The following is a 141,636-nucleotide window of genomic DNA, read 5'->3' as shown; positions in this document are numbered from 1 at the left end:
TTCGCACGTATGGTTAGAAAACAAGAGAACTAGAGGAAGAAAAAAAATATTTAAAAAAGTCAGAAAATTATTATCCTAAAATGCACTGCTTGGTTGTTTTATTTTTTTTTTTTTTTTGTTTTCGACTTCTTTCTTTTATTCAATTTTTTTTCAACTTTATTCTCTTTCTTATTCATTTTTTCCGTGTGAAATGATGCTTTGCTTTATATGTATATATACGTATTTGTATATAATAATAAAATACATATATATATATGTATATAAGTATTCAGCTTAGAACGTTTATAACACAATTTGCGGTGTTATAAGCGTAAATCGATTAATTTAAATAAATACATCGAGACATGATCGTGACTAAACAGCAATATATATATTATATATATATAAATGTATATATGTATAATATACTATTATGATCTAAAAATTTTTTTCCTTCTTTTTCTTGTCTATAAATTGTAATTATCATTATTTCACTAATGTTTACCTAAATTACTATTACAATAATTACTTATCGTTTAATCCGATATTAGTTAACTATTATTATTATTGTGGTTGTCGTTCTTATCATTATTATCATTATTATCTGGCATTCAATTCGCATTCTTCTTTTTCATATCTCCTTATTATTTAATTAAACGTTTTTTTTTTTTTTTTTTTTTTTTTTTTTACTCCTCCATTTCATAATCTTTTTCAGGCTACGCTACGCAACGCGTCGTATACACATAATAGCAGCTTGACAACGCGTTTAATATTTATTCATTGTTATACGTGTACAAAGTATTTCAATTGCTACGCGTATTTTTAAGTAATTATTTTATACTTTACGTTAAGTAATACATGTATGTATATAGTATATACATACAGATAATCGTCAGCGTCATCATTATCAGTAGACACAGGGTGATTCAGAAATTTATTCGTCACGTTTGATCCATAGTCGAATCAAAAAATTGGATCGAATAGATTCCCCCCCCCCCTTTTTTTCTTCTTTTTTTGTCAAACTTGTTTTAAATAGTTTCGTTTTCAACTCATGTCCATTATCTTGCTAAATAAAAATTATTACAGCGACGGTGTGCGAAAAATTCGCTTGTTTTTTTTTTTGACTTTTTTTTTTATCGAGATTCGGAAGAGAAGAAATTGTCTTCTCTCGGCAGTTTTCACTTTGCGTTGTTGGGAAGATGAGAGGAACAAAGGAAAAAAAAAAAAAAAAAATTCAACATTTACGATCCTCGCAGCGTCGTTATTATTATATAAGTGTAAAATTTTATACATTATGCTTGACGAATAAACTGTGAAATACCCTGCGTTTAATTTGAATATATATGGTATATATCCATACTTTATATTATTACGAAATATATCATACAAACGTTTACTATACATATGCAATAATATTATACTAGAAATGTAATACAGTCTCACATCAGTTCAATTGTTTCTTGTATATTATATAATTATTTATATTATCAGTTGTTGTTATTCTTGTTGTTCTTGTTGCTGTTGTTGCTGTTATTAATGTTGACGTTACCTTTTTAGTGATTAATTTGTCTCGTATAATAGGTATATTAATATGTATGACAGGGTACATGTGTTGTGTTGCATAAGAAAATACGCCTGATTCCGATGATAAAATTAAAAAAATGTTACAGCATCGATTCGTTCCTTTCCTGTTGCGTGGTACTTTTCTCTCTTTTGTTTTTTATAAGTTTATGTTTTTCATATTCCTCGGTTACGGTATTCCATTTTTTTGTATTCGTACTATATGTATGTATATATATATATATATATATATATATATATATATATAATATATTCGTAATTCAACGGGTAGAAATGTATATAAAAAAGTTGCCGCGGAGAAATTTAATGACTATATTATGTACGTACGACATTTATATAATAATGTAGCATCGTTATTATTTTTGTTATTATTATTATCATCATTAAAATTTATACCCCGCAATTATCTCAAGTTGTTGCGCCAATATAATATTATCCGCATAGGTACGGCGGTATATTTATACAATATACATGTGTATATATATATGTATATTTATAACGCTTACTTAATGTTATAGGACCTATCAAATCTCTTTCGTAAGCATATGCATATGTCAATATGTGTAGGTAGTTGAACTGGTTTAAGAATTTATGCCGTTTCTGTTTCAATTTCCGATTTCATTTTGTTTCTTTTCTTCGTTTTTTTCACCACCCTTTCCCTTTTCCGCGATGATAAGAGAAAAGTAACATAAATAAATAATTACGAAAAATAAAAATTTCTTGCCACTGTAGCATTTAGGCGACATACCATATATACATATACAGAGTGAATTTCTAACTACCGCATGGTCCGTCGTCTGCTAAAATTTAATGCGCATCCGCTAAAATCCGAGGGCAAGTGTTTGTCAGTTCGACGAACTGTCTCGAAACTCAAAAATTTTTTACTGTCATGAATTCACTGCAACTGCCACTAACAACCATCAAATTATTTGAGGTTAGATACATAGCGGTGAAGTACCGCTTAGTTACAAATTTACGACGGTTTATCGCCCTGCCAAACAACTGCTCTCGAATTGTAGCGCGTGCGCATCGAAGCGTAGCAGACGACAGACCATGCGGTTATTAGGAATTCACTTTTAATTGGGAACTCTAGCACTCGGATACGCTATCTGGTGGCGATATTCAAATTATAAATTATATTCAAATAAATTTCTTGTAATGAAAGTTTCGTATTATATTTTAAAATTACAAAAACAAAATGTATTTTAACAAAAATACACTTGTCTGCATTTGTTTACGTACAGCGTGACCACTCACTCTAGTGCATATTTTCACCGCTAGGTGCAATTTCTTGAGCCAATCCTCTGCCAGAGATCCTAATATACGTACACAGTGAGTATCTAACGACCGAATGGTCCAACGCGCATGCCCTAAAATTCTACGGCAAAAGCAGTTCTCTTGTCAGGTTGACCAACCGTCGTAAGTTCAGGAGAAAAATCACCGCGATGTATCTAACCTGAAAGGTTTTGACAGATGGCGATGGCAGTTGTCAATGTTGTTCAATTACTGCAAAAATATAGCCGATATCTGTAATGGATAAAACATTTTGGCCGTCCCAACTGTTTTTGAAGATCGAATGGGCAGATTGCGAATGTTTTTATTCGTAAGAATTATTATTCGACGAGTGACCGAAGTGGAGCACAACCGCCACTGACAACTGTCAACATTTTTTAGGTTACATACATCTCAGCGATCTGTCATCTGAAATTGTGACGGTTGGTCAACCTGACAGAAGAACTGCTTTTGCTCTAGAATTTTAGCGCATGGGCTTCGGACGATTTGACTGTAAGCTACTCGTATATACATATATATGTAACACACAACACCGTATAATTAATTTAAACTGAAAGTTTTGCTTCACGAGTAATTCTTGCCTCTTTATTTTCCATTTTCGAACATTTTTTTCTTCTTTGTCACGTATATAATATATTATTTTATAAAAGTAAGGGTGTATAAATGTGTCCATGTTTGTATATCGTATATAATAATAATATTGAAAATGTGTTCAACTTTTCTGTTGAATACGAGGGTCGATATAACACTTATACTTATACATACAACCGGATTGGATTAAACATGCGTTACATAACATGATCCTCGAGTATCGATCTGCGGGGTGAGAGAAGAGTGAAATGGAGAGAAAAACGGGGAGAGAAGAAAGATAAAAAGAGAACAAATTTATGGTTACGAGTGTAATAAAAATTGAAATTTCTCTACCATCGTCTTTCAACCGTATTCACGTGTATACGTTATACCGTAAGAAAGCACGAGAGCATTAATTCCGTAATTTAGAATAAGTAAGAAAACACACGGAAACACAAGCACAACGAATTAATATGCATGTATTCATGAGACTAACGTTCCGCTTCCCGTTTGACTCGAATTTTTTTTTTTAAGATATTTTTTATTAGACAGAGAGATTAACTTCGATATACGATAGCGGTGGAGAAAAACATTTTCTACAAATTTTCGAATCGTTAACCATCGGCGAAAAACGTTCGATTGGTTTTACTTCGCCATTTTTAATCTGCCACTTTCAATTGTTTTTCTTTTTTCTTCCTGAAAGCAAGTCCGCAGTCGGACGTATCGCACCAAAGACTCTGAGGTTGGTTAGACTGCGTTCCAATTCTATGCTAAAATTTAGTTATGAACGCTATTTAAGACTTGTAGAAGAGGGGAAAAAAAAGAAAAATGTAAATAACCATGAATCACCGCTTAATTACTCGCTAGCGAAATAATGTCAGTGCCCGGAGTGACGCAATTATATTAAAAAATGATGTAAAAATCACGTGTACCATAACTTAAACTTTCAATTTCGAGATTTGACATATTTTGAAAACTTTAAGAAAAATATATATATATATATATATATGTTTCGAAATTCTTATTACTTTTATCACATTGAGTTAGATTTTTAATTTTTACTATACAAGAAAAGTATTGGTTTCGGTGGAAAATAATTTTTTCTAATTTCAACGAAGTTTTACGAACCTCTAGAACCCGAAAAACATGTTTTTAGAAAAATGTCGCCGCGGATGTCGGTATGTCCGAAAAACTCTTGGCGACGATCTAGGAAACGGAGCGATGAAAAAACTTGAAACTTACAGGATTTTACAACCAAATGGTGGGCGTGAAAAATTGCCATGTCCCGTTTAATTTGAACTTTCGGTTCTACCAGAAGTAAATCGATTTTCAATGTTTTACCGACAAATTTATACTTTTTTTCTCATTATTATTGTCTCTAAATTGTCATAAGAAATAAAAATAAGGCTTACGTTTAACCAATATCACAATATCATATGCGCACGAAAGATCTTTGTCAATTGATTGAACTTAATTCACGCAGCTGCTGGCCAATTTCAAAAAAATGCCAAGAGCTCATAAGGGAGCTGTCTCGAAACAAAGAGAGTGACAAATCAAAAACTAGCACCAAGCTACAGACTCAATACGGAGATGATGAATAAAAAAAGAATGTTTAAAAAACTCAACTTTCTACCATATACAAACAAAAGATGAAACTAAAAACTTGTCGACTATATATTTAGAATAAAAATTCATACTATATGTGTATATAGGTTATAACGTATGCATAAATAAAGTAAAAAAAGTAAACTATATTTCGTCCAATAGTTCACGTATAATTTGTATATAATACGATACGCGCGTGTGGGTGTGTGTGTGTAGATATTTCATGCTCAGAATTATCGTATTTTTTTTTTTCTATTTGTTTAAGGTCTGTAAAAACCTATATTTTTCTCTTTCTTTTTAATCGTTTAATTTTCCGCGACAAAAGTATTCGAACTGGAAAACACCCCGCCGTGTTGCGAATCTCTCGGTTCGTTATACGTGCTTATACGTACATTGTGTAATACAAAAGCGTAAAAACTCGACCGAATGCAAATATATCACGCAAATATTCTAGATATATCTATTACAATATAAATGCGTCTACAATTGCTAATCCTATTATATATCACTTATACGAAACGACACATACATACATACATATATATATATATATATGTATATACCGTGTCCATGAAGAAAGTGCGCACCTTATGCGCGTGCGTCAAGTCGTTCGAATTTTATTGGCTGACAGTTAGCGCCTGATTGCGAGTCAGCAGCCGACGCAATACCAATCGCGACAGTCAGAAAATGTCCCTAGGAGCCCACCGTTACCTGCGGGCAACTGCTGTCGGTGTTGAATTTTGGTTTCTTTCTTTCGTTTTATGTTTTTATTTTTCTCTTTTTCCTTCTTTCACTATAATTAAAATTAATACGCTACGACACTTCGAAAAGACATGAATTGAAAACTTGAAATTGCAAAGAATTTCAAAATCGTTTTGTTCGTTTCTCCTGTAGAGATGGGAGATAAAATAAATAAAAAAAAAAGAGAATCAGCCTCATTTACTAAACACTTCTTTCTCTCGTCGGTCTTTTTACTACCATTTTTACAGTACTTTCAAGACGCAACCGCTGCTAGTCAAACTCTTATTAAACAATTTCCATTCAACTCGTAGCGTATGTAGCCTACTATCGGATATAAACTATCCACGTAATATATAACAGGTGGGTATGCACCATGTGTGTATATACATATATGCCTGTGTGTGTCTTTAAGTTCCATATCACAAAACAATTACTCTGTTCCGTATATCACGGGGCTCAATTACTAAACATCCTCATCGTCTATACATATAGGTATGTAATAATGACTTCTTCAACTATCTGTGTCAATATATATATATCTATATAATTTTGTTTCATTTCCATTTCTTTCTTTTTTCTCTATTGTAGATTTCTGAACGGCTTTGCATCTCAAATATCGCTCACTTTTTTACCTCATACAATTTAACCGCAATCTCAGAATTGTTTTCGGTTCATTGTTTTTTGTTTTTTTTTGTCTATTTTTTTTTCTGTTTTCTTACCGGAAATTAATTTGAGTTTTCACTTCTGTATGAGAAGAAGTTATATCTTATTGCATGTAGTCTTGAGGTCAAGTAACCCAGCAACCTGTTTTCAATGGTTATTAACATGTTTCTTTTTCCCGCATCTTTTCTCATGCTACAAATCATTTCATGTTGATTACTTTTCCAGATTTCTTTTTTTTTACAGCGATTCCGATTGCAAAACGTAATAAAAGCAAGGACGATCGTGCAATTCGAAATTTAAAAATTACACGCACGTTAGAAATTATGTATATACTTATACATATGTAGCAGCCGTTGCGATATCTGATGAAGAATATAACGTTGGATGTGGATACCCAATTCGATAGATTGTCAACTATAGGAAATTAAAAATTTGACTAAAAGTTTCATCAGTTTAAGATGGTTCAAGTTTCAATACGTCGCTAAAGCGACTGTAACAACATCGAGATATTTTTCCCTCAATGTATTACACATTTAAAAATGAAACAATTACAAAGAAGAATAAAAAGTAGGTAAAAGCTTTTCTCGCAATATATCTATCTATCTATCTCTTTCTCTCTTTCTCTCTCTCCCTCTCAGATTTCTAAATTCGAACTGTCATGGCGGACTAACGAGCCGGCCCACATGTAACAGTTTATCTATTTGTTCCTCGGACGTCTTCCTAGAGACGTATGTATTGTATCGCGCGTGTGTGTATATACATATATATATATATATATATATATATGCACACGAATAGTTATGTAGGTCAGAAGCTATCAGACGGAACTAGCTCCTTCACCTGTGTCCAAACCATTCAATTATGCCGTTTAACAAAGGAAAGAATCATGCGTGATAAAAAATGTACGAGAAATGGGGATCGGTAACAGTGGAATAAGAATAAATGATTACAGAAACCTGTAAGTAGGTAGTACTTAAAAATCGCGAATTATTATCGTTACAGGTATAATAGTTTGAAAAGGACTAGACTAACTCAATTGCCTTGAAATATTAATCTTACTACCCGCAGCAGTTCATCCTTATTTCATATTCCTATAATTACCCTCCCCCCACCCCCCTCACTCTCTCTCTCTCTCTCTCTATTTCTCTTTCTCCCACCCTCCCTCCCTCTCTCTTTGTCTTCTTCTTTCATTGCATATAATGAAACTTAACGAGCGTCACCAGCATTCACGGTCTATTTTATTACACCACTTTATATTCGCACAGTCAACCAGCAACAAAGTTTACTGCACTGAATTTTACGATAAAATTTAGTTAAGACACATGAATTTGTAGCCTCGTCAACGCAGCAGCTAAAAGATATCAAGTATCAGGACAAGAAATATCTTTCGAACTTTTTCCACGTTCCATGGAATGAACAATCCTCCATCTCGTTTATCTATTGACAATTAAAATGACGTTAAACATTCAATTGTACGACATTTTTCTGTAATGTCAACGATATTGACAACCGTTGTCGTAGTAAGAAATATTTTTTCTCGGTTCAACGTTGAAGCTAATTTTCCGTTGCTGAGTATTTTACTTACAAAAATACTTTACCCCGGTCTGTATTGAAGGGCCGATTTAGGTCGAGAATAAACCGACCACTCGGTTCATATTAATTGCCATATAACTTAGGTGTTTACTGCACATGTGACGTGATGGAGAAACATGCATTACAAAAGTCTGGATATGATCCAAGATGGCTCAAAAGCTGCAGCAGGTCAGGGCATTGAGATTTTGAGTGGTCCGTTTGCAATGGTCGGGTTTTAAGAAAACTCTATACATAGATATATGAACGACACTGGTTTTATGTTCGAAAAAGAAAACTGACCCAAGTTGAAACTGCTGCCTTAGTCACGAAGCCTTCTGTACCTCTCTTGGCAATTTACAGACGGAAGAGAAACGCAGATGTGACGGCGAAGCGATCTCATCTCGTTCAATATTAAATTCACCTAACACAAGACATCTCGAGAGAGCGAAAGAGAGAGACATAAATAGATAGATACATATTTTATTTATGTCAATCGCAATATTAGACAATATGTATCAGACCCTGCACAATCACTGGGTATAACAAAAAAAGGGGTAGAGAGAGGGAGAGAGAGAGAGAGAGAGAGAGAGAAATAGAGGAAAAAAGGAAAACGATATCCAGCCGCTTGTTAATTGAGTTTGTAGTACCGCCAGCACGCTGGAGTTAGTCAAAACACTAAAACCCTTAATTTGGGTCGACTCTAAAATAAACGTCTTGTGTTTTTTTTTTTTTTTTTTAGAAAAACGCAGAGACAGTTAAAATTCGAATTTGTCATTCGCACGTAGCCGCCGTTCATCACTTAATCTATACTACTCGTCTGACGGACGCCGTCCAAACAATTGTCACATGTTAATGAGGGTGTAAAGAGTCCAGGGCTGTACCGTGCAGACGTACTCGTCAAGTTCCCGTAGTCTCCAAAACAAATCAAGAAAGAAAGAAAAACTAGTCCGCGGTATTTTTTTCTTTCAATTTTTGTTTTGGTCATCGCAGTACGACATTGTATAAGCAATGACCCGATAATGATGAACCGACGTCATATGCAGCAGGTATGCAACGACGATGATCAAACATATCGATGACATAATAATGACAATAGTAACAACCGCAACTATCCATAACTGGACTGGTAAATCTCGTACTATTTGTAATTCTTAAGCATAGATCGTAAATCCGCGTCCGTCCGCCAACTTAACGGCGGAATCGACGTTGTTTTGCTAGAGTTTCTACTTCCGGAAGCGGGTGTCCTCAGTCCGGAAGTTGGCGCTGTTACCGGCACAGCGTTTTGCTGCTGTTGCTGTTGCTGCTGCTGCTGCTGCTGTTGTTGTTGAGAGTCATTTTTTTCACCAGGTGGTTTGGGCAGCCTCCTCCTAAGCCAGTTGTGCTTTAACGCCTTATTCGGCGTCATCCGAAGCTCGGGATCCCACTCTAGGCACTTTCGTATGAAGTCGAGAAAGTAGGCGTCTTCGCATCCCTTCAGCGCCCTCTTCAGCTCCTTAGATCCTGGAGGACCCCTTCTTTTCCCCCGACGCGAGAGGCCGCCACTGAGCATTGTCGTCCCGTCGCTCATCGTAGTTGCCGTGCAGTACCTCGGGTACCCCTTCGAGCTTATGAAGTTCCGCGACCTCTTAGCACTGTCGAGCAACCTCTGAGGCGGCATGCCCAGCAGCTCTATTATGCAGGCCAGCTGATCGGCCTCGTCTTCGCCTGGTAGGAGGGGGAAACCGGTGAACATCTCCGCCAGTATACAACCCAGACTCCACATGTCAATCGGCATCCCGTATCTAGCTCCCAATATCACTTCGGGTGCTCGGTAAAATCTGCTCTGTATATACGTGTACACTCGTTGGTGTTCGTAACAGCTTGAGCCGAAATCAATCACCTGGGAACAGATTATACAAGGAGAGGTTAGATACATTCGGCATTTTTCATCGGCAACTTGGGCGGATAAACCAAAGATTTGGTTTGTTTTTACACCGAGAGCTGAAACAGTGAAACTCGGCATGACGAGCGAACGACTCCCGAACACAAAATAATCCAACTCTACTGGTGGGCGAGATTGGAACACGTCGCAGGGTTGCCAACTTGGATCGAAACGGGGTGTGAGATGTGAAACTCTTCCGCGTCAATTGGCGAATTGATGATGATAAGAGTTTTCCTAGCCTCCTTGAATCACTACGTCAACTATCCGAGATTCGGTTAACCTAAAAACATTCGCGTCACCGACATAACCTCAACGAGCTCCGTTTGACAGCTGAATTATTTTCAGTTGGCAAACCTGCGTTAAAAGACGATAAATCTCGCGCATGCGCAATGAGACGCTCGATCAGCCAAGTTTCACAGTTTCATCTCGACAGACCTAGAAACAGTAAATTCTTAGCCTTCGTATACCGGGCCGCGATTTCCCGTTTAACGAGATTATTATAACTACTCTGACGCTGGTTCCATTATTAAGGCATGTCTATCTATAGTCGAGAAGAAAACGACGACACTGTGCGTATGTCGCGAAACAAATTTTCCACTCGCCTAGCCTGCGTGCGCGACTCGGAGAGAAGAAAATCTGTACCAATTATAGCATTGAAAGCAACAAATCATTGCTGATGGTTTGCGCGTGGGTGTACATGAGATTACACGTTTTTCACCACGGAGTTATGTCACGACTGTGTTGTAACGTGTTTGAAGAAATCTAACGGATCTTTTGCAGATTAATAGGTCGTTAATTCCTCATGACAAGTTCGATTATTTTTACTCAACAACGAAGGTGGCTGATTTTGAACAACGGTAGAATTAAGTTTTACAATATTATACCTTTTTACCTATCGAATTAGTATTTAATTTGCAAATGAAAAACGATCGAGAACTATAGTCCGAAAGGCTGCGATCAATGATTCGAAAAAAGATCACAGCTCAAAATCGTATAAATCTTTTTTACATTTCCTCAGCTGGCTGTCCAACAAGTTTCTAGATGTCTGTTTTTAGTCCCTGAGATATTAGGTTGGTTAGAAAAAGTTTAGTACGAAAAAACATGTACAAATTAGTGCTATGAGACTAATCGATAGCTTCGATTAATCATTTTTTTCGATTAATCGATTAATCGAAGTTGCCTAGTAATAATTCTGCAGCTCAATCGGTACATGAATCGAAACCGTTGATTAATCGATTAATTAGAAAAACGACCAATCGAAGCTGCCGATTAATCGATCAATCGCACAGCAATACTACAAATTACTTGGGAGACAAAAAAAGAGTTTATCAAACATCGTATCAAACGGCAGGTCAACATCACCTTTGGATTTCATCGAATAGCGCCTCTATTGATCTGGTGAAATTTGGCTAGACTTCATCCACACGAAATAGATTCAGTAAACTGTACGAATCAATATATTTGAAGCTACCAGATGCCGCTCAATTATTTAGATAATATAATTAAACCACTATCTGCCTGTTATTTCTAAGCAAATTTAAGAAACCAACATCGATATTTCGTACATGCGTAAAGTATCTTTCGTTAGTATACATATATTTGGAATGAAGGATAGTGGCCTCCTTAAATACAAAACGTTCCTCTATTAAAGGGGTCTACAAATTGGTTCTGTTAAATAAAAAAAAAATAAGAAAAAAAAAAAAAGTTTTCACAGAGCGTCGTTGCACGTCTGCCAAGTTTTCACTCACTAGATGTAAGCAAAGGGGGGGAAGAAAAAAAAGCGTGCAGATATGTCTACGGGTCTATGATCCCGTCGTCGAGGTGGAGAAGTACACCACGTGCGAAAACTAGTCCAGACGCGATATGTATTATATATTTTCGCTAGTTGTTAAAATTCTTAGATGATGCCAGTGGTCGTCGTTCTCGTGTTTTATTATTAGGTATGTAGGTACAGTCTTACATTTTCTGATGCAGGAGATTCGCACGGTGGGATAAAACGTAACTATAATACTTCAAGTCAAAATAATCCCCGACATTTTTTTTTTTTCTTTTTTTCTTTTTTTTCCCACTATTACACGCCCGCAAAAGTTTGTATGCAAATTTTATTACACTCGGAAACCGTTATTCACTTTCACCAGAGCTTGCAAGCTCGAAGCATATACATATATGTATAATCGGATATTGGCGAAAGAAATGATAAGCCTGTGTAAGAAATATTAGAATGTTTCAAATTGGAGCAATATTTTTATTATCTTTTTGCCGAAACGAGGTCTGAACATTAGTCTTTACCACCTAGTATATGTGAAAAAAAAAAAATTGCACCTTATCTAAAACGAAGTCTAATATATATATAACATCAACACTATTATATTCATGTTACACTTTATGTCTATTAATAACCACAAGAGATTTCCGGTTCAGATGGAGAGGAGAAAAGAAATAATAAACGATTGAAATAGATCGGAGGTCTAACAATCAACTACGGAAGTTGAAATTCACATGTTGGTTTATCTTTGTGTACAAAGAACCAATTATGTCAACCGGAATAAATAAACCTGAGTATTACGTCAAGGACGTTGAGTGATTATTTTTTATTACTCTTTATTTTTCTCTTTTCCAGGCCCTAACTAAAATAGTTGATAATTCAAACTTGCCGAGTCACGGTATACACAACGTAAAGAAACCTTACTTCGCAAAGTCTAATCATTAAAATGGATCAATTAACATTTCTATTAAACTCTTTGGCTCTTGTATTCAAGTTTACATATATATTTCAATAATAATAATAACAATGACATTAATAATACAATCAATGAGCGATAAAGGGACGGGAGAAAATGATCGGATCATCACAGTGCCGGTTAATTACTGTTTCTTTGAATCCAATTAGCAAAGCCCCTCAATTTCCAAATTCTTCATTATAACAACAACACGAGTAAAACGAAACGTGGATTATATTTTAATTTTTGTTCCCATTTTTACCGTTCGATACTCATGTACGTATTACGATGCACGTTATTAATATATTATATATATGTATGCATTCAGCTCACAGAGCTTATTACTGAAAATAATTTACCTTTATACGTGGCAAACGGTATACGCAGGCATAAGTCCGAATGTATTATATATATATGTGTGTACAAATGTATATACATAAACGCACACACCGTTACCTTGTACCTTATGAATTTCAAGCACAGTTATTTTCGTGGTCCCACATTGATTTTATCGATTCGACTAAAATACGTATAAATGTGTCCCTTCTCAGTTGAAATATATCACAAGTATATAAGATACACTGTATTGAACATAGATATGAGTGTATACCTTATATAACTCTATGTATGTCTGTAAATTATTTTATTGTTTCAGATTAAAGAAATATTTTCGTCCCCCCCCCCCCCCCCCTTCATTTTTTTGCTCTTACAAGATCTGAACATTAGTTTTTTGACGAATTAGAAAATCACCGCGAATGCGAGGCATTTTATAAGACTGTGCGATGAAAATGATTGTTTTGCAAGATTTTACGACAAAAAAAAAAAACTGGAAGCTTGAATAAGTGTGGACGTTTCTTTTTATTTTTTAGAATATCAATTTTTCAACAACGTAACAATTAAAGTATACAAAATAAATCGAAGTGCCGGGGGAAAGTAGGCTGTCTGAGGATTGCAAACGCGGTATATATATATATAAATATATGGATCGGAATTGTAAGTATATGATATGTACACTTGGGGACAATGAATCTGAGACCGCTAATTCTTTACACTAGACAGTTATGTTGGCAACACAGGTAAACCTACAGCGCCACAGTCGGCCGAGCGCGAAACAAACTCAATCTCAATAAACGTAACGTAACCCATGACCGTCGAATCTAACCTTAGAATACGTGTCAATCTAACAAGTCGTTATCCCCGCGGTATTTTATCTTTGGTTGCGGAATTGATTCGAGAAATTGTGTGGAATCCTTTTCATCGTTCATCTAGCATATCCAGAGATTATAACGATCGTTCTACGATACGATGATAAATCCGTTATAGATCAACAATCATTTACCTTATATATGTTCCGGAATCTATATAATTCTATTGACATATCTATAGATAAGACACGGATACTTGTACATACATAGTAACCCAAGATAGTCAATATTCAGATACTTGAAATGTCCGTCTGCAGTAAATCTCTTGCTTTTGATAAGAATAAAAATATTAAGTTATAACGGGTACAAAATTTGTTTTCATTTAATAATCAGAACTGTATTCTGTGTATATATATATTTATATACACCGTTTTTTAAAACATATTTTCAATGTTTAGCATAGCCGAAAAATCTAAATATAAAATTTCGTGTGTATAATCACTGCTGACGGAGAGTAAAAATACTGGAGAAAGGTCGATGATTGGTTGCTATAAACGATTAGAAAACCGTTTAGATGTGCGAATTGAAGAGTTTTATTAAACGCGGTCCAACCGCTAATCTTTGTGATTCTTCTCGTCTTTTGTATTACTTCTTATCTGCGCTGCTCGATTGTCCGGCAATTAATTAAGAATTGTTCGATCAATCCTATGACGAATGAATCGAAAAGAAGAAAGATCGCGAATAATATATTGTGCACGCGGAAGAAGAAAACTTATTTAAATCCCAACGACGATGATAATGATAAACCAAAAAAAGAAAAAACAAACACACATGTTTTACAATAACACGGAGTACGTTATACTGCGTAGTGTTAATCAAACCTTGAGTGTTATTATACACTATACAGATTTATAAAGCAATGACTGTACAGTGTAAAGCGATGTAGTATCAAGGTCATCGGTCGCGTACTTACTTGCAAGAGTAGCAAATTAATAAAAAATTGAAAAAATAAATATATATTCGTACACAGGCTTATATCGTAGGGTATACGAACTCTTTGAATATGGTCTCATACGCAACATCATCGAGTTGAATGTGTCTCTTGTTTCACGTCGCTCATTGACGACCGATGGATTGAGTTATTAATTTAACTAGGTCAAAGACAATGCAGGGGAATTTAAGAAGTAATAAAATCCTCACGTGCATAATTATTATTAGTCCGGTATCGCGATCCAATCGTCAAGGTTAAGAAACCGGAAGAACGAGTAGAAGAGGTGCTGTAATGGTTCATTGTTATACTGTCCAAAACTAAAAATTATTCCAATTTTTCTGTTCAATTAGTTCATTTTCCTCAAGGAGAAAAAAAACACAATTGTATCGATTTTTTTGTTATTCTTACGTGTTACAGTTAACACGTTTCAAATGAAATTCAATTCTTAATGTTGTGAATTAGAAGAATTATTTACTATCAGTGCGCTATAACACAAAAACTTCGTGAGCTAACGGTAGAAATCATAACTGCATTAACGTAACTCAGTTTTGTTTGTATGTACAGCTGTCTTAGCTTAGCTTTCAATGACGCGCGATAATCGAAGGAGAGAATGTGGACTATAAAAAAAAAAGGGGGTGGAAAAAAGAATGAAAATATCTTTACGATCGGCAATTTGAACAACCTGAAAAACTGACCGGAAGAAGCGTCTGTAACAGACGATGTTGCCAGGCCAATAAAAGCAGAAGTTGACGGAAGAAGAAGCAAAAAATTAGCCTAACTCGAAACGGAAAGAAGAGAGTCTAAATCCGTCGCGCAGAGAGTTGAAACAAATTTTACGATAACCGCGGCATTAGGAACGAGTATTTTTACTCGTATACTCTTGAAATTTGTTTTATATACAAGAGAAGAACGAAAGAAAACACGAGGAATTAAACACATCGAATAATTGATTTGCACGAAGAGAAACGACAGTTAAAAAAGAAAAAATAACAATAATAATAATCATCTAAATTGAAAAAAAGCAAGATTGCAACCTGTTTTTAGTTGTGCGGCTGTGGTATTAAGAGGATGGTATAATCAATGTTTACCGACCGAGTATAACGTCAGTTATTTTGACTACTATCGGAACCTATGTAATTATACATCATGTAATGCTGGACAGAAGACTAAAATAATGCCATAAAATGTAGTCCTCTGATCGAATAACTGTTAATTGTAAGTAAAATATTTCCTGCCGTTATTCTCGCAACATAACAATTTGAGATTTATTCTCAGTCGTAATTTCGTGTCAGTGATGTTCAGGTTCTGATTATAGTAAAAATAATAGATATTCTACTCGACCGGCAAGGACTGACTATAGCCAAAATAAGGGACATTTTTCTCGGTCGGTAAGGACTGTCTACAACCAGAATAAGGGACATTTTACTCGGTCGATAAAGACTGACCGTAGCCAAAATAAGGGATGTCTTGCTCGGTCAGTAAGGATTGTCTAAAACCAAAATAAGGGACATTTTACTTGGTCGGTAACGAGTGCCTATGGCATCCTCTTAACGGAACACGTGAGCGCGGTACTGAAACACCCTGTAAAAAGATACGTGACATATTATATATGTATACGCCAGAGTATAATATACGTTATAATTTCTTAGCCTCGACACTATATCCCCGGCAGTGTTGTGAGGTCACAACAAAGTTGTCGGTTACCAAGAGGACTGGCAGAACCAGTTTGCGACAGTAATCTGGAATTGAATTTAGCAAAGAGTCATAAGGGCAGCTTTGCAGCAGGCAAGGCAAAAGATGTGTACAGCAAGCAGCAGCGACAAAACATCGCCGTCGAAGATTGACGACTACCGACCAAGCAATAAATAAACATGACAAAAAAAAAAATCATTATTTCAAACATAACACAACGGGACATGTACACGTGTCCATAAATAAATTGTGTAAATATGACGGTGAATATTAGCTTAAATGCGCGACGATAAATGTCAAAGGATAAAGAAAAATGCAAACTTATACATTAACTGCAAATATTTACTGCATCCCCAAATCATAGAAAATAAAATATAACGTCTTACAGATGTTAATGTGATATAATCAAAGTTACTTTGAAGTAACTTAGTTTCCAACGAGATATACGCGCGTCATAATAATCTGTACTACTGTACTATGGTTTACTAAAGTTTCAAACGATCTTTATAAATTTGAGAGATAAAAATATTTCTCAAAAATGCATCGCGACATTAAAGTCACAAAGGTCAACCTCGTCATTCTGTCGCTTCAAATTGATTCGATAAAATTGTATTTGACACTTCACGGACAAATCGGCCGTTTATTAAATTTTATTAGGATTGGGCAGCAGCAACAGCAAGCGTATTGGATTTAAAAGAAAAAGAAGTTTTCCGCGCTATAGGAATTGAAAGCCAGCGGACATGCAGAAGAGGAGTAATGTCCGAGTGCAATAAATAGAACTGTGGATATATTTTATCAAGCCGCTTTCTATTGCCAAGAAAAAATTTCGGGATTTTGAAATTGATAAATTGATGCAAAACTTAGCAGAAAATACTGTATAGAATAGAATTAACTTCGATAATGTAATAAATTTAAAATAGCAACGACAATATCGACGATAATAATAATAATAATAATAATAATAATAATAATAATAATAATAATAATAATAATAATAATAATAAAAACAACAACGACAACGACACAACGACAAAAATCTAATGACGAGGAAACAAAATTAGGATAGGCCAATTTATTCCCAGGAAGTCTTTCGTCCGAAGCTGCCTAAAAATATAACATGCATACATACATACAGCAGTTAAACAACTCGACCGTGAGTAAGTGTGTATGTATAGGTATATGTATAGTTAAACATAAAGGAGAAGAATAAAAGGAAAGGAAAGAAATGAGAAAGGAATATAAATAGATGGCTGTCAGAATTCAGTGTTTTTTCTTCAGTTACCGGAAAATCGTTTCTTTGTTCTTCGCTCGAATCTTTGCGCACAGGTTTTACTTGTGACTCCGTTGTCTTTTTCCGTAGAGATATTATAAAGTGTATGAGAAATCTTACGTTGAAAATGATAATCATACTTGTAAATTCGAACACCAGTAAGGACAAAGAAGAAAATCTAATAAGATAGAGGTGAAAACAAAAATGCTTCTTTTAACCCTCGAGTCACGCATTATTGTGCCGAGTCAACTTTTATAACAAGATGGTATTCTACGGTTTTCATGGTCGCTGATTGCGGATATGAAATCAGATTTCAAAATTTGAAGATGGCGGACAAAAATTTCAAATTTTATCAGATCCGGCCGAAAAACTTTAGGCAGTTTTCGGGGTCGCTGATTACAAATCTGAAATTAGATTCTGAAAATTCAAAATGGCGGATCCTATGTGGTGGACAAAAATTTGAAATTTGATCGAATACGGTCAACACACTCCATGTTTGGATTCGCCATACTGAATTTTCGATATCTGGTTTCAGACTCGTAATCGGCGAACCCAAAAACTCCTGGACGGAGTTTTTTCTCCGGATTCGATCAAATTTCAAATTTCTATCCACCATATTGCATCCGCCAATCTTGAATTTTCAAAATCCGAATTCAGATTCGTAATTAGAGGCCCCGAACACTAATACATATTTTCCAATCAATTTGTTTCTAACAATAATAAGTTACATTATATCGCAACAATCACTTTCGAGTATTGAAAACCTATTAGTATACTATCAGAAATAGAAGAAAACCGCAAAGAAATGTGTTGAAAAGTTCTTTAAATATACAAAAAATGGATATAAAATAGGTGGTAAGAATACTTACCACTATGACTCAAAGGGTAAAGGACATTCTCGAAAGATGAGGTAGAGATAACTTTTTTAAGTACGTATAGTAGATATATATATGCATATATGCATATATATATGCATATATATATATATATCTATGTATATTACTCGGGAAGCTTTAAGTACAGTATATTTATAGAAGTGGTACACATTTAGACGGAAAACCCGAGGAAGAAAAGAAAGGAACGAGAAGAGAGGGTGCCATAGGTTTTCCCCTAGCCTAGACCAAAGATTCACCCAGAGCACACTCTATCTATATTTTGAAAGGAGAAAATAATACTTTTACTCGGAGAGAGGAACTCGGGAGGGTTCATTTCTCAGCCAAAGACATTCGCGGTCTGTTCCTAAAACGGATTAACTTGAAGCTCTCCAAGAAGTCGAAAGAATCATGAAAATTGGGAGACAATCGAATCTCAAGTGTCGATAAAGTAGATATTCATTTTACCAGGATTCTTTTTTTTTTTTTTATCGTACACCTAACGAAGTTGACTGATCTTTCAAAGTACTGTGCATAATGCGCACTATTGAAAAGACTCTTTTACCAAACATGAATACCAAAGAATAGTCAAGTTTCATTGGTTTCATTGGTAAATCGGACCAATTTGTGCAAAGTATTTTTCAGATAAATACGAGTACAATTAACACAGCATGCAAAAATAATTGAAATTGTACTGTCAGTGTTAAATATTCACTAATTATTGAATAAAATATCACAGTACTTTTCACAGATCAGCACAGTGTGTCAAATCAATATGACGTCAGAGAACTTCTTACTAGAGACAAATTGCGTTATTTTTATTATTCTTTCTCGTTTATGGTCAAACTTGAGATGAGAAGAAATATTGTAATTATTGTACATAAGTAGATTTTATCTTGAATGAAAATTTTGAATCCGAAAGATGTAAAATCTTGAAATGACTAATTCATCGATGACAGCGTCGAGGCGTAAAGAGACATTATCCATAAATTCTGATGCTTGTGTGATGTCACTTTGAAAGACTAAGTAAGTAGTCTACTACCGTCTCACTGAAAGCGTCTTATTAGAAAATCTGCTTGAGTTGAGTTCTGCTCTTTAAAGATTCCCCCTTTAAGGTGTGCATGTTTCTATATATGCAACCACTCGCAGACAGCAGCCGTTCATTAAAGTCACCGTCGTACAACTGAAATCCAAGGTTTTATTTCTTCAATAGTATGAAGAGTTTATTTCCGGGAAGAATTTTCATTTCTTTACTCATTGGGATTTTTCAAAATATACTGCTGTTTCGAGTATAAAAATAAACCAGCAGCACTATTCGTGTCACACGCACGGTGGGTAGTTAAGTGTGCTTTTAACGAGTAGTTGAACAAGGAATCAAGTCAGTTTACACCCTCAACCCTTAATTTCAGAATCATCGTTTTGCAACGAAGTTTCCATTTTATCGCTTTGGTTGGATGTTTAATTCGTGATTTTGCAAAGCGTCTTCAACGTCAAGTATATCTCTCCACTTTCATGTGAAATATAATACAATTTAATACAAAGGGCTTGATTGAAGAACCGTAGACAAATTACACAAAATAACGACAGAGCGATGGATCGAATGTGAAACTACGACAATAGTCGGAGTTCGAACTTGACAGTGAGAGATACATCCGACACATTTGTACTTGAATACAATTGAGCCAATCAATAAAACAGTGAGTACTGTATAATATGAATATAAACTGACCTTGATACCGCTGCGTCCCTGTTGTTTGAGGAGGACGTTTTCAGGTTTCATGTCGCAGTGAATGATTTTGTTCTTATAGAGAGCGTCGAGGCACTGTAGCAGAGAATGTGAAAACTTTCTAACAAGAGCGAGGCTGAAGCCTTGAAACTTGTTCTTCTTAATGAGTTCATAGAGATTAATACTAAGCAGTTCGAAGGTGATGCACATATGATTTCTGAACGAAAACGAATCGTACATGTGTATAATGTTCATTGTATTGTCCTTATCCTGTTCCTTCAAATTCTTCAATATTCTAATCTCCTCCTGAGCCTGTCGATAGAATCTTTTCTCGTTCCTGACCATCTTAAGCGCGACGTGTTCCTGGGTCTTGTGATCATAGGCCTTGACGACCTGACCAAACGAACCCTTGCCGATTACCTTGAGTACCTCATATCTGTAGGCTACGTGATCGTGAGTGATGTGAATGTACGATCCCTGGTCGTTGTCGTACCCGTTGTTGTTAGCAGCGATCCCGATGATCCCCGGTCGCTTCTTAGCGTTAGCTCCGATGTAGTATATCTGCGGATAGTTGAATATCTCGTGATGTTCGTGCGGCGTAAGGTACTTCATGTAGAGTTTCATAACTGTGTCGGGAGTCGCGATTGTTGTCGCAGGCTTTCCGCCAACCGTAGAGTTTCCTTCCGTCCTGCCATTTTTCACCATAGGACTGCTCGACTGGCTGTTTGGTTGGGAATGGGAATTGTGGCAGCTAGAATTGTGGCTCGTATGGCTCGTGTGAGAACTCAGGCTGATGTTCAGGCTGTCCGAATTGCTAGGAAGGTTTTGCAGGCTGTTGTTAGCGCTCGAACCCAAACTTGGCAAGTGCGTACTTCCATGCGCCGAGTGACTCTGGGGCGATTCACCCTGTTTCAAGACTAGACTGCCCCCTTTTAACGGGGGCAAGTGGTTACTTTCGTTTGTCGAGATGTATGTCTGCGTCGATATCGCGTTCGATGGTACAAACGCGTTCGGTCTTGATAGCGGCATCTCGATAAAACTACTAACTAGTGCTAAGCTAGTCATTTGTGCCCATTTAGAATTGTAATTTTTTTATTGTAATATTTAATATTTATCGCGTTCTTCCCTTCGGTTAGTATTTATTCTATCCTGCTCATATTTATTACAATGATTTTTGTTTTTTTTTTCTGTTTAGAAAAATTATTATGTATTTATTTTATTTAATTATATCGTCGAAGGGAAAAACTTTTTACTTCGGCTTATTTAAAACGTGATAGAGAGATTTGTTGTTAAGTTTTCAGTCTCAATTTTACGGTAATATATTTGTTCGATTATTATACTGATAGGCGAGACGCGGATGTTCACTTTAAATGAGAAGAAAAAACAAAACAAAAAACCGAGAACAGAGCTTTTCTATTTTTCTTTTTCCTCTTGTTTCTACACCTGCTGTCTTGCGATATTTAAGTTGTGTGACTGTGGTTTATTGAGATCGTCGATTGCAGAGGCAGTAGCGTTGGTTTATATCACGATTTCAAAAGTGTTTCTTTCCCTCTTTGTTTTTTTTTTTTTTTTTGGAATTTTTTTGTTGTTTTCTTTTTACAACGAAAAAGAAAAATGAAGATGAAACGATTGGACAAGTACTTTCAATGAAATAATTTAAATAGAGAGAAATAAAACGAAACAAAAACAAGTAATGAAGTGTCAAACGAAAAATAAAACGATGCAAAAAATGTGGTAGACTAGACGAAGTTTGAATCTATTTTCTTCAAACAGAGATACTTGCGCGTTTTTATTATGAAAATCGTAACGTATAAAAAGATCACGGAAATCGGTTAGTGTTAGTCTCAATTTGAAATACAAAATATCTATTTCAAATTGCCCGCTTAAATGCAGTAAGGAACTATGGAAAACGAGTTTCTACACTCATATGAAACAACACTTTGAAATAGGATCGTCGATTGTTATTAAAATGTCACTTATGATTCACTTATTTATTTGTTCATTTATTTGAATTAATATTTCCCTTTATTTTCGTTAAACAACAATTAATAAACCGATTGTATTACCTATCTCTTTTGTTTTGTCCGTCGTATATTTTTGAGAAAAAATTTCAAACGTTGATTCGAACGTCTAATTTTATACTCTATGGTAAACGAGGAGGACAAACGCATTATGAGATGCACGCGTTTAGCCGAGAGGTTGTTGGCACGAGGCCGGCCGACCAAGTTTGATGACTTCGCTCCATTCAATTGTTTTTCATTGTTTTTCTCAGTCTCTCCCGCTTCGCGCTTTCTTTATTCTCCTACTATGGTGGTTAATATTATTATTTATTACTTTTATCACCGTCGGAGAACGAAAATAAATATTCGCTATTTAATCGTATCAAATCCGGCGCTCACTTGTTTCTCGGTTTACAGGTAAACAGCAAGAATGGTCACACTTCCACTTTACTTTTCAATCACGCACACCGTTGAGAACCTGTATCAATATCGATCATTTCTCTTCTCCGCACACAGAGTTACGCGTTAGCGTACGTATAATTTGAAGTGTCAATATGATCATATGTATTCACCTTAACCCTGGCAGTGCAATATATGTTTCAGTCACGAATTAGATATCCTCCAGTTTTCATTGGTTAAATCCGACAGATTGATTTCTCCGACTTCGTACATCCGAAATTATACGCACGCACACAGACACTCAGTCACTCACTCATTCACTCACACACACGCACGCAATATATCAAACAGCATATGTATATTTATGTATCACTGACGATTCAAGTTACGTGCGTCAAATCTGTTATCATTCGTTCACGTTTTACTTCAGCGTCTTATCTGAGATCGTCGTTCTTCTTTTCGAAAGTTTCGTACGTCGATTATGATTTTATTTATATCATATATTCTTCACAATAAAATTCCTTTGGGCAGTTTTATCACGACTTGAGGTTGAAAAACACCTATCACCATTACCGCGATGATTATCATCAACTGTCTTTGTCTCCGTGTTTCGTTGCGGTGCGATATTTCACTTTGCACAATTTTCTATTCGCATATATAATATTCGCCCTCAAACCGGCGTATTTATGCACATATGTATATATATATATATATTTACGTTAAAAATTTGCTGTATTAATTAATCACATAACGCACACAAAATCGCGTATCCATGCGCGTACTCGAAAAGTTGATAAAAAATTTGAACAATTCATTCGTAATAATTATGATAGATGGACGACTGAGGCCGATTCTTTTGTTTATTTATTATTCATCCCAGACGTCGAATTTCATTCACAGCCGCACACCACCACCACCACGCACTCTATCCGGTGTTAAAACGATGTTCGCGATCGGCATATCTGTGCAGGTAGCGGATAGACTTTTCATTTGTCGATTGATACGGATGAGACAAAGGCAACGTCAGTAGAATGAGCATGAACCAGCAGTAGAATGAGAAGGAGGCGGCTTCTTTCTTTTCCTTCTCTTTTTCGATTTCCACCTCGTCGTCGTCGTCGTCCTCGTCATACAACGCACCTCTACTATTATTCAGATGGTCGGGGTCGTTTCTAGCTTCCGACCAACGCCACACACAGTCACTGTCTGCCGTATGATTTCTTGGCCCCTCGTCGAACCCGCGCCAGTTCGCTAACCATCACGCACACCATCCACCATATTTATACTTTTTGTAGCCCCCGTAAGGTGTTGGGTAGACAGAGAGACGGGCGTACGAACAGGGTGTATTTAAGCCCGTTGCGAGAGCTTTCCACGTTGCACGAGAACATTCATTCGAAAATTCTCCTGTGTTTTCTGTTACTCGTTTATTTCAAACGCGAGACAATATGTCACCACTCTTCTGTTGTTTTTCCCTATTCAGTCCAGCTCTCTCTCTTTCTATACATCTATCTTGATCGAATTTCTTTGTTTATTCTATCGCTCGGTGTGTTATTGCGTGAAAAGATAATTAATTAACTATTTATTTGATCTTCTTTCTTTTTTTAATTTTATTCGAGTCACTCGAACAAAAGAGGGGAAAACAGACCGAACACGAGTGTAGTGGAGTATCTTTTTTTCTATTCGAAACGTCAAATAGATGTGTGCAGGTACGATATGCATGCATGTACGTATACGTATAACCCTAATTGGTCATTATTCTTATTTTGTTTTGTATACGACTCGCGTGTAACTGTACATCCGGCACAGGTGCACTATCTTTTGGTCGTTCTTTCACTAGTTTATTGTGGGGGTGCAAATCAGGGGTTTTCGCGTTCTAGTGTTCCTGTTTCGAGTCGGATATTTCAGAGGTGTACCCGTACTTTGTCGGGTACCGTTACGTGCGTCAATTTTTATACTGGGTATTGTCAGGTTACACAGTTTTTCATATATAAACAGGCGAAAATTTGTTAGAAATACTCGAGGCGTGCTCCTTCGGACCGTAGGAAAACGCCAGCTTAATACACCCACGCACACACGCACGCGATCACCGAACCCCGAGGAAGGCCAAAAACCTACTAATGCGATTGCAGAACGTCGCACGAACCCGCTATTCGGCCTCTTCTCCGCTCACGGCGCCATCTTGCCGCAAATGTTGTTAACTATACGCGCAGGTTAGCATCTACGTATACAGCGTAGCTGTACATTTTGATGGTTTCTCGTAATATATGTACAGTAAAATGCATAAATGCCTTACCTATACGGATAATTTGTTTTCGGTCTAAAACAAAATGCGAGTTCACTTTGTGTGACGATGCAAATAACGTAACATACAGATAACGTGAGATAATAAATCAAAGTAGGATTCTGTTTCGGACCGAAAGTAAGTCAGTCTGGAGGTTAGGGCATTCATGCAGTTTACTGAACAGTAATGTTCATTGATAGGTTTCCGCTGACTGACAATTTTTTTGTCATGAAAAGTGAAACGAGTGTTCTTTCCATAGGAATTGTACGTGGCTTAGTTCAACGCATCGTTTATTTCGAGTAGTTTGCTTCTTCTTTCTGTTACTTGCGTCGCTAGTCACTGGCATATGAAATTTGATTAGAAAGGAAACTCCTTACAGTTTTGATTCCAAAAAAATAGTAAGCCAGTGAGAATTTATTAATGAATATGACTAAACTAAGAAATGCTTTATGCTTTTGCACAAATTTTGCAACCATAGCAGTGGATTTAGAAGTAAGAGAGACGCGATGAACACGAAGCATGGTTGTAAATGCAGAAACCTTGTCCGTACAATTTTCGTACTAACGGCGTGCAACTGACGTCGGCGTCACAACGCTTAGGTATTCCAAATTGGTTCAAGCGTCAGTGCGACAAGAAGAGCAAACGTATTCTGTCTCCGTTTGTCGAATATCCGAGGCGAAACTTATAGCACGGTCTTTCGATCTTATCAATTTATTTACTTCGTGGCGTGTTGTTTGCTGCCCAGCAGCACGGGAGAGGAGACAAAAAAGTCCGTTAGGAAGCGAGGATTCAAGAAGAAGTACAGCAAAAAGACGCCAAGCAGCTAATCAAAACAAAAGAATAGTTGATGATCGCACACGATAGCGCAGATAATCGTTAGTTTGATATATCAACACTATTACAACGAGAGGAGCTGGAATCGTCGCAATAATCACAAAATAAATATTTACATACGTATGTATCATAACTCCGAGTGCATTGGTCAAAATTGATCGTGTTGACATTTCGATCAGCCTACCAATCATTCGCATTTTATTTTTCCCACGAGAATCGGTAACGTCGCATTGACAAGATACTTACTTTTGAGTAATACGCTAGTTAATGCGTGCAACTTGAACGCGCAAATTGTAGTTCGTACAGATATTTACGTCTACGCACGAGAAATACAAGGAATTGAGTCGCAGTTCCAGTACCCAATACCATAAAGCAAAGCTCAATAACCGTGAGAAAATGAAGTCCTCGTCAAAATCGTTTAAAGAAATGCGTCCGTTCGGTAAGTAAATAAATGAATAAATGATAACATCAAATTTAGGTTATTTAATCTACTGCTTAATGCGTATAAGGCTATTATTTTCGCTATTCTGCACGTATAATTATGGAAACAAACAAAAATAATAATAATAATGATAGCCGTAATCATAACAATGAAAATAATATGCAATAAGATGTTTCTTTTTAATCCTTGAGAGAACTAAAACCATTTTTATTATATAAATAAACAAATCGAAAACCACCTATAATACTTCTTTTTCACTATTTTCAACTTTACTTTAACTATTTACAGTGCAGCGTGTCGCTGAGGTTGAATTAATTAGGCAACAACATCCAAATAAGATTCCGATAATTGTCGAAAGATTCGCCGGAGAAAAACAATTGCCAATTATGGATAAAGTCAAATTTTTAGTACCTGATCACCTGACTGTAGCCGAGCTTATAAAAATTATTAGGTGAGTCGCAATTTCACAAAGGAATCATGTTTCATTTTTATTATTTTTTTTTTAGTGTTCTTACTAAATTATACCTCATGTAATTATTTCGAATTAATCCACTTCTTTATTATCTCTCTCTGAGATAGGTCGCCAGAAATTTTCTTTTATATCTACTTTGTGCGAAACAATTTTCTGAATATGTTGCAGTAGTTTATTAAATCAAATGACATAAAAACTCTGTTTCGTCATTCTTGGAAATAGGCGCAGACTACACCTTCATCCGACCCAAGCATTTTTTCTGTTAATTAATCAAAGAAGCATGGCTAGTGGAAGCTTGACAATGGCGCAGCTCTATCAGCACGAAAAAGACGCCGATGGTTTTCTTTACATTGTTTTCGCTAGCCAAGAAGTATTTGGTTGCTAAATTGCGACTGGTGTGATTCTAGGTGAGTCTTCGGTGATTATACACAAATTGTAAGAATTACCTATATAATATGAAATTAAAGAACTTGGCGTACTTATGCTCTGTGTGTTGCAAAGAATTCATAGCTAGTGCCAAAAACTGCTGCGTGAACATTAAAGATGACTAATATCCAAAAGGAGGATGAATTGTTACACATATCTTACTTTTACTTGTATTTACTGACTTTTAATGGTATCAAATACATGCAAACAGCGATGTAAATTGTATTCAAATAAATATGAGTAATTTTATCGAATTATAATACAGTGTATAGAAAGCTGGGTTTTCTATTTCAAATAACATTTTCTTGAAACATTATCCTATATCTGTTGTTAAAGTGATATAAAAATTAATAAAATCAATTCACTGCATTGTTGTTGTTGAGTAAATTTCAAGGACACTTTACCTGTAATATTTACTGTCGTTTTTTTATTGTATTTCATTTACATTAGGATACACGAATCAGAGGATGCCTCTGTCTTTTCTATACATGCATGCGTTACGAATGTCTAATACTGAAAACCGACTTATTGCTATTTCAGATTTAATTATTTTATACAAAAATATCGAACGACGGGTGATAAATACTGTTGAACTTATTGCAACTGTGATTAGGCTGCTGCGTGTTGTGTGAGAATAAGTTTGAGAATACATGAGGGACATGTTAAATGCAAACTGAATTAAAGAATAAAAAGGAAAGTAAACAAATTATATACCTCCAGTAAAAAGAGAGCTGATAATCCTAGTAGTTGATTATTCTTGACTTAATTATCGTTTTATTGTACCCATTTATTATACTGAAAGTTTAATTATCACGTCAATCACTATAATGTTATAACAAGTCGAACTACTAGTGTGAAACAGCTCAAATACTTCATGAAAAAATACTACGAAATATCATATTTTTATTTGAGCCTGAATGTTGACATTGAGATTTCTTTATTAACCGTTTTTGTTTAAGCGTCATATCCTATTGTTACTTATTAATTTGTATTAACTACACTCGCACATGTATAATTATATCATGATAGTTCCTCAAATTGCCTGCTGAAAAATAATTGTTTTGTAACAATCTTATCCTTATTCAAGAAATGTTACAGTAGAATCTAAACAAATAATCTTCTTTATGATAATATTGGAATATATTTACAGATAAAACGTATTAAGTAGCGGTAATAGTATTTTGTACGTTAGTAGTTAGTTGACGAAAATGGCAACAAATATTCTAAAGTTAACAGATTTTGCAATATGTTCGTACAAGTATTTTTTAGTAATTAGAATATTGTAAGTTTTTCTCACATTATAATTAATAATTTTTTTGAGGCTGATAGTTTTTCTTAGTAATATCAAAATTCATTTGTTCGTAAGATCTTTATAAACCAATCGAAACGAAGTGTTTCGTATTTGCTATTTTTGTTTATCTTAATCAATTGAATTTTCTTTGATGATAGTTTCATCTTTTCGGTAGTTCAAAGCATGGGTTAATAAAAAAAACTGTTAGTTATTTAAAATATCAAATAGCCTTCTTGAAAATAATATATTTTTTGCTTACTCTTTCCTTCAAACTAGATGCAATAAACTGTCATTAATAACGTGCATATAATATACTTATTCTATACAAAAAGATAAATTACAATTCGGAGGAAAAAATACTCATTGAATTCCTATGTCAGGCAACTACGAGTGTTTTTGAAACTATTCAGGTAGAATCAGCTGTGAATTATTGATTAATATAATTATCATGTAATATCTCCTTTGTTTAAATAAATATTATTACTTTATGATACTTGTGAATTATTTTCTTTTCTCATAATGACTGATGTTTTTCCACGGTATCCTGACTTCGATCAGATATCTTTACGTTAAGAATATTTGTTCACCGTGGAATTTTATTTTCTTTTAATGATTTTACTGATGTATTTGGAAAAATAACATTTGCAGTTTCGCGCACAGTATAGAGGTAAACATATAATTTGAAATAATAAAAATACACAACAGAATATCGATATTGTTGTCCTTTCTGCCTCAGATTCGTTTTCGAGTTTTAACAATGATTCCGTTACTGGTAGACCTATTCAAATTCCATCGTTGTTTACAATAATTTGTTCTTGTGACCAAAGATCTGTTGCTAAAATTGATGAAACTTCTGTTATACGTAATATTATCATTAATTGCACATTCATACAATTCACAATTAGTCTAATGGTTTTTACCTATGCCAAATTTAATCAGGGATGAGAATTTGAACAGCATTCATTTTCACAATCGCTGCAATCAACTGCTAATTATGAGGCTTTAACGCAGGTACAATTCAAACGGGCAAAACTCAATTCGTATACTGGGCTGGATCTACCAATGAGATTGGTATTGTCGAGTATAAGGACATGGTGTTTGTTTACTCTCAGTTCATCTGATGTTTACCTTCACAGAGGACACCTTGACTGGCTATACTAGCTGTGTTTGAGGGACGATATTTATTAAAAATGTAAAAGTTTTACTTGGTAAATGCGACGTTAGGGTTCGGAATTTTCATGGTAAATGAACTGATTTTTATTTGTGTTGATTATTTGATTATCTACCTTTCAAGATACTTAGTAGTTTTTCTTTTTTAATATATATCTATATTCATAACATTCAGTTCGTATTCTCTTCTCATGTTCTTTTTTTTCTCGTCTGTACCAATCTCACGGTTCAACCTTTACCGTCAGTAGTAACGAACATCCTACATTGACCGTAATTTTGAAATTAGCGCGGAACTGTAAACAGCATGTACGGAGTACCATGATTGGTCAACGATCTTAGAATAAGAAAAATAGCGTCAGATAAAACAGAGCGTCGTCCATGTTTGTATGTACGTGTTCAAATGTGCAAAGCAGAAAGAATATATTTGAAAATTTTACCCATCAATCGCATGACAATGTAAAATAATTTCAGTTCATCATCGTGGCTTTAGGCTATTACAGCATCCATGAAAAATATGACAATGAAGAAAACCTGAGTGGATAAGAAAATCCCGAGATTCAATCGATCATATGACGCCATCTTGAATTGACATGGGCAAAACATGGCGCCTGACCCCAAGTTCCGAACATCGGGTAAGTTATTTTCAACTTTGCATTGTGATTGGCTGTTTAAAAGCAGACATAAGTTAAGAGAAGAAGGGTGAAAGGTAGGGATAGGTTAGAGGTAAAGGGGGCAGAGCGGCGACAGGGGAAGCTGCGAGGGCAGGAGGGAGGGGAATGGAAAGGTAAAGTAAAGGTTAGAAGAGGTTATGAACTCTAACCCATGGATGGGTGGTGAAGTCTGGTAGCAGCTGTCAAATATTCAAATGTCGCGTAGTTAAATCATTTCTCTCTGTCGGCTTACAAAGGGTAAGTTTTACCACCGAAGTCTTAACAATTTATCTATTAAATAATTCACATCGGATTGCGTCCATTTAATCTCCCCACTCGATGAGAGTTACGATCTTTTGCCGCGAGTTCGTCGTGTTACGCGAGCTCAGGGCTAAAGTTCGCCCACATTTACCGTTTTACACGCATATAAACCCCTGTAATAACCGAAGAGATGCGTCATGCACACTCAAAATACATTTCTCCGCATACTTCGATACCAGTTGATCACACATTTGAAAACTATCACTGCGTGACCCTTTCGCTTTTATTCCGTGAAAAAACAATACTCACCTGTCGACATGAACATAACACATCCACGGACTTATCCGAGACAATCGGTCACGTGATAAAATCACGTATAAGTTCTTGAAAGTCCAAAATAATTCTCAAGCGTACACCTCGATCGTCGATTTTGCTTTTCCAACGAATTCATCACGACTAAATGGTAAGGTTTAGAAATTGTGGACAGATTATTTTCCGACCGACCGCAATGATTTGTTGATATATAAACAGTAAACGCGACACGCTAATTGGCTTGCGATCATGATAAATGAATATCACGTATATAAATTTGTCTCGATCGTTTAATTTTTTCTTTTTTATTTTTTTCTTCTCAGTTTAAAATATTTCGTTACATATATTCCTTTTTCTTTCTTCGTCAGCGAGTCATTAAATTTTATGACTCACTTTTCAGTCGAAATATCAACTCTACCTATGAGTAATCTGAAAGATAATATAAATACGAATATGCAATACCGCGTGCGCGGTATTACTATTGCACGGTGAACATAGTTGGAAGAGATTTCTTGTACAAGTTCGATTTTCTTAATTCGAATTTTTCGAACGTATCAGCAGAAAAAAAAAGAAAGAAGTTCGCTTGAAACGTTACTTGTTTTTAACGCGTTTGCGTACAGCTACAGAAGGCACGCGGCAGAGATAATATTATCATTTCTCTGTTGAACGTATGTACGTGTCAATTGCACCTGCGCTGCCGTTAACACCAGAGATATACGCCATGTCGGTCAAGTAACCTTCGGACCTGTGGCGACCTTTACCTGCTGCTGCATGCGACCGTCCGTTGAATGTATGCTATGCCTTTGTACGTATATGCTTACGAATAGGTATAATAGGTATACCGGTATACTTATACACCTGACATGGCTGGCGTCTACGCAAACGTAAAATCGCTTCTAAATGACTCGCCCCGTATGTTCTTTTCCATTCCGTTTTGCAACTTCGTCGTCTTGTTATACACATGCGAGCATCATTATTGGAAAAGAAAAAAAAAATAAATAAATAAAATACAAATAAAAGAACACGTAATTGTCCTCCATGTTACGTGGTGTACCGTCGAATCGAACAAACCTGTGCAAAGAAAGACAACAATCTTTTCAAGGCTACATAATATGCATAAGAGTGCGAGCGGTATCTCTGCAGGCGCAAAACACGAGAATTATAACGGACCTCTCACTTTAATTATATGCTTGTAGACATATTGTTTGCAAGAGTAAATCGTTCGGACCAATTTCGTGAGCATCGGTGTTCCGATGTCCGATTACGCGAATCTATTATCTATGGCACAGGCTCGGCAGATACATGCTTGCGGCATCGCAGGTGAGCTTAGAATGCACCTGGCTGCTGCTGTCGTTCGAAAATCGGAGTGTCGAAGTGACCCGCAACCTGCCAACCTGCCAGAGCAGAGAACGGCTCGTGAATGGTTGTGTACCTGTACAAGGTTGAGTTTGGGCAGTCAGTGGTAAATTTCACGTGGTACGTTTCGCTCTTATTGAGTAGTGGATTCGTGAACCTGGTGAATTCTCGCTTTATAATAGTGTTATTTTCGTGCGCGTTCGTCGCTGCCGGGTTTCGGATCGGTTCTCAAATCATGTGCCGATTAATGTCTAAGTAATAATAACCCTGTCACGAAATCGGATACCATATTCCTATGCGAATGGTACTTCCAAACCTTCGTCGACGTTCAACTCTGCGATTGCTCACCGTTTCTGCATAGATACCTATGTGTATAACACCTATATACGTATGCTTGACCTCATGATACGAATACCTGGTACAGTATAATATACCGCACGGTAGAGCGTGTAGACGTATTTTACAACGCATAAGACTTCTGTAATAGGTGGTGTCCGTTTGTCATTACTAAAATTATTCCAAGTCGTCGAACGGTCGAAGGAATTCTTTCTAACCTTTGTGACTGTGTACACATTCGATAGCCAGTTGTTTCCGTTGGAAATTCAACGTGTACGAGTATGAACGTGCCTCGTTGACTCCAATACACTTTCAACTCACTTTGACCTTTGGTGGCCATGTTGTATAGTCGTTGTCAAAAATCTTCGCAGTTGTATTTAGTTGAGGTATAGTAATACCGTCTGGAGGCCTTCTTCGATTTGTTCTTGGCGGGAAAGTAGTACGTGATTATCATTTTTATTTTCTTTAAATCGTTTTGTTTTTAAGGTTTAGGTTTTTTTTTTTTTAATGATTCATCACTTGAACCCACGAGTTCTTATATAAGCAATGTCAAGACGTGCTTAATTAAATAGCAACGATTGCCTCGGGGTTTGAAAAATAATTGCATCCGCGACGGGTAAATTGTGAGGTATATTATATTATGTTTCCGAGGTAAATTTCAGGTCGTTCACTGCAGTCATGCTGCAATTCATTCGAAATGTTCGTATGTCAGCATGTCAGCTTCGAAGACGTTACACATCGAAGGTTTCACGTCATCAGCGTATCGCGAAAGCTATAATATTTGTTGTATATAGCGTGCACCTTAATTCTATAGAAGAAGGAATAAAGCATACATAGGGATAAATATGTACACGGATAGAGATATAATGTAGGTTTATTCAACCGTCGATGTTTCTCGGAATATTTAAATAATCGGAGCCACTCATTTTCACGTTGTTTTGTTAATATGAACGAATCGTTCTTTCATTCGTGTTCAAATTTTAAAATTTCAATTTTCCGCAGTTTTCGTGGATCATTACAAGTTAGGTGTAAATACAATGTGGTCGGTAATATGAAGTACAAAATTAATGACGTAACACGGACGTATATCATGTGTACATTTAATCTTGGAAAATATAAATTTCAATGAATATATAATAAATTCTTGACGCTGTTCAATCAACCAGTTCGTGCCGTTCTATTTTATCCAATTTCGTATTTCGCCGTTTGAAATCAGAATTTGCTATACTAAACTGGGACGTCTGGATTTCGCAGTCTTCAAAATTTCTAAATCCACTTCTAATTGCCTCCGAAATCAGCGTGGCATGTAAAATAACGCGTCATCGGAGCTGGGAATATGATTTCTTAGTCCGTTCGAGGTTTCGATTTTTTCCATTATTTCAAAAACAGTCGAATACCAAGGAAAAAAAATAGAGTAATTTCAAATAAATTCCCGATCAGAATATATCAATTAACTAATGTATTTTGAGGAATCGATATAATGCACACGTAGTTGGCCCCGTCTACGCGTTACAAGTATAATGCATGAAATTTTTGTCAAACGGTATTCGCTTCTCTTTCTCGTTACCACAGTTCAAACGGAACAGTTTCGAACGTGAATTCCGTTGCGTCAGGTTCGTCTTCGATTTCGTCGGGGATATCAATGACGAATTATAGTGCATATGCTGTACATAATACATACGTAGATTGTATAATAAAATCAAACTTTTTATGACAGGCAGGTAGCTTAGGTCATGCACAACGGAAGGTGAGGAATTGTAGACTCTGTTGCGGAGATGAGGACCATCTTTCACTTCTTAAAATGGCGCCCGAAGAGGATAAGGTTAAAGGGGAGAGGGGGAGGGATAGGGAGAGGGGGGGGGGGGCAAGAAACGGAAGGGGTAGTGGAGGAAAGGAGGCAGACGTTCGAACCGAACGATCTAGTTTACATTCCTGTGCTTTGACCGTGCCGAACAGGACCTGGAATGTATTAAAAATAATGTCGAAAATTCGTACGCCGCAGCGAGCCCTTTATTATTACACACGGTTTTCGAAACAAACCGTAATACCTGGCTGTTCTATATGCAACAGTTTCTTTACTTGACATATATATACATATATATATATATATATATATATATATATATATATATATATATATGTGTATTTTTAAATTTATTTACACAACTCTTTTATTCTCGTTCTGTCTCATGTCGAGAATTAGTATTTACCTCAAGTGTATTTTCAAACGAATGGTACATACAATTAATGAATAAAAGATAATAAAAATTTCTTCCGTTTATTAATATTATTGTTATCACTATCAGTAAATATTATTATATTCGGAATATTTGCAAATTGATCGTAAAATTAAACCGTTATACGTATATGTACTTCAATTATTCATTCTTAGTATTTGAATAATTCTTGCTCACATCACAGGGGATTTTTACTTACTAGAATTTATAGTTACAATTGTTTAACAATGATAAATTGATTCGATCTTATTCTTGTGGCGATATCGCCATTTATGCTTGATCATTCGAGTAATTGGTTTCAGGGGAAAAATAAGACGCGATTAACTATATATTAATATAAACTACAATACTGATATTTGTTGTTATAAATAGGTAATTTTTCAAATAACAATAAATTTTTTCATAAATCATTTCAGAAAGACATGGACAGAAATCACGTTGAGCAGAGCGATCATGCAAACAATTTGAACAATAGTGAAGCAGATGTTAAATTGGAAAGAGATTTTTGCAGTCTGGTACAGCAGCCAGGCATGGATCATATCGGGGACATCGAAGTAGTGGTAAGAATCATATAATTCACTTACATACGTCAAAATGCATAGAAATTTTTTTTGTCAATTGTGAAATTACTTACGGACATTGTTCTGGTTTTTATGGCCTGACGACAGTCTTACTTTGACCAATTATTTATCATATTTTGTATCATTTCAGCTCCCATTTAACAGAGACGCTCGAGGCCCTCTTGGTTTGGGTTTATCGTTGGAGTTGTGCGTCGTTTGCGGAGATCGTGCAAGCGGACGGCACTATGGTGCGATAAGTTGCGAGGGATGTAAAGGCTTCTTCAAACGAAGCATTAGAAAGCAGCTCGGGTACCAGTGCAGGGGTAGTAAAACGTGCGAAGTAACGAAACATCACAGAAATCGTTGCCAATATTGCAGACTTCAGAAATGCTTGGCGATGGGAATGCGCAGTGACTGTAAGTCCCATTTCACTGGATGGAAGTAAATTACGACTGTTAAATTTCAAAATCAATCCTTTTAGAATCGAAATGACCTCGGACATTAGAACGAGCTTTAAATTTTTATCTGGTTCACTATCGAACGATGATTGTCAGTGAAAAACTTGATGGATGTAATAAACATAAGCAAGCTTGGGGTGTTGCAGCGGTACAGCACGAGAGGAAGCCTGTTTTGGGGGACTCGGGTAGCGGAAAAGTCGGGAATCGTAGTCCCAGGGTGAAGCCAGAACCACAACAATCGATCCCTGAGACACCGCTGACTTGGGAACAGCCAGAAAGTCCGAGTATGGAGGAACAGAGCAATGACAGCGATCTCAGCGACGTTTTGACCCTTGCCAGAGAGCGTTCTTTAATTTCTCACGCCCTGGACAGTATGGCCAGACTTATTGGGGAGGTAAGCGACACTTTTTAAGAAAAAAGTGGCGTTTCATTTGCTTTGTCTGTTTATTGATTTGGCGACCTGGAAATGAGTTACTTCTTGATATTAATTCTGTTGTTGATTCTAGAGCGTCAATGGCACTAATGAATCCGAGGAGGAATGGACAGGCCAATTATTGTACGAAAAACACACGCAGTTTGAGCTCAAAGCTCCTAGTCCAGCACCTGCTTATCTTTCGGTACATTACATATGTGAAAGTGCTGCTAGATTGTTATTTTTATCTGTACACTGGGCCAGAGGTATACCAGCATTTCAAGCATTACCGTAAGCTTTTCTTTTACACAAATTAGTCGAAGGGCTGGCAGCAAGTCACTTTTCTGATTTCTGATATTTTTATGTAATGAATTTTCTTTCACGTTCAGAGTTAAGCTCGCTGCTACCAACCCCGTTATTACGAATTAGGAGGTGGTCTAACTCAGATTTCGTTTATGCGATACAGACAGACTGCCTCTTTCGACTAATATACCTAATCTTCGCAGTTCAGTCCAATAAGATTGAAAACGTGTATTCTTTTTTTCACAGCTCCGAAGTGCAGACGACACTGGTGCGTAGTTCTTGGGGTCAACTTTTCACCCTAGGCTTAGCACAGTGTGCTCACACGTTGTCTCTTCCCAGTATTTTAACATCAATTGTTAATCATCTTCAAGCTAGTATAGCCCAGGAAAAAATAACAGCTAGCAAAGTTAAACTTGTTACCGAACACATATGCCGTCTTCAAGACTGCGTCAGTTCGCTTCACAAGCTCCAAGTTGACGCGACGGAATTCGCCTACTTGAAAGCTCTCACTCTGTTCAGCGCCGGTAAATAATAATGATGATAGCATTAACAACAACGGCAGTGGAAAACTTAGTAATGAGCAAATTGTCTAATCAATATTAGGATGAAGCTAAACCAAATTTATATTTTTCTTTTTTGTCAAGAGAAATTTTTCTGCCCCCTTCAGATAACGTGATGTCTGGCGTTTGGCGTAAGAAAGTTGAGGTCCTGCAAGAGGCTGCCTGGAACGAGCTGCAGCGGTGTGTCGGGGCTGAAAGATTACCTCGTCTCCTAATCAGGCTTCCGCCGTTGCGTTCCATCGACCCACGAGTACTCGAGGATCTTTTCTTTGCTGGTCTTATTGGCAGGGTAAGCGTTGCTAGCGTAGTGCCTTACATTCTCACCATGCCAGACTGTAAAACTGAGCCCGAGAACCACATGGGATGACCAAGTTTAATTTGCCTCTGTCGCAGTTGTTTAAGTATTTACGATGCTATAAGACCATGTGGTAAATAAACTCTGGCCAGATCAGGTGAAAGTGGTTCGCGACAATTTGAAAATGCAACGTACCACGAGAAATTTAATGAAAAAGGTTCACTGTATTGTCAATATTGTAGTAATATGGGCCTTGCTATAAAGTTGTAGTTATAAATAAGAAAGGATATAGGGAGAAATAAAAGTTTATTGGCCTGTAATTTCAACCAGTATACAGTAGACATATTCTAAACAAGGACATGAAAATGATTTCGTGGAACAGAATTTCTTATTAAAAAATACAGTATTTATTTTTCTAACAGTTGGAGTAAAGTTTCGTTTACGATCGATATGCTGAACTAGGATAAAAAAAATAAACATAGTAACTGTAGTACGTGATCAAGGATGAATCAAAATAAGAAAGCTCTAGCCAGAGATTGGAGAAAAATATATTCGTTCATGAGAACAAAACCGTTTGGATACAAAACAAATACAAATTTTGAATAGCATAAAAATAGTTGAAAAACGTTTTGCGTTTCCCGTATAGTATGTGAAACGAGCCAATAATGAATTTTTAAACATTGTACCGTAATAATAGGTATTCCTTTATTGCGATTTCACATGTATTATACATCCTTGACGTGTGAAAAAGGTATTAGAAAATTACAAGTATTTGAGACCAAGCATATTTGTATCGAATGAGAAATTTGTATTTTTTATCTGTTTCGCCCTCTTGCGAAAAACGTCAATATACTTAAATACTATTTTAAGAGTTTTCAAAGAGTTGTAATAAAAACGTCGACTCGACTAAATGTACATTATATTTAGGTTAATTGTTAATAAATAATAATCAACTAATAATATTGTATAATATCAGTTATATAAATGAACTCGTAAAATGAGAGTATTTTCACAAAAATTAGAAATGGATTACTTCACAATTTTGTTAAGCTGCAGTGAAACATCGAAAATAAATCACGCAATTGACGTTCCTCGTTTCGAGAAAAATTCATTGTACAAAAAAAAGTTATGCATATACGTATATATATGTATATGAACACATGTATAATGTAAATCATAAATGTTACGTCAACTTTGTCGGGTGATATAGGAACGACATGTTGTTCATAAAAAAAAAAAAAAAAAAAAAAAAAAATGATTCTATTCAGAATTGAAAAATCCTATAAATGTATGAAAAGCGCGCATTCATTTCGTTCAAAAATTATCTCACTGTAACCTGTATTAGTGTGATGTAAATCATAATGAACTGCATTATTTCGTGAAATTTAATTGGACTCGATTGGATATTCTCGGATACATGTATTCATTTTTAAACTCGATGATTAATTACGTTGCGTATCATTTAGACTGTGACGATAAAGCGTTACGTATATTCGTTATTAATTGGTGTGCGGGCTTTCTATTTAACAAAAAATATTTGCATTGTTAAGTATTGAAGAGAAGTTAGAAAACAATCAGTGAAAAAAAAATAAGGAGAAAAAACGAGCCATGGCTCAAGATTTTTTATAAAATTTACCACTTTATAGAGTACAATATACAATGCGGAAGAAGTATTGCGGTGGTTTACTTTACTCTACTTGTAAGACCAGGTTGAGTACTTGAATGTTTTTGGTCAAAAAGTAAACATACGTATAAATATTTAGAAATAGATAAAATATTAAAGGGAAAACTGCAATGTATATAACAAAAAATGTGCCTATATTAAACAAATATTTATATTGATAATAATTTTGTAATTAGCATATATGTATATGTATATATATACACATATCCATGTATGTACGTGCATGTACATACGTGTATATATATAGATGTATAAAATCTATATATACACACACTAAAAAGAGAAATAAATAAATGAAGTCTGAGTATGTGTATGAAACGTGATAGTTTATAATTTTCGTTTTTCCTTCCAAAATTTTCCGGCTTGGTGCATAAAGCTGAAGTAAAAGAAAATCCAACAAACGTACAACAACTTCCCAATCAAGGTTTCTACTCAATTGTATTGCAGATCGATCGCGTGGCAAAAGATTAGAACAAAGCAACAGACAAAAAGTGTTTTGCAACGGAAGGAAGATGGAAAAAAAATAATATAGGCTACAATGAAGGTGTGAGCTAACAGACAAAAGACAAATGAGTCACATTTATATCCGAATCCTACCTACGAAAGTCTCTGTTACTAAACGGCCTTCGATTTATTCACAGAACGGTTGAAAACCCTGAATTTAAGATTTTCATGAGATCTTTGTTATACTTGGCACGATTTTGGGCTGTGTTGCAATATCCGCAACGGTAATTAGTGGATAATTAGAGTGAGTGAAATTACAAATTTCCCGTTACCATTAGCAACGGAAAATTGCTTTACAGTTCAATAACGTTACCAAATTCTACTGAATAGCTTATTCTTAAAATACAGTTACGGTATAATTTTAAATTGCGAACCAATTAGTGAGCATATGAAATTAGTAATTAACGAACACGGTCCGTAGCGAAACTGAGACCGCAATAACTGATTATAGATCATCAATTACGTACTAAAATATCAAGGAAAAATAACACCGTTCTACTAAGCATCGGCATTTTTCCGTTAAATTCATAAGTTGCGGTGAAAAACATTAACTAGACGGTGCTGCCCTCTGTGTGGAAAGATCCTGATCCCGTGAACGAAACAGATAATTAGGCAGGGAGGAGGAATCGGAGAAATTCGGCGCCGGAGGGAGTGACGAACCTAAAGGATTTAACGGAGAAAACTATATCCGTAGCATAGATAGTAAGAGACAATAGCATCTAATCAGGTCTGTTTAACTAATAGCCCACCACCTTTCTTCATCCTTGTTTGATTTCGTCGCGTCGTTCCGTCCATTCGTTCATTGGTCGGTGAGGACTTTGGAATTTGGTAGGGCTAGTAAGGTGGGGGCGGAGAATCGTGGCGGGGAGGAGGAGGAGGGGAAAGAAAAATTTCCCAGCGAGACTGTAGCCTCACAGTCAGAGTCGGGAATTCGTCGAGATCTCTTGTCCGGCAGACGCTCTCTTTTTTCGTAGGTTAAGAGAGAAAGAGAGATGGCCACGGGAATACAATAAACGATATAGTATATTACCCATAGTGCATCGTCCAAACGAAAAAGTCTGTTGGGGAATTGAAATTTTTTTTTCTAAACGGAGTAAGGATTAAGGATCGATCATAACTGCGCGCGGTGAGGGAGAGTGATAGACACTGTAGAGTGAGTGATTTGCACGTTGTAAATTTGCCACACGGAGTGCGCGTGCATGTAGAGATCCAATTGTGAATAGCGCGATACGTGTGTTGGTACATACGTGCACACTTACACCCGTAGGTACATACCTACCTACAATACCAACATCGCATAGTACGTCCGAGGTGGAAATTGTCGGGGTTATAACAAAAGCTGTACGTTTCTGTGATGGAAGTAGGTTCTTTTGCTCGTCGGTAGGGGGGGGGGGGGGTTCAATGAAAAGGATTGAAAAAAAAAGTGGGCACGAGTGACGAATGACGACGCGTTGCCTTTTCTATTTGCCTATATCGCGAGACTGGATGTGTTTTATTTGACACATCTTGAAAACTAGAGAAATGAAAGACTGATCTGATTGGTTGGTATTAAAAAATCAGCCAATCTCCAGCTTTGTCGAAACTATTCCCTTCCGAAAGTTTGAAATTAAAACGCGTCGACTATTTACTTACGCTTACCGACCGACCGTCGAACTCAACCTCCATATGTACGAACCTTGGCGTGACACACCTTCCGCAATACGTAGTCTATGTATGTGTGTTCGCATAGGTAGATATGGTGCCCCTCTACGTCGAACCGCAAATCGTGGTTCCTTCTGATTTCTGTGATATACGGTTAGAAGCACGAGTTATACTTACGCGAACGTGTGCAATCATTGGTTTGTGAACAGAAAGAAAGCACACAACACGGCTGCGTGTCGCCTGACTGATAAAGTCTTCACCCGTCCAATCGTTTTAGAAAACAACCGAGACCGGTTTTATGAAACAAAAAAGCACAAGTCAAAACGGAGCTTAATACAACTTCACAACATCTATCACGCTTCACTTACCATGCGGAAGTAGGAGTAAACGTGTTTCATACCCGTCGATCAATCGAGTAGTTATGAAAAAAAAAGCTGTTTCGACTACCATTTCTTTGCATTTGTGCGTATTTTTTAATGTTTTTTTTTTTATTTGTATTCGGTAGACCGTAGATTGTCATACGTAATAACTGTTAAGTGTTGACGGAAAAGGAATATAAATATGACTTGTTAATATACGATGCGGTGTATTTGCAGAATAATTTTTCACCTAGCGCTAACTGCATACGCATACATTATAGATCATATATCCATACATCATATTATATTATGCATACGTTCGTAGCTGTATAACTTGTGATGCCGGAATCATGTATGTGAGGCCGTAAATTTCAAATACCTGAAGCTTAACAGTATCTTCCTGTGCAAATAGTTTTCCCGAAACTTTTTTCTCTCAACCACCGCTGTCACTACTTACTTTTATCGTGTGGTGTTCTGGTTCTAACCGATTTTCACCAGGATGCGATTCGCTTCGTCGTTTCGTTTTTCTACACTTATTGCATTAATGCTCTTTAACAATCTCAGACAGTAATATGTGTACGTTTTTACTGTTTTTTACATTTTATGACTATTTCGATTTTTCTCCCTCATCCGTACTTATTTTTTAACAACAACAAAATTACGCCTGTCTATACCAACCGTATTGTATAAATATTATAACATACGTGGTGTTCCACAGTTTTTCGGGAGAAACTTATCGAGAATTGAGCTGGGTCAGCAATGCCAAAATCGTCGTCTAATAAATGGAAGTTTTGGAGGTCTCGTGAAATTTTAATTTTTTTTCTCCCCATCTCCGTTTCACTTACAACATTATTAATAAATCGCCTCCCTTTTGTTCTTCAAAATATACTGCAATTATGTCTCACACACACACACGCACATGTTCGCACACACGCACCCCATGTATGCCCTTCTTTAGTTTTGGGTCATTCGATTATTTTTACTTTTAAATCTGCGACTGCAGTTGGGCACGCTTCTTGTTTATGCTGTTTATCGATCATATTGAACTTGGTAACGTTATCGTAACGATTCATGTTGAGAAAAAACCGTTATATCGCCATTTTCGAATTGTCTGAAATTCATAAATCCGTTATGAAACAAAACACACTCATATTTCGAAAGCTTAGTTCCTTAAAAGTCATTGTAAAACTATGAAAATAGTAAGTTTTTAACCAATGTTTCGTTACGATAACCTTGCCAACTTCAACCTCGTGTCTATTATCGATCGCCAGTGCTTCTTCATATACACTGATATTTATTCTCGCGAATTATTACGTATCGACTTTATACATAATACATGCATGCGTGGTGTAAAAAACAGTTTAACGAAGCCCGTCTAATAAATCACGCAATTCAAATTCAAATTCAAATTCGTCAGTTACATTACGGGATATCTCCTACTTATTTCTACTCTTTTCTCCTTATTTTCTTCCCCCAATAGAGAATTCGCATCTTACCGAAACGTCTGTTGTAACATTTGAAATTTCTCCTCAGACATGGCATTCCTATACCGCAACCGATTTATTCTAACTTCTCATACTACAGAGCTTTATCACTTCGACGTTATAATTAAAGTGATAATGATCGTAACTACTATCGTCCTCTAGTATCATAATTAAAAGTTATCAACGGCTATATTTGTACACATTTCAATTTGTACAAATATTCGTATTAAGTATATTATTATAATTAAATTAAATCAACACGTGGCGAAGGCATCCGTGATAGTCAAGAGCTGTGTTATTTTTAAATATCTCTCTCTCTCTCTTTCTCTACTCTCCTTTATGTATCTTATTCTTATTATACGCAAGGAACTTTGACAAGGAAAAAGTTTTCACCTCATTTTATACGTTACTTTACATAATAACACTTTATTTCTGCAGCAGTGTTTCCATTTTATAATGAAATTTTAACTATATTTATTTGTAACTGTATATTCTAATCTACGACTATCACGCTTGTAAATTGTTTTAGAAAACGCATAAGTATACATGGCAATAAACGATTAACCAATCCTTATAACTTCTGCTTTGTTGATATTTTTTTTTGGTTTTTCTTTTCATTTAGAATCTTTAATCATTCGTTACGTTGTCGATCTTTCCTCTTCTTTTTACGAAGCTTTTAACACATAATTGTAGTAATATTCTTACTGGTAATTCTAACAAAATTTTGTAAAACAATTATTATCAGCTATATACGCACAGTTTGACTACTTCCCGTCAGGTTGTTCTACAAGATTATCACTTAAGGTTTAACCGTTGTTTTTGCTTCAAATTGTTTCAAAGGACTTTCCGCCGAAGCTACGACGAATCTACGGACTTCTTATTTTTACATTCTTCAATTCTGCTCGTATTTTTCTAATTCGAAGAATATACACTGAAACGGTTTTTTAATTTATTCCTTTTCCATGTGATTTACGTTTTCAAATTATTCACCCAGCTGTAGGTGGAAAATCTTCGAATATAAATACCACGCGGAAACAACATAACGAATGATCAAGCAAGATTTCTGTTTGGGAAAAGGGTTTTGTGATTGACGCTTATAAAAACTATGTTTAGATGTAAATTGTAAGTTCGATGTATGCGTATATCATGGGGATCATATGAAATTGATTGGATGATCTAAAGAAAAAAAAAAAAACGTACACATCACATTTCTCACTTCTTTATACAATTGAGTAAATTCAGAATCCCCCCCAAATGTGATATAGCCTTTAAAACGGATTTGGTGTGAAAGTAGCGAGAATGATCTCACGGCTAATAATAAGTTGGTCGGCAATGATTGTTTCGTAGAAAAGCGGAAGGAGCTCGAGGAACCACCAAGAAGCAAAAGAAAATCGTCAAGTCGAGTCTGAGTGAAACTGAGGTCGACGTTCGGTCTGATAAAAAGAATAAGGAAAAGGAAAAAGTCGGTAAGGGAAATCCCTGCAGCAAAGCATCGAAGAGAAAGACAGTCATGGAGTGTCCTATCACTAGAGGGGAAACCCGTCTCCCAAAATTAACCCCCATCGTCGACGACTACGAGATAAGCAACCACGTTCTGGGACTTGGGATAAATGGAAAAGTCGTTCAATGTTACGACAAAAAGACTCGAGCTAAATACGCGCTCAAGGTGAGTGACCCTTTTCGAATAATCGGGTGAAAAATAGACGTGGAGAAACAAACAATCCGTGTTTAACACCACGTCTCAAGTTTATGGATAGTGCATACATGTACGTACATAGGTATGTGCCTACGTCATCTGCGAATGACTCATTCAAACTGGGGTCAGTCTCTTCCCGATTGCAATTAATGAATAATAAAGAGAAAGAAAAACATTCCTGCAATGTTTCCACAGATTTGAGGCGAAGTGTTATTACACAATATGTCTGAAACTCATTTTGAGAGAACCTTGAATATCTTTCCAAATGACAGACGACAGTATCCGAATCACGATCTAGATATCTGTAATTCATTATCAATCGAAATTGATGATATTATATAGAGTTGGATCAATCACGGCTGAATCACCTTGTGCGAGAAAGGCACCGCGCCATTCCAAATCCATACTTGCTGAAAGCAACATTCCGGTATTGCGTAAGCTGTATGATATTCCGAGTATTCCCTGATTCCTGCAATTTGAATAGTTATTTTGTGGCTTAGACTCTGACAGCCTTGAAGTAGCATTAATTTGGGAGCTGCGGTCGCTGGGCCGATCGAAAGAACTGCGCACGCGTTGCTAAAATAGCGTGAAATACGACGACGAGTATGATAGTTAAGAAAATCCCCGCCCGGCTCCCACTTCGCGTTTTTTAAGGCCCGTTACGGTCGTTTTTCGTCACATATCACCGATTTTGTGATCGGAGAACCAGCCCACTAACTGATGGAGAGATTCACTGCCTCTGGTTGTTGCGAAGATGCAATATTTTAAGATCGAGACGCGGATTCTTCGGTTTCAAACAAACATGGCGGTCCTAAAATCAATGATTTCCTTTTTTCCGCCGCAAGGGCGATATTTTATTGACAGTAATTACTCTCCAATTCGTTGCAAATAGTGAGAAATACCTCATTATAGTGACGGTGTTCGGTTCTGAAAAGTCCGAAGAAGAAAAAAAAAAAAAAAACAGTACGACGATTCAAAAGATTGCGGAACAGCATTTCGCGGCAAAGCAATAAATATAAAGGTGAACGGGACCAAACTACAGCGAATCTGATCCGCTGTCAGCAATAATTATATTTTGTCGTGGTCTCGTTGAGAATGTGCTTGAATTACAAATTAGGATGGTTTGAAGCGTGTGTACGTATGTACTAAGCAAACAGTTTCACGTAGGAATGCAACCTTCGTATCTCATACCAACTTATAGTACATTATATGCGTGTATTATAACGCAGCGTATATCAGTTGTCACAGACAACTCATAATGCCCACTAGTAATCGTCATGAATCGTTTACATGCTGCTACGGACGGATAAACAAAAGGATATGCCGAATGTATCGACTGCCATTTTATTGTTTCTGCACCAGTTACTTGCTTATGTGTAGGTCACGTGAAAACGGTTGACGTCATCAGAATAGTTGGAGGGATGATACACAAACTTTTTCCGCGCACCGTAAATATTAATTGAATGATTGTTGTTTGGACAGAAGATATATTTGTGTGCTTATATAAATATTGTAGATTCGTGGAATTAACTTGACCTTTCACTGCAACGGAAAGAATTATAAGAACTATCTTGATATCTTTCCGTTCACATTGTTTTTCTGTTCTTCGATTCGCCTGTATAAACATTACGAGTCATTGTATTTTTCTACGTTTTTCTTCTATTTCTATAATTGTCTTTCTTATCTGCGGTACGTACGTACAATATTTTTTTCGTCCGTTTTATCAATCGCCTATTTTGAGGAGAAACAATTATGTCCGGAAGTATCGACTTACAAGTCCATCAAGTCACGGTTAATTTCTAGTTTTAAAATAAAGTTCACGGTCAATATCGAGAAGGAAAAAACTGTCCACGTTTTTCTACGGACTTCACGGGAACTTCCAAAGTAGTTGCATGATCGTCTTCCGCTCGAGTCAATATCTTGTATGCGGAACTTCCTTGTACCATAATGATACAGGAAAAAAAAATTGTCATAGATTGAAATGATTTCAATTGGGTAAGAAATTAGTGAGAATTATTTATTATTCGCCACACGTGGCAGGATCGTTTATGAATGATTATAGAAATGAAGTGTTGCAGGAACCGTCTGTTAATGCGATTTCGCAATATATGCGTTACTAGCAAAAAGTAATGCGAATGCCCGAAGCTCCACGTGTTATAGGTATAATCATTGCGAAATCGTTGAATCGATGTTGTACAAAAACATGAACGACAAAAATCAGATTTCTCTATTCTTTTCTTTCCCACTGAACTCTTGCTGCCGCATGTAGTCATTCTCTCTCTATTCCTCGGTGGAAATAACCGTGTGAGAATCCATTATGCAAATTGTATTTACTTTTACAAGCCTATTAAAGAGTATTATTATAAAAATCTTCGAGTTGAATATAGAATACGAGAAGCAGATAAAGAAACAGGAAAAGAAAACATTCAATCGGATACAATCATTGTTGCAAAATTTTTTTATAATCAGATGGGAATACAGCAAAAGGTAGAGAGTAACATGAATGCTGAAAATTTAACTGAAAATAAGTCAAGACGCAATCTTTTTGATATTCATTGCGTATAATTTGGCTATTATGGAAAAATTACTGTCAACTCTCCTTGTTACGTAACATATATCGGCATGTGTACAAGTTTACATTTATACATGCATATCCGTACATATTATACATACGAATATCTATGTCGAAGAGTTTGAGAACATTATCGCTGTATCCTCTAGACGTAAAACCGTAAAGTCGTAAATGGTATGTGGTATGTGGTTATAGACATTTGCGTTGACGTCGGAAAAAAAATCGCCCATGACTGCAGAACGTTTAATACTTTTCAAACACGTCCAATCCATCTATGTATGTATAAATAAAACACAGTCTTCTGATTTACCGTCACTTGAGTCACGTCTGTATAGGTATAAAGTACACAATGTACTCACGAAAGGCGTACGATCATTTCGCGAAAATACGGTATTGGAGAATGACGTTTTCGCAGTCGCCTTGAAATTTCAAGAAAGAAAATACAGCATGCCAAGATATTACCACAATGCAGGCCATGACGTGTATTATCGATAAAATTCGAGTGAATTTGTAGAAAACAGTCGTCTGCGTAAAATGAATTATCGTTAGTTGGAATCGATCGGAATTACTATAGATTTTTAACAATTTTAAAACGAAACCTTAAACGAAGCTTCGATATCTAAGCTTTTGTTTACAATAACAGTATTTTCTATTTTTGTATTTTAAATAGATCTGCCCTGCTTACGAATACAATATATTTTATAAATACTCAATGTACGACTATATCTCGTATTGAAATCAGTAAAAAGAGATCGATTTTTGGCCAACCAAAACCTTTTTAAAAACGTGCCCATTATCGTGTAATCAACACTACTTGTACTCGTACGTCATTTCTTTTATATGTCTATTCGCGAAATTGCACTCCACGGAGATAGTGTTATCGTGACGACAGAGGAACCAACATGAAGAAAAAAAAAAAAAAAAACTAAATAAGCGGAAACCACCGCGATTTCGCACGAGCGAACGTGATATCATCATGTGATTCCCAATAACTTCGTTTTTACCCTCGATTGATTCATCATTATGGACAGATAAAGATCGATTATTTATAATATGAAAGAGATACATGCGTGTGTAGGTATAATGTATAAAAAAGAAATTCACTCTAACACGTAAACTGGCTGTGAAATTTTAATTGAAAAGTAAACTTGCTTGCAAGGTGATGATTTAGGTATAAACCGCATGGGCTGAGGAATGCTCGGAACGTGGTCCAACTTTTTTTAAACCAAGCACAAGTCCGATGCATATCGACCAAGTCTGCGGTCGTTGCTTTCGTCCGAGTTCATTCAACGCCCAGATTTTGTACCCGGATCTCGAGAACTGGACATTTCTGTCCCGTTTCCCGGAAAGATCGTATGGTTAAAGTAACTTTGACCTAATAAACGTTAAAAAAAAAAAAAAAAACAGTATTGTGCAACTTCAGAATAACCGAAGGAATTGAAATTGCAAAGTATGATGAATTTGTTAATGCTATACTGAGCTTTACTGGATTTAAAAGAATGCTGAAATCTGTAAACAATATGAATTTTCGTGAAAATGCTTGTTAAAATAACGTACTTGCGAACTTCAATCTCGTAAAAATTATTTCTCCGGTTCTCTATTGTCGGTGTCATGGATACATAACTAGTTTAAATTTTCACCCGATTCTCATTCTTAATTTATACTCTGGTCGTAAAGCAAGGAAAACAGTGTCATCATTTATACGTGTGAATTGCAGGTATTGCACGACTGTACGAAAGCTAGGAGAGAAGTGGAATTGCACTGGAGGGCCTCCCACTGTCGTCATATAGTACAAGTGAAGGATGTGTACGAGAATACGTACAGCGGTAACAAGTGTTTACTCGTCGTGATGGAATGGTGAGAAAAATATTACAGATCTTGTTAGCGTTCTGCCGGCGTTATACGGTACACAAACATGGCCGATGTCCCATCAAGATCGAGGACAGAATTTGTTACGCAATTTCCGCTCCCCTTAATGTTTCGACGTCCATAATACCGACGTTTTTCGGTCGTGCAGACCTTGGATAAACCTACGTAATAAATTTTTTCAATGACTTCTGAGCTCGCTAAGAAAACGCTGCACCTGAAGTTACGAGGTGGACGTTCTCGTGTCGCCATTTTGTCCGCTCCTTGCATTTCTCATAATGTAAGATATTTCGCTTGCCGTTGAAAATTGTTCATATTTCATTTAATGACTTTTTTTTTTCTTTTCAGCATGGAAGGAGGCGAGTTGTTTCAGAGGATACAGGACCGACAGGACGGAGCTTTTACGGAAAGAGGTAATTGTCAAAGTTTTGATGATCTTTGATGTTTTTTGCTGCGTCGTAATATTGACAAGGAAAAAAATAGTCGCGCCCAACTTGTACGGGTTTAAAACACGATTTAAAAGGCTTGCAAGCGTCGTATAATAGTGAGAGAATTTATGTGTTTCTATAATGTGCACGATTTGAATACTCAGCTTGTCACGCTCAGAAATAAATACGTTGGGATGTCGAGTTGCCAACCTTATTAGAGTGATTGATTAATTATAATATGTTTCAGAGGCGGCACAAATAATGTACGAGATATGCATAGCTGTGAAACATCTGCACGACATGAACATCGCTCATAGAGACCTAAAGCCGGAAAATCTACTTTACTCGAAGCCTGGTAATATTATAATCGTATTAATACGTAAATATTATAGGTATAGAGTAGAAATTTCCACACATTTTTTGTGTTTCCTCATAAAAATATTATATAAACCACTCTTCTTCCTGCCTTCTTCTTCATTTATAACACAATTACGCACTACTCAATGCATCATTACTCTTTCATTTACCTTTTGATAATATTTTCAGACATCACAGGAATTCTCAAGCTCACAGACTTTGGTTTTGCAAAGGAGACACATTTGAAAGACACTCTGCAAACTCCGTGTTACACTCCTTACTACGTCGGTAAGTCTCAAAGAACATGACTTGGATACATGATATAATAAGAAATCAAGTAGCTTATGAAAAGTAAATGTTTCATTGTCAAATTTGTTTTTCTTGCAGCTCCAGAAGTTTTGGGACCTGACAAGTACGACAAGAGCTGCGATATTTGGTCACTCGGTGTGATCATGTACATACTGTAAGTAAGAATTACAATAATTCGATTTATCATATTACTCCTATCTTTGAATCGTTATAAATTAACACAGTATAACTACTATACTATGCTATTGCTTTGTACAAGGCAGGCAATCAACCTCCCTATCGCTATATTATCTAATCAGAATGCTTATGATTTCAAAGTGACAACACAGATGTCTGTGTTGATCTTGATATATGTATCCATACATTTTTTCCCTTAATTCATTACATTTTCAGGCGAAATATTCTATCACATCGACATTTAAAACCATCTTTAGTATTACTTAAAGTCTAGGAGAAGTTTGACCACGTTGCTTTCTCTTTTCAGGCTCTGTGGTTTTCCGCCTTTTTACAGTAATCACGGCTTGGCTATTTCCCCTGGAATGAAGAGAAGGATCAGGCTTGGTCAGTACGATTTCCCGGCACCAGAGTGGTCGAACGTTAGTCAGGATGCGCGTGATCTGATCAAGGAAATGCTGTGTACAGATCCTGCTCAAAGGCTACACATCGATCAAGTTATGCGGAACAAGTGGATTTCGGTAAGAGTGACGAAACAATCTAAAAAAACACGGTTGAAAGGCTATGATGATCTTGCTTTTCATATCTCATTAATCTCTGTTTATTTTCTTCTTCTTGGCGATGTACAACAGAAGCACACGGAAGTGCCAGCCACTCCGCTTCACACTGGGCGAGTGCTTCGCGAAGGAGAGGAACTCTGGCCTGAAGTGCAAGAGGAAATGACCAGATCCCTTGCTACGATGCGAGTCGACTACGACACCGCAGGGTTGAAGCAATTGGACAACACGAATAATGCTTTGCTGGACAAACGCAGGCGTGCCCGGCAGGCTAACACCGTAACGCCACCGTCGAACCCGACGCCAGCTTCCTAGAACAACGCCTTAATTCGCGCCGGGATAAGAGACGACAGTAATCGCAAACGTATTATTACGTTTCTTCCTAGGTTCGTTGGTTACAGTCTTTTAACGGTTAGGATTATGTTTTAACAATTTCATACTTTAGTATAGAAAAGAAAGCAAAACAACTGAGGAAAGGAAGATAATAATTATTATAATATTATAATACGAAGCTATATTACAACAAGAGCCGACGAACAAATTATTATTTCAAACTTATAACGGCGTGCTCTTCAATTAGTTGTGCACACTGTGGATAAAAGAGACTAAGTGAGAGTTAATACACAATCGAATTTGAGAACGAAATTTTTATACATGCATATACATATTTTTACATATTTAACTGCGTGTTTACGTCTATTGAGACGATAACGAGATACGGGCTAACCATGGGCGAAGGCTAAATATTTCCTTCCACTCTCTTTGATCGTGACTGGAAGATGGAAGAGACGTATCGATTTCTGCGTTTTGACTGGTCGCGAGGGATATCCTTGAGGAATTATATTGTAAGCAAAATTTCCAACATTCTAAGACTAGTCCAGACCTCGAAATCTACTTTTTTCCGCTGTCCGATAGTCGAGAGAACATTATCGGGTAATTGGAACGGGAAACTGGAAGTCACATGACGTGGAATCTGGTGTAAAGCAATTTTTATTAAACTTAAGAAAAATCTCTGATATCATTTCAAATAACTCTCTAGAAGATTCGAAAATCCCGTCCCGTAGATTCAGAGTTTTTTGGAAAGTTTTGATAAGCTAGAAAAAAGGAATTGTCATGAGAATTTAGAACTTTGATATACGTGCAACCGAAAGAGAACTTCCGTTTTGAAGTCTTGATCGTAGGAATTATTTTCTAGGTGTTAGTAATTGTTAGAGTAACAGATGAATGAAAATATATTAGTCAAACCGAACATTAAGGTGTTTCCGACATTCTTCTGTCTTTGACAGAGCGAGTAGTGTTCGGAATTTTGACGCATCAGGCTAACTATAAACGAAACTAATCATTGATTTTGTGTAAATGATCGCATTGTTTTCACGTATTCTAACTTTCTTTTTTGAGAAATGTACAACTTTTGGGGTTTTCCCTCAATTACATACATTTCCATCTTGTTCAACGTTTAAGATAAAATAAAACTGACGGATTTCAAGAGCTCCGTGGTTTTTACATCACTAGTGAATTCGAGGCTCTTCTTAAAAGAAGGGAAATATCTTTGAGGTACCGAAATTTCTCAAGAAAATTTTTAAGAGGCCACTGATATTCCCTATAAGTAAGAAATGTCGAGTCGAACGTATAACAATTAGCATAATGTACTACTTTAGTATTAATTCAGAACGTCAATGAGAACAACCATTTGCAGTAGAAAACCGCTTTACACTTGAATATTATATTTTACGTATTCATTCATACATTGAAGATTCTTATCCCACAGAATAGGGAATCAGACAGATATAAACATACACGTATATACTGAGAGATAGTTTTTCTGTAATAACAAATAACGAGAGCCTAATAGGTGATATTTTCAATTGAAAAGTACTGTAAAGCGAGGAATATATCATTCGGTACAAACTTTTGCTAATGATGGAGGTAGAGATAAGGATAAGCAAAGAACAAACTAAAGGAAGCAAAGAAAAACGGTGCTGATATTAAAAAAATAAATTATACTTGAAGATACATTGTGAAATCGTTACGAATGCGAGTTACAGAAGTGCCTAAACTGAATTTTTTCAGTCTGAGAGTGCAAGGTACAAAGGAAAAAACAAAAAAATTGGAACTGCTTTTCAATGCTTATAAATAACGGTGACAGTTTCATTTCAATTTCATAAAGTAAAATCGTGTTCATTAATAAAAAAATAAAAACCTTGCGAGAAAAAAATCCGGAAGACGATTCTGTAGGATACCTCAACCTATATATCTATCTAAAAAGCCTACGCTGTGCTGAGTGAATCCGTTTAGAAGTTAAAGAGCTACCGATCAATCGAATCGCATAAAGGCAGTGGTTAGAATATACTATCTAGGTATATTATATGTATATTTTTTAACCGTTCTTATGACTGAGGCTAACTACGACTAAGCTGTCTAGCGCATTTAATTATATACATACATTATTATAGTCGGATATGCTCACACGTCAATTTAGGTAATAATCGTAATGATAATGATTATAAATTGTTTGTTGAAAATATAGGCATATATCTCTATTTGTCGTCAAATACGATCGTTCATATATAATATTATATCCTGTTACTGGTTGCGTGGTTGAAAATAGAACAGTAGTATAAAATCTATATAAGGAAATAGGATAAGTGATAAAGAAATTAATAATAACAATAGTACACAATGATTAATATTTTGCTGAAGTTACAATATCGATAGTATGCTAGACTATTGTTTTTTTATTTCTCTCGATAATCCAATTCACCAAACAATAATATTTTTAGACTTGCGTGCATGAAATACATGAAGTTTTCATAAACTGAAAATAACGGGTCACAAATTGAAGATTTTTTATTTTTTCGTTGTAGTTTGCCGTTTTTTACGGCCTCGCGTTCCTACACGGCATTCCGCTTGTTGCATTTGGTAGAACGAAGAAAAAATCCAGAAACTCATAGCCAAATACATGGCTTTCCATCTCTATTTCAACTTTGGCCAAACTACTTAATTTAATAACTTAGGTGACTATATTATTCTATTTTAAGTTGTTAAGAATATAAATAAATACTAGTAGAATTTAACATCATCCCTTTGAATAATATTATTTTTATTTTATTATTCCTCATTTCTCCTTTGCTTCATTCTCTTTTTCTGCTTGACCTCGTTTATTATTATTTTTATCAATGCGAACTTTGAAGAATACGCTGCATGGCGGAAGTTTTGAATAATACTTTGCGAACACTTAATACTTTTACATCGACCTACTTGTACCCCTCGAAATGAAACTCGTACGGACTAATTGTAATGATTTGTCGTACTCTGTGCGAGTGTTATTTTTTGGGGATCTAGACTTGGGTTAGAGTATGAGAAAGAGCTATACCTCGAATCTGTAATTAATATATATCTGCAAATATTTTAAAACAACTTCGAGATACACATAATAATATGATTAGTAAGAATTTGATATGAATAATAGTCTGATGTAAACTTACTTGTTATCGATTACTATAATAATGTATTAACCTTTGTGATCATCACTTGTCTAATATTATAGAAATATATAGGTATATATTAATCATTACGTATCATTATGTAGAATGGAAAGATATCACGACAGACGACGTAATCAATGTCATTGCAAACAATTAATTTTCATGCAACTGAGTTCTGAATACAACACAAAAATTTTTCCTCGCATTATTAATCGCGCCAAAATGTTGACACTTAAAAAAAGGTACACAATCTTACGTCTGTAGTAACCTTATCCGTCGTCATAGCTAGGCTGTTGGATTATTATTTATACAAATTACAATATTATACTTATACTTTAATCAAGAATAATAAAAATGCATTTAGTATGTGATATTTATTTTTGATTCTTTTTGTCTCGATCTACCATGACCTCAGACTGTAATATTGTACCTAAAAACTAGTTTTTGAAACGCCAGTGGCTAGGCAACAAAACCGGCCTAGCCGTAATTTATTTCTTGATTGCCGGTCCACGGGCGCATACCTAATTTGTTAAAAATTTATTCTCTGTATAAACATTTTAAAAAAATTTCTGCTGTTACTCTAAACGTATCCAGAAATTATTTCGATAATAACATCATACGCTTGACTGTAATTATTGGCATATTGATTTGATCAGGCATATTTATTTAGCCGAGTTGAGGTAAAACGCCTGTGATGCTGCAAGCGAAGATACCGGAAAGCGGACGAGCGTGAAGCCGCATATCCGACTTCTGCGCAGGCGCCGACTCGTTCCATTGATGTGCAGGGATTCATTCATCGTCGAGCTTACGGGCCTCTGCTGCCGCCGCGCGCCGCCAGACGAAGAGAAGTTGACCTGGCACCCCATGACCCGATCGCTGACCCCCCGCGACGAGGCTTGGCTACGGTACTTACCGCATGTATCCACGGTATAGAACCCTATTCGGTCAGTCGGAAGCGTTCGCTTTCGTTGCGATTGATTTATAACGGAACCTGTGTGTACACGTGCACGTATTTTCACCGTCCACGCTACATAGCTTATTATATATCTAATTAACAAACGGTTTATCTTCAGACAATCGTTTTACCTGTAATTGGAATTTTTTTTAAACAATAAATTAAAAAAAAAAACCATACGAAAATAAATATCGAGATATAACTATACGAACTTATAATATTTGTATGAGAAGTAACATCAAAGAACCTATTATAGAATCTTGGTGATCGGTCAATTAAGTAAACGTATTTTTAGTTAACGTTTCGACCCGGATATGGGCCCTCCTCAGAACGATTTATTTATTTAACTGTCAAGAACAACAAAAATTTTTTTTTATAAATAATAATACTAGAAGTAATGAGACATTAAATATTGTAGATGTAATACTCTTAGGGCTATTATATATTATTGGTTAGTAAGAACATTTTGATTAATTGAAAAAAGAATGGCTTTAAGTGTTATTTACCTTTTTTTGTAAGTAAGTGGACTAAGATGTAGTCGAATTCACAATTTACAATTAGTGGAGACAATGTTCTTTGAGTGACGGTAGTCAATGTCAATCTTCTAGTTATTTTACATGTAGGAGTTAATAGTTGGAAGTCATTAATTAAAAAGATTAAAGAACTATGTTTCTTCACAGTCAGTATGTCATTGTGTTAAAAGGTTTTTAAAGAAGGTCTTTTTAGCAGTAAAATTAATTTGCAAGTGTCCAAGAAGTGGAGGTAGGCTCTTTATGACTATGTTCCACATGTCTAACCAAAAATTATTGTTGGTTGAACCGATTGGGTCAACAGGTGAATAACGACTGATGGGAGAAACAAATATGATCCAGAGTGAAGGTCACACCAATTCCGTTAATCTTAGACAAGATGTTGAACATTTAAGTAATATTTACAAACCTCTAATCTCCGCCCACACAACAAATATTGTTTAACCTTAACTAGATACAAAAAAATTTTTTGTCCCCATAACACAGTTCTTTCTACATAATTTTTTTCACAAAATATTTATTGTTTTTCTGTATAATTGTTTATATTAGGTTCACCTTCACTCTGGATCATATTTGTTTCTCCCATCAGTCGTTATTCACCTGTTGACCCAATCGGTTCAACCAACAATAATTTTTGGTTAGACATGTGGAACATAGTCATAAAGAGCCTACCTCCACTTCTTGGACACTTGCAAATTAATTTTACTGCTAAAAAGACCTTCTTTAAAAACCTTTTAACACAATGACATACTGACTGTGAAGAAACATAGTTCTTTAATCTTTTTAATTAATGACTTCCAACTATTAACTCCTACATGTAAAATAACTAGAAGATTGACATTGACTACCGTCACTCAAAGAACATTGTCTCCACTAATTGTATATTGTGAATTCGACTACATTTTAGTCCACTTACTTACAAAAAAAGGTAAATAACACTCAAAGCCATTCTTTTTTCAATTAATCAAAATGTTCTTACTAACCAATAATATATAATAGCCCTAAGAGTATTACATCTACAATATTTAATGTCTGATTACTTCTAGTATTATTATTTATAAAAAAAATTTTTTGTTGTTCTTGACAGTTAAATAAATAAATCGTTCTGAGGAGGGCCCATATCCGGGTCGAAACGTTAACTAAAAATACTTTTAATTAATTGACCGATCACCAAGATTCTATAATAGATTATATACGAGGTCGAGAATTCTTATTCATCAGTATAACATCAAAGAACATAACAATCCTTCTGAAATTTCAATATCCCGTATTCGTAAAACAGTATATATTGTATAACAAGGAGGCAAACTTTGTCTGTTCGGTCCGAGCCTATGCTTGACGAGCCGAAGACGAATATTGCAAATAGGCGAGACGAAAAGACCGTTGTCACCTTGGTGCACGCGATTTTGTATACAACGAGAGTATATTTCGCGTTTTTTCACGAAGCAGGAATTGCGGTTAGGGTCGCGTAATGTAAGATTTGTTCGCGACAGCGCGTACGCGCTGTACAGAAAAGACCACTTTTAACTCCTAGGACTTGGAAGTAGTCTTTTCTATACTCCGCGCACGCGCATTCGCAAACTCACTTGACCGTCACAGAAACGGGTATACCTTGTATACGGAGAACACGCATGGAAAAACGCGTAAAACATGCTCTGGTCATATACATGATATTATATAACTCAAGCATGTTTTGTACAAGTTTAAAATCTCACTCGCCTTTGACCCGTACGCGTGTTCACCTACGACTAATATTGCAAACTTACGCTCAGCCCGAAACACCGATTTTGCCTCCTCGTTAAACAACATACTATTCTTCCCCTTGAATATCAGAGGTTCCGCAAACTTCGCTGCGTGTATACGGTGAATCAGACTTTCGGTGATTCGATCAAGCTGCGGGGAAGTCACAGTTAGATGAAAACTGATAGCGAGAAAAATGAGGATAGAAGAAACAATGGCATTTATTTTCGCGCGCATCATTATCGACGGAGGTGCGGGGAGGAGTGACACAACCAATGATCTAGCAGTCGGTCGAGGGGGAAGATCGTTTCGCGAGGCATCGCGGAAGGTGCGCAAAAGGGCCACGGGCGCGCTGGGGGGGGGGGGGGAGAGACACGGGTCCACCAGACGCATCGGTGCTTGAGCCGTGAGCAGCGTGGCATGCCGGCAGCAGGCAAACAGCGTCGTGCGTCGCTTCGCGCCGGGGAGAGCGTGACGAGGAGCCGAGCGAAGCGGCAGAGAAGCATCAGGCGATAGGTATTTCGTATTCGGTCTCCGGCTGTTGCAGCGAACGGACGTGTGTTGATCGCGCGACGGGCATCACGGCGTTCGATAATTTTTTTTTTTTATTATCACTTCCTTATCCTAAATACTTACTTGCACAAAATTTTCAAACAGCCTCTAGTTGGATCTCATCGCTGTCGACGGTTGATTCTGATCAAAATTATTTTGTCGACAGTCACACGTGTGTGCGCTGTGTGTTTTTTTTTAAAGAAGGATCAGTTTTTTTTAACTCGCAGTAATCGAATCGTACTTTTATTTTACTTACCTTCAACGTTATTCCAAATTGGATTCCCTTTTTGCCAATCATTTTATTTTCTTAAAATTTTGTTTTACCCTTGCTTCTGACGTACATTTGTGAAATACGTATAAGTTGAATAATTTTTTGTGGTTAATCGGTCATTCGCACATTGTGTCCATATCGATGAATTATTGTTACATACTTAAAATATATTTGTTAAACTTTTGTGTGTATAATTCATAAATCTGCAAGAAATTGAGAGGCACGTTACAATAGACATGCGCACGTGGTGAATATTATTATTAACATCAACTGTATTCGCGTTCTACTATTCTTTTATACGATGGTTATTATTATATTTTGTTTACTCAAATCGACGATACGATTATTACTCGCCTAAGGGAGGCTGCGTTATTTGGAAAATATCTGTCTTGTTGTTTATTGCAAATATACTCGGCTACTCGAATACTTTTTGACTTTTGCTATATACCATTTATATACACGCGATTTCAAGAAGAAACAAAACTAAGATGTTTGCGCCTCGCGGCCGAGCGTTTGTTTACGCTCTTCTTCCATTCAGACCGATCTTTTAATACTTCCTGTTACTTCTTTTTTGTTCCCTTCTTTTTCTGGTTCACAGTACGGTACGGATTATTCTCCATCCAATTTTTTTTTCGTTTTCTTTATTTAAAAAAAAAAAATTCTCCCCCGAACCTCGAAACGATTTGGAGTTTATAGATTCGCCGACAGTTTTTCCGTTGCTTGAAAATGAGACGAAAATAAGAAAACTTCTTGTTCTGTCGCAAGTTCAAGTCCTGATAATCAAATACTTTGTCCTTTCTTCTCTCCTCTCCTCGCTCAACTAACACGTCTAATCAACTCCATAATTACAGATCGATTCGTTATACGGGATTGCAGCAACGATCCGTTGATGATAACAACGATATAAACGAGACACTTGCGGTGCAGAAAACTAAGAATAAAACAAAAAAAAAAACACCATAAATAACGATAAACAAATAAATAAATAAAAATTAATTAACGGCGTGAGCGCTCGTCGGTTCGTTCATTCTTATTTTGTTGTTCTTCAATTTCTCCCTGGAAGAAAAGTGTCAACGCACCGCGTTCGTTGGTCACCGCAAGAGACAATTGAGTGAATATTTCGTGCTTCGAAGAAGAGTGAAGAAAATTTACTCTCGTCATCATGGGGACCAGAACTTTGCTCATTGTGTATTTTCTCCACGCCGTCGCAGCGTGCGGTCAATGTGAGTATGAAGACGTTACACACATCTTACCTCTGATATAGGTACAATACTATAATCCATCTATCAATGTCTAGTTCTCACCCTATACGTCCGTCGCATAAAACCATTACTCAGGATTTTTATGCATGACAAATTGTTCGGTTTTGAGACGTTACATATCGCGATGATACAGTGCGAGGTGATTGAATGCAACATGTGCAGAAATTCATTTCACGTGAAATCAAGAAGCTCCAAAAAAAAAAAACAATGAAAACGAAATCTCAGCAACGTGCGGTTGAAAAAATAAGTAATCCCCGTTTCAAAGATTCAAAGATATTTGTGTGGTACGGTATTTAGCGATGTGAAAAGACTTGATTCGAAATTCTGATTTTTGTACACGTGTGTCGTTTATTGCGAAAGATTGACGTCATTATTTACACCGATGACGTCACGTTGCGTCATTTTTCTTTCACTTATATTTTCAAATTCGCAAAAATACCGTAAGCTATGCGTATATGCGACTGCATACGTACGATCTTGTGTAGCAAATATTGAACACATCGTATATACAGGAAATGCAGATTCTTGAGAAAAATTTCATGCCTATTATTACTAGGAAATTGTAGCGAAACGGGTTATCGTTACTATGACGGTTAAAATGTTTTTGGAATTGCAGGAAAATGTGGTAAGAGTAACTATTTAGTATGATTGTCGTAGTCGTTGATACCATATTTATTTGTAGTTATTGCAACATTGAATCCATTGGTTTTTTGTTAGTGATTAAATTCGTTTAGTTAAATAACGTTCATACAAAAATATGATTCAAAAATATATGTATATATATGCGTTTATAATGTCGTTTGTAGAATTACGATAGATTACGATTATTATTATTCACGTTCAAAATTCGAGTCACCTGTGCACGTTTATTCGGAATCCGTCCCTCAATATATATACGCGTAAACTACCGCGACTGAACTTCCATTTCCGAAAGTCGTTAAGTTCAGAAGTATTTTCGGAAACGTTGGGAACCCAGAGGCAGCGCATTTGGGGGCTCGTCGATTAAGAAACATCCCTCCCTCTGTTTCCCCGCGGCATTGATCAAACATATTTTTACATAAGCATATAATATAGCACAAGGTATAAAATCGTGAATCCGTGAAGTAATTCCTATCCTCTTATCGGTTCTCTTATTTCCCCGAACTGCACTTGGATAATATAGATCATATTGAAGTTAGTAACGTTATCGTAACGATTCGCCATTTTGGAATTGTCTGAAATTCAGTAAAACGTTGTAAAACAAAACACACTCGTATTTCGAAATCTTAGTTTCTTAAAAATCATTGTAAGATTAAGAAAAACCAGTTTTTTTTTCCTCAATGTTTCTTCACTCGTTTCGTTACGATAACGCTATATTAACTTTAACCTTCACTAACGCTGCAACTTCACAATGATTTCGAAGTTGACTTTCAGTTTCATGTTTATTTTATTTTTTTTCTCATCTCGGATACGGTTTACATTATTTATACGGTCCACTGGATTTCAGACCATCCAAAACCTGCGGAATAACGACTTTTAACGTTACAAACTTCAACTATGCAGAGATACGAATTGAATGAACTAAAGAACCAGTATATATACATATATGTATAGGTTAGGACGTGTATACGTTGAAGGGAAAGGGAATGACAGAAAAGTGAACGGAAGTGGGGCAAGAAAGATTTGAAAATCTGAATGGAATTCCGAAAATCTTTGTCCTCTTATTATACCTATTCGTAAAAACGTTTATAGAGGCGGGCGGTAGAAGCGTTCACTTCAGAGTATAACAAGTATGTATAACACAGCGGCATGTACATACCTATTACAGGTGGATTATGGGTATATGCGAGTTTGAATGTACGTATACATAGAGAGTGAGAGAGTGAGAGAGATAAAAGTAAAGGCAAGGGAAAATACTACTTGATCTTTCTAAACCGCTTCAATGGCATGTCTGTGTGTACGCCCCTGTCGGTTTGTGTCGGTTGAAGGGACACAGGAAGTTTGTCCCTTGAGGGCTGAGGACGAAAGGACGAAAGGATCGTAGGACAGGTCTCACTTTGTCCTCTCTCTCTCTCTCTCTCTTTGGATAACTAAAATTAGACGCTCGTAGAAAAAGGAATTATAAGGAGAGGAGAGGAAAAACGTCGTTAGGGCCGTGTTAGAGATTTCGGTTTTTTTCTTCACCACTCCTGCGGCGAAAGGAGAAGCCCAGGATGAGGGGGAAATGGGAGGAGGCGAATTCGTCCTTCTCCCAGCCGGAATATCTCAGGTGTATTTTCTACCTGACCCACACAAATCAATGTCCGCGTGAAGGGAAGCGTCGTTTCTCTTTTCGAAAAATTCACTCTCTTTCCAACGTTCTATACAGGCGAAGCACGCCGTGCAACGACCATTAACCCGCATTAGTCCGGTTTACCTACTCCATTATATCTATCACGCACTTGTTGGGAAAATATGTATATTTTCTTTTTATCCTACACTGCATTCTGCACCTGACCTTCGGGAATTTACCGCTCTTGTGTATAATATCGTACTTTATGTACGTAACGTATGCTTTGCTGAATGGAACGAAACTCCGGTACCTGAAATTCAGACCTTTGCAGGTCTATACACGGAATATTTTACGCAAGGTGTAAGAACGGCGCATCGTTGTTGAGAAAATTTCTTACATTCCAGAAGCTGTCCACGAAGATCTCGTTTAAAATATTGGAATTGTAAAGAAAGGCTCGTACGTCGATGATTCGTTTGAAAAATCTTTTCGAAATATCGTGAAAATCTACGGTAGGTTTGTTCAAATTCACTTTACAACGGTTAATTTTATTAAAAAGATCATTTTCCGCAAATACACTAACGACGAAACACTTCCATTTTTTTTTTCCTTGTATCAAATTGGCACCGTTGAATACTTTATTTCACAACAATGTACCGATATTCATTATCGTTTAAGCTAATGCAGGCAACGTTGAATTGACTACTGAATAAAACAATTAAAATAAAATTTGTTTTGTCAGTGACTTTGTAGAAAACAATCTTTGCAGCATACGAATATTACGGTTCGACAAATATTCTCAATGCGATTACCCGCTAATAAGATTAATAAGAGATACGGTTCGTAACAAAGCAACCTGCTCAATGAATGTGAATATTTAAAGAAATGGGATCGGAACGGGGAAATTATACACGTGCCGTATGATGACTGTAAACTTGTTTTTTGAGTCATAATAATATCGACTACTGCGAATGACTCACTGTATAGTAATCCCCGGGTTTATTATACATGTATATGCATATACGTACACACATGTGAAAGATACCTGCAGATTGAAGAAATGATAATTCGCGGTATTTAATTACGACCTTGACCTCGTCATAGAACCTGTTAATTGAAAAGTTGGTATTTACAGGTGTATTACTCACCATTGATTCTTCTTTATACGATATCGGGTTATACCTGAGTAACGATATGTTACAGTTGGAAGAAAAAAGAGAATAGAAAAAGAAAAAAAAAAAAAATTGTAGAGATCGTTTTATTTCGACTACAAAAGAAGAAGAAGAAGAAGGAAAAAAAAAGTTAACCATACTTTGCGGAAACGAAAAAGTAGACGACATCTCTCGCGCCGCGCAGTTCTGAGTCATTGTCGCGTGAATTTTTGGCAGAGAGATGTTTTTTTTTTTTTTACTCTCGCCGACGACCACCGAGATTGCAATTTAACCTAATTTTCGCGCTCCTCGACTATTGTTTCAATGTGCCTGATGAAGGTGGGAGACATCCTATGTGTATTTTAAACTTTCGAGATATGTGCTTGAGTCTCGCGGTGCTTTTGAGTCGCTCAAATATCAGTCCTATGCCTGCCCAACCGCACCGAAATAAATCTCCTAAGTCGCCACCGAGACGCTATTTATATACACACATGTAAGGTATGTCGGCGTATATATATATATAAAAATTGTAGGCTATTGTAGGAGGAGAAGATAAACGGGGTGACGCGATTTAATTAATCTAATTCATTACCGCAATTACAGTCATATCGCGAATAGAACACCTCTCGTAAAAATGTGTTGTACGAAATTATTATTATTATTGTTGTTATTGTTATTTTATTCGAAATTTTTAAACCTCGAAAATATACCGGTAGAAATTTTTATAATTACGCCGTTGTTGTTTCTACATGTATAATACGATACAGTTCTTAACTCTTTTGAGTCACACATTATTTTGCTGGGTCAACTTTTATATCAAGATGTTATTGTATGGTTTTTCGGATCGCTGTTTACGAATCTGAAATTACATTTCTAAAATTGAAGATGGCGGATCCAATATGGCGGATAAAGATTTCAAATCTTATCACGTCCGGTCGAAAAAGTTTATGCAGTGGTTTTTGAGGTCGCTGATAAAAAATCTGAAATCAAATTTCTAAAATTGAAGATAGCGGATCCAATATGGCGGATCTAATATGGCGGATCTAATATGGCGGATGAAAATTTCAAACCTGATCGAATCTGGTCAAAAAACTCTATGTAGGCGTTTCGGGGTCGCTGATTGGATTCGCTGTACCGGATTTTCAAAATATGATTTCAGATTCGTAATCATCGACCCCAAAAACTTATACTTTATGTAAGACGTGTATATTCGTAGAGAGGTAACTTTCTCGGAAATGAATTATTCCTTCAATTTTCACTTTTTTTTTTCAATCAAGTTGTTTCTAACAATAACAATTTACGTTACATTGCAATAATTACTCTTCAGTATTGAAAATCTATCGGTATACTATCAGAAATAGCAAAAAACCGCAAAGAAATATGTTGAAAAGTTCTCTGGATATGCAAAAAATTGTGTAGAAAACAAGTCAAGTTGTATTATCATTCTTTATAACCATATATTGGGTACAGAAAATGAAAATTAGTTTCGTGGCTGTACAACGAAAAAATATAGTACATCAGTAAAATTTGACTCGGTATACATTATAATTCAAATTGAAAATTTTTTTTTTTTATGTTTCCGTGGAAAAAGCGACACAGTGAATGAATGTTTACGTGTTGAAAAAATTGTCCACTCATTTGCATTCAGTGTACGTATACATGTGATATACAGACGCTTATCGTGACAACGTAATCTCCGAAACGCTGCAGGAGTCCTTTCGTTGCTCCGTGGAATATGGCGAACGGATGCTGGAGTAATTCGAGGATCGGGATGATTCATATCTCTCCATTCTATGCACGTCTTGGGCGTGTATAGGTTTAGGTAGAGGTGGGCATACGTACAGCAGACCGGAAGGACAGATGTGCCACGGTTTAAAACGCTTCTCCTTTTCTCCTTTTTTCAATTTTTTTTTTTCTCCCCTCCGCGCACGTAAAAATTCGGGTCATTCAATCGATGAAGATCTCGATTATGGTATACTGCATATTGGACAAAAACGTATTATGTGTTATACTATAAAAACTTAATCAGGCCTAAGTTTGTAGCGTTATTGTAACGATGCGTGTCTAGAAAAGCACGTTATTTTGCAACTTAAGAATTACCTGAAATTTAGTTAACCGTTAATAAAGCATCGACAAACAATTCAAATTTTGTAAATTCAATTTCTTCGGTTATTATAATGGTACGAAATAGTAATTTTTGTTTTCTTACCAACTTCAGCCTCGTAAAACTTTTTGGAGATTGATGAGTGAGATTGACAATAAAAGAAATTCCTTCGTTTTCCTTGTGTCTAAATTTGTATAAGTATTGTTAACGCTTGAACAACATTACATGTATTATATATGGATTTGAAACAAAAACTTGAAGTGTAAATTATATGTCAAGTGGGCAAAAGGTGTTTTCAATTTAAACGTCGATCCAATTGTTTATGAAATTGTGCTTTGAAATTAAACTTTAATAAAATCGAAATATGCACGCTTTGCATGATATTAAATTGATATTGGTTAATAACATCATATAGCTAATATAAAATTACCAATAACGATACAAAAACGCCGTATAAACACCGTGTATAAATAATCTATTATACTGTGAAATGATCGAAAGATTATCGGTGAGAGATTTTTCGTTCGGACGATCAAAAGAAGGATCGAGGAGGAGGGGCTTTTAATCCCGTCGGGTCTCCAGATCCGTAGCGTGTGGTCTGATGGGTGTCTGATTACAGGAAGTACTTTTCCTTCTATTCTATACCTACCTACCTTAGATACTTGCATACATATATATATATACACATATACTTTACATCGTGTCTGAACATATTCTTCTACACATGGCCGAAGATACTCCGAGCCTTGAGTCGCGTTAAAAAAATCTCTTTATCGAGGATCGGATCGATGTATACTTTTTATTTCTTTCCTTCATTTTTCTACAGCTTAGAATCGATTTTGACACGAAAAATAACCGATTGTAATTACATAATAATAATAATAATAATAATAATAATAATAATAATAATAACAACAACAATAGAAGTAAATATATAATTGATGTAATGCAATTATATGTACAGGTAGATATATATATATATACATATCGTTTGTTTCGGGTCTGCAGATCGACGCCATTATACTGTTTTAGCAGTGGTAATAACTCGAGAGTTAACAGACTGTTAAGAGCAGGTATATACATAAGGAAGTCTAGCGCATTGTTCTTTAGCTTCGCCTGCAGGCGTGTATATAAGCGGTAAAAGTAGACCAATAATATTTCTTCCTTTATTATCCGCGGATGATCTTGATCGTTGGGAAAAATTAGAACCCGCAAAGCAGTACACACAGCTTTCAACTTGTATTCTAACATCCGCGATTTCGATCTTCGTTTCCTTGTAATATCATGTTTTTTTTTTTTTTTTTTACGGATATTTGTACGGAAAGAATATACAAAAAAAAAAATTTGCCGAGCGGAGATGAAATATTACAGTAATTGAAGGAATTCATTGATCAATAAATGTAGAATAACGCCCGCGAAACGTTGTAAAATAGAATAAAAGTATTTGAACCACCCATGCGAGAGATTTTCTGTTAGGATGTGAATCCTCGTTAAATTCTATGCTCAAGGGGATGTACATTCGAGGGTTTATTTTACATCCGTGGGGACGCAGAGACGCGACGACCCTCAACAAAGAGGGGATATTTTCTGCAGAGGACGCACAATAAAGGCAGCTATAATATATCGCACTTGGATCAAGATGCTTACCAAGTATCATGTATAAATTACGAATTGATCCTCGAGGTTGAAGAGACCCATGCTTATTGGGGGGTCTTTTGCTGAGCACGGTGTGGTCCTCCTCCGACAATTTAATTTAAGAGAAAACGTGAGATTTTCATTTTTTTTAAATAAGGTTGAGAATGGTGAAGATATTTTTTCGGTGCTTCCTTTTTCACGCAACTTCGAGATTGACATGTAATACTCAAATTGTACCTTATACGCGACTTGCCGATGAAACGGCATAATAAGCAATTTAGCAATTTAGTTTTTCAGCTATTTAGCCGAGGCATGCACAAGCGATAATTTATCATCAGTCAACGATACGTCATTGTTGTGTGGGCTGTGGTCTGTTATTGATATGCTAATGTCCTCGGCATATTACGGTCCGTATGTATTTAGTAAATCTACGCATAAGAAATTATCGCTGCAGCAGTAACACTTGCCGATTTTATTTATAGCAATAAACGCGATAAAAGGTATAAAATGAAAAACAGAAATATTGATATAATATCATTTGATTTACAGGTGGTGATAATATCGTAATCGGTTGAATTTAGTTATAAAACTAAAGATGGTACTAAAAAAAGAATGACAAAACATTATCTACTTGATTACGTATTCGCATTTCGTATAATATCTTTATCTCGATCTTTATCCAGCAGGTCAAAAATGAGGGTTTTTTTATTAAAAATTCCCAGCACTCTGTTAAAGCTGACGTAATAAATTCGTTTAAAACGAGTACAGAATTTTTGTGAGTACAAAGACGTATAATGTATAACGTAATTTTTATGTGTGACACGGTGTATGTATACCTATGACACACGTGCTCACATAAGTGAAATAAAAGACAATTTCTTTGCCCGAGCTTGCCAACTCCTTAGTATATAGGTATAACGTACTCCACAATACATGGTTGTTTGTTATTGAACACACAACGTCGATTCGAACTGGGACTGCGGGGAAAATATCATATTCGAAAAAAAGACGTTGATGCCGGTGTTCGAAACATTTGAATTTAACGTTATCCACAAAATTGTATACACTTATCGTTGCAGGTCCCTTCTTCAAATTCCAGACGACAGATGTTTCATTGTCGGTCGAATAACTTTACCGCGAAGATATGTTATAAAAGTAGGTATTAATGGACGATATGTATGTTAGGTTAGGTTATGCTAGAATTATTTGCGCACCTGGGAGGAATAAATATTAAGTATACATCATTTCGCACTTATTGTCGAGTCCCGGGGATTCGAGCCGGGATTTCTTCCAAGAATTTCGATAAAACTACCGAAACAAATCTTAGATGTAAAAAAAAAGAAACAAAACAAATCAGAAGGAAAAATGACGGTTAAATATGTACTGTGTAGCATTAGTTTTGGATTTTGAAGTAGTATGAATTAGGAATATGTGTGCGTAACCATTGTGTTTTATAGTTCGTTTAGTCTGCCAATTCCTGAAAAATTTTCCTACGGATACTGTAAGCACGAAGTAATTTTAAAAAATTCCAACGATGCACAGAATGACTCGAACTTGTCGAGTCAAACCCAACCCAACCTAACCTGTGTGCCGCATAAAGTAATTCCCTGGAATGTGATTGAATAATTTAACGGAGCGAATAGGGCGGTGAAATAAGGGGCGAAGGGTCCTAGGAAATGATCCGAGGATCAGAGCGCGGATAACAGCGCCATTCATCTTTCCGAGTAAACCAGACTGCCGCTGCTGCTGCGGACCAAATGCACGAGTTGTTTGGGGTGGCGAACGAGGCGAGACGAGGGCTCATCCCCTGAAAATCGTCGAGCCTTTTACATTCGGGTCGCAGTTTTGTCGCGCCTGCAGGATTCTTTACCCGCATTTCTGCGGACAGATCTATTCAATGCCCGGTCACCTACAAAGCCACTTACAATTATTCCAATCGGAATGTATTGTACACTTGGGGACAATGAATCTGAGACGGCTAATTTTTTACACTAGACAGTTATGTTGGCAACACGGAGAAACCTGCAGCGCCATAGTCGCCCGACGGCGAAACAAACTCAATCTCAATAAATGTAACATAACCCATGACCGTCGAATCTTACCTTAGTAGAATTGACGTGTCGATCCGACAAGTCATTATCCCCGCGGTTATTCTAAGGTTAGATTCGACGGTCATGGGTCATGTTATGTTTATTGAGATTGAGTTTGGTACGCGGTCGGCCACCTATGGCGCTGTAGGTTTCTCTGTGTTGCCAACATAACTGTCTAGTGTAAAAAATTATCCGTCTCAGATTCATTGTGCCCAAGTGTACATACATATGTCTGAATCCATAATCTCTACCAGATTCTGCAGTAGTTTCGGCCGCCATATTGAATTCAAGGGGTAATTTGTTATTGTCAAATGTCCCGCCCATTTTCAAATTTTCGCTGTAAGTGGTCATGACTAAACTTGATTGCAACAATTTTTTGTCTACGAGCGGTATTTTTCCACTTAAACTATGAAATCAAGATAGCGACCGAAGCTACTGCAGAATATGGTCGAAATTCTGGATTCAGACTATGAATAACCCTCGCCAACTATTAGATAAACAAAATAGTTGTATCGTAAAGTTATATATAGCGAATCGGCTAATTGCGTAGTCTATGGTTGTGGATGTGCAGGCTAACCAATTATTGCGATGGGTTAGGTTAGGCATGAGTCGGTGCAGCATCAAACTTTGACGCTCATGCGCTGCCGCTGAACTCACATCGGGTGCCGACCCCCCGGGACTCGATAAATCGCCTCCCCCCAGAAACTCCATGAGTTGAGCCTGCATTCGCCCCTGAGTGCAGGCGTAATCGATAGGAAGTTGGCCTCGCATCATCGCCTTTACCCCGGGTTTTCACAGACCTGCTGCGTCTGCTACCGTGCGGCAAAGTCAGGTGACTCTGATTGAAAAGTCTGCCTATTTTCAAATCGTTCGACAATCAATTCCGAAAACCAAATCATGACACTTATAAGTTTCTAAAAATAACCATTCAAGCTTTGATACGATCATTATTGGCCATATATATTGACGCTTACATCTGATGCGAGTTTGTTGTTTCTAACGTGATCGATGATCTGCACGATGTTTTATCGGTCGCGTAATTATAACCTGGGGTCATTTTTTTTTATCATGAGAGGAAAACGTGTTGGAATTTTTCTGTCACAGTTCAGATGGCGTGCCAATTTAACACGTGTGTATCCGATTTCTTCTTATCAACGCGAGCTGTAACAATAAGATGATATTATAATATGCGCGTACAATGTAATGCACGAGATCCCGATAACGAATCGCGTATTGACTTCACTCCGCAAGTATATCGTACAGTGTCGTATTTTTCTAACGGTACGAGATTAAATGCGAGAAAACAGAAACTGTATTTTGCGCTCATTGTCGGCGTACTGTCAGCGTACATTATTTTATCATTTATTAATTCGGTAAGAAATAGAAACATGGAGGTGTAGATTCTGTGTCTTTGTTTCTTGAGTTTGTTCATTTTAACGCAACTTTATGTAAGCAAAAATTATAAAATTTTCGAAACAATAGCGCGTGTAGTTCGGATCCGGATAAACTCGACGTATTTTCAATTGTTTCGACCAATTATCGCAATCGTTATTGTAAAATTTCAACAACCCGAACTATATTATTTAATCTCTTGCACCGCGTATGAAATAACATATACACAGATGTACGAATGTTTTCATTTGCTAATCATTCGCTTTGGCAAGTTTCATTTTTCGCCGATATCTATAGACGATCATACAATACGGTATAATTATAATGTGTATATTTACATTACACCGATGATAAATATCGGCATGGGAATATAATGACAATAATAACGATATAAAGAGTAATGGCAAGGGGTTTATCTTTGTTTTCTATATCGAACACACAGCTGTTCTACTTCGAATCTGACAATGGATTGACGAATGGATATCCTTATAATATGCTCCGTGACGTGTAAAAGGAAAAGAAGTTGAAAAAACACGCGTGCGGCGCGGCGGGTCGAGGGACCAGGTGGTGGGTCTTTTACGAAATTCACGCGTGGTTTTCTCTCTGGGTCCTCTTACGCACACATTCGATACACACACCCCAGCGGTATTCTTTCCGAGCTGAAATATGTGTATTCGTATCGGAAGTTGTAGTTTTTGCTGCAGCCCAACAGCGAAACAGATGGCTCTCGCAGGCATGTTCAATATTATTTTACAAAAAGACCTATAATATTGTTGAATCAATCATACCACGAGCATACAGGTACATACATTGATAACTGTATAAATTTCGTATATACCCAGGCACGTTAAACACGTCATGCGTGTTGGTCGTACGAGCATAAGTAAAAATGTCCAACCATAAGTTTGTTATAAGCTGCTTGGGGTGATGTGATCACATCTACGAAAAATCTCCTCATTTATATTCACCTTAGCTCGCCGACTGTAATATAAATTCACCTGAAACGTGAAGAGAACAGAGATTCGGCGTCGCAATCATAACCTCGTAACAATTCTATTATTATTATTATTATCATAATATCGTCGTATTCAAAAAAGAAAAAAAAAAAAGAAAGAAAAAACCAAGAGATCTTTCTTAATTCTCTTCTTATTTGTATGCACACAAGTTTGGAATCAAAAAGTTCTGCCGTCATGTAAAATGAAGCGATTTTTTTCTCTCTTTCACAACCTTCGTTAAATCGATTGTTTGGAACTTAATTGGGCGGCGTTTGCCGATTTGAATTAGAGACGGTAATTTTCAGCGAGATAGACTATCTTTGGGGGGGAATATAAACATGGATGGTTACCGTGAATGAAAGACGAGCGCATAAATAGTCGGTACCTTATAACCTCCGCCAATAACCAGGGCTCTTGAATGGTTGTTGGTCTTGGCTGCTGCGGAGCTTATAGAAACAAAAGTGTGCGTGAACGGCCGAAATGCCCGGGGGGGGGGCCGAACGGACGAAAATCTTGGCCACCAGATGCATTCTTGAGCGATTTAAACGGCCAGACGCCGGCTTATTCTGCCTTCGGTTGATTAACTTCTTTAGAAATAAAGAGGAGTAAATAACCGCCGAGTGGGGCAAAAGGAAAACGAAAATGGGATGAAAATAAATAATAAAAATTAACGGGGCTCGGATATTGCGCATCGTTACAAGCGATATACATATATATATTATAGTTTTTGCAACGTTATTTTCTCGTGTTATAACTGCATAATGCTTCCTTCAATTGTACTTTATATACACTATTCATTCGAAATTATGCATGTACTTTTATATAATAATGGTAGGAGTAGTCGTTTGAGAGGATGTTATAGTCAGTCTTTACCGACCGAGTAAAACGCCCATTTATTTTTATTATTATTAAAACCTATGCATAAGTTACAAAAACTATGAAAAAACCTTTTTGCATGTTTCATGAGAAAATAAATCCAGAAAACATAAATCCTGCAATAAATGTTAATTCAATTTTTGGGGACAGATTTCATGGCACTATTGTTGTGTGAAAAAAAACTTTTTTTTCGGATATTTGTATTCGATATTGCAGCATGTAGAATTCTGCTGTCTGCCGTATTTTCGATGATAATAAAAAAAAAGGCGTGAAATTTAACACTAGAACTATCAAACCAGTAAAAATGACTGGTTTAACAATTTCATTTTGAAATCCCGTTTCAAGTTAAAAGCACATGGCACCAGATGTAGAAAAAGTTTGAACACCCTGTAGATTGAGTTGCAGCTCCGTGATGCTGCTCATTGACTGTAAAACCTAAAACCCCAGGAAACAAGATATTCGTTATAAGCATGAGGCAGGTAGAATGTACATCATATGCGGTGCATGAAAAGAAATTGAAGACAGCATACGGCACACGCTCTCTGTGCAATTTATACTCGCTCCTACCGCGGACCGCATGCGTAACGTGCGTTACCATTTTCTAGGAGAAGTCTGACAACCCAGTTTATGCAGGGTGGATTATTAACGACCGAATGGCTCGTCCTATGCTATAATTTAATGCGCATGCGCTACAATCCGAGAGCGGCTGTTTGCCAGGGCTACCAACCGTCATAAATTTAACCTAAAGTTTGCCGCGATGTATGTAACCTCGAAAATTTTGACAGAAATCAGTGTTGAACACAACTGCCAGCGACAACTATTGAAATTTTCGAGGTTGCGTTCACGACGGTTGGTCGACCTGGCAAACAACTACTCTCGGATTGTAGCTCATGCGCATTAAATTATAGCAGAGAACGGACCATTCGGTCGTTGGCAATTCACTCTGTATATTACATTTATACCTATATCCATAATTGCAACATTCTAGTTTCGTTGGAAAAACAGAGAAGAAAATGAAAAAAATTAATATATTAATAATTTTATACAAACTTTCACTGCACACCTTCGAGTTACATATTATATGCACTCGCATGATAATTATAATCATATTACATTAATTTATGTGCATATTATATTTTATAGTTCGTAAATTCTTTACAACACGGTGTCGTTACTACACATTATGTTCAATTTCCATTACTTTCGTCAGGATATAATTATTGTGTACATACATTTACTGTGAATTAATTCCTTTGTTTCGTATTTTTTCTCCACTTCCTATTAGTCATCGTTTTTCTATGATTTTTTTTTCTTTTTTTTTTTCTTTCTTTTCTTGTCGAGGTGCTTACTGTGACGTATAACGGAAACAATGCAAGATTGCATCGTAAGATGTTGATCTAGGGAAAATGTGAAGAAGAGTGCAGTAAAAACAAAGAGAGACCGGAGGATAAAAATGGAAGTGAACCAAGGAACGACCTCCGCAAAGTTGTTTGATTTTCCCGACGAGATAAGCTAGATATGTATGCACGAATATATATATATATACACATAGGTATATGTGTACAGTATATACCATTATTGCGACAGACTTGGCATACATATCGCGAGTTTATCTCGTTCGGGATTTTGGCGGGAAGATCTTTGAAGAGAGTTTCGTTATGTTTTTTTTTTTTTTTTGTTGTTTTCAATTCTCCTTTCGTAAATCGTTTTTCGTACGTTTTATCTTTTAAGTTATTACGACGTAAAGAAATTAAAATAAATAACAGAAGAACACGTAGCCCCTTTTTGTCTCGTGGATTTTAGAAAAATTGAGCGAAACATTGAAACTTGGCAAATGATCGAAACGGTAACGGTATAATAATCGCCGGTATACCAGCATAAGATACCATAATACCTGGTATCTATGCGAGCAGTGATGTTACGGTACGTAGTTCCAGTGCTTGCTTCTCACTTATTCGACTCAGTGTTCCAAGTTTGTGAACAAGAAACAACAGTGCGAACCAACCGGTCGTTATACCTATACCGAGAGTCAGTAAACTCTCTGGATAACTTATAACCATAGCCTCTCGTCTGCGAGAGTATGAAAACAACAAATAAATAAATAAATAAATAGAAGCAAATGAAACATGAAAGTGTCGAGATTTTTATCCTACCCGCATATTTTCAAGTCAATTTATACGAAGAAGATGAAATAAAAAAAATATATATACATTGGAAGATTCAAGTAATTTAATAAAATATTTCAGCTCGAGCTTTAGCCGAAATTTTTATTTTTTTTTCCTTCTCTTTTCACGTCTCAACAGCTGCTCGGATATGTTTTTCTTTTTTACAACCTGTTTACCGTTTATCGCAGTACACATATACATAATGCGTAAAATGTACGGCATAAAGGTGTTATTTCAGTTTGATATCAACAAGCTGCTGCATGTTGCTGATGAAAAGACATCGACGTATGCAGGTGTAAGAAGAGCGAAACTGACGACATGCCGAGGGACCGAAACCTTTCGGAGCTTACGGTGTCAAATTTAAAGTCAGAGTGTAACAGTTGATATCCGTACACAGTCTTCTGTATACACCTGTATATATCTATGAATTAGGTATACATGACAAATTTTTAGTCATGTACTTACCTGTAAGAAGCAAGATCTAATGTCTCCAACTTTTAATCGATGATCCGATTTATGTTATGAGAAAAAAGCATCCTCAAATTCGGGGTGTGAAAAAAAGAGTAAAATTTGAATTTACATACTGTTACCATTTTTGTTATTTATCAAATACAACTGCAGCAAATAGAGTATTTTTTAAAATTACTTTTCGTCTGGCATGCGATAAATGCGTATTCGGTATGCGAAGGCTGAAGGCTGCAAATAAAGAAAAAGACAAATGCAAAAGAAAAGAATCCTACTAATCGTCGCGAGCCAAGATTTCGGTAATCTTGAGAAAATTTTTCTAAAGTTGTTATGCACGATGTAGATGTGTGCATATATATATATATTATACGCGTTCAAGTTTGACGATGGCAACTGTATGGTTTATATTTAGAAATTTTTTTTTTTTCGAACTTAAGATCTAGGCTACTATACTGTCCCTGCACGGCTTGTCTTCCAACCCTCTTGTATATCATTTACAAGAAAAATTCTATTCCCGTCTCGTTACCGCGCGGGATGAACAACCTCTAAGTGCTAAAGGTTTCGAGGCTGCGGAATCGGATACTGGAAATCGATGTGTCGAGGTTCGATTTTATGGCTGCGACACCGCCGGCTTCATTTGAATTTTGTAACCCGAGCGTCTTGGGAGCGTGCAGGAATCGCCGGAAACGTGGATGAAAAAATCAAAGTCTATAATGTAATTCGAATTCTTTTGCGTTCTCTCTCGATTTATCCTGGCAACTTGACCAGGTATAAAACCATCCGTACACCTTGGAAAAATTATATCGTCTGTGTTTTTAAGTCGAATTAAATACAAGTATAAAATGAAATACGAAAACGACAGAAAAAAAAAGAAAGATAAACAAAAAAAGAAAACACTACTCGAGTCGAAACGCTCTCGCTAGGACAGTCTTACCGATGAGAAACTGATGTTCCGCATACTAATTTTCGTCTCGTGCTTTTTGAAACGCTAAAGAATTCACAGGCCGCATGCTAGCTGATTTACTTAAAATGTTGATAATGATGAGAACAACAACAACAACAACAACAACAACAACAACAACAACAACAATAATAATAATAATAAAAAGGAAGATTTCACGGTATCATTGCTTATTTATGTTTTGTTTTATTAACATTACGTGTAATGTTTTTAATTTTGTGATTTCGAAAATCTGGTGAACTGATTTTGGTCTTATTTGTAATAATAATAACAATAATAATAATAATAATCACTCCCATTTAGGGGGTTGATTTCTTTATTTAACTATTTTCAAGGAAGCAGTAAATCTACCAAACGGATTTCGATGAAATTGGATGTCGAGAGGGTTTCTTGGATCGCTGATTACGAATCTGAACTCGAAATTGCGAAATTCAAAATGGCAGATTCAATATGGCGGGCAACCATTCTAAAAGTCACTTAGTGTTGCTTGATATTGGATCCGCTATTTTGAATTTCAAAATTTCGAGTCCAGATTCGTAATCAGCGATCCAAGAAACCCGTCGATATCAAATTTCATCGAGAACCGTTAGGTAGATTAATTACTGTTCCCTTGAAACTAATTAAATATGGGAAAATCAAGCCTCTGGCGGCACGGACTAGAGTTGAGATAAAAATTTGAAAAAATTGGGGTATTATTTTTGAATTATTTGGAACCGATTTGCGGACTGAGACAGTCGAAATTCAAAAATAACCTGCTTAAGGACGACCCTAACGTGCAAAGTAATTGGCGATTTGTAAAAAAATTTGTCGACGGCAACATGTATATATGTGAATTCTTTTGAGAAGACCTCCACCTTCTCGGAAAACCCTGTATTATACCTATAATGTGCTCGAGAGTACGAGTCGAGAGGGCTTCCAGTCGATTTGTTTTTTTGATCGTGGGCCTAATTCTGTGGCGATGGTGATGGTGGGTGCATTCTGGATGAGGAGGATGAAGAGGCTGGTATAAAAAAATTTCTTCTTTTTTCACGAGCACCGGATATGGGGCGATTATATTTAGAAAAAGGCACCGCACTTATGTGTGTACATCTTATACACTGCCACGAGGAAACATAAATTGAAAAGAGGATAAATAAAACGAAAGAATAACGTTGAATTTTATCCTCGTTTATCGACGTTACGCGTGGTTGGTTATGATAAGTGATAATTAATTATTTTCTCATAATCCAATTATAATTTCCGGGAATTTCGAATATATAGCCCTTGCGGCTGTTACCGATCTATCTTTTTTATACGAGTTCTGCAGATCGTGCAGAGTTTACGAATAATCGACCTTATGATTGGAACACCTTAACCTTTCTCTGTCTTCTTCTATTTTTCACTTAATTTTATTCTCCCTTTCATTCTCATCCGCACCGTTTTATGATACTATTATTGGTATGCAGCGGCTCTTCTTCGATGTTTCGCAGACATTTTCGTAAGAAAATGCAGATAACATTTCATTTTTCTTCTTCTTCTTTCTGTACGATACATCGACTTAGGAGAAACGAAAAATAAATAAATTAGATAAAAGTGATGTTCGTTTCATCTGGTTGTTGCTCAGAATTCAACGATACATTTATTACTTACGAACTCTGAGCAGCGGAACTCTGTTGACTTCTTTTTCTCACATTGCGGCGAGATGGTTAACGTTTTTTTTTTTTTTTTGAATGCAAAAAGATAGCAAACTAATTATCACTCCCAATTACACGGGGCAAACTTCCTGCGACGTCTACTTAACGATATTCTAAATCCTGTCTCTTATCTCCAGACGGTTTCCGGCTTTGAGTTATTTTCGCAAACGATCACGCTGATCGTCCTTGTGGACTAAATCCTTTTTCTATTCCCACGTGAACATAGCATTTTAAGATAACCCCAACATTAATATTTTGTTAATATTTTTCTCCTAAAACCGTATATAATTAAATAATCGTACGTTATGGAAATATTTAAACCACCCTGTGCAGATCCGTGAGTACGGATGTATGTAGGGTAAACATAGAGTGCAGCTACGGTGTCGTGAGAAACAAGAAGATAAAGCGGTGGGTAGAACCGAGATGAAAAGAAAATATGAAAAGTGACAAATTTTGTCTACTATTCGTCTCTTCCGGTTATAACTTTGAACAATTTTTTTTTCCCCTTGTCGTCGCGGCTAAATAGGTTTGTTTTAACTCTTGTATTTCGGTTTCCATGCACCGACTCTTCGAGTGTAATTATACAACGATATGCCGCATGCTATATGCTTCCGTTGTAAAAATAATCCTATTTTAGGTGTTTGAACGAACTGCTTGAGGTTATTGTTGTACGAAACGTATACACAGAGCCGGTAGAGATACGATAATCTTATCTCAACTTAAAACATGCATTTCCGTTCGTCGCTGTATGTTTTTCACTCGCTTAAATCGTTTCACATACCTATATCTATGCAACCCAACGTACAGGTGGGTATATTAACAAATAAGAATCGCGCGAGGCGCCGACTCGACTTTCGGTCGTAACAAGAGTAAATTACTGCGCACGCGCCAAATAATCGAACACTATTGGTCCGCGAGATGCAAAGCAGGGGTGCCAACTTGACTCGAAATGGAGAATGAGATGTCAAACTCTTCTGGATCAAATGGTGAATTGAAATTACTTTGTTATGATGACCCGTAGCAGTTATCAATAAATTAACAACAAAACCCTGCTTCGCTGTTCCGAATAATTATAGTTATAGCAACTATCCGAGATATGCTGGAACCAGATAAATTTTCGTCGCGTACGTAACCATAACCTCTGTAAGCCGTGTTTGAGAGCCGAAGATTCAGGTGGTAAACCTGTATAAGAATTCGAGAACTCAATCTGTCAAGTTTCACCGTTCACTCGTGAGTATTGAAAGCATAAATACGTGTCTTGTTTTCTCAAATATTCGAATCGGTTATCCGAATTCGCAAATTACAAAATGAAAAATTACAGACTCCGATCGCGTGAGAATAAATGTCAGCATTCACGCACTCGGAGAATGCGTGACGAAGTGGTGAAAACGCAAAAAAAAAAAATAATACAAAGTCAGATAAAAAATAAAAAGAATTGGCAAATCACTCTCAGGCATTCCATTCGTGATGTAATCGAAGAGAATTCTGGCGAGTCTGTGCCTGCATGGGTCTCTAAGGACAAAAAGACGCGTGCACGACGCTCGTTCGTCGTATATATATATATATATATATACATATATATATATATATATATACATATATATATATATATACATATATATATATATATATATATATATATATATATATATATATATATATATACATATATATATATATACATATACATATATATATATATGTGTCGGTACATACACGCTGGGCATGATGATTCATGAATAAAAGATTACAAACTGTGAATAACACGATGTCGAACTCTTTGTTTTGCGATTTGACTACCTAACGGCCGTTCTTTTACCTCCCCCCCCCCACCCTCCCTGCCCTTTTTCTCTTCTTCATTACCATTCTTCATCCTCTTTACATCTCTCGTTCAATGTTTTGTCCCAAGGCGACGATAGAATCCGGCCGGCGTTATTTAAACGACAGGAAGTGATTAGGCACAATTTGCTTAATGATTGATTCCCGCGACCACATCGTCATAACTTGCGGCGTGGCACCACCTTGGCCTCTTCTTTTTATCGGTGGTCGTGGTCTCGGCGGGAGTCAGGTTCGCAAAGAACACCGTCGTCCCTCTATTCGCCCCCTGCAATTGAATTCAGAATGCTGTATTATATACCCACGTCCTGGTCACCGACGTCATCGTTAGTGCGGTAATTTAACATCTTTCACTAATTAGTCCAATAAGATTGGTCTCGCTAACCAAAGGAACATCCAGAACCAGTGCTGTGCGATTAATCGATTAATCATTTTTACCGTCAATCGATTAATCGTATTTTCGATAAATCGACGGTTTCGATTCATGTACCGTTCGACCGGCAGAATTGTTACTAGGCAACTTCGATTAATCGAAAAACTCGATTAGTCGATTAATCGCGAGCACGATATTTTTCGGTTATGGTGTAGAATGAGAACAGTCGAGGACCGTCGTACGGTAACCACAAGTTGAAACTCTTCTCGTTGTCAGTGCAGCTTTGATAATTGGCGATGACTTTTGCAGACTTTATAAATAGACAATTATTACGACTACCCGATCAGATCGTTGAAAATGATCTTTTACCCTTTGAATCAAAGAGAGTCGGGAGCTTGTACCGGTGCAGCTGCACTATCGGTGCAACCGTTCTCGACGCTCCTCGTAGTCGACGGAAATCTCATTGCTCACTTCTACGTAAGGTGTGTTTGTACGTGGTTACGTGTGTTACGGATGTATGGCATGCACAACTAGGGGTCTCAGGTTCCTGAGAACTAAACTCTGGATCTTGCTTTACTGAATCCCAGCTATGTCATGCCACACCTTTCACATAGTTAGGTATACGCGATGCCTGTAGCTCCGTTACATATACAGAGAGCTTGTCTCACTCTCACAGACGAATCGCTTTACGCGCATACAGCATGCAGGGAACATCTTTTACGGCATGAGAATACGTTCGCTGTACAGATAGTCTCTTTCTACCGCGACTTTTACCGCATAAACTACGACCCGTTGTTACATCCGTATGTCCGCCCGGCGGAAATGGGCCCCCTAATTGGGTCCTATCACTTTATCGATTTTCGTAGATCTCACCGCATCGGACCCATACAATTTATTATACAACTGTATCGTTTTTTGATCGTCAGGCGCACACGCAGCCACCGCCAAAGAAGTGCTCCAGAGTTTCGAGGATCCCGAACACGCGGTACAGGAAGGATGTTACTTCTCCGCCGAGTATCAGGGCGAGTTTATCATGCAGGTTGGCGGGGCTGGTTCCAAAGGTTCAGGGAGCATCGGTGATCCGGTGCCATACTCCACGGTCCGCATAACCTTCAATTCGATACCAGTGTGGGGATATTGTCGGCGACGAGTTGGCCAGAACGTGCTTTTGGTCAATAGGTTGGTATAAGTTCGTTTACATAAAACGTTCGATTTTAAGCCTTTAATTAGACGCTGTTTCGGAGGCAGTTCAAGACCATGGATTTGACCAACTGTTGAAACGCCAACTGTTCTTTCTTTGGTATTAGAATTCACGTTTTGATTATCGTTTCCTGCATTAATACCTTATATTCCCGGTGGGAAACCCGAAACTACGATGACTCTGTGAAAATTATTCGTTATAATTGGTTCGCTGAACGAAAAAACCGGTAACATACGGAGAGAGCTCGCACCGTCCTGTTGATTCGACAGTTTGAACCTGAACCTTTTGCCATATGTTCGTCATTTCGAGATGAGACGAGACCACGATCCATCCTTGGACTCGACGCGACGGTTGAGCAAAAAAGGGGAAAGATGAGGTGGCGAGGTGGAGGGGGGACACGAGCGAATCAGATTGCGCAAAAGAAAGCAAAATGCATGTTATACATGCGCGCTTCTTAATGGAAGTTAAATTGCCATCTCCCAAGAGCTATTTATACACGTTCACCACCACCACCACCACCATCACCATCAGCAGGATGGACGGATCCAGGGATATGCCGCATGCTCCTTCCTCAATTTTTACCATTTTCATATGCGTGCGGATGCTGCTGGAGAGGCTCTCGCTGCAAAGTCTGATCTTCTTTGTTTTTTGCTCGGGATAGAAAGAGAGAAAAGTAAGAGTTGTAGGAGAATAAAAAATTTTTTAAATGAAAAAAAAAAAATGCGAAACTGCACCTCTCGTCTGAATAATGTTCCGTGGAGAGCTAAATGTGCGTATATAATGCATGCTCCTGATACCTTCGTGCCTACGAATTCTCATCAACTCTCTTACGCTGCTGCGCACATGCTCTGCAGCGAATGATATTTAAGATCTGATGCAGCTGTAGGACCACCTCGGATGTGATGTTAAAATTGAAATAAGAAGGTAGTCTTCTCGTGAGTGCCTGTAGTACCTGCGGACGGGATCGAGAACTGTTGTTGCAGGATGCGGGAAAATTAGATTTTTCGAACCGTAATTGGGTGCGCTTCTTGCTTCTATACCTTTCTCTTCGCGTTTTGTTTTGTTTTTGTTTTTTTTTTTTTTTTTCGGTTTTTCGTTTTTCTGGTTCTTCTGATTTGCAGGTTTCCTCGTCAAGTACGTCTAAAAACTGATTGGCCCGTTGCCCGGTGTTGAAGATCTTGCTTCTTTTTTCTTTTTTTTTTTTTTCCGTCTTTCGTTTTTTCTTTAATACCGTTTTTCTGGTATCGAATACCGCAGAGATTTTTATCTCTTACGCGATCGGGTTGCCCTTCTTCTTCGTCGTTAAACTGCCCGGCGGATGTTTCCTCAGCCGTGACGTAGTTCTTGGGTCGTCGTCTTCTTCATCCTCGTTGTCGTCGTTGAGGCGCGATCATCGAACGAAAGAATTCTTCTCGCCTGCACAAGTTGCGGTTCAGCAGTGATGAGTTCCGATTGGATCTTCGCTACGAACGTAACAAAAAAAAAGAAAAAAAAAAATACAACACAACAACGCTAAACTATATATACTGAACCTTGAGGATAACCACAAAGCGCGGCGTCGATTCTTCTGAAAAATATAATTCCCCCGACAGCGTTGTAAAATCTTACAGAAATTCGATCGCATTGTAATTTTTTTTTTCTTTTTGCACTTCGACCATAATTATATCTAATCGTGGGACCTCGCCGCAGATGTGAAAAAAAAAAATTTGTCTATTAGATATGAAAAAACGTTACTGAATTATACATACTATATAAACTATGTGTCGTACGGAGAAAAACGAATGATCAATTTGTGTTATTGCACTTTATATTGATTGTTGTTTTTTTTATTATTTTTTTTTCACAGATACAACGACGATGATTGCATCCGATGTTTCCGATTGATAAGGAGATCGCGAAACATAATCGAAGTATTCTCAGAGAATTTGAACAGATGTTACACTTCCGAGATTGCCGCGACAGCATCTTGTGATACTCTATACTCCAAGGCTATTTTATACCGTAAGTATTTTTTTTTTTTTTTTTTTTATACCTTCAACACTTTTTCTTCATCTCAAACCTGTATTGTGTATAATGACAAACTGTGTTATATCTGCAACACCATAATCGAATGCATCGAAAAGTAACAGCTCCGATAAATGATGACTTTTTAAATTAAATGCAAAGGAAAAAAATTCCAAAAAAAAAAAAATAAATAAAATTGTACAGGCGTCTATTTTTTGATCATCTAGGAAAAAATTCGCGAATCACGCATATCCACATTCACAAGTTTCGCGGTTCATTGATCACTTAAATATATTACGTTGATTGCATGTGTATGTGCGAAGCTAACGTCGAATAGTTACTTGGCAATTATCGCTGTCACACCGGCAACGAATAGTCCGCGGAATTTATAATCACTGATTCATTATAGATATTTCTTTTACGAAATGTGACTCACGCGGGATTCCGGTGTGTAAGGTGTTTGCCTTTCCGTTAGCCTCTCTTTCTCTTTGTCTCTCTCTTGATTTCTCAGACACGCATCAGGCACTGTTATATACCTATGTTGGAATTGTGATTTCAAATCTACGCGGCTGCAGAATCCACGTCGTAATTAATGGAGAAAAAGCAAAAATAGAAACGAAATCCTTATACACCCAATTAAGAACGCATTATGTTCTAGTTGGAAACTTGTATCCTGCCTGATGCGTATAATGTATATATAACGTTATACCGGCTCGTTAATGATTAATTAGGTAATTCGATATTATGATGTGCATTAATTGTAAGCCGACGCTTTCTCACCTGCGTAAATATGTAAATATATACGACGTTCGGTTTCCTTTCCTATATTTTTTTTTTTTTTTACAAATTCTTTACTCGTTGTACTTGTAAAATTAGCGTGATTGCACCTTATTTACATGTTATACAGTATAACTCAAATACTCGTTATCGTGCGGCCGATTTTGTTATTACAGGTGTATAAACAAAGCGTATGAATATTTGTATTGCATAAATTTATACCAATTAATTCGCCTCGTTTCCTTGTATGCGTTGCATTATACTGACAGCAATGCATCGACGATACGAAGCAAGTGGAAGTACACCTACATACATACATATATGTATATATATATATATATATATGTGTGTATAAAGACACACGTAATGTATAATAACTAGAGGAAAGGAAGTGCGGAGAAGATTGTGTAACACTTATGAAAGAATGTCTTAGACAGCGGATGCTACCCGTTTTTTACTCGTGTATTATACGTTTACATACGTGTACGTTCATATCTCTACGCGCGTATCCGAATACATTTTGCTCGGTTTTTGATCCCCACACTTGATACATGCCTACCTGCCTACGTGTATATATTCTTTACTTTTTACCTTCGTATCGAGGTACATTACTCATGAAACGACGCCCCTGCGAGATGCCTAGATCCAGTATGTATAATCATATTAACAACCTACAGTGTATCTCTGGCGCCATCCAAGACGATTCTGCACCGCGCGACGTTGATAGTTTAGAAAACCTGCTAAAAACACGACGGAATATTACGAGTTTCAACGGTTGATGAAAATTTGTTTTTTATCCTCGTGGTATTTATAGCGTACATATACTACTTGCTTTTTCGTTTTTCTCAATTTACATGTTAATTTCGATCTTACCGGTTAGACACACACCTATTTCACGGGTATACCTGTGCTAATCTATTTCCACGTCTAGGTATCACATTTTGATATTGAGCAACATCTGTTTGGAAAAACATACTCTATTATCTTACGAAGGCTATTATACCGATGTCGATTCTTTGGTAACTGTTTCGAGGGTATTAATTAACGATTGGCAACGCTGAAAGAGCCGTGATGCTATAATCACAAACTGACCTGACGTAACGAATTATAAACGATCTGGTCACGGGTGTCTATATGTATATATATATATATCTATATATCTATACACACATTATATATCCATGCCCGCATCACCATATTACGTATGCATTGATACATTATTATACGCGCTTCGAGACACGTCTTTGTAACTTCAATTGATGCAGCGTTGCAGCTATCACTTTATACTTGTATACATGTATGCGTATTCTTTTCACACGTCCGTTGATCTCGCCTGCGCGCACGCGTAATTGATATTCATCATTCATTGTAAATTGTTTGTGAGGTGTATAATTGACAATTGTTGTATGAGAAAATCGAACGCATGGAACGATCGCGAGATGAGCGGAAATTGGTAATTTTTATTGTTTTTCTATTTTTCCATTTTACTTTCTTTTTTTTTTATTTCTCATCCCGCTAGACGAGGGCTAGGTGTCTATTATACATCTTATCTTATTATACCTACCTGTCGGGTTTCTTGGCGACAAGAAATCTGAAACGAAGTATTATTCTTCCAGCGTATAATGAGGCTGAGGCTCGTCGTGTAAAAAATTGCCGCAAGTTGACCCAGCATTCGTGGTGTTTACGGAAGCGTGACACCGGCCATCTTACATTTATAGTTTTACCTCAGAATTATACGTGTATATAATACACGTGGCGTACATACCTCGTACACAACAATTGAATTTAAGTCGATGTCATCCACACGATCAGCGATCGAGGGGGTAGTTCTTCTATATGTATTATAACAGTCGGGCGTGGGACTCCGCGGCGATCTTCGCCTCGAGTTTCTGATCTCAATGAGCTCACTTTTTGCTCTATGCTCGGTAGTTTTTTTTCTTTCTTTCTTCTTTTTATACATCTTCGTATACGAAGAAGAACCATCGAACCATGAGATGGAGAGGTGAAATAAATGCGTGAAAAAAGAGCAGTGAGAATGAAAACAATTCAAAAACTATCGGGATCCACGGTATTGGGTGACGCCATTTTGCTCTCATATTTAATAATAAAGATTGTTTTTCATCGTATATTTTACTCTGTATCTATTTAATGTATCAAAATAGTCGTCTGAACGCTTGCACGAAGGTTTTTGTGCATCCATGTTCGTACAATATACATATTTAATACGAACAGCTGATCACACCGCATGACGCCATATTGCAACGTTATAGCCATGTGCAAGTGCAATTACAGTAGATTTATACGACGGTGTTATTCATTTTTATTACTTTCCAAGTCTTGGGCTCCGTTCTTCGAAATTATGTTCACCAGGCGATAATACGGTACCCCATGGGTATAACCTCTTTCGCCGTGTATCGTGAATTTATGGTTAACAGGGAAAATTGCACATATTTTACATGAATGAACGCGGCTCCAGTACGTGCTATGAACTACTGCCAACCTATTTGACGAAATGGTTTATAACCTCTTACGTGACGCCAGTCGTGCCGTTGTGAAGGTTAGGTTGGCAGCAGTTCGTGGCACACGCTGGGCTGCTTTAACTCGTGTAAAATCTGTGGATGTGTTGACGCATGCGTACTCGATCTTTCCTGTTCACCATAAATTCACGGTATACAAAGCTACCTACCTGTCGCTTCTGGGTTTCCCGTGACTAAAGGAAATTCGTTACGCCGAAAGAAGTCATCTCCCAGAGCTGGCTCACTGTCCCATGAAATATTCAGTGAATACGAGTCAGAATCAGCTGAGATCACACTAATTATCTCGCCTGTATTAAGTTTGAAATTTTTTTCCGTTCACTTTTTACGAGGAAATATTTTTTGACTACAAACTAGACATGAATAAATTTTACCTATATTCTTAACACGTGATTCGTGTTGTTTCTTACTTTTTCTTTTTTTTTTCAAATTGCTAATTCATACCTCAATATTTTAACCTTAGGTTCGTCCTTAATTCATGGACACATGTGAGGATTGAACAACGCATACTAATTCACTGTTCATAGATTTAAGTATTAATTTCAGTCTATATTAAATCAAGGGTAACAAACTCTATCTCAAATTTCCCACGTGTCGCGAGGGTAAACCCGAGTCTCGGAGAATCCTACAAAAATATTTACGCATCGCCAATATGGGTATACATATATATATAGGTACATCTATGTGAGCACAGGTAGTAGAGTACATTTACAAAAAAAAAAAAAAAAAGAGGAAATAACGAACGGAAAAAAAAGAGAAAAAATACCCTTGAGGGAAAGTGGTATGGAATTACCAGACTTCCGGTGGGGAGGATGGATTCCTCTCTATTGTATATTTACCTTTAGCTGTTTTGTAGTTTCTATCACCGGTACCCATAGATATCGGTTATGCGATTTATGAACCTCGACGAACTTTACCCGGTTCGGAGCTCTAATATACTATATTTATTTTGCGAAAATCCGTAGTGATACGTCTTCGCATAACATACATTATATATCAGAAAAAGATATCAAATGCCAACAAATGATATACAAATTCCGTTTCTTACGGTATTTACATATTGTATATGGTCGTTATGAAAGTCGACTAAAAAGTTCAGTCATGATTATCCACGAAACGCCTGCCGATATGCAACTTAACATACCTACTTGCAACCTGCATTGCTTGAATTAGGAAATTCCGCCGATTACCATACGATTTATTGGTAAAAAATTCCTTTTTGTCCTCAATATTCAGAGAATATTGTTCTTTTTGCGAAGAATTTTGCAGGGTTCTTAAAAATTCTTTGAACTAACGATAGAAAAAGGTTTAGAACAAGCATCCGCCTAGAGTATGTTGGGTTCAAGAAATAAACTCGAATTTCGCCTGACTGCAAGCAACCTAACATGCACCGAATAACGAGTGTCATTTAAAATAAGGCGCTGTATTGAACACCAACTATCAAATTTAAAAAAAATTGTGCAGTTTTTAGAACTGGAAATATTATTTCCACCCTGTTTTGATACGTGATAAGAATTCATTTTTCATTTCAGGTACTAAGGAATTCGCTGGGCAACCGATAAGGAACGAATATTGCCCGATCGAAGGACGTTACCATTTTACGTACAATATAAACGACGGTTCGGAAGAAAAAATTGAATGTAACACGTTCTCATCTGACTTTGGCAACTGCCCGGACGGATCGGTGTTTCATTTGAAATTCAAACGATGCTCGTTCGAGAATCTTGGTAGGGATGATTTCATCAGTCTGTCGAGAAAGGCGTCTCGCGATCAGATAATGAGTGAGCATAAGTGTTCTGTGTTCGTGATGGTCTTGTCGCATCCTCGTTATTCCTTGTTTCTTTTCGTTTGTTTTTCTTTTTCATTTTTTTTACTTCTCTTCCATACCTTTGTACTCATCATACGTGGTCGCAAATCATGCTGGCTTGAATCATCGTCACCTGCGCATCCACATTAGTTCGCTTTGTTTTGTGACATTGATCAGAATCACACACGCACTTGGCGAAAGATCAGAAAAATGAAAATTTAGACACGTATCTAACGGTAATTTCGGCAAGGATCAGCATGAAAATTAATATATGAACGCTAATACTTGTTCGTTAAAATTGACTTGACATTTGTACTTCGCACTAATTTGTAAGACCACTTATGCCACAGTATCTCATATCACGTTTTTACCGATATATTTTCTAACAAGTCGTTGTCTATTTTTTGTTTCCGGGATAGAAAATATCAGAAATTCATATTTCTGTGTTTTTCAATGTGATTAACAGGCATTGGGTATAATTTGAGAATTTGATTTTTGTCTACCATTGCAATATATCTTCCTCTCCGACAGATATTACATTCAATTGTCTCGGTACTTGGGACGGGCCGAACGGATCGAAATACTTGGCTCTTTTGGACGCGCAAGGAGGCGAAGAACGTCGACCCCAATATCGATGCGGTGTAAGTTTCTTGTTAGAAAATTTCAAACGTGTACCTCATCACAAGGGTACATATGGGTTTTGTTTTGAGAACGAACTAATTCGATGCAAAAATGTACGATTTATGACTTAACGTCGCCAATTACCTTTCAGCTTTATCATGTCGATAGTAAAAAAGGTAAAACCTACCTGGCATTCAGCAGCGACTCGAGTTGCACACAAAATCTTGAAAATTCAACTAGCGGATACGAAACTCTGGTACTGAGCAAAGCGACGAACCAAAAAACGGTACCAGACTACGTGAGAAATCATGTAGCACTGTAAGTATCCGTAATCTGTGCGTTATTTTCTAACTATATTTGAAAAAATGAACTCGGGTAAAGTCAAGTTTTTTATTCTTGGCTTTAAGATTCCCGAAATGGTCGCACGGCGAGTGGGAACAATCGTTGATCGTAAACGGCACGATGACGTTTACGGATACAAATGGATATAAAAGTTACACTTTCGTAACTGTCGATTCGAACGATCAAAGCGGACGTTATGTCGTCTATTCGAAGGACCAATGGTAATTATAATAATTTTGATAATTTTCTATTATCCATGAGCACGAAAAAAAATGAATAAAAAGTAAAAATTCCCTATATCGGTAATATATCATTTCCTTGATCCTAAGAACTATCATTTCATTGAATGAAAAGTTAGTCGTTCTAAAATTACAAATCAGGAACTGTATTCTTATTCTTTTACAGTGAGATGGAGGGTTACGTGTGTTTGATGATGAAACAACGTAGTGAAAACGTTCTGGAATTCACCACAGGTGAGAGTAAAAAACATGAAATAATAATAGTAACTATAATAAATGACAATCCTTTTCTTATCGAAATTTCTATTCTCTACAGGTACGGCAACGAGTCTTACTTACAAAAGTTACCTCTGCGACGATCCGAATCTCGACAAACCCGTTTGGATGACACAATCCAGTGAGTAGACAAATAAAATTAACTGATTATTCAATAATGATGATCGAAAGAGAAAATAGAAGAAAAAAAAATTTGGACTCATCCATGTAATTTTTATTGCCCCATTCATCTGAGATGTGGAACAATTTTTGTTTAAGGAATAGAACGCGTGGTCGAATCTCCTTGCCCAATTACGGGCCAGTATACGGGAGTTATAACCGATCTTCCTGGAATGTGCGCAGAGTTAAGCAGTAATTGCAACACGCGAGAAATCATGTATTACAAAGTCAGTGATTGTAGTACCGGTGAATTATACGAGGGTGCGTAAGAATTTAATTTCATCGTTGTGAATATATTTGCTTTTTTTATCTTATCGTTTCTAAATTTTCAGAGCGCAGTTATTTGTGTCTTGGACAGTGGGAAGAAAATGGCGTTATGTATACGTACACGAAGAGAAACGACACTAGTACAAACGAGTGCTTCGTTGGACTGATAGTTAACGACGAGGAAATTTACATCAAAGAAGCTGGGGATCATTGTATAAGAAATATCGATCCCAAAACGCAGGGAATGCGTTTGTACAAAAAAGGTAGAAACATGGGACAATGATTACATTATCCATGGAGAAAAAAAAACAAATTATAAGAATCTAAGGCTTCTGCGCTTTCTTTTCTTAGTTCGCTCTGTTCACAATATAACGAACTACAGTAAAACCTCGTTCTTCCGGCCTTCGCTCAACCGAGTCTCCGCGTTATGCTCGGATAATACGGATGGAGCTTTTACTTTGTTGCTTATATGTAGTAACAATGCTTTCTACCCCAAAGATTAATCTACGTTCGTTAGATTTTCACTTTTATATACTTCTGTGATTAAATTTCATTTTACCATTTCAAATACGTAAATAATGATTGAAATGTTCAAAATTTTTATTTCTTCCGTGTTATCCGAGGTTTCGCTTATCCGAGGTACCTCCTCCTCACGTTATCTTGGATAAACGAGGTTTAACTGTAAATAAGACTAAGAAATACAAGGTTGTCACTTTTGATTGCTATTCCAGGACAATGTTATGGCAACTCTCCGAGTCCCGCACCCACGCCGCTTAAACCAATTCCGCACGATCCAGTAATGCGGATTACTTCCACACCTCGATCAAACGTTGGAGGTAAGACGTCAAAGTATGAGTAACTATTCGCGCGCTGAAAAATGTGATTAAAATTTTCTCTGCTTACCAATTTTTTTTCGTGTCTTTTACCCTACAGATAATATGATCAACCAAATTTCAACAATCACGGCTGGATCCAGATGTATCGGGAAAACCGCAAATAATCACCACACTATGTTCCTAATTATCCTTTTGGGGTTAATTTACTTAAATATGTATTACTCGAAGTCGGAGCGTTGAAGAATTGTTTTATAACGGAGATATAAATATAACGCGACAAGCGATATTCTAATTGCGATAAATAGACTCTAAGACTGGACAATGTTTAGATCTGTCGCCTTTTTTTCAAGATAAAAAAAAAAAAAATAGGAAAGAAAAAAAAAACAAGGACGAGGGTAAAAAATTTTGTGTAGAAAGTGTAGAATAAAAAAATACTAGAATAATATATTAGACGTAGTTATCGGTCATATCATATATATATATATGATATACGCATATTCGTAATCTGAATATCTCAACGAGTGTTTTAAATATTATACATATATACACAATATACATATAACGACTGAATTTACGATGGGAAGTTTGCATTGTGAACATTTCACGAAAAAAAAAGAAAAAAAAATAACAAGTATTTGGCAACGCCCGGCCAAATTTTAACTGAATCTTGTTAACTTTTCACATAATATGTATTTTATCTGACGTTAAAATGACAAACATTGATAATGACTCTCGCGAAAGTGATTAATTCGAAAGCTTCACCTTGGTTGGATAAAATTTGAATGCTGTATTGCATTTTTTTTTTTGTTTTTTTTATTTATTCCATCTCATCCAGGTCCCTTGGACATTTCCAAACTGTGACTAGCTTTTCATTGTGTATCTCTCGCAAGTATTTTGATTTCGATTTTAATTTCAATCTTTTCGGCACATTTCTTTCGAATATTTCTTTGATTGTATGATTTGTTAAAGCAATTTTAGACTGAGACCGTTCCAAAAGCTGTTTCTGCATGTTTTTACAACTGCATGTACGTATGTCGCACTGAAATATTTTTGAACGTGGCATATCAAAATGTGTGGAAATTGTTTTTTTTTTTTTCTTATATAAACTTAAAATTATATATACATAAACACGTGCCTTAGAAATGTGCGAACAATGCGTGACTAATGGCTTCAGTGAAAAAAAATTTAGTATACGTATAATTGAAATTTTTATCATATTTAGTTCAGAGAGTTTACAATTATCGTATACATGTTAAGATCAATGTACAGTTTGCCAGAAGGCAAAACATCATGATGCGGCGGTAGATCGAGCCTTGAGTTAATTGTTTGCTTTTTGCTTTTCGGTTGGATATAAGTAAATCACAAAAGGAAGATTTCCATATCTTCTTTGTAATTCAGTTGCACGGAGCCTATTACAAAAAAAAGAAAAAAATTCAGTCCACAGCTTACAATAAATTTTAACGATTGACTCAAATCTCACGGAACTACCACGCTAAAAATCAAATGTAAATATAGTTTATTGTAATCCACTTTTTATGATTATTTATTAGTAAGCATTTATGTAAGAACTTGAAATGAAGTACCCCAGGTTACTGAGAGATGTAAAAATTGAGGTTCGTCGATCAATCGGAAAATATTTTTTATCATTTTTTTTTACTATTATCATGAGTCTTAATTCAAAGTTCGTGTTTTGAAAATATTTTTCCACACAAATTTCACCGAACCCCAATCAATCGATCCTCGTATTTTTGGAGCAATTACCATGTGTTTTTGTCAATTTAAACAATAGAGGTTCGAGTGAGTACTTAACATGGCGTATATTTGATTGGTTTTTAAGATTGTAGATCAGATTACATTTTTAATTTACGCCTCAATACCAAGGTTCTTGTACATGGCTAATGTTTATTGTAATTTATTTTATCCAACTATTAAGACATTCAATCAATTTTTCTTTTATCTCATTCGAAACTTTATTCTATATTAATTCACTACTTCATACCGACTGTAAGCTAATATTATTGTAACGAAGTGAGTTCACTTTCCTTAAATTTCTTCCTCAAACTTGCGTGCTAACAATAATTTTAAGCACGTTGTGTTTCGTGCAACAGTGATGTAAAATATTTTTGTACAAAAGACAAAAAGACAGGATACGAAAAAAGCAATAAGAAATACATATACGTATGTTTTTTCCATACATGCGCGCAAAGGCCGATTTCGCTTCCTGTAATGCGGGAGCATAGCATGTGAAAAAGTAGACAAAGGTGTGTTCCTCCGACGGACGCATTTTTGTTTCGGTCTGCGCAGACCATATTTCAGTGGTCAGCTGTTAGCCCAATGGAAGACATCTTGGAAATCGCTAAATGATCTCGAATGCGATTGGTCGAAAATCCAAGATGGCTTTCACTGGCAGCGGGACGCGATTGGTTCTAAGAGATGGGGTGCGCAAGAGATTGCTTACAAAATAACGCCATCGGACGGCATGAACCTTAACCTCGATCGCACCAGCGTGATCGATGAAGCGTTATTCCTCGCTACAGGAAGCAAAATCGGCATTCGCCCACAGTGGAAATCGAGTTTACCACAGGAGTGACCGTTTCGCTCCCTTGGTGTACAATATACTATTAATTAGTCTAAGCGATTGAACGAGACCACGTTTGTCGGACGTACTTATTTAGCATACGTTTTCTTTTTATAAATCATAATACCGATATACCTTTTAACGAAAAGAAATTATTTCCTATAATCTATAACTATGTTTGCCAAATACATTTTTTAACACAAACGTCCGAACGAATATTTCTATTCGCCAAATTATTCGAAAAATATATTTAGCAAAAACTCGTACCACCTTTCTCAATTTCCTAGTGTGAAAAAACTGAATTTTGTAATAAATGTATCGATGCGTAAACTTCGGATTCGGTGCGGCGATCACAGCAGAAATTAGTCGAGTATTATTTATCATGCACCGTTTATAGTTCAAGCTGGCTGAAAGTAGGTGATGATGTTGAGCCTAGAACGAGCCTGACCCCGAGGTCTAGTTGCGGCGCTATCGCATTCTAGGATCTATGAGGGTACGAAGACGTGCTAGATTTAGGAGTCGAATTGCAGCCGGTTCACAGTGGAGAGCACTCAAGGTAATTACTCCAAAGAGACATTAAGTAATGTCGTAGATCTTGTCAGTGGGTAATGTGCGCATTGTGTACGAGCTTGACGCAAGGTAATCATAATTTAGGAGAATGTGAACTGCACAGAATTAACTCTCGGCACTGTTCAAGGTCACCTCTAATGGGCCAACGCACAGATAAGGAGAAGAGATATCTTCCGAAGACGCGAACGGCGTTAAGAGACCATTCAGAAAACAGGTTTGTCAGAGCAAAGCTTTGGATGATTATTTTCTGCCATTCTTTTCACGTCCATTAATGGCTTAATTGTCCTGACAATGCAAAGACGTTGTATAATGAAACGAAAAAAGTTGATTATGGATTGTCGAGATTGTCAGGATTCGGTTCTTGAGAGAGTCGATATGGAATACTGAACGGAAATCTTTCTTTATCTTCCTCTTCGCGACCATAAGGCATTATTGTTAAACTGTTATCGATGAAAAAGAAGACCATGCAGCTGCAGCCGGAAACCTAACAGCACAGCGATGGTGATGATAATAATAATAATCACGTTGTGATAAATAAAATATTATAGAAGCCCAAGACGCGAATACGAGGAGAGTCTAGAGCGCAGGTCCTTACGAATGGAGTTTACTTCGAGACGAACCCAGTCACGCGATCTCGCTTGGCAAGCTACCTTGCACCATCGGAAAGCCCTCCTCGGTCGCAGCAAGTCGTCAGTCGGTGGTTAAACACGATGAAGAACAGCACGAGATTCGCCTTCACTTTATCCTTGCTGGCTTTGTTCTGTAATGGGATTCCCAACGTCGATTCCCAGAGAACTCATGCTCGGCAAGGCGTCGGTAGGGAACCACCAACGATCAAGATACCCCTTCAGGGTAGTCTGATCGGAAAGGAGGTGAGGTTTTAATATGCACTGGCTTCTTATTAAGCACCAATCCTATTACAACGCCTAAATCATCGTGCATTATAAAAGATGCGACTGAATCTTTCGTTCCACCGCACATGTTAAACACGTCCTGCAAAGCGCAGAGTCAATAATGCTGTGTAGGTATTTTAGACATCCTGCCAATTTGTACCTATGGCAATTATTAATATACTCGCATGCAAAATTTCAAATAAAAAAAATTTTCCAGTATTCATCGAACGTATAAACTAAACATGCATTCAAGTGTTTAAGATTTTGTATTTAGTTTGTCAATCATTGCGAAGAATTCATTCATTTGACTCGGGTGCTTATGTACGAAAAGTAAAATTCAGTATTTACAGTAAACTGCCATTTCTTTGAGTCGAATATGATTTCTTCACGGCACATAAATTATTTTCAAACAAAGCCGTATCATTATTTCTGAACAATAAATATTTTCTCAAGGTGTGAGGGGAGGGCAATTGTTCATAGTCACGTGATCCGTGTCGGCAACAAGCCTATAATCACCGGACTCTGAAAGAGTAGCTGTAACATTTTCATCGAAACTTTTTGGTACTCGTGACACAACACGTCATTTCCTATTTCGCATATGATCAGAGGGTACATTGAGCGATTAGAATCACTGTTCACCAAATTCTGTTACTCTAGCTTTTGGTGATTGAATTTGTTATTAGATGACGTGGATGCGGACGCAGAAGGTTTTCGCGTACCTTGGAATACCATATGCAAAGCCTCCGATTCGTCAGCTTCGATTTGCTGCGCCTGATACAAACCCGCTTCCATCCTGGTCCGGGATCAAAGAAGCCACCACCTACGCTCCATCCTGTCAGCAAGTAGAGGGTGGACAAAAGCTCCATGAACGGACTTACCTCAGACTTCTGGCCATCAATGATGCCGATGATCCAGGAGTCAGCGAGGATTGTCTTTACCTCAATGTCTTCGTGCCTGATGGTGAGCTCTGATAAACTTTTCCTCATTTAAGTTATTCGGCCATCGAGATATGTATCGCTTTAGAGTAGCGCTGAGAATGACAGTGAAAAAAATTGCGCGGAATTTTTTAATCACCGTGATGATATGGTAAGTTCGCCGTGATAACGGTGCGATGGAAATATCCGGCGGAAGATTGCAGCGGCGGAAACGAATGAACGTCACAAGTAGTTTAACTTGGGGGTGCCGTGACATTTGAATTGCTAAGGTGACAAATTAGATCCTGATTTAGAATTGCGGATTAACAAATGGTGTTCTGTAATTAAAGGCAAACAGCAACTCGACTTAATTTTATCAAATGAAATTTAAGTGAGACTTGGATGTAGAGTAGTTCCGATACAAAAATAGAATGAAGAATTTAACCTCTGCCTATCATTTTATTGCGAAAAGTACGGGTGTAGAAAAATGCAGAAATGAATCATGTTGAATAAAAACAAAAAAAAATAGAAAAATTGAGACAGAGCCTTGTGCCAACTGAAATTGGTTTTTCTCGTTTACAATTTTTACCACCCAACGACACGCGATATTACTGCAGAAAGTTCTTTCCGCAGCAACGCGAAGTTAAAGTTCAACGTGACAAAGACCTTACAAGCCTCAAGAGTTGACTAAAATTAAAATCCATTGGTGTTACAAAATTTATTCACAAGGGCCTCTGTTATATAATATTCGCAGACCCTTACGGAAGGATTTAAACACATTAAGTAAACGGGGATGACATTTTAGAAATATGTACAGCCGGATGAGTGCCGAATATTACAATGTTTTCAACGAGCGAAACTGTGAAAAACTAGAAGCGAATTCGAACCGATCGGAATACCGAAGTGTGGATTTGTTTCGCCTATAACTGAGATTATCGATTCCGGATGCGAACAATCAGTCGGTCAATGGCCAAGCCCCGAAGCCTTTGTGATAAGTAAATTTCAGTATCGGTGTGAAAACGAGCCAAGTAATTTGTCTACTTCTTTAACCAGATCATGTCGATTATACATGATGAAATTTCCGGCAGGGTAGTCAGCCCGTCAACTTTATACATCTGACTTACATGCAACCCTTAAATCAAATCCACGATTTACTTCTTTACGACTCCTGCATGAAGGTGCCTGTATATAACGAGAAAACTTTCCAAGGGCATATAATATCGCCTCGGTTAATGGGCTTTCAGTTTCCTTGAAGATGACGATAGTAATCGTTGCGATAAACAACCCCGGGTACACAAAACTAGCCAAAGCCACGATACTCACATTATAACGTACGACAAGAACGCAACGCTGACATTTTCTTTGTCGAAGGTGGGGAAAAATAAATAAATAAATAAAAATTATATACCGATCAGAATCTCTCGGACCGTCGCTGGCCAATCACCTGCGTATTTCGAAAATCCGTTTCGACGCCTGCGACAAATCGACTCTGGGCACCAAACTAACCAGAGTTGCTGCACTGTACTCGAAGTTTGGCACACTTATGCACCCATGAGCAGTTAGTCCGGACTGGGGCACCCTTACAGTCAAACAGCAACTGGGTTGACGGGAACAACGACAAAGAAAGAATTGCCATTTGGACATAAGCTTAACGGTCCTGGATCGATAAGGGAATAAAGTATACGGTTTTAAAGTGTTGGTGAAGAAGAAGGGATGGTTGTGTTGCAGCGTTACGGTGCTTTGGACACGCAATCCGTTCGCCCTCCTCGCAGATGCCATGATACGGTGGTAATAGTCACGAAGCCCTCTCCTCCACCCCTGAAATCATTCCATCGCCATTTCTAGCTGGATTTTTCGCTCCCTTCGTGTAGGTACACATCACGACGGACCTTGGACGCGGGTTTTAAACCCTCGAAAATGCGACTGGGCCAATGGATCGCCGTCGCGAGATTCGTGATATTACCGCAATCCAACCGCAGGCTCGATTTTCCTTCCAACAATATTTTTTATAGTATAAGTACTGCAAGGAGTGAAAAACTCGGCAAACTCTTACCGGAGCTCGTATGTTTACGCCAATCAAACAGAATTATATGGAAATGGTTACTCTTCAACGGTGTTGTGTTTGAATTAGCGCCATTGTGCGGACAGCGAAGCAATTTGTACTGGTTCAATTGTAAGGGTTTAACCATGTTTTAAGGGTGTGTATAGATCGAGATTCACTCAAGTATTTTTTTACTAGAATCAATCGGTAGGAAGCATTGTCATTTAGAATAACGTTCACCATTTCGCGGCTCGTTTTGCAGAGCCATGAATATCTCGAGAACGGCTCGACCGATTCACTTCAAATTTGGAGTCAGTATTCTTGGACGTATCGCGTGCCTGGTATTTTCGCGTCATACTGACCAGCTCAATTTCTTTCAGGCAATCCACCGGGCGAGGGCTGGCCGGTGATGGTCTGGTTTCACGGCGGAGATTTCAACACTGGGACTCCAGCCATTTGGGACGCCACAGTCTTCTCGATCAAACAGAAGGTAAGCTTTGGACTCAGCGTGATACTCCGATTCGGAAGGTTCGAAACGGCCTTGAAAGGGTCGCAGGACTCTCGTCGAAATCGATTCATAGCATGCTATTGATAGTCGTGTATGAGATTACTGTCATTAAATCTGGATGTTTCGCGTGTTTAGGAGACATGCATAACGACCCCGAGTCTTGCGCGTGATAACGTATGTCACGGTTTACATGCACGAATTCGTCCGAGGTGGACCTCGGGCTTGAAAATAGAATGCGAATAAAAGTTCGAACGTATTCTACAGGTCTTATAACTTTTGTTTTCTCAATTCAGTACCTGAAATAAGCTGGACTGGGAAAAGTGCTGCAGGAGTTACTGCAGGCACAATACACGTCGCGTGAAAATATATAACTCGATTCTGGGATTTGGCTTAATTTTTTTTTTTATGGCCTGATAAAGATCGAGTAATCAACAATACTTTCTGTGCTGGTAAATATGCCCACGGTGTAAGGTTCAAGATATGACTTGGAATTTGACTTATCGCAGGGGATCGGGGGTCGAAAATACGGAACAGTTAGAGACAGGTATGTGATAATAGTTGCGTAATTGCGTGGTCACCCTTACACCAACTTTTAATACATTTATACATGCCAGGACCTGAAATCTCGGATCAGGACCTTGACCGTGAATTTTTAACCAAGCGTGATCGGTTAGAATTCAGAGATAGTCACACTGATATTATTCGGCAAATTTTCGTTGAGCAGAATTATTCCTGAACGCAATCTCTCGTGCAATAAATTTGCTGTTTTGTCGTGTGACTATAAAACGAATTCATTTAACCTCTATATCTGTATGTATGTCAGCTGCGGTAAAGATATTTTTAGAATGATGTTAGATCAATGAATCGAAGCGCAACGGACCAACTGACTTTACATTCGCGTGGAGGATAGGAAATTTATGCGAATTTGCGATGAATTTGAATACTGAAAATAGTCCTAGGGTTACTTTATGTATTGGACGGAAGCTAAAATTGTGTTTCGCAGGTTTTCACCAGAGTAATAAGTTGCAAATTGATTAGTTTTTGCACAACCTAAATCTGTTAATAATCGCCAAGGTTCTCATGTTGTCTAAGAACATTAATTATGCGTCCTTTTGTGTCAAGGATTTCCCAAATTTAACAGTAGTTGGACATCGTATTGTCAATCATAGGAACTCATAACGACTTAAATGTTCTTCCAAATCACGAGGAATAAACAGGGAAAACGGAAATTGTTTAGCATCACTCGAATTCACTTAAAATTACGTGAAAGTGTTGAAAATGATGGAAATCTTTGTAAGTTTTATGATTAATGGTTTCAATTTATCAACACTGATGACGAGTTTTTCCGATTGATTTCCATCTTATTACGTGCTTTCGTTCGTTTCTAGTTAACCGAATGATTTCCATTGATTTCAAATGATTCCTCAGTGTTTTAGGTGATCCACAATGATTCTTGTGACCCCTTCCAAGCCGTTACGATTTCTGATAGGAACGTTATGAAATCCTTACAAGTCAAATAGCAATCACTCGATACGCTGGGAATCAACGAGGATCACACAATACGATACGATATCATACATTTGTTTTCCAAGTAAACTTCCCCGAGTATTTTTATCTCTTCTATCATAAATGCGATCCCAACTGACCGTGACTTTTACGTACTCAGATGCTGATCGTGACTGTTGCGTACCGGCTGAACATCCTTGGATTTTTCACATCGACGGACGCGGAGGCTCCTGGCAACTACGGAATGCTGGACCAGATAGCGGCGTTGGACTGGGTGCAGAAAAACATCCAGTACTTTTCCGGCCAGCCGGACAACGTGGCGATATACGGTCACAGTTCGGGAGCGATAAGCGTGGGTCTTCACATACTGAGTCCATTGAGTCGAGGAAAATTCTCCAAGGCAATAGCGATGAGCGGAGACGCTATCGGGTCTGTCGGATCGCCAAAGACGGAGACGTCGGTGGTAGACCAGATAGCGGAAAAGTTCGGGTGCAATCGTCACCCGACAACGGACCTCATCAAGTGTCTCCGTAACGTTAGAGCAGAGATCCTGGTGCAGGAATCCTCCCACATAGAGACGTGGGGACCGATCGTCGACTACGAAACGAACAACACGACGGAGCCGTTCCTGCCAGAGGACCCGCTGGTCACCCTGGAGATGGGCAACTTCAACGCGGTTCCTCTGCTCGTCGGCTATTCGAACAACGAACAGGCCCTGGCCTACATCGAGTCTATCGGCAACGGGCGGGACGAAAACGCTGACGGGGCGTTGAGTTCGGATAAGTTCGAGGCGCTGATAGACAGCGAGATAACCGCCGCGGCGAAGAAGTTCGAGGACAACACCACCTGCGAGGTGGACTCCGATATGCTGGTGAAGTCGGTGCTCTTCTACTACAAACCCTACCCGCCGACCAAGGACGAAATGGTGCTGAGGGACCGATACCTCGACCTTCAGACCGAGAAGAACTACGCCGCTGGTCTCACTCTTCTTGCGGGAAAAGTCTCGCGGCAGAAATCGGCCTTCGTTTATCGGTTCGATTATCGGCCGCGGACGGCTATGTCCACGGAGGGTGTTCCCGACTGGGCCGGAGTCCCTCACATGTTCGAACTCCAGTTCGTCTGGGGCCTTCCTCACGCCGCGAGCTCCGTGCAGTGGAACCCCGCCGACAAGAAGATGGCCGACGTTATGATGACGCTCTTTTCGAACTTCGTAAAGACCGCGAACCCTTCGCAGGCGAGCATGGGCGTGAAGTGGGAACCTTACACCGAGGAGAATCCCGGCATTCTACTGATCGACAGGACCATCAACATGAGCGATCACAATGCCGTCGATTACAAAGCGCTCGCGTTTTGGAACGAGTATTATCCCATTGTTCTCGAGGAGGCGAGATCCTGTGACTGTAACAACACATCAGCCGCCCAGTCTCTCACATCCGCTTCGTCGAATTTCCACATTGTCTTTTTCACCGCGGTGCTGCAGAGTATCGTTGCGGAGCCGGTGTTCGTAAGGAGATTCGGATTGTTCTGACGATTAGGATAGTCGAAAACAACTATTGTATTGTCTCTGCAACATTGCTAAGTCTGATTTAGGCGCCATTTGAATACTAAACTGAAAATGGTCAATGTCGGATGATTAATAGATGCGATATTATCACTCAAATTATCATTCAAATCAAATTTAACTATCGTCGTTCTGTCTTTTCATACGTATAATTGGCAATATTGCGAAGTATAAAGAAATTGCATAATATGCGAAACGTTGCGATAGAACCTTCGAAAATGCCTGATGGCTTTCTTTTTTTGCAACGTATTGTTGCCGCTTTGGTAATAAGCCAGAGTGCAGAGTTGCAATAATTAATTAATAATACACTCTCTTAGTCATGCCAATGAGGAAATTCGAAATTCCACTGTCGCTTCTCGGATGTCCGAAAGGAAAGATCGAAAAAGTTTCCGTCACTGGTACACTTACACAATATGTTGATTGGCAATTTCATAAAACTGAAAATAAATCTTTTCACACATCGTTCTATAATAGACGTGGATCATTTGAAATTGATTTCTCCTATAATCTTTCTTACAAGTCAGCTAACTTTACATATACGAATGTTATGAAAAAAAGAGTTCTAAAATTATAGAAAACACCGAGGAGAAGTTATCGTCAAAATGGTCGATCCATGTAGTTAAGAGTTTGACTGAACGAGCAGTTAGTTGAAAGCTTGAATTACGCTTAAATCTATGTTTATCTCTTCAACTTGACAATCGATATTCAGCAATCTAATATCTATCGTAGTAAGGAAAGGATCCAACCATCTGTAAGAGGTTGCGAACGATTAAACCAACGTTTAACATTTATTGAATTTTTTTTATTATTGGCTTCAATACGGATATAGAAAAAAAAATTTTAAAAAGAGAAAGAAAAAAAAACCATAAATCGATTTCGAGAAACAAACGGTTGATAACTTATGAATATTTTGATGCTTTGATAATATAATAATAATAATAATAATCATTAATAATAATGTATGTACTGTCTATGTATAATTACTATTATATTATATAAGAGAGATGTACGTCGAGCGATGGTGCATGAGGGCTTGGCCAACACCGGCGTACACCCAAAACATGTTTTTTTTTCTTTCTTCAGCATAATAATCATTATCATCATCATCATCATCATCATCATCATCATCATCATCATCATCATCGTCATCATCATCTTCGTCATCACCATCATTATCATCATTTCCTTATTTGTTTATTATTTTTTTTCTTCTCCTAAATATATAATATTATTAATTAATAATTTTTATGCAAAACTCCTACAGTGATAACCGAAGTCACAGGGTAAGACATCGCCGTTGTACGCCTACAGCCGCACCTTTGACACGAGCCACCCTGGACCAACGTATATACAATAACCCTCTCTGTCGCTCCCTCTTCTCCACTCCTCCCTGTGATCAGTGCTTGAGAAAACACTATTTTCTTCGAATGTCTTGCTCTTCTCCTTTTTCGTCATCTTTCCCATCTTCCTATTTTTAATCGGTTTCGAAGCTTAGAGTCCCTCCCCGCCCCACCCACCTGTCTTCCTTGCGTCACTTGTTTATTATACTCTCCCTCCGTTCGGTTTATTTCCCTATTCCCCATTCTGTATTTTATCCCGTTCCTCTGAAACCTCGTTTTACGCCCCCACTGGTATGTGTGTTCAGATTCAGATATATATATATATATATATATATATATGTATGTGTGTGGATAGATGTGCACACACATATATATATGTATATATATGCATATGTTCATTTGTTCATCTCTTTCGTATGTATTTTCGCGTACAAGGATACGATGGGGGGTTTAGGCCCATTTCTCTCTTTACAGAAGTCGGCATAGCCCTTTCTTTTTTTGCTTTATCTTTTTCTCCGGTGACTTCTTGTTGATTTGTCGCACCAGGTCGTAAAAGATCTGAAACGAAACGGCAAGAGGATTAAAATTGTACTTAAAGATGCGTCATATGATATTTTTTGTTTAGAACTTTGAGGGCGTTTTCGGTAATATTGCAGAACACTCACGTCGTTAACGTTAATTTTGGCTTTGGCAGAGGTTTCCATGAACGCGCAATTGAATTGCCTGGCCAGATTGACTCCTTGGTCCTTTCCGACTACCCTCTCATCCTCCAAGTCACACTTGTTGCCTACGAGTACCATTGGCACGTCGTCCGTGTCTTTTACCCGGAGGATCTGTTCCCTAAGATCCTGAAGGTCGTTGAATGTCGACTGTGCCGTTATCGAGTAGACCAGTACGAAGCCCTGACCATTCTTCATGTAAAGGTCTCTCATGGCCGTGAATTGTTCCTGAAAATATCAATCAAAAGACCTGTCATTCTTTTCGGAGCTCAGGGGAATCAGCGAATGGGAACGCAACTGAAACAATATGGCGCCGGAACGGTTATCAGCTGACCGTTTTAGGTCAATGACACGAATATCAAGCCGCATATTGCGTCGCGCAAACCGCCAGTTTCCTATTTTGTTACATCGAGTAACGATAGTGAAAAATGCGGTATATCAAATGACATTAAAAATTAAATACGACGACAAAATGGCGTCGCAACGTACACGTAAAAATTACGGTACATAGTTTAATGTGCTAATATTGAAAGAGTATTTCGTCGAAAAATTAATTTTGCCTATGCAGCAGGTTTTCATTTACGTAATGAATGAGTGTAATGAATTAGTGACGATGACGAAGCGTATATGTATAGTGATAATCGTTCTTACCGTGCCAGCAGTGTCTAAAATTTCGAGCATGCATTGCTGCCCGTCAACCTCCACCTGTTTACGGTAGCTGTCCTCAATTGTCGGATCGTATTTCTCGACGAATATACCTTGGACAAATTGGACGGTGAGGGCAGATTTGCCGACACCTCCGCTACCTAGCACGACTATCTTGTATTCGCGCATCTCTCGGCCTATCTATCTGTGCTCGCTGTCACAGCCGAGAGGTCACCGAATCCGCCACGTCGTGTCTTTGGTCTCTTTCAGCGAGATAGATCTGGAACAGGAAACAAATTTTATTTATTAACCCGAAGTGTTTTAAATATTCGATTTAAAATTTTCGGTACATGTTTCGAATTTGCAATTTCAATATATATTTCAATTTTCATTTTTCACCCCCCTCCCCCCTCCCCTTTCCCCTCCTCCGCAAAAAAAAAAATCCGCACAAATATTTTTCATGCATCAGCGATTAGCCAAGCGAGAAAAAGAGAAATCATTATTTATTGCCGGGGTTACATAACCTCCCATAGATTGACACATACGTCATAAAAGATACACGAGTGCGAGCAGAAAAAGACTACAGCGACGTCAGCAGAAATGACAGCAGATCGGATCGCTATTACCACCAAATGATCAATGGTTCGGAAAAAGGAGAGGAAGGAAAAAAGGAACATTTTCCTATGGTATATATAGCGGTGCTAAAATTCGACCAATTTATTCGCTATAAAAATACTTTGCAACGGGTATCAAAGACGGAAGACTAGATGTACGGACACTGGAAAACAGTGTATAAATAGAGCTGAGGATATTGCCTCGGCGATTCCTCGGTCAAACGATAGTGGAGCTCTTCTCGGATACCAACAGGGCGCGGGGAGGTGTAAGCTCACAATCAGCCCTCTACGATATCTGCCAACGCAACGACCGCCCGTCGTGTTCACAACCACCATCACCACCACCACCATCACCACCACCACCTCTTCCACTACCGTCGCCACGTCGAGCAGAGAGTATCGGTATGAGTTATCTGCTCTGATGGGTACCATCGCTGCGCTCGAACGAGCCAAGCCAATGGTTAGGGTCTCCAACAACCCCTTTCGCAAGCCACTTTCTCCTATGCAGCGATACGAACACGGGTGCAAGTCCGTACTCGTTGCACAACGTAGACGACTAACGTTTTTTGGGATGAAAATAAACGATGTCCTGATTAATTTATAGTAAATAAGAATAACAGTGACTGTCAATTGTGAACTGTATCAAAGAAGAAGTCGTATTCCAAGGATTTAAATATCGTGTTGCTTAGGTTCATCTTCTACGTTATACATGTTTTTTCAACTTTACTTCGTTTTCATAACTTTCTTTGCACAATTTTCAAAATCCCAGCAGTCCTCTGACAGTTGCGGGTGTTTTAAACTTTTTTGCCTACTATCAATTTTCTGACCAAAAGACGAGGAAGTTCTGAGATGTTAGCCAGAGTTTGAGGAACAGACGCAAGCACTTATTGGAACCGTATCAACTTGATATTCTGAAACCGCTTAATTCTATTTGGATTATATTATTGGATCGTGAGTGTTATATATCATGCAGGATGAAGACGGAATAAAATTCAAAACTTGTGACAATAATCATGATAGGGCCAAAAACTGAGTGAAGAAGATTACGATAATGGTACTTAAAGATGGAAAGCGGATGGAAGAGGAGCGTAAATGACATAGTTTATAACACAGAATTCAACAGTGGAGAAGAAAACGGCTTGATGAGACAGCGATTGGTGTGCGTGTGTGTGTGTTAATGTTTCTCTTAACGTCCATAGCGGCCCGAGATTTTCCGTTGTGTCAGACTCGGCAAATAACGTTTTAATAACAACCATAGAAGAGGCTTCAAGTGTCGAAACTTCTGACAGTAAACCTCGCCTGATTATCGATCCATTTTACCCGGGAGTGTAAAATCTTATAGTGCGAGAGATAGAACAAATTAGCTTCACAATGAATGATAATCGATGTCTCTTCTTACTGATACCGTTGACGCACGATAGTTCTAATTGAGACCCATGGACAATGCGCACTTTCCGGGCTTTTTGTGTACGAAGCAGGTCATTATCGACTTTGAGGAAAGTGATAAAACTGCGAAACGACCATTCGTATCAGTTTTTTTTTCTTCGAAATTCATATCTAAACGTGGATTTGAACGTCAAGTGAATTTTCGTTTAATGCCGGTGCACTTAATTGGCGAATGTCCGATTTGAACGGCGGAAAATACGATTGAAGATTCATTAAATTTCGTGCCAAGAATCTCGGCGTTTTCTTTTCTTCAATTTGTATAATCCCTGAACATTTGACGACAGTGTATAATTCTTATCTGAACTTGAAGGTCCAACGAATCTGTCCGTTCGGTAAGAATCATTTTCCGAGTTAGTTACGTTCTTGAAGGCTCTGGGAAACCAATTTCAACCTAGATAATCCGTAGTTTGATCGCATCGACCGAACAGTTATGTATCTATAGATATAATGGTTGATATACTCGGAGTATACCCGGCATCGGGTTTTTATTCGCATATAACGAAAAATGGGGCAAACTGGCGGACGTAGATATAGATATTGTAAACGTATAGGTATATACGCGGAGAAGAATGACGTTTGGCGGTAGATCCGTTGCTGCATACATCAGTGTTCGACTTTGCGGGGCTATTGTTGCAAAAGTGTGCCATCATCATGGTCGCACGCTCGTATACCCTGCAGCAGATATTCTATGGCCTGATCCCCCGCCAGTCGCTTCGCTCTTCGCATATATGCACGTTGGTGGATTATACGACGTGATTTCATGCCCATTATTATACTCCGCAATTAGGGTGGTGGCGATGAGGTTTAATTCTCATTATACCTACCTACATACGGTGGGTTTGTAGTTAGTTATAGAGTGAAAAAATTAATTAAACGAAAGATTCGAAACGTCAAATTTCTGTAACATTACCGAGGATTGGATCGAGGTATTACTATTAATGAAAAAGAATCCCATCAGCATTCCCTGGTGGTATCGATGAATGATATTAAAAGCGTGAAGCGTTACGGTGACGGTGAAAAACGCCCACGTTCCGCAGGGTATAAGAGTCTCTAGATTACGTACACTGTGAGCGCAGTATTGTTGTAGATACCAACCACGCCACTTTGCTCATCGTCGTCTAATCGCAATGAGCAGCTGCTGCCTCAGACAATGAGCGTGAATGAGCGTGTTACCGCTCTAGCATAACCGTATAATATATGAAGTGGCAATTCAGCCCTGCTGCACAAACTCGGTGATCGAATTGATCAAAGATAGAGGTGGAAGTGAGGAGTGAGATATAAGGACAGTTATTGGCCGTTGGACGAGAGTATATAATCGGACAGCATTTGTTTCGTCGCAATGCGAGTTCCATCCTCAACATCAGATCTAAGAGGATGGTGTAGTCAGTCTTTACCGACCGATTCAAATTTTCCAATATTCATTAACGCCGTCTTTTTTTCCGGCTAACTTGTTTTCGATCGGAAACAAACGGCGACTTCGATTCTATGCGAATTACGTGACGATGCATCTAATATTCTCACGTCACCTTCATCGCCAGTCATTGTCACATAATTCGTTTTGTTTTTGTTTTTGTTCTTTTTTTGTTCTTACCGAAAACAAGTTAGCCGGAGGGGAAAGAAGTGACTAGTTATATGCTTAACCCCTTGATGAATCTGACTTCGCTACTTCAGTTTGCGCTAATAACATTAAGTCGATTCCTATTATACATTGTTGAAAAATTGAAAACCCGTAGACGCGTTGTGCGATGTCTATAACGTATCAACGGTAGAGCCTGGATCAATAATCCAGAAAATCCGGCTACCGTGGGCAACTTCATTTCCTTTATCACGTTATCTCTCCGTTGCTCAGTTTTATCCGTCTGCATGTTGCGGTGAAACGATTGCACGAAGGCTGTTTCGGTGTCGGCGCGTGATTATAACGAAACATTGAATAAAATTAACCATCCATGTGTTTTCCTTACATACCAGAGTCGATCTGGGAGCTACATGCATACTATATGTATAAAAGATTGTCCCCAGACACTAAATTTATGCGATAAATCAAGGATAATATTTCCATATAAACATCGTTGAATAAATAACAATTCATGTTAAAAATTTTCGTTTCAGGGTTAGAACTGACAGACGCTGCAGTTGAGACAAAAATACATACTGCATCGCAATTCGTGCAGTATGCGCATGTCCAATATATGAAGGATCCCCCTGTGATGATGAAAAAACACTTCGTCTCATATGTAGCGGTAGCGGTTCGTTATATCGTACGACCGTACAACAAGTGGCGGACATTTTTCTACTGTTCTTTTTCTTTTCCTTTGTTTTTTCCTGCACTAATTCAAGTGCAAAACAACTTTGTCCCTCAGCCTGTGTGTGTTTGCAGCAGTAAATTTTTATCTGGGATTTTCATATGTAATCACGACCAAGTGCAACGCAGTGAATATTTCGGTTGACTATATTTATACGTACATATAGATGTATGTGTCTAATGAAAAAAGAAGACAACCACTTTGACGAATGACTCACAATCAGTCTGATTAAATCGGTCTGAAATGATGCACACTGATCTTCATCATCCGGTGCTACAATTATAATCGGGGCACGTTTGTTCGCTCAGCTTGTTATCCGTGATGATATGCAGCAGGGATGACGTGTGTTCCACAGTCACGTTTACAATAAGCGAGGATCGTTGTTTCGCATTACAACAATTATCGGCGAAGATATTCGAAGGTAGCCAACGTCGTGTATGGCGATCTGTTGTCCTCCGAATTTCGAGACTTAAAACGCGGGTCTGCTTGGCGACAGAGCTGAACTCTTTTAGGTACGCATACTTACGTACATACCTATACTGTATACACCGCGTCGAAGAAAACTAACTAAAAATACTCCACTCCGTGCCAGGATGCGACGGAAACGAACTTAACCGTAGGAGTGGCAATTAAGGGGGTTCCAACAGTCGTTGGGGGCGCTTTGAACAACGGGATGACGAAACGAAGAGGATTTTTTTTATAATCGATCGAGAGGTAATTGTCGATGTCGCGAATAGGCAATGGGGGGAAATTTTTTCACGACGATGAAAGTTAATAAACTTGGCAAATTCGAAAAAAAATTCCTCGGGAAAAAATTTGACTGGAAAATTGGCGGTCTTACAATTAGAGTCCGTGAAATGACTTGTATCGATCGGTAAGAACGGCTCGTTATCGGCTACCGATAAAGAGGATCAGGAGTAGATAGAAGAGTCGAGGGATTCACGGAACGTTCACGGCGGGGTTAAAAAATTGCTCGAAGCAGATATATATATACATAATATTGCGAAACGTGGTTGTCGCCCGAAACCGCAATATCATTCATACCTATGAAGTTTATCCTATTTCGAAATTTTCCACCTCTTATAACGAGGTAAATTCCCCATATAGTGGTGAATTTTAGATAACAAGCATGACAACAGCGAAAAAATATAGTAAAATATGAATCTCTAGTGAAATTGAGAAGCTCGTGGTTAATCAATAGGTATTAGAATATTATTTTACCATAGGATGGAACAAATCATCGGCTACTGATAAAATATTAAAAAGATATAACTAAACCTCTTCAAGTTGAATGTAGTTAAAAACGTCTTTGTGATTCAGAGAAAATTTCTTTTACTAACAACAATCTGTTACTAAGAATGATTCAGAGAAGTCACATTATTCTAATAAATTTTTTTAACATAAAATCCATACAGTTCGTTTGAGTCTAATGAACAATAAATTAGTTTATCCGTGAATAAATATGCCTGATACAAATCGTCTGAGGCAGGAATTCTTTTCGTTCATCTTATCGGTTGGTAAAAAATAAATCCGATGTGTAAAATAGTTAAAAATGAATTTACAGATGTTAAAGTTGTGATTTAACGATACAATTGCATTTTTTTAAATTTAATTCATGCAATACGAGACAGTTATAATTAGGATCTGATAAGCGACATGAATTCGTAAGCAAAAAAATGACGAAATAAATAATTGTTGTTACTAATATCTGACACTGCAAACATTGATACGTTTTAAAATAATTTCCTGTGTAACGGGGACTTTTTTACAATTACATACATATAACATAACTAAATCAACCAAAGCGAGGTAATCTGAAAATTCTAGTAAATTTCATTTCCATTGCAGAGGTGAAGTTCGTTAGCAATACGAGTTCCGTCCTCTGTTTACACCGATAATGAATTCCCCGATGCGGGATCAGGAACGAATTACACACGGCTGGGCAAACGGCTTGTGCAACTGTTCAAAAGACGACGAGTATGCAGGTATTATACATAGAGTCAATCGCAGCATGCAGGTGAGTTGGCGCTGAACACGTGGTGAAAATTTCCACCCCCTTTATGTGCCTGCATACCATGACCCGTTTCGTTTGCCTCGTTGACGTTGGTCGTCGGTTCGTCTAGTCGCCCGCCTTTAGTAGCAAGCAGCAGCACCACCAGCTCCTTTTGGCAAAGCCGGTTGATGATTAGCTAGCTGGTCAAACAGCCTCTTCTTACAGTCACTCTGGCGGAATAATATAACCCACATCGGTAGCAGACGCAGTCAGGGTTAAAATTTCATCAAATTTTTACACCAGCCGGTATATTTTTAATTTTCTATTTTAGTTGCTCCAAATTTTTTAATTCGATATGTTCAAAGAAATATAGAAAATTATTTATTGCCAATTACTAATTGCTCTAGTTACGCGGTTCTCTTGGCGAATCTTTGCCCTTCGAAAACCAGTCGCATTGCATGTGATGCATCGTTATTTAAAAAAAAAAAAATCTTTCTCACGAACTAACTTTACTTTTGCTATCTTTAATACAGCATGGGTGTGGTATGGCTCTTACATAGCGGTTATGTATACGTGGATCATGGATGTAATAGCGTCAATTGTTGTCCGTTATGTACACATAACCTGGATATAACCAAGTTATGTTACGGTAATGCAACATGGATTATATAATTGAAATGTTATATAATGTTAGAGTGATTACAGCAAACGGGAATAGCAAGTTCGAGTAATGATATGTACTATATCAGTGAGTGACTTGCTATATTGATATCATCATTATTTCACATACATTGCGAATTCAAACGTGATATAATATATTCATGATCTCGGTCGAGTTTTTCCGTAGAGTTTTCATTTCACGAATTACCAATACGGTTTTCTTTTTTCTTCTTTTCTACCAGTGAATAGGAGAATCGATTAAAACTTATTGAGAGGAAATGAACAAAATACTTTAGGCGGCAAAACGCGAATGAGGCAATAGCAGTGACAACCCAATAAATTTTTCCTCTATAAACACGTACGAAGCGAACCCTTCGCCACATCCCGCAGTAAATAAGGTCGCTAAGTATTAACGATTACATAAGATTGAAACGGTGATTTATTGTATCCGCGGAATGTTTGTTCATTCTCAGATATGGATTTTCATCCTCTCGACAAGTAAAAACGTTGTACAATCATTGAATATTTGAAGCCAGACTGAATTCGTACATTATGTATTACAGAACAAATTTTGTCTCAGGATAAAATTGAGTATGTATTATGTGTATATAAACTCGAGTTAAGTACGCGATGTTTAATTTACTGTACAGATATATGTACATGTGTATACACATATACATACATACATACTTACGTATAACAGACGTATAAAGTTCGTTGCTGATGTAGCGTGCAAAGGAAAAGTTTGGAAATTTAATTAAACCGTGATGCCTGTAAAGAGCGAGCGGGCGAAAGAGAGAAAGAGAGAGAAGCGCGGTTTTCCGGCGAATGAACGAAATTACGGAATTTAGTTTATACCCGCAGGAAAGTGTCACACTCTGTGAAATAATCAACGCCTCGTATTCACGGTATCGTTCGATTTTTAAAATTCGAACAGACGAAAAACGCTTTGAATACTTGTTTTGCAAACGACTTTCGCCTGATATAAAATTTGTAAAACTCTCGACAGGAAATTTTCATCACGAAGGCTAATAATGGATCGAATCTTTTTTCTATGAAATTCTGGCCTTGTCTTAATCAAAGGTAATGAATCTCCTTAAAAGTCAAGGCTTGAAGTTTCCTAAGAACGCTGCAGCAAACGTCGCAGCAACGTCACAAAAAAAAAAAAGGGATGATGTCAGAACTTGCAAGATCGAAACCACAACGGGAGAAATGAATAAACGGTATGGCTCAGCCTCTTTCCTGCTCCACTGAAAATGCTGAGAAGCGTCTGGAACAATTTGGAGAAGAAATTGTCTGATCAAGTGGAAAACCGGCGGTTTTAGAGTCCGTGAAATGATTTGTAACGATCGGTAAGAATAACTCGTTACCTGTTGCCGGTAAAGAGGATCGGAAGTAATGAGAAGTTAAGGATTCACGGAACGTGAATGGCTGAGTCAAAAAATTGCTGCCAAGCAAAAATGTCATAAGCCAGAGGCTTACAAGGTATCACTTGCGCCAATCAATAGTTACACGTATAATAAAAAAAGAAATAACCTAATAATGAGGAGGAGAGGAAGAATAACTTCCTGAACTTGGACGAGCATAAATCGACCTAACTAGTACACAGTATCTCACGACCCATGATTCACGGGTAAGTTTTGTTTACGGGTGGGCTCCTTTTTTCACGCCATATGTAGAATGCACCTAAATTCGGTTAATTAACCAACCAGTGCGACATCGTCCGAGGGGTCTGGCACGAATATCATCGGCGCGATGAGTCAAGTCTTGGCCATGGCCGAACGGGAGAACGACTCTTGGAAAGTTCGATGTCACGAGCGAGACCGCGAATTGATCGATTTTATTGTGGACCTATTGGGTCGATAAATGGAAGCAGTAGAGCCCGTATTTTTTCGCTGACGAAGAGACTCGGGTCGAGCAGTTCGATTTCAATGCTGCAAGCCGAGTTGGCATATCGCTTAAAGGATCAGAGTATTAAATTCTTTTACCAGGAGGACTCGTGGCGGTTCTTCTGCGGTCTTTCTCTTATCTAGGTTCCTGTCGGTAATTCTTCGAAGCGGAGCAAAGTTTCGCATAACGTGTAATGCGGTTGTAGTTTTGCTCGATAGCTGACCGGGTTCAACGCCAAGCAATTCAGTGCAGTGCACGAGCAGCGAAGAGAGGAATTGGCTCGTGGGAAGCTGCGGATGCATGACGTAACTCGAGGATCGAGAGCCACTGTAACTTACGGAACAATGAACGATGAGCGCTCGAATTGCTGCCGCCGACGAGGGGACGAAACAGGTGTTCCATTTAGGTTAGGGAACCTAATTCAAAGCGCCTGACGATTTTCTCTACCATCGACTTGCTTTCTTCATTTTTTGAGGTAACCGTTCAATCGAAGGTGAATAATTCAAAGGTCAGGACAAGGTTGATCAAGCTTGGTCGAAAACTAAATTTTGCACTTAGTCTCATTATTTTACTCTCCAAGGCAGTCATTATCGGAGTTTTTAATCAAGCTTGACGGGTCGAAATTTGTGCATGTATAATACAGGAAAAGAAATTGGCTGATCGAGTGGAAAACCGGCGATCTTACAGTCCGTGAAACGACTTGTATCTATCGGTAAGAGCGACTCATTACCTGCTGACGGTAAAGAAGGTGAGAAGTAGAAAGTAGAGTTAAGGATTTATAAAATGCATGGCCGAGTCAAAGTATTGCAAAGAATCGAGCCCTGTGAAATATACTTAATTCTGAAATTCTGTACACGTTTATGTTTCTCTTGGATTCTGATTCGACTTGATTGCACCGTCATCGGTAACTCTTATACAGGTATAATGCCTATAACATTCTAGCGATTCCTGTTAGATATATGTATAGTTCTTTTTATCTCTTTATGAATTACTGGATTTCGAATTCCGACTCGATCCTTTCATTATACACACGTTTATGCATGGTCAGAGAATGACCTAATCAGCGTCAACGAATGAATGACTAATATTTTTTCGTCACCGAAGGAATAATCCAAGGTATAATGTACATTAGAAGAACTGCGTTAGCAATCTCGCGGCGCGGTTTTCGCAGAATCAAGAGAGCGATCGGAAACGATTTTCTTTCTTCCACTGCCAAAAGAGTCACGTACCAAAAAAGGAAACGGAAATGAACGTCATTCGGAGAGGAGATTGAGTAAATTCATTGCGTTGTAGCTATCCTTATAAGGATACAATTATTATTTCATTCGAACTTCTCAAACTTCAAAGTTCTGAAACCTGACAATGATATTGAACGAATAACGAACTAGAATTGTAAAGGGAATTTGATCCAAACCGTTTAGAGCCACGCAATTCTTCCGATGAGTGAGTTTCCTTGCTCGTTATATCGGTACGCATGTAATGAAATCCAAACTGATTGTGAGTGAAAAGCATAAAGAAAGGAAAAGCGGCTTGTGTATACACGCGACAAGCGAGAAACACCGAAGAGCATTGAGAAGGAGGTGGAGGCGATAAGGAGTAACGACGCGTGACTGGAAATCACAACAAAAGTTCTTCACCAACTTGACTCAACAATAAATCCGTTTATCGGTAGGCCGTGTATATCAAGCGATTATCAATTCGCATCTATTTCACCATCAATATCGTTGATTTCCGATTGACAATGAAATCAGCTGGCATTCCTAGACTTGGCAAAGTGTGTAAATTCAATTCGTGCATCACGCGCGCATACAATGACGTATCTTGAAGGAGCGCGTCGCCAACCGAGGACCCCATGCGACGTGATATTTTAAATATAGATACCGCTAGATGCACAAAGCAACCGTATTATATACCTTGTACAAGTTTTGCGAGGAGAAAGAAGAAGCCGCGCCTTTGTGGCAGGAACAGCGGTGTTTCCTCAAGTTATTCACTCTGTGTGTGCTTGCAGCATCGTTGCGTTGCTGCTACAGCACTCAACACAGGAAGCTTTCCTTCGCTTATTCTCTTTCTCATATCGCGATGCCTCCTCATACATCTTACAGCCTAGTCGTCAGCCGTCCGTAAAGAAATTGGAAAGGCTTTTTAGCGACAGAGGAGATATGTTGTAGATTATACGCATACTGTACATATAACGATGAAACTTTGTCGATATTTTATCTCGAAAGTAAAGAGAAAAACAAATATTGCCGTTCAAAAATAATAATAACAATGAGAAAAACGTATCCCAAGTACAATCCTAAATTTTATATATTATTTCAATCAGATCGCGACAGTTACATTTATAAGTCGTTATTAGATCCGTACAACGTACTGTGTATACGCGACTTATTCCGGGTTAGAATGTTGTTGTTATTATACTAACTTTATACTCATCACAAACTTTGCGTTATTCTTTGTGATATACGTGGATACGAGAATCGCGATTCTTTCCGTACATCCTTCGGCTGGCTGGTTGCACCCGGTGTGATTTTGGGGAAGCGCGATATAGCTTATTGTTAGGTGCGTTGATCTATGACTCATCGCAGTGCACGAGTCGATTTATACATCTGTGTTGTTCCTCTTTTAGTGTTCAGCAAAGTCGGAGAAAACTCGCTCTGTACCCTCAGTGTATACATTACCTTTCTTTGATTCATTTCCGAACGGTGAAACTGTCGTAATCGAACGAAAGGAAAGTCAAAGGCCCTCAAGTTTGTAAACGAGAGAAGAAAAGCATAAAAAAAGAACCCTTTTACCTTTCCTGCAGCATTAAGTGCTTGGCAACGTTGCCGACTTCTAAAACAAGTTCCCGTGGATTCCACGGAGTCGACGCTCTCTCTATGTTTATATAGTTACGGTTAGGGACTTGGTAGTTAGCCGCGGCAGCCTTCTTCGCTCGGTCGGTCTCTCAACTCACTTTCTATTGGCTGACACGCGTTGTTCAGAGGGTGGGGCACGCGGCGTGGGCCCAGCGTGGGTCCCCACGTATAAAATGCACATATGAGTGTCAGGGGGGACTCGATATCGTAGTCGAAATCGGACACGTGTAATAAGGTAGTGAAAAAAGCGAAATCAATGCCGGTTAACCCCGATAAAACAACTCGAAACGCATGTGTGTTTCTTGTCGATGAAACGAAAGAAGAAAAGAAAACGAAAATTAAACGAATTAATAAATCGTTTGCAGCTTATAACGTACTATACATCGTTTATGATAAATAGGTTGATGTAAGAAAAACATACGCACACACGTACGGACGACTCTTATCGTTATAATATCATCATCGACTAGCTTTATTGTGTAATGCGATATCCTTATCTGTGCATAGAATATTTCTGGATGCTCGGTTTCAGTCGTGTAGAGAAATTTTTATGACATAACGTATCCCGTTGTTTCAGACTCATAAAAATTCAGGTTTAAATAATGGTACAGCTTCATCTCTATACAAGTGTATTTAAATACTATTTCTAGTAAATCAACCGCTTGAAGTTGACTGATTTAAAAACGAACATCAATCAATAACAGATCAATCTTCGGATAATCGATTGAAATTTGATGCTGCTCGAGGAGGCGCAACGATTATTTTTGTGTAGAGTTTATCCCCGTTTTTGGTACGAAGGATTACCGGAAAATCGACGAATCGCTTTAAATTAGTACGAATTATGACATATGGTACAGAAATAGATCTACGAGGGAATGTGTTTTTTTTTCTATCTTTGTTGCTGCTTGTTTCCTGCAGTTTGCCAGAATGGCGAAACTGAGTAGATGGAGTGTATCGTTTCGTCGATTAAGTTCAACCACATACCTACACACACCAAGGATAATTGGTATCACTTACGTAACGACTCTCTACCTATATGTACATATGTATACACCCTCGAGTGGTTTCAAGTTGATAATTTTGTAACGTATACGTACAACTGTTTCTGTATACTTCGCGATGTTACTCCCACAATACGTGTTGTACCTTTCTGCAGGATGAGGGGTGGTTTGCTTTCTTCTCGTTGCTGTGTGAATTAATTTTTAATTGTATTCCCCCTGCTGCTGTAAGCCGATAATAGTCTATGGAATAATATAATAATCATACACAACGTGCCGAGTTTTCTTTACATTGTATAACGTGCATTAAAAACTTTGAAAATTTTACTATATATTCATTCGACTTACGTTTAAGATTAGTACGTACAATATTGACGGACGAGTAAATGAGGTTGCGTTTAATAATAACCTGCATGATAAACACTGGCAACAAGACACGTCGTAGAGAGACCCGTACAGTCCTCGTTTATGACGCCAGGTTGAAAAAAAATACAATCGATACATCGATGTCTAAAAAGCATGACGGAAGAAAGAATTTTATTTCCATGATCGATGTAATCATCGATGATATAATCGTGTGCGATTACACAGATTATTCTATGCTGTTTATACAAATGACTAGCATTTTATCTCAAGAGAAGTTATTATCAAGTTCAAATTTCCCGCTCTTGTGACTCGATTTTATGTTACCTGTGTGAAGGTATGTAACAGCTGAGAAACAGTCAAGAAAATTTGAAAATCATTCGACGTGAATTATAAAAATCGTGTAGAAGGTAATCTCGAGAGTGCGAGATCAGTGCCCGTATAAGCGTGGTACTATTATAAAATGTGCAGTACGTTAATTGATTTTATTTAAGGAACGACCGTGATGCACGCAACGTGCAGAGGGGGGGTGTCGAAGACCCTTAAACACATGAAGGATTTTCGTCCCGCGATGACGATGATGGGGAATGGATGACGTTTATACACGCTCGTGTTACATCGTGCATAGATACACCGTATAATACGTGCGTACGGCGTTTTATGATATGAGTCACATTAGGATTATGATTATTTTTAGTGTATGTATTCGTAAGTTGAATCGTGTCGTCACTTGTTCTGATCGTAATTGCGGTAAAGCCAACCAACAACCATATATTGCATGTCTAGATGTCGCCTCGTAACGTGAAACAACCGACTAAATTATTACTGATAAATTATTTATCGTAGACAGTACGATAGGTCGATTTTAAAACGCGCCTCGTTCGCCGATAAAAGCGATTGGTTACCGTGATTAATTGAAAGAAATTGACAGGATTGACAGTAATAAAAGGGCAATAGCAGGAGAGAAGAAAAAAAAGAGGAACATCGGTAACGTGGTACTGAAAGGAAGGGAGGGTACGCTCTCAGTTATGTGGATCAAGTATTTAGTCTATGGATGGTCGAAACGCAAGATAAATCCGGCTGCTGTGATCGTAGATAATAAATTCCTAGATATGCGACAAACGACAGAAGAAGAAAAATTCGCTTTCTCTCCCTTTATTCATCCGATTCCGATTATCGAATACTCGCGAATTAACTTTTCGTTTTTTGTTGCATAGTGAGAGGACCAGAGGGAAGCGGATGGGATCGACTGTCGAGCTAAAATGAGATACGTCAAGATACTTGAGAGCTCGGACTGTGGGCGTTTTCAGTGTAGGGATGAATTGATGCATCGCTTGTATTGCGGAGATGAAGATAAGCGAAGAGAGACGGAATGAAGTAGATGTGTGTAATTTTCTTAGTTACATACCTGACGCCTATCTCGCGGTTGGTATCTCTGGGGATCCTTGATTTCCCGTAGAAATTACGATATATGGTGTATGATTGTTGTTGTTGTTGTTGTTTTATTTTTGTTTTTTTACGACGTCCACCGTTTCGATTTCGTTGCAACGACTTCCAAGTCTGACTGTGATTAGATTCTCCGGTTGTTTCCTGTCGTTCGCTTTTGCCTTCTTCTGTCGTCGCCGCCGCCGCTGCTGCTGCTGTTGCTGCTGCTGCTACACCGCCATGACTTCATGTAGAGAGAGAAAATACCCACTACTACCCAGAGTCACGATGTAGGTAGGTAGGCAGGCAGGCAGTTGAGTAGGTGTACGTACCAATTGCACGCCGAGATTGTCGTCGAGTTGTGACACTGATACTCGGTTCACGAATGAAGGAATATCTTTTCTCTATTTTTTTTCGTTCGTAACTCTTTAAAGTCTTCCTACGAAACTTTTATTACAACTTTACATTCATAGATTTTCTTCCCCTCTAAGCCTCGTGTCGCCGATGCTGCACCCTTTCCACGCACACCGCACTACTGCCGAACTCGCGAGCATATAACAATAATTAATTTTACCTTTTATACAGTCTTGTTGAATTGTATTGTTTTTTTTTTTTTTAACTATTATTATTATTTTCTTTGTATCCCGTATCTTTTTTCTTTTTCCCTGCAACACTTCTTTGTTCATTTACTCGTTAATTTAAATTCTCTAGTTTGTTGTTTTTTTTTTTCTCTTACGGATCATTCGATTCCACAGAGTCTCTATATCACCGCACGTTTTACTCCTTCTGTCGGTTCGTATCAATTTATAACACGGCCTTAAGTAACGCCCGGCGAATCACAATTCTACCGTTATCTAGGGCGATGCCTACTCTGCTCGTCGCCGCTCGCTCACCCTGTCTTCCATTGGCACGTCGCTACGAACGTTCGCCGATAGCTTCTCTCGTAACCATTCGTCGGCCAATTGGGGGCTCCCTTACATCGGTCAAGCCCAATGGGCACTCAGCTTTTATGTGATGACGTCACTAGCCATTCGACCAACGTAAGCGCAACCGCTTAGTCATACGCAGCCACACACCGAACGACATCCGGAACGCCAGATTCGAGCAGGATATTGTTTCGTACCTGTTTAAGCAGCAATTTTTGCTCTATTCCGTCACTACGAGCGTCGATTTTACCTATTTCGGATCTATAAACTCGAGGTAACTGCCAAAAACCTCAAATAATTCTACTCACTCTCGGCCAATGGAGAGTGCGGAAAATTAATTTACTTTCGTTAAGTTGGCAGTTCCGTATACCGCGAAATATAAAACTTGACGACGTATCGGATCTTCGTGCATGCGATCTTGCGTTAATTTGTATAGAAATTCAAATGTTCGAATGTCTTTTGTTTCTTGGTCTTACTGTTAATCAGATGAAATTAGAAGGTCAACGATGGAGCGAGTTACTCCACGTGGTTTCCGATCGAAGGGTGCGAATCAGGCAGAAATATTAAGAGCCCGTCAGCGGGATGATATGTTTGTTACAAATTTGCGGGAAAACTTATCAGAATTGATGCACAAACTCGGTGGCAGCAAATTACTTCTACACATCGTACAGTCCGATCTACCAGCCAAATTCGCCTATTTCATTGCTACTACAGCAATGAACAATCAGACTATTGGTGAGGAGTACACTGGCATTATTCAAGCTGACCTGAAAGCCTTAAAAGTTCCATCGCTCGCTGTGGGTATTCAGTTTTGGAACATCCGCTGAATTCAAATGCCCGTTTTTATAAACAGACTGAAATTATCTTTCAGGCACGAACGTTAGCGATACTATTGGAATGCTTTGGCGAACAAGTCTTGATAAGGATATTAGACAGACTATTGGTCTCAATCAACAATCCAGGAAACGAATTAACACCCGAGGCGAAATCTATTCTAAATTTCTCATTGACGAGACTCAGAACTGTTATTCCCATTGTAATTCTAGCCCATCGAGGTCTCTTCTATATTCTTGGTCGGTATTACAGCCTCAGCAAAAGAATCGCTGGTGTTGATTACATCAAGGTGCGTTGACCGTACTGTCTACCCCTGCTCAAAGCATATTTGATAGTAAAAATTGCAAATATTTTTCGCAGGTATACGGCCGTCGTCCAGCCGAAGGGATAAGTTGGGGTTTGCGATTGTTGGGGGTGGCAACGATCGCTCAATGTTTATTGAAGCTCTGGAGCAGCCGACAGTTATCAGCATCTGAGGAGGCAAAAACAGTTGAAATCACGAAAGGGTTGGGCACAAATTCACGTAGCTGCCAATTATGCCTCGAAGTTGTACCAACGACCGCAACACCCTGTGGTCATCTTTTCTGTTGGCAGTGTATTTCTGATTGGCTTGCCGCCAGACCGCAGTGCCCATTGTGCAGAGAGTATGCCCATCCATCTAGAATTATATATTTATTAAATATCTGAGAAATGCGGGCAGAGAAGAAAAAAAAGTGGCAAACACGCATGCGTTATTTCCATTCCAATTTGACAAACCGTTAGATACATGTACTAGGTACGGAGATTGTTTCACAGCATGAAAAAAGTAAATGCATGCCAAATAATAATAATTCCTTCGCTTGTTGATAATAAATACGTTTTGTATCATTGTAAGCTTGGCTATAATTATTACACTGATGAAGGATCACGCAATAACCCATTACAACAACTTATGGGAAAAATTTATAATTCCAGTTGTGAAAGAGGAGAGATTGGTAAAATAAAACACAAACAACCGATGTCAGATCTGATTAAAATATATAAAAAAAAGTTTTTTTTCTCCAAATTACATTGTACACAAGAAATAAATTAAAAATCTTCAATCTTATTTGAAATCAGAATTTAAGTGAAACATGTTTTTGCCGTTCGTATGTTCATTTTTTTATCATTACAACGGTTATACGTGCTATATCATAGTCCATGTTGCTCGATTTTTATCGTAAACTTTTCAATATGGAATAGGTAGTTCGTGTTAAGTAGATAAATGTTTTATTCTAATTCACGTACTTAGTTTAGTTCAAGGCTTAGTGCCTGCAATTTTTAACAACGGAAGAAACGATGATTCCCTTTACAAATATTGTACAATTTGGTATAATATGTTACAAGCCAATTATGAATTACCATTACTTTTCATTTTACAATAACAATTTCATTCTTCTTTAATCTTGCGATAACGTCCTCTCATGCAGTAGAAATAGATTTTTAATTGTTTGTCATCAATAGGTCTGCGGTTCATTTGGTCTATGACGTTTTCAATCCCCAGCTCAGAATTCACATTTTTATTCCCGTTATCAACTAGCTAGCTAACTACGTGGATCTGGTGTTTCCTAATTCTAAGACTATTCTTCGAATTTCGGATACCTCATAACGTGAAAATGATTTAAATAACATGAAAAATTGTATTAATATTCACCGATTATACAGCGAGTCGATGACTCGATCCCGAATCTTCTTTTTGTGATCAACGATACTATTTTCGAATTCTATAATAATAAATACAAGTACGTACGTGTAATATTGTAAACGTTATTTTATATATGTGTTAATTGTTAGGCGCGCGAACGATTCAAAGACTTCGATTATTATAAAAAGGATAACGTACGATATATTATATACAAAAATAACAAGTCTTATTGAGACGTATACGTAAGCCGAACACGACACGTTTCAATCGCGATACATGATGATGATATACACGTCAACAACAATGGTGAGTTATCAATATGTGTGCACGTCACTCTTTTTAGTCAGGTGAATAATAATGATGTTAATAAAATTTTCTCAGTTGAATCAAAGAAGAATCAATAACGATAAATTAATTATTTGTGATTAGCATGATGAGGGGAAGAAGCTAAGATGTCACGATGATCAACGGCTTAGGTCACAACGATGTACGCTGCGTTGAAAGGATTCCAACCTTTTCGGCAAAATTACCCAACAGATTACCCAGTGCCGAATCCGCGCCGTCTTTGAACTTGAACCCGATCGCTGAACAGTAGACGTTGTAAAATAACGTTCTTACGTTGTGGAGTCTTTCTTTCCGTCTTCTGGAAGCAAACGAAAATAATTTTTTTTTCTCTCCAAACTCTAAGTGTTAAAGATTTAAAGCTACAGAAGCCGGCGTAATCGATTAATTTATTATAGACACTACTTGCATATGTTCATCTCAAGTAATATTTCACGCCAAGATGTAAGATACCTGCTCAGATCAATTTCCGGATTAAAAATACAGAAATATTATTTTCATCAAGGTCACGTACTGCGTAAGGTGATCAAGAGTGGTCTGGGACAGGCCATCTTCCGTAATGGTGCAGCTAGAATCATGCGATAATTGTCCAGGACAAACTTCGCACATTGGTCTACAAACTGTTGAACAGGCACCAGAAGTAGTTTCGCTTCCGGAAGAATTGGCCATTGTTGAACCTCGGAGACTTCCGGTACCTGATATTATTTGCCAAGAGCCTCCGCTGACTGAGGATGTGGATTCATTTCTCTGTCGAAGCCTTCCTGAAACAGGTACGGCGACAGGAGATGTTCGAGTCTGCGGCAAAGGCGAACGCGGCCCCAATCCGCTACTCTCCCGATTGTGGGTAGTGTGCAAGGTCCGTGGAACCGTGTTTCTGAAGTACATAGATAAAAATCGGATTTATTTCACGGTAGCAGTCGGTAGTTAAGAGATTAGGGAATTCAGCGACTTCGTCAATAGTATGGGTCAGGGATACTTAATGGTCGTTTGGGTTTGGAATGCCTGCTTTGATTCAAGGGCGTTCAGGAGGCGGATCTGAAACGAAGGACCAGGGATGATAGCGAACATTCCTCGGGTTTACAGTTTGCCTCGAAATCGAGCCTGGAACGCAACATAATACTGTTAGGATTAATCAACTGTAGCCATACCCATTATTTTGAGATTCTTCCTGGCCTTCGTTGACAGGGGAAACCGTAGAGATAGCAGGTGGATTGTTGTCTTGACTATCGCGACTATTTTGACTAGCGGAACTGCACCAACTGTTGAGGCTTAAATTTGAGCTAACCGAACTAAGCGTGACAAAGGATTCGTTATCAGACATGACGTTGTCTAGTTGGCAATCGCTGTCGTTTCTAAGTACCGGGTGTTTAGTCTTTGAGCAGCGTGAACCCAATATGCTATATTCCTCATCCATTATGTTTTTCAAGAAAGAAAAACAAAAGAAGAATATTTCTTCTCCTTTGCTGAGTCGGTCCTCTAAGTTGTGGCCGAACAACATCCAGTCATACGCTATGGTGAAATAAAGTATTTGGTGTGCGTCCAGTGACTGGTGGATCATTCCGTCTGCCCATAAGCTTAGCCTGAGCAGCGAGACAAACAATGGAGTTCGATCCCACCCTAAAAAAAGGAGTTAGTCAAGTGAGTATTTCATAAACGAAGTGGCGATTGCTAGTACTGTTGATGATTCTCAGAAAAAAAACGTCCTTATAGTATCTCACCAGAAATGCAATGGATTAATAAACCGCTTCCATTGTCGGTTAAATAACGTAAAACGAGCTTCATGTAGTTTTGCGTTAGCTGGACTAGATCCCAGATTTTGTACTGGTCCCAATTTACCCTGAGCGGAGTGGAGACTGGATCTTCTGGAACGCCAATGGTCGCATCAACATGAGCTTGGCTCCAGTCGAACACGAGGCCCTTCCCATTGTAGTTCCTGTCTCTGTATTCCTTGAAGAATTCGCACCCAGGATATGGCAGTGAGATAATGGTAAAGTCTGAGTACCTTTTCTCCTTGTCGACCTTCTCCGAAGACGTGACACTATGTACCGGACAAAATAGCACTGCTTAGTTCAATAAATTTATCATCAATACAAAAAAAGTGAAAAGACACTGTGAAGTGATTCAACACAATTATTGTAGTAAAAAATCAACGACTGCAGGTTTCCTTTTGACAGCTTATTTAAACAAAAGTATATATCGTATTTTTCACTTTTGCTTTTTATATTTTGCTTAAATGATGAAATGCTGCGTTTAAGTAATAATTAAGAGGGTAGTTTGGTTTTTTGTGCCATCTTTAAATATAGCGTTACAATGTCTTCTGCATTTTATATAAAATTTGGGATTGAATATAATTGAAGAAGAATTTATGCATACGTTTGAGAAAAAAAATCATCTATTTGTCTCAGGAATAAAAACTATACTCCGATTTCTGTGACAAACCAATGTTATATATTATAAATACATAAAGATAAATGGTCGAAGGGGTTTAACACCTGAAATTGGTTATTGTTAATGATATTGATACTTACTTCATGCCAAATTTCACCTTCTTCTTTTCTACCATAAAGTCAACGATAGTCCCAACATTGAGAGTTTTGAGCAGTCTTATATCATGGCTTCTGACTCTGTCAAACAGCTGCCAGTCTCCAGAAGTCAATTCTCCGCCAGTAGCCTCGTCGACCTCTTCTTCAGGAGGGAGAGAGTTGGCACCGTCGTTACCCGAAAAGAAATAGTCCAGACCAGACCTGCCGTAAATTTCAGGTCCACCAGACAGCGTGGCGGAACGACAGATATATTTCCCTTTGTAGAGTATGACCGGCAAGGGAAACCTGGACCTGCATCTTGCGAATCTTGCATTTTTCATAAGTTCCCTGAGCTTATTGATATCATACATGCTCTCATAGATAGTATCTGTCGTCCTAGGCGGTGGCGTCGGTGAATCGGAATTAGAACTTCTGGTTTTTTCATTTTCGAAAAGGATCATTTGACTAGGATAATGAGCGCTAAGCTCACCACCGTTATTGCTTATCACAGAATGTGAGTAATCGATGTCGGAAATTAGCAGGCATCGCTGCATTATCGCTTGACTCTGCGAACAATTTAAGTGCGATGAGAAGTGCTGATGGGTGGAAAAAAAAATGTTGAGAATACGATGCGGTAGGAAATCAGAATAGAGACAATTAGAAACACGAAGGTGGCGTGTACACGAATTCCAGGTTAGATTAGGTTAGGTCGAGGTTCAAGCTAGCTAGTGCCGAGAAAAGAAGTTAAAAATAAAGAAGTCATTTGTCCGCGTTGTTTTTTCCTCTTTTTTCTTGAACAAGCTTAAAATTATCGACACCTACGTTGGCCTTGAGCAGACGTAGAGAAGCATGCCACGTTCGTGATACATAACCTTAAACGTGGGTTAAGATTAAAGGTAATATAATATTATTTAGGTGTATGCATTACCGTACTGTCAGCATCTTTGGCACGATAAGTATTTTTAGCAAAATGGACAAGCAGCTCTTGAAGATCTTCGTTTTTTATTTCACTCATGATATTCTTTTTACCGTATTTTGTTTTCACTGTGTTTATGAATTGTTGTGATTATTTTTTTACACTCGTACTTATTACGTTTCGCTTTTGTTTCTCCCGTTCGTTTCCTTTTAGCCGTTCGCGGCTTCGAGTTCGTATCTTTTTTTTTTTTATTTTTGTTTTCTTTTTTATAGTTCCTTATCTCTGTTCAATTCCTTCGCTGTTCTCTGTATTACTTTACTGTCCTTCTTTATTTCTCTTCATCTGTCGTTTCAAAACGTTTCGAAACTCTCGCGTCACAGCGTCGTTGGGCTAGGTGTAACGGATATGAATGCTTTACAACGTCTGGTATGCACATGTACCGAGCGAGATATATACCTCGGCGTCTCTAATGCCGATTGCCAAATTTCGGCGTTTCAAATCCCTCTTCCTTCTCCACGCCTTCTTCTTCTTCTTCTACCTCTTCCTTTTCTTATAATTATTATTATTACTCTGCTTATCCCTTTTTTCATCATGTGGTCGGACACGCGGTGTTAATTCCTAATCCACCGTAACCTCTAGATTCAGATCAACAGTCTTTCGTTCTGTTGTTACGATTTCTATCCTAAGTTCTTTTATTACCAAGTTGGTTAAGTAAATTTAGTCCTTGTCCGATGATACAATTTTTACCCCTCGGTTAGCTGACCCCTTCCAGACATCGTTCAACTTCCCAACTTCCCCCCTCGCGCCTCGCCGGGAAGCTGTAATGACGAGATGCGAAGCAGACGTCCTTGCGGTCATACGCTCATCCCGTTCTTCGCCCAAAGCGGAACCGTATACGATAAGGTGACGGTATAAATGTTCATATATGGGTCCGTGTATCTAAGCTATGACTGTTCATGATTTGTCACATTGCTCCATACAATACTCTGTGTATATAACGTTATACGTGTCTCGCTTCATATGTTTGTAATGTATTGTATATTTATAAATGGATTTATAATCATGTATTGCATTATAGTATTTGTATGAAGTATTGCATCGTATAATTGTACACTTTATACATATACGTATTGAATTTAATTGAAAAGTAATAATTTACAACTCTACCGTTGCAATCTGTATCGTTAACACTGTCAACACGATACCGTTACGTCTGACTTTTGGGTTTCTCAGTATCTCGGGAGTTTTTTGATGTTTAAACATTTCTATTTGTTGAACAACTAGAAATATTGCAATGAAAGCTATTGGATCATTGAGTAATCATGTTAATCTTATTCTCTGAATTTTTTTTAGATTTTTCGGACACTCCTAAGTGGGTTAAAAATGGCCAAGAACGGCGTAGTCACAAAAACACGACGTGGCCGACGCAGGGTTAACTTTACACCTGGCACGGCGTATTGTCAATAATTCTTACCATTAATCCCATGAGATTGCGGACCAAGTCGCTAGAGGTGAACTTTCATGTTGTGCATTATTTTTCTTATTTTAGAATTGAACGATTTGTGTACATGTTTGATGGAGAACATGTTTGGTTTACATGATTCTGTAGCTTTTAACTCATGGTAGATTTGTATTTACTAACTTTGAGATTGCCAATAGCCTTCGATAAATGCGTGGATGTGTTAACCTGGAAACAGGAAAAAATTTCGATTCTATTTACACCAGAGAATTGTGGAAGCAAAGATTACAAAACATCATATCACGTATGGACGCAAAACTACAAGTAGATGAGGATTCCGGCGCAGTTTAGCAGTAAGTTCAACTTCTTCGAAGCAGCATTGGCTGCGTTCTAGGAAGTGTTTCGAAGAATGTTGTAAAATCTTTTCACAAGTGAATGTGCGAGTTGTATGGAAAGTAAGAAAGTTATTACCTATCACAGTATGGCAATTTTGAATCGCAAACTTTGTTGTATCAGAAAAATTATTGCGAACCTCTTACGTGCTAAGGAAACTCGGTGTATTCAAAGAATATTTGTGGGAAAATCAAACAAACGAATTGGTTGATGGGTTGAGGATATTTTTGAGATATTCGTCGGACCATGAATATTTTGATATGTGTATTCTGTGTATTTTGGCTATAACTATGGACATAATAATCTTGGAGAAATGAGCCTATGCACTGTTCTCTCTCGTGAACAGATGTCGATATACTGTCTAAGGTATTGTTTAATTAAAGGTTTTTCGGAATAAGGGGCCATCCATGAATTACGTCATACGTTAACGGGGGGGGGTATCACCGTGATGTGACATAGTGCGATAAGGGGTAGGAGGGGTCAAAAGTTTTGTGACCTCACATGTTAAAATTTAAAGTACTAAAACATGAAATTTATATATGAAGATTATTTAATGAAAATAAGAATGAAATGAAAATAACTGTTTTCTTTTGATTATTTTTAAATACATGCATAAGTTTGAAAAATTTGTGACGTCACATCAGGGGGGGGTCTAAAAATGTGACAACCTGTGACAAGGACGGGGGGAGGGGTCTGGAAGTTTTAAAATTCGTGTGACGTGATTAATGGATGGCCCCTGAGGTAAATGCTTTTTAGGTTTTTTTTAATCAAGGGCGTTACCATTACTTTTTTCTCGATTTTTAGAGCGAAAAAATTTTCGTCTCATAATCGTTGTGTACGATCCTTCGTGCATTAATTGAACCCTGAGAACGCTAGAAGAGATATCTGGGACACCATGGAACCAACGGCTGAGGAAATAAGGAGAAAGTTAAACTATAGTTGAAAACTACAAAAATAAATATTCTGTACAACATTTGTTACTTTTTACTTGGAGTAATGTAAATTCTTCTTTGTACTCCTTAAGTAATAGTGAGATATCTGATGTAATGTGAAATCGTTATGTTGCATTTCTTCTTGTGTATCACATGAATACTATTTGTCTACGTGTGAGGTACGATACACTGACACCCGAACACTTGTACTAGAAATAACATATGTTGAATGAAATACAAATGAGACTCAGCATCTATGAATTTGTGATTTTACCCTTCCACCTTTTTGAAAACCCAGTTCAAATTTGATGTTTTCGGCCATGAGTTTTGATCCGTTGCTCGCAGCGTGTTGGGACTGCGCCCAATCGAATTTTCTCGCAAAATCACGTCGATATAGTGCACCAAAGGATTGATTCCAGCACTTTTCAAAGTCGCGAAAATTTTCGCCAAAAACACAAAGGGGTTAGCCTTACTTTTTTTTTGGGCGAAAAATTTTTAGTCTCAGATTCGATTTGTACGACCATTTCCGGACTAACTGGACCCCAAGGAACTCAGAGAACGCAGCAAAATGAGCGTGAGACCACTAGGAGAGAAATGACGATCAAAAGAGCACCAGGTGAAAAATGTCAAAAACACAGGTTCTCGTTCTTTGGCTGTAACTTTTGATCCGTTGCTCGCAGCGTGTTGGGACTGCGCCCAATCGAATTTTCTCGCAAAATCACGTCGATATAGTGCACCAAAGGATTGATTCCAGCACTTTTCAAAGTCGCGAAAATTTTCGCCAAAAACACAAAGGGGTTGGCCTTACTTTTTTTTTGGACGAAAAATTTTTAGTCTCAGATTCGATTTGTACGACCATTTCCAGACTAACCGGACCCCAAGGAACTCAGAAAACGCAGCAAAATGAGCGTGGGACCACTAGGAGAGAAATGACGATCAAAAGAGCACCAGGTGAAAAATGTCAAAAACACAGGTTCTCGTTCTTTGGCTGTAACTTTTGATCCGTTGCTCGCAGCGTGTTGGGACTGCGCTCAATCGAATTTTCTCGCAAAATCACGTCGACATAGTGCACCAAAGGATTGATTCGAGCACTTTTCAAAGTCGCGAAAATTTTCGCCAAAAACACAAAGGGGTTAGCCTTACTTTTTTTTTGGGCGAAAAATTTTTAGTCTCAGATTCGATTTGTACGACCATTTCCAGACTAACCGGACCCCAAGGAACTCATAAAACGCAGCAAAATGAGCGTGGGACCACTAGGAGAGAAATGACGATCAAAAGAGCACCAGGTGAAAAATGTCAAAAACACAGGTTCTCGTTCTTTGGCTGTAACTTTTGATCCGTTGCTCGCAGCGTGTTGGGACTGCGCTCAATCGAATTTTCTCGCAAAATCACGTCGACATAGTGCACCAAAGGATTTATTCCAGCACTTTTCAAAGTCGCGAAAATTTTCGCCAAAAACACAAAGGGGTTAGCCTTACTTTTTTTTTGGGCGAAAAATTATTAGTCTCAGATTCGATTTGTACGACCATTTCCAGACTAACCGGACCCCAAGGAACTCATAAAACGCAGCAAAATGAGCGTGGGACCACTAGGAGAGAAATGACGATCAAAAGAGCACCAGGTGAAAAATGTCAAAAACACAGGTTCTCGTTCTTTGGCTGTAACTTTTGATCCGTTGCTCGCAGCGTGTTGGGACTGCGCTCAATCGAATTTTCTCGCGAAATCACGTCGACATAGTGCACCAAAGGATTTATTCCAGCACTTTTCAAAGTCGCGAAAATTTTCGCCAAAAACACAAAGGGGTTGGCCTTACTTTTTTTTTGGACGAAAAATTTTTAGTCTCAGATTCGATTTGTACGACCATTTCCAGACTAACCGGACCCCAAGGAACTCAGAAAACGCAGCAAAATGAGCGTGGGACCACTAGGAGAGAAATGACGATCAAAAGAGCACCAGGTGAAAAATGTCAAAAACACAGGTTCTCGTTCTTTGGCTGTAACTTTTGATCCGTTGCTCGCAGCGTGTTGGGACTGCGCCCAATCGAATTTTCACGCAAAATCACGTCGATATAGTGCACCAAAGGATTGATTCCAGCACTTTTCAAAGTCGCGAGAATTTTCGCCAAAAACACAAAGGGGTTAGCCTTACTTTTTTTTGGGCGAAAAATTTTTAGTCTCAGATTCGATTTGTACGACCATTTCCAGACTAACCGGACCCCAAGGAACTCAGAAAACGCAGCAAAATGAGCGTGGGACCACTAGGAGAGAAATGACGATCAAAAGAGCATCAGGTGAAAAATGTCAAAAACACAGGTTCTCGTTCTTTGGCTGTAACTTTTGATCCGTTGCTCGCAGCGTGTTGGGACTGCGCTCAATCGAATTTTCTCGCAAAATCACGTCGATATAGTGCACCAAAGGATTGATTCCAGCACTTTTCAAAGTCTCGAAAATATTTGCCAAAAACACAAACGGTGAAATATATTTACGTATTAATAATTTTATTCCAGGTTACATAAAATAGTAGTGATACAATAGTGTTCATATTATATCTAGGGCAGGGGCATTTCACCTCTATGCAGAAAGGAACTTGAACTCTTCTCACGAACTATAATAATAACTATCTTATACAGTATCGGTAATACTCTGCTTGATGAAATGTATATTGTATTTCTATTCCCTAGACTGTAGTCAGACTTCTCATGCAATTTTCGTTCTGTACATTGCATTTTGTTTGGCTTGAACTCTAATACTATTGGAAATATCATACTTACTATATCAATCAATATAATATTATAATACTTAGACATTGGTATAACATATTCCTATTAGTACAATGTATTAGTATAACATATTTCAATCATACTCTTTGAAACCTTGGTAAAGTTGCGTATACTCACACTTGAACATTTGTACTATCCTAACTTACGTTGAATAAACTTAAATTGAACTGAAATCTGCCTCCAAAAACCCAGTTCAAATTGCATGGTTTTCAGTTGTAACCTTTCATCAGTTGTTTACATCGATTCGAGACTGTACGCAACTTTCCTCCCGCAAAATTACGGTCACATGGAGTCTGGACACATCGATTTCAGCATTTTTCAACATCCGCAAAAATGGACAGAAAAACATAGTCGATATAGTGCAGCAATGACGCATTTTCATCATTATTTAAAATCGGTTAAATTGCGACCGAAAAAATACAAAGAAGTTATCCTTGCTTTTTTTATTTGCTATTTCTGGAACCAACAATTTTTCTTCGTTGAAGCCAAAAACAACATGCACGACATCGTAGAACCAAGAGCTGAGACGCTGTTCAAAGATTTCTTATTTGTAGATTCTAATCGCAATATTCGAAGACGCATAATTCGAATAGAATTCATCTTGCCGCTTGAGAAATCCAACAAAATCACTACGCTCGTATCTTTCGTACCTTCTGACCTTTCCATGTTAGCGACTTTTGACCTGTTGCAATAATTTTTCTTCTCACATTCTTCTCAATACGGCGTATCAACAAGACTATCAACTACTCGTTGAATATCATGCAAAATCACACGGTTGAAGACGTCGGGGGTTTTTTTTTTTCAGAAAAAGGTACAGTTGTGAAGAACAGTCCTATGCTACCCGATCATTTTTGTACGTTTTATTCCATCAACTACTGGTTCACAAACTGCAGTCTTTATTCTTTCAATCAGTTCCAATCAATCAATACTCCTATTATCTACAATTAATTAGTAAATTACTCATTCACGCATGGAGATAAATTTTTGTTCCATGGGTGCAAGGTACAAAATACTTATTCTGCAGAAAGTGAGCGCTGGTATAATAACCAATTGGTGGTTCGCTAGTTTGCAGTGGTTGTACCGACGCAGTGGCTGCGTTTCTCCGACAGGTGTTATCAGTCTGACATCCTTCTGCCACGTGTTATCGACCGAGACTAAAATAAACAACAATGCAGGATGCATCAGATACATCGACTATGTAACAATAATGTAGATATGGAAGATCACAAGAATGAATAAAATAGCTAATTCGGTGTGTAGTTTCATGGTATGGTACTTCTGAGTCTTATTGCAGGTTCTGTAAAACCCAGTCATTATTAGTATTTACCTACCTATCGGTAGTGGGAATGAATTCGACACAGTTCTCAAGTATACTGTGATCATCGGTTGACGGTCCTCAAACCCGAAGAAACTTAGTACGTACAAGTTCCACCAGGTGGCAGGTGCTGTTGGATCAGTAGCAGACTGCGGCTAGCTTCAAGCTTGACGCTATGACATAGATCGTATAACATATAGAGATTCATAAGAGTTAAAAATTAGAGATCCCAATCTTATAAAGTTTGGATAGATAAAGTCTAGACTAGTTTGTAGGTCAGTATCGCAAATATTTAGTCTAAATTGATAGCTGGGTATTTCAGGCATTTTGATAAATATGTTCTTCGGAAAGTTTTGCGCAGATGCTGTTTACATAGAATTTGTCGGATTTTATGGAACCTTGTCATGTATCAATAAGTAATGGTGTAGAATAGGCCTATAAATGTACGTGATACATGTGTATATTTTTAATATAAATACAGTATCGTGTTACCGGACATTTATCAGAGTTGAGATAATCACGATCGTGACACTTTCACGACGTCTAATAAATGTATGCTTATGCACACATTCATTAATTAGGCATTAATTGAATAATAACGCATTATCAGACTATAAATTAAACTTTATTGACACGTAGTATTGCTCCGTAATATCCTCATCGTTGTCGCAATGTTTGCATTCGTGTTATAACCTAATTACCCTGGTTAATTAATTAGCTTTGAAGAAGTATGTGCGTACTTTTAATCTGCAGGTGTAATTAGTATACGAGTGATTTATTCATTCAAATAACGAATGAATAGCGGTTCATTACATTCAGACGACTCTAATCATTATTTTTCATTCTCCTGCAGTGAATTATACATTATATACACGTGTCTCGACTAACTTAGAAATTGAACATAGAATTTAATATTATGAGTTATTTCGACTATGTAAACACATGACGAAATATAATTTCGGAATGGCTTTACATCGATGATGAAAGTGTTGCGGCTTATATGCGCGAGCATAAAATTCTACAGTTATTCGTAATTTAAAATCAAAAAGTACGCCACTGTTTACCGGGCATTATATATTTGCATTATTTGGTTAAATTCATTATGTAATTAAGTAATCCGTGTATTCCACAAGCCTGCATTGTTGCAATGGAGATGAAAAAGTTATTCTGCCGGAATAATAACTTGAATTTCCTATTATCGCGCCCCTAGATATTCTCCGAGAGAATTCTTCAGCGTACTCTGTGATCACGTGTCTTGAATATCACACGGATGAAACAATAAAGTACAACGTTCGACAACTTGTCGTTTTCGGTTAACGTTCGAACAGCAGTTTCCTAATTTCCGGGAAAGCTTTCGTTAGGCACGGGTTTCAGAGGAATTGATTTTCCAAAACACTGCCCAGCGTAATTAACCCCAGGCTGATCTCTACTCGGCTTAGCCATCGGCCGAGGAAGGAAATCCAGAAGGTATTGCTTCTGGCACAGGAATTTCCTCCCTGAATTATGAATGGCTTAATTGATCCTGTCGCGAAATCAACGGAGAAATACGCCGACTGAGAATATCGTCAACAGCAATGTCAAACGTAACCTCACTGCCGCCATCTCAGCCGAATCAAAGCCGTAGTTCCGTTTGTTATTCCTTTTAATAGATAACATATTATATGTATGTATGTAAAATACATGATAGAGACGATCGAGACCATCAGTTCTTCCGAAAAGCATACTATACCTGACAACAATCTCACGGATCTCACGTATAATATTCTCGTTTTCCTACCACAAAATGGCGCCCGGTCCTTCTCACTAGGATTTGTCACCCCTAAACTAGGATTTGTGATTTATTCAAGGGTGTTGAACACGCTGCGATGTAATACAATAACGGCAACATGATTGGAATCGGTATTAATTCGCCCGACGTAAGTCAACCATTTGCATAGATTGCTGACGGAAATCCCCATAATTTTAACACGTTAAGTTTAAGGCAGACGGCCGCGTTTCCTTCCTGTGATCGATTGTCATACAGTAGTTACACAATTGTCTCATCTAATCGTACGCGTGCGGATTAGAACAATGAACCAATTAGAATATAAGGAAGGATACTTTCCTTAATTTGATAAGAAGACGTTCATTCATTGAGTCATACAAATTATTGTATTCGTAGGCTGCAAAAATCTTCCAATATTTGACTCTATAACATCGTGATATTAATTATGATCAAGAAATGAAACATCGCATTAACTGTTTACAAAAAAGAAGGTCCGTTTCAATGATTTTGTAAAAAATAGTCGTCTGAGTAAAATTGAGCAATCGTAGACGAAAAGCGAACGAATCTATCAGATTTTTTAAAATAATTTCGAAGCGATTTAAGATTTTGAATCAAAGCTTGGATATCCAAGCTTTTCTTTGTCACTGACGAATGCAATTATTTCATAAATATTTAATGTTTCGAATTTTGCCCAACCAATCGTTTCAAGTCGCCATTTTGCATTTTGACCGCTAAATTATTCACGGAAAATTATATAGTATAATGTACATCGACGACTGCGTTATGTCTGATGCGGAGCCGATTTACTACTCTTGGTTCAGTTAACCCTGCAGTGTAAATCGATAGTTGTATGGGTTTTTTGGCCTTTTTTTGTTGCCATTTTTATGTCTCAATAAACAGGTTTACGAGCTGCTTCGGCCTCATGCGCAACTACCCATCTGCAAGTTCTGAACCACAATGTGTATCGTGCTGCACTTTATTGCGTGATTTTCATGTCAACTTTAATACCTGTGCACGGAAATTGTGATTTCCTAGCCCGTGCAGAGAAAACTAGCTGTCCAATGCCTTATAATGTATGTAGATATCTTTTACTCTGCATGTATTCATAAAATAATAATGTTCGTGCGAATTATTCTTTTCCAAATCAGTTATTCCTTATAGATGACGTTCAGTAGTTTGTTGCGATCTTCTATGAATTTGGAAGTCCCTGGAAATTTTCTAGAACGCAAATGAAAACATTTGAAAACTTTATGATGAGATATGTAAATCGGTAGTAATCAAGCTTGATAAATTTTGAGGACTTGAAATGTTAAATTGGAGTTCCATTTAAGGGCTATTCGCATTTCTCCGTATCTCCATTTCCCGTTCCATGCCATGTCCGCCTCTTTTTCCGGCCGGAAACGCATCGCGGCGATGCCTCTTCCTCAGCGGTTAGCGCGTAGTCCAGTAAATGGGTAACTGACCCGGCGCGTGCGAACGGTCGTTGAACGAACCATTCAAATTGGGGAATCCCCGAACACGCAGCGGAGCACTTAACGAAGCTATTTAGCGCGCGATTGGGCGGCGCGCGCAGTTCTAATTAATTTTATTTCGTGACCGCAAAGCGTCATGCCTCGAGTAATGCCCGCCACTTTGCAGGTTATAATCCCATGACATCTACCAACTGCATTTTAATAATCCCGCTTTTTTCCCACGCTAGAGCTGTGGAACATTCGTTGCAGGAAAAATTTCGTTTGGTATATTTACTGCAGAAAATTTCAGTCAAACCGTATCGGTATAAACCCTCACGTAAACAGAACGCAAGGTATACAGAATGTTTCAAGTAAACGCCACAGTATGTTGGGTTACCTACCACTGAGGGGAACAAATATCGGTACGAGTTAAGTATCGGTAAGTAGCGCGTTTAAAGTCCTCGCGAGTAAGCTGAAACTGTCCGTGTTGCCAAGTTGTGTTGATTAAGCTAAGCAGTTGTTTCGTTGTTTATAACCGATGTCATCCAGCTGAAGCATTCAGTGATCGCGTCCCGGAGTAACTTCAAAATGACTATAAGATTTGACTTGAGTAAAGCGATTATGATTCGGTAGATCTGTTTTACCGACATTTGTTTCCCTCAGTGGTAGGCAACCCAAAAAATCTTCGGCGTTTACTTGAAAACATCCTGTATATCATTATATTATATTATACTACCGGGGTGCGACAAAGCTACTAAAAGTTTTGCGATTTTGTTCGGCGAAAGGCGTTGGTTATCGTCTATTCACTGATTCCGTGTCCAACTGTCGCCGTTTCCTGCGCACATAGCCGCGAATTTAACGAAAGGTAAACATCTGATCCGCCGGACGAATTCCCCCAAATGCCTCGATTTGGTCGGGGCGATATAGCCACTTAGCGGGTTTACGGTTTAATTTCTTTCCCGGCAATGAAAATTCCCCGGTTAACGGCCCTGTGGATTCTCCTCGTCGCTTCTCGGGTGGCTTGCTTCATGCGGTAGGATCTATCAAGTTTGCAAAGTAACGCGTGTGCCGTAGGCCATTATATACTTGAAATAACAGAGGTTGATCTTTCAGCGTCTTCAAAAGTTAATTAAAGTTGGTATTCAAGTGCCTGCAGATAAGCGTTACTCTGCGTGGCGCACATATCACACCATGGCGCGAGGCTCCTTCTGGAGCAGCCATCTATAAGCCTTGGGACGTCCAGGTTATTGAAATTTGAAAGGTAAATTGTACGTCTGTATAAGTCTACCAGTAACTTACCCACCCGTATCATCAACCGAGCTGTCGAGTCGTTACGTGAATTATCTCAGCCTTTCATCTCGCCTAAACTTTCGCCCACTTCATACATCCAAGGCCTTCATATTTGCGAGATGATAACTTTTCAAGTGCCTCCTTGCTTTGCAAAAGAAATTTAACGAGAAGCCCACCTCATTCCTTCAATTTTGAATAATTGTTATTATACGACGATCGGAAGCATAAGAGTGATTATTCACGTTAACAAACGTGCGTTTTCTGGATGCTCAACGTGAGGTCAAGGTATGCTCTAAACGGTGATGCGCGGTAGCAAAGTCACGTGATCCCCGCATGACGTCACGATAGAAATCTATTTCTGTCGTATAAAAAGTACAACATAACCGTTGAAACCAGTTATTTAACATTTGAGAATTATTCCCCCATCAAATATGATTCGGTGGACGTAAGAATGAATGGCTGTTTTATAATTTTTTAAAATAATGCTCGGTATGACGTCATGTGTGGGCACGTTCTCATTGGCCGAAACGGCAGTGATGCGCAAGAACACACCTGATATGCTCCACTCTGAGCAATTCCGTTTTCCATTTGTTACTATATAACGTGGCTGATGCGAAACTCGGAGCTGCTCAGAGTGAACTTGTACCCTAAATTGCCTATAATTAGGGGTCCCCGTTGCACTTCCACGAAAATGCTTTATACACACTGAAACAGAAATTCAGCATGGACAACTATAGACAAAAACAAAGTCTGATGTCAGTCTAACACTATGTGATGGTCAAGTTTCAAAGGAACCATATAAATGGTTCTATAGTAGTCTGCACTAGCAAAATTTTGATCAATTTTAACTCGACCAATTTTTTTAGAGTACAATTTTTTATAGGTACCCATAACTTATAGACGATTTCAGATCAGAGTAAAGAGTGTAATACAGTACTCACGTTCGCCAGAACTCGGCTAATTTTAGGATGAAGATCGGAGGGTATATTTCTGCTTGATGTACTTCCTACTTCTGGCATTTCAGGCATCCGCATGGACCACGTATTACCGGCTTCCTCAAAGCGCTGCATAAATGGCTTCATCGCCGGCGGGCTTGTTTTTGAACTGGTGCACTTGGCCAGAGTCATTTCCTTCCTTCGGCGTCCGAGATTCCTCGCTGCTTGCCCAAGTCTCTTACTGAGTAACGGTCCGGGTCGCCATAGATCGAGAGTGCGGGTCTGCAACTCTGGCGACAGTCCAAATGAAACTACATTTTTATCCTCCGATTATTCTCAAGCCACTTCATCCACGGCTGTAGTAATGTATTTATGAACGTTTCGACCGTTCGAATGCATACCGTAACACCTTACGCTTTAAAAGCCGCGAATCCTTGGAAAGTTGGGAATCCAAGAGATTTCGCGAATTGAGTTTTATTAATATAGGTACAGACACCAAGGATCGGAGTTGACGCTCTTCCGCATCTCGCATTTTTCCTCATTGCCAGACTGGATTTTTCTCCCTGATTTGCTCGACGGAACAGAAAATAAGTTACTCGCATTCTTCGGGTATCCACGAGCCAAAGTTTACTGTTAATTCTACTACGTCAATGAGCTCGATGGGTTTTGATGGAATTTGTTAGCCCTGCGGTGTAATATCAGAAAAGCCCGACGTTATACCGGCATTAAATTTCTGAAAAACCGACAACTTTTTTGCAACTTTTTCTAAGAGAGATCTTTATACACAGCTCTTGAAAGTAATTTTGCATGATAAAAACAAGTCTCTAAACAAGAATTTATTCCCGTAGCCTGAAGCTGCTGCTGATGCTGCTGCTGCTGTTTCTGCTTCTTGTTCTACGTCTTCTTTTTATACTTCTTCTTATCATTATCATTATTATTATTCTTTTTCTAAGTTAATTTCTGCTCCAATCAAGCCGGCAACACCTCGCAAAGCCAGATACCTTGCGGCTGTTATACTGAAACGCTAATTGCAAGTGTTGTTGCCATTTTCTATCAGTACGTGTGTAACATGGATACAAGTATAAAGCTTAGCTCAGTTTCTGGTTGGTCTCACTTAACTCGGTGCAAAGGAACTTCACGTGACTTCCGGCTGATGGGAATAGGCGGAAGTTCATCAGTCGGTTGCCTCCTGGCATGCGTATTAAAGCTGAGCGCACGTTTTTACTTTGTATAACTTATATCATGGTTCAGATGTAAGAAAAGTATTGGTTTCCGTTGAAATTTACTTCCTCCAATTACGACGAATCCTTACGTTTTCAAGCCACTGTAAGAGTATGTGTCGGAAAATAGGTTCTTTGAAAACTAATCGAAATTTCAATTTTCGACAAGCTAACGGACAAAATACGAAGTTCAGAAGTTCGTGCAAGATTTTATTATACATATTCAGATGACGATGGGGACAAAAAATGATCATATACAGTTTTTTCTACTTTTCCCTGTACGTGATCTTACGATTAGTGTATTGCAATTTCACAGTTATCCGAATCACGATCGACGGTAATTCCCAAAATCGAATTGATTACCATTATCCATTGAAACAATAATCCCACCGCCGGTATCGAAATAAATGACAGTTGCAAATTTTCACATTAAGTTGGCAGGCTGCGTCCAGCAGGTAAAAATGCAGGGTCACCGGTTACGAGAGAAGAAAGTGTGAAATGAAGGCGTTGCCCCGTCTGCACCTCGGAGTAAATAATGCGGGCTTGAAAGTGGATTAAGAGAGTTATTGTATTGGGCTTGGAGGCAATTTCGGACCTGAGCTCCACCCGGTGGAGGGTGATGCGACCCTGCAGGGATGCTGGGTTATTCGGACGTAGCTGTACGCCTTCCACCCTCGATGACGTTCGACCGGTCCGTTTGGCCTGTCGTCATGTCGTCAGGGGATGAAAACAGCGGAGCCTTCCACCCTTAGGCCTTTCGCACGTGACACGGTCACGTGGTCAGAGAGGGGGTGGTGGTAGGGAGGTGGGGGAGAGCCGGTACCTCCTGCGGTTGACACCCTCCGAATAATTTCTCCTTGAATTTCCACGCGAGTATTATACGTAAGCGGATGTTAATTGCAAAAACAAAGCGGCGTTGTTTTGCTTAAACCGCAAAACCACCCCTTTCCGTACGCCCGAAGGAATCAGACCGGAGAAATGCGGCTGTTTGGATATCCACCCCTTGTTTTTATGATACGCCCGAGTGTAACGCGCGCACATATATCCACAAATTTACTTCACGTAACGGGTGAAGCGTTAATTGTTATGCTTGCGATTCATCGAGGACGAAATTTTATTCATCATATAATGGTTAATGGACGATTATATAGTGAAATTGTTATCGCGTCGGTGCAATAACGGGTGTTATAAGGTTGTTCGAATTACTGGAAAGCGAGGGGCTGTTCAATTCTTGAATATCGCAAAGGACTTTGTGTCAAGTGACTTCTGAGAAATTGGTTGGGACTTACTTGAAATCGTTCGAGTTCCAAGCAGCAATCAGTTGTAGTTCGAACGGATTGGAAATCTTTTGAAATCACGGTAATAGTTGCTCGAAATCAATGGATATCTTAGAAATTAAAATCATCTGTAATCGGCTGAAATCATTGAAACGTTTTAAACGCTCGTCACTTGATCTGTAAGTGAATAGCCTATCGCAAAAAATTGTCACAGTACAAGCAGCACACCTGCAATTAGTGTGATTATATAGTTATCGATCTAGAACATAGAATCTCGGGAAGAAATTTTAAGTGAATAGGTATTAGAAAACAATGTCGCGGATTTTAAAACCAAAAATATTTCTGGCACTCCATCTTTGCATATTTATATAAAAGTTTCGATTTGACCCCAGCGTTTTGTTATCACAACTGCTGCCGTAGCGAAATCATCATCCGCATCTACACCGAAAACGCAAAGCTTTTGTACGAGTTTATTACGTTAGGAATATTGAGTTCTCCTCTGTTTTCTTCGGCGCTTTTTTTTTCACTTCTGCAAAACAGCTATTTCGCAAGGAATGTCTATCTTGATTTTCACCTTTTTTCCCCTACACATTTTCAACGGTATTCAATTTCTGACGCTGGGCATGCTCTCAGTCTCCTTTCTTGGCGTTGGATCATGTATACGTATATATGTATATATGAGTAGGCACTGAGGGAAACTCGGCAATCTCCAACTTCAAAAGGCGTGACTAACGGAGGGTTAACCGTGAAAATGCTGTTCTGTCACAGGTCGTTAAATTTGTCTTGACGGAAGCCAAAAATTGCGGTGTAAGAAAAAAAAAAAAAGGGGGAAAAAGTAAGAAAAAAACACGCACAAGGCATATTCCCGTTTAAAGAAATATTTCCAACTTTTGAACCACATCAAACGTTCTCTTTGCGCGATCAAACTCAGCCTCCACCTTTGTACAAT

General features: G+C 37.9%; 9 protein-coding genes and 2 long non-coding RNA genes across 41 annotated transcripts; 7 read left to right on the top strand and 4 right to left on the bottom strand.

Moving 5' to 3' along the window:
• Nucleotides 1-7,604: 7,604 nt before the first annotated feature.
• Nucleotides 7,605-24,859, bottom strand: LOC124306153 (dual specificity tyrosine-phosphorylation-regulated kinase 2-like). Its single transcript, XM_046766411.1, has 2 exons — nucleotides 20,345-24,859; nucleotides 7,605-9,883 (listed from the first exon to the last, which is right to left on the bottom strand). The coding sequence occupies exons 1-2, from the start codon at nucleotides 21,404-21,406 to the stop codon at nucleotides 9,143-9,145; spliced, it is 1,803 nt and encodes a 600-aa protein (XP_046622367.1). The 5' UTR covers nucleotides 21,407-24,859; the 3' UTR covers nucleotides 7,605-9,142.
• A 902-nt stretch (nucleotides 24,860-25,761) lies between these two features.
• Nucleotides 25,762-28,976, top strand: LOC124306156 (microtubule-associated proteins 1A/1B light chain 3A-like). The gene is made up of 3 exons (XM_046766439.1): nucleotides 25,762-26,291; nucleotides 26,583-26,745; nucleotides 26,989-28,976. Exons 1-3 carry the CDS (start codon nucleotides 26,249-26,251, stop codon nucleotides 27,149-27,151), a joined length of 369 nt encoding a protein of 122 aa, XP_046622395.1. The 5' UTR covers nucleotides 25,762-26,248; the 3' UTR covers nucleotides 27,152-28,976.
• On the bottom strand, nucleotides 27,033-29,951 carry LOC124306157 (uncharacterized). Its single transcript, XR_006908541.1, has 2 exons — nucleotides 29,404-29,951; nucleotides 27,033-29,318 (listed from the first exon to the last, which is right to left on the bottom strand). It is a non-coding gene; the product is annotated as an uncharacterized LOC124306157 (long non-coding RNA).
• A 96-nt stretch (nucleotides 29,952-30,047) lies between these two features.
• LOC124306154 (orphan steroid hormone receptor 2) lies at nucleotides 30,048-39,067 on the top strand. Of its 12 annotated transcripts, none has more exons than XM_046766424.1 (7): nucleotides 30,048-30,285; nucleotides 35,222-35,365; nucleotides 35,517-35,781; nucleotides 35,955-36,217; nucleotides 36,330-36,526; nucleotides 36,785-37,111; nucleotides 37,206-37,347. In XM_046766424.1, the coding sequence occupies exons 1-6, from the start codon at nucleotides 30,244-30,246 to the stop codon at nucleotides 37,068-37,070; spliced, it is 1,197 nt and encodes a 398-aa protein (XP_046622380.1). In that variant the 5' UTR covers nucleotides 30,048-30,243; the 3' UTR covers nucleotides 37,071-37,111; nucleotides 37,206-37,347. The 12 variants fall into 12 exon arrangements, with proteins under 12 accessions (XP_046622380.1, XP_046622368.1, XP_046622370.1 ...); XM_046766412.1 differs by having other exon boundaries at nucleotides 30,060-30,285; nucleotides 36,785-37,062; nucleotides 37,206-39,067; XM_046766414.1 differs by having other exon boundaries at nucleotides 30,061-30,285; nucleotides 35,226-35,365; nucleotides 36,785-37,062; nucleotides 37,206-39,067.
• A 1,437-nt stretch (nucleotides 39,068-40,504) lies between these two features.
• Nucleotides 40,505-54,882, top strand: LOC124306155 (MAP kinase-activated protein kinase 2). Of its 13 annotated transcripts, none has more exons than XM_046766429.1 (10): nucleotides 40,505-40,674; nucleotides 42,300-42,378; nucleotides 44,413-44,731; nucleotides 49,051-49,190; nucleotides 49,548-49,612; nucleotides 49,875-49,982; nucleotides 50,174-50,272; nucleotides 50,372-50,447; nucleotides 50,778-50,988; nucleotides 51,100-54,882. In XM_046766429.1, exons 2-10 carry the CDS (start codon nucleotides 42,341-42,343, stop codon nucleotides 51,337-51,339), a joined length of 1,296 nt encoding a protein of 431 aa, XP_046622385.1. In that variant the 5' UTR covers nucleotides 40,505-40,674; nucleotides 42,300-42,340; the 3' UTR covers nucleotides 51,340-54,882. The 13 variants fall into 13 exon arrangements, with proteins under 13 accessions (XP_046622385.1, XP_046622384.1, XP_046622383.1 ...); XM_046766428.1 differs by having other exon boundaries at nucleotides 40,505-40,707; XM_046766427.1 differs by having other exon boundaries at nucleotides 40,505-40,734.
• A 1,633-nt stretch (nucleotides 54,883-56,515) lies between these two features.
• Nucleotides 56,516-92,208, top strand: LOC124306318 (uncharacterized). 4 transcript variants are annotated; one of them, XM_046766879.1, is made up of 14 exons: nucleotides 56,516-56,922; nucleotides 59,409-59,780; nucleotides 80,710-80,962; nucleotides 82,831-82,985; nucleotides 87,832-88,026; nucleotides 88,638-88,747; nucleotides 88,879-89,045; nucleotides 89,135-89,290; nucleotides 89,475-89,542; nucleotides 89,625-89,705; nucleotides 89,843-90,004; nucleotides 90,076-90,273; nucleotides 90,742-90,846; nucleotides 90,944-92,208. In XM_046766879.1, exons 2-14 carry the CDS (start codon nucleotides 59,720-59,722, stop codon nucleotides 91,084-91,086), a joined length of 1,854 nt encoding a protein of 617 aa, XP_046622835.1. In that variant the 5' UTR covers nucleotides 56,516-56,922; nucleotides 59,409-59,719; the 3' UTR covers nucleotides 91,087-92,208. The 4 variants fall into 4 exon arrangements, with proteins under 4 accessions (XP_046622835.1, XP_046622831.1, XP_046622834.1 ...); XM_046766875.1 differs by having other exon boundaries at nucleotides 87,832-88,080; XM_046766878.1 differs by lacking the exon at nucleotides 56,516-56,922 and adding an exon at nucleotides 58,174-58,250 and having other exon boundaries at nucleotides 87,832-88,080.
• A 2,024-nt stretch (nucleotides 92,209-94,232) lies between these two features.
• On the top strand, nucleotides 94,233-101,888 carry LOC124306317 (carboxylesterase 5A-like). The gene is made up of 4 exons (XM_046766874.1): nucleotides 94,233-94,866; nucleotides 95,571-95,847; nucleotides 98,223-98,332; nucleotides 100,017-101,888. The coding sequence occupies exons 1-4, from the start codon at nucleotides 94,705-94,707 to the stop codon at nucleotides 101,382-101,384; spliced, it is 1,917 nt and encodes a 638-aa protein (XP_046622830.1). The 5' UTR covers nucleotides 94,233-94,704; the 3' UTR covers nucleotides 101,385-101,888.
• Nucleotides 101,889-103,120: 1,232 nt separating this feature from the next.
• Nucleotides 103,121-119,272, bottom strand: LOC124306320 (ras-related protein Rap1). Its single transcript, XM_046766883.1, has 4 exons — nucleotides 118,652-119,272; nucleotides 104,128-104,401; nucleotides 103,423-103,704; nucleotides 103,121-103,315 (listed from the first exon to the last, which is right to left on the bottom strand). The coding sequence occupies exons 2-4, from the start codon at nucleotides 104,308-104,310 to the stop codon at nucleotides 103,226-103,228; spliced, it is 555 nt and encodes a 184-aa protein (XP_046622839.1). The 5' UTR covers nucleotides 104,311-104,401; nucleotides 118,652-119,272; the 3' UTR covers nucleotides 103,121-103,225.
• Nucleotides 119,273-119,694: 422 nt separating this feature from the next.
• Nucleotides 119,695-121,758, top strand: LOC124306319 (peroxisome biogenesis factor 10). 3 transcript variants are annotated; one of them, XM_046766882.1, is made up of 4 exons: nucleotides 119,695-119,868; nucleotides 120,094-120,391; nucleotides 120,466-120,717; nucleotides 120,789-121,758. In XM_046766882.1, the coding sequence occupies exons 2-4, from the start codon at nucleotides 120,101-120,103 to the stop codon at nucleotides 121,113-121,115; spliced, it is 870 nt and encodes a 289-aa protein (XP_046622838.1). In that variant the 5' UTR covers nucleotides 119,695-119,868; nucleotides 120,094-120,100; the 3' UTR covers nucleotides 121,116-121,758. The 3 variants fall into 3 exon arrangements, with proteins under 3 accessions (XP_046622838.1, XP_046622837.1, XP_046622836.1); XM_046766881.1 differs by having other exon boundaries at nucleotides 119,697-119,868; nucleotides 120,091-120,391; XM_046766880.1 differs by having other exon boundaries at nucleotides 119,700-119,868; nucleotides 120,081-120,391.
• LOC124306316 (myotubularin-related protein 14) lies at nucleotides 121,429-126,394 on the bottom strand. Of its 2 annotated transcripts, none has more exons than XM_046766873.1 (6): nucleotides 125,884-126,394; nucleotides 124,962-125,521; nucleotides 124,152-124,471; nucleotides 123,582-124,050; nucleotides 122,948-123,307; nucleotides 121,429-122,731 (listed from the first exon to the last, which is right to left on the bottom strand). In XM_046766873.1, exons 1-6 carry the CDS (start codon nucleotides 125,968-125,970, stop codon nucleotides 122,569-122,571), a joined length of 1,959 nt encoding a protein of 652 aa, XP_046622829.1. In that variant the 5' UTR covers nucleotides 125,971-126,394; the 3' UTR covers nucleotides 121,429-122,568. The 2 variants fall into 2 exon arrangements, with proteins under 2 accessions (XP_046622829.1, XP_046622828.1); XM_046766872.1 differs by having other exon boundaries at nucleotides 121,429-122,734; nucleotides 125,884-126,391.
• Nucleotides 126,395-126,430: 36 nt separating this feature from the next.
• LOC124306321 (uncharacterized) lies at nucleotides 126,431-128,681 on the top strand. Of its 2 annotated transcripts, XR_006908577.1 has the most exons (4): nucleotides 126,431-126,774; nucleotides 127,225-127,382; nucleotides 127,531-127,683; nucleotides 128,528-128,681. It is a non-coding gene; the product is annotated as an uncharacterized LOC124306321 (long non-coding RNA). The 2 variants fall into 2 exon arrangements; XR_006908576.1 differs by having other exon boundaries at nucleotides 127,225-127,683.
• The last annotated feature ends 12,955 nt before the right edge of the window (nucleotides 128,682-141,636 follow it).

The sequence above is a fragment of the Neodiprion virginianus genome, chromosome 5 (assembly GCF_021901495.1).
Source record: "Neodiprion virginianus isolate iyNeoVirg1 chromosome 5, iyNeoVirg1.1, whole genome shotgun sequence".
In the NCBI taxonomy this organism is placed as follows: domain Eukaryota; kingdom Metazoa; phylum Arthropoda; class Insecta; order Hymenoptera; family Diprionidae; genus Neodiprion; species Neodiprion virginianus.
This window is presented reverse-complemented; position numbering and strand designations above follow the sequence as displayed.

Bases quoted from the DNA above. Each gene is read 5' to 3' on its own strand.
- LOC124306317 (XM_046766874.1), top strand. From the start codon at position 94,705: ATGAAGAACAGCACGAGATTCGCCTTCACTTTATCCTTGCTGGCTTTG. The intron at 95,848-98,222 runs GTGAGCTCTGAT...AATTTCTTTCAG, and splicing joins CAATGTCTTCGTGCCTGATG to GCAATCCACCGGGCGAGGGC. The intron at 98,333-100,016 runs GTAAGCTTTGGA...TTACGTACTCAG, and splicing joins TCTTCTCGATCAAACAGAAG to ATGCTGATCGTGACTGTTGC.
- LOC124306153 (XM_046766411.1), bottom strand. From the start codon at position 21,406: ATGACTAGCTTAGCACTAGTTAGTAGTTTTATCGAGATGCCGCTATCA. The intron at 9,884-20,344 runs GTCAGTTTATAT...ATCTGTTCCCAG, and splicing joins AGGGACGCAGCGGTATCAAG to GTGATTGATTTCGGCTCAAG.
- LOC124306155 (XM_046766425.1), top strand. From the start codon at position 41,644: ATGAAAAAAAAAGCTGTTTCGACTACCATTTCTTTGCATTT. The intron at 49,191-49,547 runs GTGAGAAAAATA...TTTTCTTTTCAG, and splicing joins TTACTCGTCGTGATGGAATG to CATGGAAGGAGGCGAGTTGT. The intron at 49,613-49,874 runs GTAATTGTCAAA...AATATGTTTCAG, and splicing joins CGGAGCTTTTACGGAAAGAG to AGGCGGCACAAATAATGTAC.
- LOC124306318 (XM_046766875.1), top strand. From the start codon at position 59,720: ATGGGGACCAGAACTTTGCTCATTGTGTATTTTCTCCACGCCGTCGCA. The intron at 59,781-80,709 runs GTGAGTATGAAG...TTTGATCGTCAG, and splicing joins CGTCGCAGCGTGCGGTCAAT to GCGCACACGCAGCCACCGCC. The intron at 89,046-89,134 runs GTAAGTATCCGT...CTTGGCTTTAAG, and splicing joins GTGAGAAATCATGTAGCACT to ATTCCCGAAATGGTCGCACG.
- LOC124306316 (XM_046766872.1), bottom strand. From the start codon at position 125,970: ATGAGTGAAATAAAAAACGAAGATCTTCAAGAGCTGCTTGTCCATTTT. The intron at 124,472-124,961 runs GTAAGTATCAAT...TCCGGTACATAG, and splicing joins AAGGTGAAATTTGGCATGAA to TGTCACGTCTTCGGAGAAGG. The intron at 124,051-124,151 runs GTGAGATACTAT...TCCTTTTTTTAG, and splicing joins ATTAATCCATTGCATTTCTG to GGTGGGATCGAACTCCATTG.
- LOC124306320 (XM_046766883.1), bottom strand. From the start codon at position 104,310: ATGCGCGAATACAAGATAGTCGTGCTAGGTAGCGGAGGTGTCGGCAAA. The intron at 103,705-104,127 runs GTAAGAACGATT...TGATATTTTCAG, and splicing joins TTTTAGACACTGCTGGCACG to GAACAATTCACGGCCATGAG. The intron at 103,316-103,422 runs GTGAGTGTTCTG...GTTTCGTTTCAG, and splicing joins CCAAAATTAACGTTAACGAC to ATCTTTTACGACCTGGTGCG.
- LOC124306156 (XM_046766439.1), top strand. From the start codon at position 26,249: ATGAAGTCCTCGTCAAAATCGTTTAAAGAAATGCGTCCGTTCG. The intron at 26,292-26,582 runs GTAAGTAAATAA...AACTATTTACAG, and splicing joins TAAAGAAATGCGTCCGTTCG to TGCAGCGTGTCGCTGAGGTT. The intron at 26,746-26,988 runs GTGAGTCGCAAT...TCTTGGAAATAG, and splicing joins GAGCTTATAAAAATTATTAG to GCGCAGACTACACCTTCATC.
- LOC124306319 (XM_046766882.1), top strand. From the start codon at position 120,101: ATGGAGCGAGTTACTCCACGTGGTTTCCGATCGAAGGGTGCGAATCAG. The intron at 120,392-120,465 runs GTGGGTATTCAG...ATTATCTTTCAG, and splicing joins TAAAAGTTCCATCGCTCGCT to GCACGAACGTTAGCGATACT. The intron at 120,718-120,788 runs GTGCGTTGACCG...TATTTTTCGCAG, and splicing joins CTGGTGTTGATTACATCAAG to GTATACGGCCGTCGTCCAGC.
- LOC124306154 (XM_046766412.1), top strand. From the start codon at position 30,244: ATGGGCAAAACATGGCGCCTGACCCCAAGTTCCGAACATCGG. The intron at 36,527-36,784 runs GTAAGCTTTTCT...TTTTTTTCACAG, and splicing joins CCAGCATTTCAAGCATTACC to CTCCGAAGTGCAGACGACAC. The intron at 37,063-37,205 runs GTAAATAATAAT...TGCCCCCTTCAG, and splicing joins TCTCACTCTGTTCAGCGCCG to ATAACGTGATGTCTGGCGTT.